Below are 142,461 nucleotides of genomic sequence, written 5' to 3' on the forward strand. Positions count from 1 at the left end.
TTAGGAAAGGGGGAGATGCAACGAGACCTGGGTGTCATGGTACACCAGTCATTAAAAGTAGGCATGCAGGTGCAGCAGGCAGTGAAGAAGGCGAATGGTATGTTAGCATTCATAGCAAAAGGATTTGAGTAAAGGAGCAGGGAGGTTCTACTGCAGTTGTACAGGGTCTTGGTGAGACCACACCTGGAGTATTGCGTACAGTTTTGGTCTCCTAATCTGAGGAAAGACATTCTTGCCATAGAGGGAGTACAGAGAAGGTTCACAAGACGGATTCCTGGGATGTCAGGACTTTCATATGAAGAAAGACTGGATAGACTCGGTTTGTACCCGCTAGAATTTAGAAGATTGAGGGGGGATCTTATAGAAACTTACAAAATTCTTAAGGGGTTGGACAGGCTAGATGCAGGAAGATTGTTCCCGATGTTGGGGAAGTCCAGAACAAGGGGTCACAGTTTAAGGATAAGGGGGACATCTTTTAGGACCGAGATGAGGAAAACATTTTTCACACAGAGAGTGGTGAATCTCTGGAATTCTCTGCCACAGAATGTAGTTGAGGCCAGTTAATTGGCTATATTTAAGATGGAGTTAGATGTGGCCCTTGTGGCTAAAGGGATCAGGGGGTATGGAGAGAAGGCAGGTACAGGATACTGAGTTGGATGATCAGCCATGATCATATTGAATGGCGGTGCAGGCTCGAAGGGCCGAATGGCCTACTCCTGCACCTATTTTCTATGTTTCTATGTTTCTCCCCTTCCCCCCCCCCCCACATAAAACAAACCAGATAACATTAACACAAACTTTTTAAATCACTAAAAATAATTAAAAAAACGAAGACAGATAGACCATTGGCCAGGCTGCCATCGCTGTTGGTGCCACCTGGTGGAATCTATAGACTCACATCTTTCTTACAGTAGGCTGCCCAAAGCTGTGCGAAAATACAAGTATGACCGTGCTAACATTTTATGAGCAGCATGATGTCCAAATTCGTATTCTAAATGCTACCGGTTGAATGACATCCTTGCCACCCTGTCTGCCTGTGTTGCCTCTTTCCATGAACTACATACTTGTACCACAATATCCCTCTGTTCAACAGCACTCCCCAGGCCCCTGCCATACCCTAATATGTCCTACCCTTGTTTAACGCAAAAAGCATCACTTTGCATGTGTCTGAGTTAAATTCTATATGCATTAGCCAACCTTCTTACCTATAAAGGTGTTGGCCCGAAACGTTGCCTATCTCCTTCGCTCCATAGATGCTGCTGCACCCGCTGTGTTTCTCCAGCATTTTTGTGTACCTACCTATACACCAATTTTGGTGTCATGTATAATCTTACGAATCTTGCCATTTTCACCAAAATCATTAATATATATATATATATTAATGATTTTGATCGACATGATCATGGCTGATCTTCCAAAATTAATTCCCTGTGCTGGCTTTTCCCCCATATCCCATGATTCCCTCAGCCATTAGACGTCCGTATCTATTCCTCCATTGCTCTTCCCCTGTCTCACATCAATGCAATACAAGTGTCCATGATGAAAATACAATGATTTCTTCAAGGTTTCAAGGTTTCAGGGTTTCAGGGTTTCAAGGTCCGTTTTGTTTCATTTAAGGTACAGTGAAATTCATAAAGTTCATAAAGCCCTTTTAAAATCTTGGAGAAAATAGAAACTAAAAGTAATTTTTCTTACTTCTGCTCAGGAATGGTGACGTTGCCTACTTAACCTGGGCGTAGTTTCTCATTCAATAATCTAAAGTAGTGAAACTGCCTTAGGAAGTATTTTTAAATTGTAGTTCCTCCCAGGAAAGGCAATTCAACCTGCTGAGTATTTCCAGCATTTTCCGTTTTTATTCCAGTTTTATTCCAACAGTGTCAGAATGGATTTTCAAATGGTGTGCGTTGAAAGATTAATTAAATTTAAAAAATGCATCCTTGTCCTGCAATTAATGCATCTCTTTTATTACTTTCTAACATTGAAATACTTAATTTTTCATAGTTGACCAAAACTCTTTTATAGTTCTTCACGGTGGGCATCCATGGTATAGCAAGGAACAGGCTCTCAGGCCCAACACATCCAAACCAACCAGGATGCCCATACACAGTAATCTGGTGCCATTTGCCCGAAATTGGTCATATTTCTCTACTTTCCTATTCAAGTATTTGTCCAAATGTCTTTTAAATGTGGTTTTGTACCTGCCTCGACCACTTCCTCTGGCAGCTCATTCCATATACCCACTACCCTTTCTACGAATAACTTGCCACTCATGTTTCTATTGAATCTTTCTGCTTTTACCTTAAACCTCTGCTTTCCAGTTCTTGAAAAAAGACTGTATAAATTTACCTATTTATGCTCCTCACGGTTCTACACATTTCCAAAAAGTCACCTCTCATTCTCTTACATTGGATTAAAGAGCTGCCCAACCTTTCCCTATAATTCAGTCCCTTGAGTGCAGGCATCATCCTCATTCATCTTTTCTGCACTCTTTCATATAGCAGGGTACCAAAACGGAATGCAATACTCTGAACGAGCCTTACCACCAATGACTTATGCAACTACAACATAACATCACCTCGGTCACCCTGCTCCTTTCCCCTCCATTGCATCTCCCATCCCTGAGTCCTCTCTTTCCCTTTTATCCCCTGCTTTCTCCTCCATCTCTCCCCTTCCACCAATATCCCTCCCTGCAGCTTTACATCTCACTCCCCTTTTCCTCTTATCTGACTCCTTTGTGTCTCCTTTTCATCTCTACCCCATGTCACTTATTCTACCCATCTGCCAATAAACCCCTTCCCCTCCACCTGTATCCACCTATCATTTACCAGGCTTTATCCATACCCCACATCTCTCATCTAGCTTTCTCCCTCCTACTACAATCAGTCTGAAGAGCCAAAGCATCATTGTCCATTCCTTCTGCAGATGCTGCCTAACCTTTGTCCTTCCGCCACTTTTATTCCAATTTCTACACTCAATGTCCTTACTGATTCTGGTCAACATACCAAAAGCCTTTTTCACCATGTCTACCTACGAAGCTAACACATGCTTACCCATAACTGAGTGATTTCCCTTCAGCCTTCAACAAACATTCTTAAACCTTTTCAACAATATTATTGCATTTAAAACTGGTGGCAATAGTCTTGTGGCCTTCCCACTGTCATCACTGGACATCGCAATGCCTTTTCTCCAGCACAATACCATCCAGTTGTTAAGCTAGGTTTAGTTTAGTTTAGAAATACAGCACGGAAACAGGCCCTTCGGCCCACCGAGTCCCCACACATTAACACTATCCTATCTACACTAGGGACAATTTACAATGTTACCAAGTCAATCAGCCTCCAAGGCTGTATGTCTTCGGAGTGTGGGAGGAAACTGGAGCACCCGGAGAAAACACACACAGGTCATGGAGAGAATGTACAAACTCTATGCAGCCTGAATCCATACTCAGAATCAAACTTGGGTCTCTGGTGATGTAAGGCTGCAACTCTACCGCTCTGCCACCGTGCCTGGACAGGTGGGGAAATGCATCAGATTAACAAAGTTGCCCATTGTTCTGGTCTCCCTATCCCAAATCATAGGGTTTCTGGCAAGCATTGTCCACTTCCAATGGTGCAACAGAGACATCCACCCTACTGTCAAGCACCAAATATGGAGCCGATACTGCTCTTGCTTTCATCTGCTTGAGGGAGCCTGTCACTACTGTCTATCTACACGATGACTATAGTCGCATCCATCGTTGTTATCCACCTGCACTCACCTTCAATTCCACAGCAGCTCATGGGAGAATGCAGCACTCATACCCGCAAAGCAGCAAGACCAAGGGCATTTTCAGGCATAAAGTAGTATGTATACCACAAATGTCCCTCATAAAGGACTCCAACAAGAGAGGGTCTTGTCTCCCATCCCTGATATTCGAATGCATTTATTGTCACCAAGTCACTTCCAATCACCAGCATTGCCGAGTCACCATTGACCGGAACATTGATTAGGTAAGTCACATAAATACCAAGGTTAAAAGAACGAGTCAGAGATTGGGTATCCAGTGGAAGTGACTTAACACCCCTATACTTTTCTACAGGACATATCTGAAACTTAATAAGAGTGCTGTTAATATGCTGGAAGGGTGCAACTGGAAAACCCGCACGCCTGTGAAGTGTGGGAGGAAACCGGAGAAGCCATAGAAGACGCAAGCGGTCACAGGGCGGACGTACAAACTCCGCGCAGACAGCACCCGAGGTTTGGACCAAACTAGGGTTTCTGGAACTAAAGGGCCTGTCCCACAAGCATGCGACTCCATGCGGCAAGCGCGACCTAATGTGGTCGCTTGAGCCGTACGACCTCGCGGGGCCGGTCCTACTTCGATTGCCGGAGCCGTATGGAGTTGTGCGGAGCTGGGTTCCCAAAATCACGCGGGGCCCCGGAAAACTGACCATGTACAAAAATTTCGTGCGGCAACAGCCTGCCGGCCCGCAGCCGCCTCAACACCGTACGCAGTGTCTTGATGCCGTACATCACGCGCGAACTTCCCGCGGACTTTGCTCTCGAACTTCACGTCACTCACTCGAACTCCGCGCGGCCCCCGCTTCCGGTTTGGTCGCGCTTGCCGCATGCAGGTCGCATGCTCGTGGGACCGGCCCTGTACGGGGATCACTCGACCTCCGCGCAGCCCCCGCTTCCGGTTTGGTCGCGCTTGCCGCATGCAGGTCGCAAGCTCGTGAGACAGGCCCTTAAGGCAGCAATTCTACCGCTGCGCCTCTGTGCCACCTCGAAAAACTAAAAACTAAAACTGTATGCAATGAATCGATGACAGGAAAGGCAGATGGACAAATACACGGGTATCACAACGGCACCACAAATAGAGATTGGATGTGGAAACTAAATTCCATCCAAGAGAAAACAGCTCACGTGGTTGTCAGGCATCCACCAGGCTAACATTCAGTTACCATGTACTACTGCAGATCTTGCACTTAACACTCCAATAGTGCAACGATGTGTACAGCGGTGGTGAGCCACTAGGCATAAGGAGAAGTTGCTTTACCTAGAAAACGCAATTCACTTACTTACCTATTAGATTCTGATGCCGCCTCTTAAAATTCACTATATATTACAATTTAATTTTCGAATTTCCTAAATGAAAGGATGCAAGATATTCAGTCATGCATAAGTGTGTGCTCTGATCTGCAATGTTTCAGATCCCACTAACCAGGGATGCAGGTTTCTAGGGATACCACCAACAGCAGGCTCACACCAGGCTCACACACTATCCTGATTTTGAAATATTCTTTCTGGTCCTTTATTGTCACTGGACCCAAATCTCTTCCCACCACTGGGCCAGCAAGACCGCAGCGGCTTAAGAAGATGGCTCGCCACAATTAGTGAATGCCACTGCACCGTGTGCTATAAGATAATACAAAGATGGCAGTGAGAGTCTGTTTTAGGCTCCACATAGAGTCATAGAGTGATACAGTATGGAAACCAGTTCATTGGCCCAACTCATCCACATCGACCAAGATGCCCCATCTATGCTCGTCCCATCTGCCCATGTTTGGCTGTTACCCCACTAAACCTTTCCCATCCATGTATCTGTCCAAGTGTCTTTTAAAGACAGATAAAAATGCTGGAGAAACTCAGCGGGTGAGGCAGCATCTATGGAGCGAAGGAATAGGTGACGTTTCGGGTCTCGACCCGAAACGTCACCTATTCCTTCGCTCCATGGATGCTGCCTCACCTGCTGAGTTTCTCCAGCATTTTTATCTACCTTCGATTTTTCCAGCATCTGCAGTTCTTTCATAAACAAGTGTCTTTTAAATGTTTTTTTTTGTTTTAGAGATACAGCGCAGAAACAGGCCTTTCAGCCCACCGAGTCCGCGCTGCCCAGCGATCCTCGAAAATTAACATTAACACACTGGGGACAATTTACACATACACCAAGCCAATTAACCTACAAATTGGGAGTAAACCAATGATCTCAGAGAAATCCCACGCAGTCACGGGGAGAACGTACAAACTCTGTACAGACAGCACCCGTAGCCAGAATCGAACCCGGGTCTCCAGCGCCGCTAGCGCTGTAAGGCAGAAACTCCACCGCTCACAACCATGCCGCCCCTAATGTTGTTATAGTACCTGCATCAATTACCTCGTCGGGTAGCTCATTCCATATATACACCACCCTCTGTGTTGAAATGTTGCCCCTCAGGGTCGTATTAAATCCTTACCCTCTCACCTTAAACCTATGTCCTCTGGTCCTTGATTCCCCAACTCTGGGTAAAAGACTGTGCAATCACCCCATTAATTCCCCTCATTCTTTTATACACCTCCATAAGAGCACCCCTTAGCCTCCTGTGCTCCAAGGAATAGAGTCCTAGCTTGCACAATCTCTCCCTACACCTCAGATCCTTGAGTTCTGACACCATCCTCGTAAATCTTCTCCCCATTCTTTCCACATGATAAGCCAATCCTTATTGTGACTTGCGTGGTACGTCTGGTCATACAGACCTGTCCTCCATTAACACCATCAAAATACACCCAGGTGACCAGGCATCCACGGTTGGCACAGTGGCAGAGCGAGTAGAGCTGCTGCTGCACAACAACAGAGACCCAGGCTCATTCCTGTCCTCTTGTACTGACTGCATGGCATTTGCATTTCTCCCTGTGACCATGCGGTTAAGTATTCAAATTGAGTTCTTCTTCTTCTTCTTATCAAGTCCACATCACAAGATTAGATTATGTTCATCCAGAGCTGAACACACTTCCCAGCATCTTCATTGTAGGCAACGAGATCGGCAGCAGTGCATTGGTTTTCCAGGTGAGTGCATTTCAGCAGGTGTTCCACTGTTTGTGGTTCAATACCACTTGTGCCGGCAACATCGTTGGAGTTATATCCCCACTTGTTTAGAGACACCTTGGCTCCTCCAACACCAGTACTCGATCGATTGAGGCATTTCCATCTGGCCCAACTTGCGTCTGTACCAGGAGGATGTTGCTAACTTGCCGTTAGTCCCATGGTGGTTGAGGGAGGGAGTCAAGTCAAGTCAAGTCACATTTATTTATATAGCACATTTAAAAAAACAACTCTCATTGGCCAAAGTGCTTTACATTTGTTATAAGAATAGTTTAAACAAACAAACTCCATACATATATACATATAGCCCTCGCTCAGTGGACGTCAGGAAAGGCTTGGGAGTATAGATAAGATTTTAGTCTTGACTTAAAGGAGTCGATGGAGGAGGCAGTTCTGATGGGAAGGGGGATGCCGTTCCACAGTCTAGGAGCTGCACCCGCAAAGGCGCGAGGGAGAGTGGATATTCTTTATATGAGTTTATTAAACAGCAGCGAAAAACTTATCTTTTCAATCAAGCTTTTAACTGACTTTACTTCTTCTGATGACATTGTAAAAACTACCTTTATTCTCTTGTAGTAATCTCAGCATACCCTTCAGTAGCTTGTATGCTCATATACTGTAGTATATAGGACTGTGTATTTCACCTCAGTGTTTTTGTCCTTTTACAATTTTTCATTTTTTATTTTATATTTTTATATAAATCTGCGCTATTAACTGTCAATGTCCTCACTGTTTTAAATTGTATCTTTGTTTAGACCTGTGTTTTTTGTGGAAAGCATTTTGGGTTGCATTCAATTGTATGAAACAAATAAAGTTATTATTATTATTATGATTGTTATTATTGTCATATTCACATGTACGGTGAGATACAGGTAGAGGGAATATCTCGCTTGCAGCAGCAGCACAGGCTCGTAGACTCAGCCAACACCAAAAACAACATCAATTATACATAAATATCACATGAACTCTGCAAGACAGCATAAAGATCAAGAATGCAAAATAAACATTCGTAAACAACACAATTTAAAAAAAGACCAATTCATGCTGGTACTGTGGATTATTGTAAGGCGAGTGTATATGTATCTTTTGTCTCGGCCTGAAACGTCACTTATTCCTTTACTCCAGAGATGCTGCCTGACCCGCTGATCTACTCCAGGTTTTTGTGTTTATCTATGCGTGTGCTTGTTGGCTGCCACAGTCTCCAGGTGTTGAAGGGCCTATTCCTGTGCTGTACTATATGTCTCTGCGTGAGGAACATTCTTGTGAGCACTTCTCTGTGTTGCCCAGTAAGTGGCCAGTGATGTGAAAACAAGGAGCCACAGCTTCTGATTTACACACAAGGACCCAGCGTGCTGGAGTAACTCAATGGGTCAGGCAGCATCTCTGGAGAACGTGGATGGGTGACATGTTGGGTCTGTCTGAAGAAGGGTCCCCACCCAAAAGATCACCTGTCGTGGTACACCTGATAATAATAACCTAGACTTCTCCAGAGATTCTGCCTGATCTGCTGAGATACTTTTAGCACTTTCAGTCCATAATGACCATGAAATATTTCATGTCTGAAGATATTATATATATAAATACTCAGTTGTACTATATATATATATATATATATATATATATAGTTTAACAGCAAGCATCTAATCTTATTGAAAACGTACAACTGAGTATTTAGCGTGTTGCTACCCACAACAACGTTGCATTTTCATCAGGGTGTGATTTCTATGCTAAACGTTTGTGCTGTTGACAGGTGCAATTTGGCAACACGTCGCCCTTGTTACGGGAACCCTTACGGTAAATTAAGGGATTTCCTCAGTGCTAATTGCGAAGTGTGCATGTACATTTGGCACACTGCCCAATTGCCTGGATCCAATTCCACCCTGAAACAAAGACAAGACAGGAACACGAATGGGGAAAACTTAAAGAGTGATGGGATGTTTGCTCAACCCGCCCTAAAGCCATCGGTATCATTGGGAGCCGTTAGTTTCGTTCTTAATACCGAGGGAGTGTGTGCGGGGGAGGCGGGAACTTTAAAAAGGCTGCAGTCAGGATGGACTTCACAACTCGAGCGATTCTCTCTCAGCATCAACTGAGAACCGATTCTCTCTCAGCATCAAGCGGTAGCAGGTAAGGGAGTCTCCGCATCAGCCGCTGTCTCCACGTTCTGCTAGAGGACAAGCGCTCCCCTCTAACTCCACTCAATCTATTTTGCAGAGTCTGTGAGAAGATGTTCTGGAGTAGACTGGTCCTCCCTCTCGCCCTGCTCTCTCTGTGCTTCCCCAGTGCCCGTGGCCGTGCACAACATCCTGACCATCACTGCATGAGGAGGAGCTTCTGGAAAGAACTGATGCGCGGATTGGAAAATGTAGTAAGTTGTCTCAGAGGGGGCGATGGGAGCGCTGCTCACTTGTGTGGATCCCTCCATCCACCCTGTTGACCAATCCCTGGTGTGTGGCATTAAAAAAAAACCCTAAATAATGCGGGGACACATGGAACTGCAGATGCTGGAATCTGAATTAAAAGACAGAGTGCTGGAGGAACTCAGGCAGCATCTGTGGAAGGAATGGATAGGCGACCCTTCTAAGATGCGTTCATGTGATAGGTTTGGGACTGGTTTGGGGAATGAGGATTGGGTCTGAAATTCCTATTTGGGATTGTGCCTGGATGATGGAATTGGAAATGGGATTGAGAGCCGATCTGGGATTAGGATGTGGAGTTGGGGGCTGGACTTGGGTTTGTAGTTAGGGCTGGGTTTCATTGAAATCATTGAAATTCATTGTTCTATCTGGGACATAAGTCAATAAAACACTCGTGACTGGAAGGGTCTCGACCCGAAACGACGCATCGTTTTCCTCCAGAGATGCTGCCTGCCTGACCCGCTGGGTTACTCCAGCACTTTGTGTCTATCGTTGAGGTTTGGATCTGAGATTGATTTGGGTTGAGACTCGAGCATGGGTTTGGCATTTAGATTTGGGCTGGTTTCAGGATTTGGAAGGAACGTGGATTTGGGACTGTTTCTGCCACTGTCGTCATCCACTCGAGTATACAGTTTGTTGAAGTTTGATCACTTTTCAAGTCCCCTTTGCTCTCCCTCCGACAGAACCCTGTCTTCTCGCCCACATGCCGAAGCGACTACGACGCGAATTTGGATGCTCCAGCTATCGTTGTACCGGTAAGTGTGGCAAAGCGCCTTTCATTCAACTCCTGCAATGGTGCGGGGAAGTCCATTTCCCCAATACCTGCTCCCTGTTTTGTAACATTTGCTACTTTGCACTTGAAACAGGCGGGAAATGACAAAACAGCGCTGGTGGTTGAAATTCTGACCAGGATACATGGTCTTTACGGCGAGGCAGAGGTGTCCACGAATAACGCTAACCTGCTCCGCTTTCTGAACCGAGTGTCAGAAACCCTCTCCCACCTGCAGTCTTGCGTAAGAATATCTAATCTCAGCATCTCGGATTATTTAAGATCATTTTTTAAAATAATATTTCAAGATATAACAACCTTTCTCCCCCCCCCCCCATTCTGTCTGCAGATTAAATCGCCCCAGCCAATTAATAGCCACCATTCTGCTCCGCGAGAACGATTTCAGAAGCTGGAACGATTTTTACATCGAAAGGTAAGGTTTTACTGTGCAGGAAGGAACTGCAGATGTTGGTTTACACCAAAGAGAGACACAAAATGCCGGAGTAACTCCACTGGGACAGGCAACATCTCTGGAGAGAAGGAATGAATAGGTAGCGTTTCGGGTCGAGACCCAGATCTGAAGAAGGGTCTCGACCCGAAACATCACCCAATCCTTCTCTCCAGAGATGCTGCCTGTCCTGCTAAAGTTTTACTTTTGTGTTTCGCGGGGGTGATCATAATGAGTTCCAGGCTACTTGGTGAAAGTAAATGGAAATGTTTTAAAAATGCAGATACTGGAAATCTGAAATGTGAAGAGAAAATGCCGGAAAAACCCAACAAGTCAGACGGCCGCTGTGAAAAGAGAAATAGATTTACAATTCAGATCGAAGGTTGCCCCACCTGTAGGCTTTTATTTCCAATATTTTCGCTTTTTATTGTTGCCAAGTGTCCCGAGATACAGTGAAAGTTTTGTTTCGTGAGCTATCCACACATTAGGCAAACCATACCACACATTAGGCCAACAATGAAACCATACATGAGGCCAACAGGTAGTGCAAGAGAAAGGAAACAGCTCTACAGAAACTGCAGATTAAAAAAAGTGAAAGGGTCATATGAGGTAGATTGGAAGATCGGGATTACATCCATGGTTATCTCTAAACTAATCTGGACTTTATCGTTTAGAAGGACAAGGACGGGAGATACTAAACTAAACTAAACTAAAAATAGTCTGAATACATCAGGGGGAGATATGTTCTTGATTCTTTCAAGATTTAGTATCTTCTGCCCGGTGGTAGAGGGGAGAAGAGGGAATGACTGGGGTCGAACTGGTTCTTGATTATGTCCTGTTTTGGCAAGGCAATGGGAAGTGTAGATGGAGTCAATGGCCAAACTACATCCCGACAGGGTGCCCTCTACACCTAGTCAAAATGTTGGTTACTAGGCAGCACCGTGGATGGCATGATGGCGCAGCGGTAGAGTTGCTGCCTGACAGCGCCAGACGGGCTTCCATCCTACGGGTGCTGTCTGTATGGAATTTGTACGTTCCCCCTGTGACAGCGTGGATTTTCACTGGGTGCTCCAGTTTCCTCCCACATGCCAAAGATGCACAGGTTTGTAGATCAATTGGCTTTGGTAAAAAAAAATTGTAAATCGTCCCTAATGTGTAGGATAGTGCTGGTGTATGATGATCGCAGGCCGGCACAGTCCTGGTGGCCTATTCCTGCTCCTACCTTTGTGTATTCCTGTGTTCTAATGTTGTAAGTTAAAGAGTTTGGTGGGTCGAAGGACCTGTTTCCACGCTGTATCTCTAAACTAAACTACATAATCTGTCTCTTTTTAAAAGACGTCAGTCGCGATTCAGTGATACCCTCGATGTTTGAAATTGTGCGTTCACCAGCTGTGCTTAAGACCAGAGACTAGAGCACAGAGGCTCAGGGCAGCCACATTGCAGTACTGAAGGAGGGATGTGGTGCTGTAATTGCAATGTCCCAGATGGGATGTTAACCTACTGTCATCCCAATGGATACAAACAGTTCCACTGTCTCCCATTTCAGAAGTGTAGGAGTATGTCTTGTGGTGACCTGGCCACCTGGTGACCTGAACCAGATCCTTAAAATCTGCTCAGTGGTTCAATGGTCCAGTCGCTTCATGGTTAAATGGTCCCTTTATTATCACGTATACCAAGGTACAGTGAATTATTTTTTGCACACAGCTCAGTCAGGCTGTTACCATACATAAGCACCACCCCCCAGCTGGTGCAGAAAGTACAGAGCAGCCCATTGTGTCTCTATTCAAGAGCTGCCGTTTGAGCTCCATTTTCACGGACGGCCTGAATTCTTGAGGCGTTGCAGTTCCATTCAGTGAAGGGACTTCCTTGGGAAAGTCATGAACAACAGGACGTTGTTACAAGATGATGAGCCAGTCGGTTAAAACGGAATCACATAGAATTACTTCTCTCAGAGTGTAGTGAATCACTGGAATTCTCTGCCCCTGAGAGTAGTGGAGGGTAGATCATTGGAAATGTTTCAGTTGGAGGTGGATTATTGAGGATTAGAAGGCTGTGGGGAACCTCCGCAGAAGAAGAATTGAGGCCAGAATAGATCAGCCATGACCATGTTGGCCTATTCCTGCTCCTACCTTTGTGTATTCTTGTGTTCTAATGTTGTAGGTTAAAGAGTTTGGTTTAGTTTATTAGTGTCATGTACATCGAGGTACAGTGAAAAGCTTTTATGTTGTGTGCTATCCAGTTAGCGAAAAAACTACATACAGTATGATTACAACCAGGGTGTCCACAGTACACAGGTACAGGATAAAGGGAATAATGTTTAGTGCAAGATAAAGTCCAGTAGATTCTGATAAAAGTTAGTCCGAGGGACTCCCATGTGGTAGATGGTAGTTCAAGGCCGCTCTCTAGTTGGTGATAGGATGGTTCAGATGCCTGATAACAGCTGTGGAGAAACTGTCCCTGAATCTGATCCAACGAACAAATGATGAACAGTATTTCCAAGCCAAAATAGTGCGTTACTTGTGAATTTTCCAGCGGTCTATTGTCCTTTTCCTTCTCAGCGATAAAGTTTGGTCTAGTTTAGAGATACAGTGAGGTAACAAGCCCTTCGGCCCATCGAGTCCACACCGACCAGCAATCCACGCACATTAACACTAGGGACAATTTACATTTATAGCAAGCCAATTAACCTACAAACCTGTGGGTCTTTGGAGTTTGGGAGGAAACCAAATACCTTGGAGGAAACCCACAATGGTTGTGAATTAGGGAGGTGCATTGCTCATTCATAAATTATTTGTTTCTTATTATTCGATTGAACTGAATTGCAGTTGATTGTCAATGAATTGTGAATTCTATATTCTTGAATCACGAAGTGAACAATGTATATAAACTCCATGAGCAGGTCACACTAATGAGCATTCTCTCTCATTGTTGCAGGGAAACAGTGACTGTGCGTGGGAGATTGCACATGCCGTAACCAGGCAGATTCTCCAAGAAACTGCAATCATCCATGGAAGAAAATAACAATCTGTGTAACAATAGTAGTAACTATATTATTTGAGTTCATCAACCTGAATTCTATTTAATTTTAGGCTTTTAAATTTGTTTTGATAATTGTACCTGATCTGTGCTTTATTCCTGTGCCCTCCCTATTTCAGTCCTTTATGTTAAGATGTTGTTAACAAATGAATGGGATGTGTAGTGTTTGTGAAAATGAGATTGTGTTTGTTATATTTATTTCAGCAATACACCTTTTTTTTATTAAAAATAAAGAACTTTTCTCAAATGGCATTTTCCACCAGTCTCTGTTGCTTTACCATCTTGTGACTGTAATTACCGTGTCAGATTCTTCCACTGTAAAGGGCCTGTCCCACGAGCATGTGACTCCATGCGGCAAGCGCGACCTAGCGGGCCTATCCCACGAGCATGCGACTGCACGCGGCAAGCGCGACCTAACGTGGTCGCTTGAGCTGTACGGCCTCGCGGGGCCGGTCCCACTTCGATTGCTGGAGCCGTATGGAGTTGTGCGGAGCTGGTCCCGACATCGGGCGGGGCTCCAATAAACTGACACTGAGCACAAATTCCACGCGGCAACGGCCTGCCGGCCCCCAGCCACCCCGACGCCGTACGCAGCGTATTGACGGCGTATGCCTAGCGCAAACTTCCCGCGGACTTCGCTCGAACTTCACGTCAACTCGTACGGGATCACTCGACCTCTGCACGGCCTCCCCCTTCCGGTTTGGTCGTGCTTGCCGCATGCAGTCGCATGCTGGTGGGACAGGCCCTGTACGGGGATCACTCGACCTCTGCGCGGCCCTCGCGCCCAGTTTCGTCACGCTTGCCGCATGCAGTCGCATGCTCGTGAGCCAGGCCCTTTACAGTTTCTTCCTTTCGAGGGATACTCTTCAATAGATATACCCACAATCATTATCAGTGCAATCAGACTAAAGGAACTCAAGGTAAAGGAACCCTTAGGATGTAACGACCACAATATGATAAGTTTGAATCTGCAATTTGAGAGGCTGAAGGTGATATCGGATGTGTCGGTATTGCAGCTGAGCAAAGGGGGCTACAGTCATGAGGGAGGAGCTGGCCAAAGTTGACTGAAAAGGGACCCCAGCAGGGATGATGGTGGAACGGCAATGGCAGGAATTTCTGCGAATAATCCGGATGATGCAGGATCTTTTCATTCCAAAGAGGAAGAAAGATTCTAGTAAGAAAGAGGCGACCGTGGCTGACAAGGGAAGTCAAGGACAGTATAAAACTAAAAGAGAAGGTATATAACATAGCAAAGATTAGTGGGAAGCCAGAGGATTGTGAAGCTTTTAAAGAACAACAGAAGGTAACTAAAAAGACAATACGGGGAGAAAAGATGAAATATGAAGGTTGGCTAACCAAGAGTGGACGTTGGACCGCTGGAGAATTATACAAAAGTGATAATGCAGAATAATGAAATGGCAGAGGAGTTGAATAGCTTTTTTGCATCAGTCTTTACAGTGGAAGACACCAGAAATGTGCCTGAAATTCAAAAGAGTCAGGGGGTGGAAGTTAGTGGAGTGCATACTACTAGGGAGAGGGTGCTTGGGAAGCTGAGAGGGCTGAAGGTGGATAAGTCACCTGGACCGGATGGATTGCACCCTTGGGTTCTGAAAGAGGTGGCTTTAGAGATTGTGGAGGCATTAATAGTGATATTTCAAGAATCGCTGAAGTCAGGAGTAGTCCCAGTTGAATGGAAAATTGCCAATATTACCCTGCTGCACAAAAAGGGAGCAAGAATAGTGGGAACTATAGGCCAGTTAGTCTGACTTTGGGGGTTGGTAAGATTTTAGGGTCCATTATAAAGGATGAAGTTACGAAGTACTTAGAAGTTCACAATAAAATAGGCTGAAGCCAACACTGCTGTGAAGGGGTCTTACTTGATAAATTTGATGGCATTTTTTGAAGTAAATAGGACAGACAAAGGAGTCAGTAGATTTTATTTACTTAGATTTTCAGAAAGGTGCCACACATGAGGCTGCTAAGGAACTCAGCGGGTCAGGCAGCATCTGACCGAGAGGAGAACTTCTTTAAATTCCCTGAAGAGAATTCACAGTGGAGCAGTCAAAATGTAATAAAAAGGAACTGCAAATGCCAGTTTTCAAGTCCCAACCCGAAGCATCACCTATCCACTTTCTCCAGAGATGCTGCCTGACCCACTGAGTTACTCCAGCATTTTTCCCTATCCTATTCCCTATCTACCTATCACTTCCAAGGCTTTGTCTCCCCCAACTGTTTTTCAGCTTTCTCTCCTCTACAATCAGTCTGAAGAAGAGTCCTGACCCAAAAAGTCATCTATCATCCCTTACACAGATGCTGCCTGGCCCATTGGGTTATTCCTGCGCTTTGTGTTTTACTCAAGATTCCAGCCTCTGCAGATCCATGGGTCTCCAGTGACATTGATCAATCCTTATTTGCCAAATCTTCTGCACTCTTTTTCAAATTATTCCATTGCTACTACACTTCCTGCCTCAGAGGGCAGTGGAGGCCAGTTCTCTGGATGCTTTCAAGAGAGAGCTAGATAGGGCTCTTAAAAATAGTGGAGTCAGGGGATATGAGGAGGCGGCAGGAACGGGGTACTGATTGGGGATGATCAGCCATGATCACATTGAATGGCGGTGCTGGCTCGAAGGGCCGAATAATCCTGCACCTATTGTCTTCCATTAGAATGGGTAATTTCTTAAATGTCACAACCGAGAAACAGTTCTCCAGTCAAACAGTAGGCCCTCAGCATATCAGTGTGTTAGGACCACTGTTTAGTTTAGTTTAGTTTAATTATACATTGTGGAAACAGGCCCTTCGGCCCACCGAATCCACGCCGATCCCCATACATTTACTCACCCTACACACACCAGGGACAATTTACATTTATACCAAGCAAATTAACCTACAAACCTACATACGTCTTTGCAGTGTTGGAGGAAACTGAATATCTCAGAGGAAACCCACGCAGTCAAGGGGAGAACGTACAAACTCCGTACAGACAATAACTGCTATAGTTTTGCTGCATCTCTGTGAAATGCCACAAGACATAAACCAGATCACAATATGTTGTGCTACATGGCAATAAAATACTTATACTATTTTGAGCACATAGTCACTGCACAATGACTGGAGAGCCACTAGTAGTTTAACAAAATGCATTATTAATGTCGGCCAAGTTTGATACACTCTCGACTAAAGCTTGGTTTAACTTACATCACCAGTACAAAGACTCAGAGTTAAACCTTAAGACTTGAGAGTTAAACGCTTTGCACGATTAAATGACAAGGCATGGTCACAGTGAGGTCTGATTACTCTGAAAATATTCTCTGGAATCACTATAAAATTCATAACAACATATAATAGTGACTATGGGGAAATGTGCAGAGGGTAACCAATAAACAAATATATAAAGGTTACTAGACTGAGTGGGACCCGTTGGGTCCCAGCTTCAAATGGGAGGGCTGGTCCCCTAATGCAATATTCCACCTATCCACCAATTCCAATACACACGCACACTGACACACACACACCCTCCACCTCACACACACACTCACACATACACTCACTCACACACGCACACACACTCACGCACGCACACTCACACACTTGACGTTGGCAGCAGTAGACACACAGGGGGAAAAGGGTATAAAATATGGAGTTATTCTGCTGATGATCAAGCAAAAAGCTAGCACAGGCATGACACGCTGAATGGTTTTCTATATATATATATATATATATAGTTTGAAGAATAATCCCAAACTGTACTGTGTTGTGGAAATTACAAACTGCCTTGATTGCACGAGAGATTGAGCACAGTGTAAAAGAGAGTGGTAAGATCTGGTGTGAACCCCAGTTTGGAAAGCATGCAAAACAAAGTGTTTCACTGTACCTCGGTGCATGTGCCAATAATGAACCTAAATCCTCGCCTCTTCCTTTCTTCTTTCCCCCCCCCCCCACCACACCCTCACATCAGTCTCAACCCAAAACGTCGCCTATTTCCTTCGCTCCATAGATGCTGCCTCACCCGTTGAGTTTCTACAGCATTTATGTCAACCTAAACCTAGTGATGGGTCAGCGGGGAGAATAAAACATATTGGAGCAAATGGTTGGATTTGGTAGATTTGGACTGTTTCTCTGCTTTATGACTAAAGAATCGTTAATGTATACACCAAACAGACATTGTATTTATCATTATTCTACAAACACTGCTTACTTTGTGAGCTCTCTGTGAACAAGGAATTGTAGTGCACCCTGCTGCACAGGACAATAAACTGATCTAATCAATTTCATTCAAAGAACAGCAAGAAAAATCATTCCACCATTTGTTAGCTAGTTTTATTAGCCATAAATATTTTCCAGGGAACTGAACTGGGTATTTTGTAATTTGATTAATAGGTTCACCCTGACACTGCAACTGGTGGCTTTCTTAAAGGGCCTGTCCCACTGTACGAGGTAATTCAAGAGCTCACCCGAGTTTAAAAAAAATCAGACTCGTGGTAAGTACGTAGAATGTACGTAGCGGCTACGTCGGAGCTCATGGATGTCCCGTGGCGGCTCGTAATGCTAACGGCAGGTACTCGGGAAATGCGGTAACTCGTGAAGTTTTTTCAGCACTGTGAAAAATGTCCACGGGGAAACTCAGGAGAACTCTTGAATTACCTTGTAGAGTGGGACAGGCCCTTAAAACCTTTGACTGCGTTTTGACAATAAGATGGATTATATACATTTTAAACTTAAAATAGCACCATTGGACTACAAATTTAATTCCATAAATGATATCCTGTTTGCATTCTTATTGCTTCAATTCCCCAACCAAAACACAAAAGTGCTGCAGGAACTCAGCGGGTCGGGCAGCGTCTGTGGAGGGAATGGACAGACAACATTTCAGCTTGGGACCTTTCTTGAAACTGGAAATGGGCCCTAACCAAAAATGCCACCTGTCCATTCCCCCCCCTCCCCCCCCCACAGATTCTGCCTCCTCCAGCACTTGGTGTTTTGCTCAAGATTCCACTGTCAGCGGCTTCTTGTGCCTCCAACTTGTTTGCCATTTTAAATCAACAGATTTCCGCTCTATATTCCTGAAAGCATTGTTGTAGGTTGAAGGTTCAGGTCACACACCCAACAATGCAGCATGTAATCAATATATTGCAATATTGGAAGAACGCTGCACAGTGCCTTCAATCAGATCAGATGTTACAAAACATACATCTCCAGAAGTCTGCAGATTCAAAGCAAAGGCAGGAAATGCTGGAGACACACAGCAGGTTAGGCGGCATCTGTGGCAGGAGAAACAAGTAACTTTTCAGGTTGCCAGTTCTGACAAGGGGTTGGACCTGAAACATTACGTTTCTGCTATCTGACTTGGTGAGTTTTTCCAGCATGTTCAGCTTTTGAATACAAGACTGTCAGCTTGCTCACTGGTGGCTGTAAACAAATCCCAAAGCTTTAGTTTGAGCATTATATCCAACGCCAATAAAAACATGATTAAAAAGATCCTGGTAGATAGGCGATGACTCCTTGACAGAGAAATACGGAAGATCTGAAGGAGGGTCCCAACCCGAAGCATCACCTGGCCATTTCTCCCTGCTGCATGACCGGCGGAGTTCCTCCAGCACCTTGTGTTTTGCTCCAGATTAAATGATCGTATTGTTCTTTGTGGAAAAACCTGCTGGGCAGTCAATGCTGCCAGATTTCCTGTCATTACACTTCAAGTACGTTATTGCCAGGGGAGAACTTTGGAGCACTGTAATGGCTCTTGTGTCACAAGGGGCAGAGATAGCCTGTGTGACTCACAATTTGATTGCTTCAAGTGTCAAGGATGTTTCAGTGCTATATGAACTGGGACCATTGAAATTCTTAACTACTGCAGCTTTACAGGCTCGTTGATGCATAAAACACACCAATATACTATACATTATCAGTTATACTTGGTAAACCAGACCACAATAGTGCAAGCATAGCAGTCTCAAGTCAATAGTAGTCTGTGGTTAAGGTAGGGTTGGCCAGGGTGGCTCAAGAGTCTGTTCTTGAACCTGGAGCTCATGGTTTTCAAGCTCCTGTACCTTCTTTCAGGTGGTAGCAGTGAGATGATAGAGTTGCCAGGGTGGTGTGGCTATTTGAATATGATGTCTGGCTTTTTGAGGCAGCGCCCGTAGCTCCGTGATGGTGGGGAGTAACGGCTCCACCACTGGGGCACCCTCCAGTGTTCAACTAAAGGGCCTGTCCCACTTTCATGACCTAATTCACAACATTTTTTACTCGTGGACATTTTTCATCATGTTGAAAAAACGCCCCGACCTACTTGATGCCACGAGTACCTACGACTAGCATCACGGCCTGCTACAACCTACCTACGACCTTGTGACAACCATGCTGCGAGTATGAGTCGAGGGCAAACTTGGCAGAGGTCGTGAAAGTGGGACAGGCCCTTTACAATACAAATGTTAAAAAACAGAATGCACCAATGAACATTGAAAACAGAGAACAGAGAGATGGCTTAATGATTTAGCCAAGGTGGGTGTGAAGGAGCTTTAGGATGTCAGGGTGTTGTGGTGCTTGTGGTTAGACTCTGATACATGGGCTGGGTTTGATGCAGAGTAAAGGCCCCACCATACTATTGCATTAAACATACCCAGGGAAGGGTGAGCGTTGGACACACAGCTTCAGCAAAACCTAACTGGTGGAGGTTGTCAGCGTCTGTGGAGGCAAAGGGATGGCCGGCCATTCAGTCTGAGACCCTGCGTTAAGGCACAAAACGTATTGTGGACCGTTTGATAAAGCAAAACCCTGAGTTATAGCGATGACCCACCCATCTTGTGTACTGGACCTGGAGGACGAGTAAACAACACAATCCTGCTGTAAACTACAGCTCATAACAGCTGGGAACTACAGGAAGATTATCGTTTCTACAGACGGACCACAGAAAGCATCCCATCGGGGTGTGTCGCAGATTGGTGTGGAAACAGCTCTGCCCAAGACCACGAGAAATTGCAAAGTTGTGGATGTAGCCCAGTCCATCACACAGACCGGACTCCCCACCATCGACTCCATCTACACTTCACGCTGTCTCAGAAAAGCAGCCAACGTAATCAAAGACCACTCACACCCCGGACATTCCTTCTTCTCCCCTCTCCTGTCGGGCAGAAGATGCAAGAGCTTGTAAGTACGTACCACCATTCAGATACAGCTTCTTCCCCGCTGTTATCAGGCTACTGAATGATCCTCCCATATTCTAAGGATATAATGATCCTCTCATATACACCCAACCTACCCATTGCAAACCCTGCATTTTCTTTTCAATCTGCAATTTAATTGTAGCCCTAACACTGTATTTCACTCCGTTAATTTTATCTATTTTCAATACCAGATGTACTAATTTATGCTAGGATCTGGAGACACAAGAGACTGCAGATGCTGGAAACTTTTGCGGAAAACAATGCTGGAGGAACACAGCGGGCAACTTTGGAGGGAAATGGGCAGATGACATCTTGGGATGGTACCCTTGCTTCTGTAGATGGTATGATCTGCCTGGATAGCTCTGTATCTCAGTACTCGTGACAATAATAAACCAGTACTAGGAACAGATAATTCAAAGGAAAAAAAAAAGCACCATTGTTATACAGAAATAACTTTATTGAGGATAGAAACATTTGATGGTCGTGAGAAAATCACAGTTGATAATCTGAGGCAGCATGAGGTTAGGGGGAAGCTACGACGGGGGTACTTGTTCGGCAGCTGATGCCAGTGAGTCTCCGTTGGTGTAGCAGCACCAGGATCCGCGGTTACACAGTCGCCGGAGTCCCGTGTGGGAGCCGCGGTTCATGCCGCCTGGCGCCGTGCACCCAGTGCCTGCTGCAGTGCGGCGACGCCGGCGGCCGTCAGCAGGGTGCAGGCGTAGGTAGGGTGCAGGGTAGCGGTGAGCAGGAGCGCCAGGCTGCCGGCGCAGGCCCAGCCGTCAGCGGTGAGGAGCGCGGCGGCCAGCATGGAGAGCGGGGCGGCGACGGCTACCGCTGAGGCAGCCGGGCCGGCCAGGCCCGAGAGAGCGGCTGCCAGCACCCCTGCGGACAGCAGCACGTTGGCAGCCGCCCGCTCACCGCTGCTCCAGTGGTAGCCGAAGGCGAGGAGGGGCAGCCCCAGGACCGAGCAGACCCAGCGTGTCTGCCGCTGCCAGCCGGAGCCCCAGCCCCTGCTGCCGGCCAGACCCAGGCCCAGGATGGCCCCCAGCGCTCCCGCAAACCCCTGCAACAGGAAGCCCGCCGACAAACCCATGTTCACCTGCAGGGCGACACAGACAGTGAGGGGGCGACATGCCCACCCTCCCACAAACCCTGTCCTCCCTCTCACACCGACCGACCCTTCCTTCCTTCCTCTCCTTCCCTCTCTCCCCATCTCTCCCTCCCCCTCTCCATCTCTCGTTCCTTCTTTTCATGTCTCTCTCCCCCTTTCATCTCTCCCTCCCCTTCCCTCTCTCCCCCACTCCTTCCCTCTCTCCATCGCTCCCTCCCTATCTCCCCCCCTCTCTACCAATCTCCCCTCCTCCCTATCTCCCTCCCCCTCATCCTCCCTCCCCCTCATCCTCCCTCCCTCCCGCACCACTCCATCCTCCGTCCCGCAGCCTCACTCGGTGACCAACAGTAGCCCCGGGGTGGCGGGGATCATGGGGACACGAGGCCACTCGGCCCCTCAAGGTTGCCCCGCTCATGACCACCCTTTGAAGGGTGATCTTATGGAGGTGTATAAGATCATGAGGTGAATAGATAGGGTGAATGCACAGTCTTTTAGCCAGGGTGGTGGAATCAACAACCAGAGGACATGGGTTTAGAGGGAAAAGATTCAATAGGAACCTGAGGGGCAGCTTTTTCACTGGTGGGTATATGGAGCACTGATGCTGCCTCATAGCACCAGTAACCCAGATTTGATCCTGAACTCGGATGCTATCTGAGTATAGTTTGCATTTTCTCCCTGAGGCCAAGTTTAGTTTATAGTTACAGCCTGGAAACAGGCCCTTCAGCCCACCTAGTTCACCGACCAACGGTCACCCTTTCACACTAGTTCTTTGTAATCCCACGCTCTCATCCAGGGGAAGTTTACAGGCGCCAATTAACCTACAAACCCCAAAAAAGACACAAAGTACTGGAGTAACTCAGCTGGTCAGTATCTTTGAAGGAAATGGATAGGTGATTAGATCATCAAAGACCCCTCACACCCCAACCATGGACGGTTTGCCCTCCTCCCATCAGAGAGGCGGTACAGGAGCCTCAAGGTCAAGTACTAGTAGGATGAGGAACAGCTTCTACAATAATACAATTACATTGCTGAACTCGGAGTCCCGCCGATAGATTTCTCCGGTCCCTCCGTCCCCATTGTTTAATTATTCTGTATTTTTTGATTATTCTGTATCTTCTCTCTTTCTATTTTTTTTATTTCTTTATGCACAACTTCTACGGACTGAGGCAAAACTGCATTTTGTTGTACTCATACTTGTATTTGTGCGATGACATTAAAGTTGAATTGAATTGAATTGAGTGATAGGTGTCATTTTGGGCCAGGACCCTTCTTCAGGCCTTCAGAGATGCTGTCTGACCGAATGAGTTATTCCAGCACTTTTTTTTTGTAATCCAGCATCTGCAGTTCCTTGTGTCCACGCCCTACAAACCCTCACATCTTTGTCATGTGGGAGGAAACCGGAGCACCCAGAGGAAACCCACACGGTCACGGGGAGAATGTGCAAACTCCATGCAGAGAGTACCTGAGGTCAGGTTCAAACCCTGTTCTCTGACGCTAAGAGGCAGCAGCTCTACCAGCTGCGTCACTGTACCATCCAATTTCCGCCCACACGTGCAGGATGACAGGATAATTGTCCACTGTAAATTGCCCTTGGTGTGTGTGTGTGTGTGAGTGTGAGTAGTAGAATCTAGGTGAAGTTGATGTGGCAGGAGATTTTTTTTTTTTAATGGAATTGGTGGCACTTTGGAGGCTTTTAGACAGACACAAGGATATGCAGGGAATGGAGGGATATGGATCACGTGCAGGCAGAGATTAGTTTAACTAGGCAACAGGTTCAACATGGACATTGTGGGTCTGTTCCTGTGCTCTACTGTTCTAGGGTGTAGATGAATGGTTGATGGTGGAGGCAGACTTGATGGGGGGCTGAAGGTATAGGTGGACCCAGTGGGCTGAATGGCCTGTTTTGGATCTGTATGTCTCTATGAAAGAGCATCCCCATATGCACCTCATTCTCAGAGGCCAGTCAGACTGGCTGCCAGCTGAAGAGAGTGTCCCCCCCCACCCAATGACGTCCCAGACTGCGCTGTATCAACTCACCTTCCGAGTACGACGAAACGCCAGCAGAGACACGGCGAACAGCAGGAAACTGGCGGATGCCAAGCTCCAATTCCTCTCTGTGCCCACCGGCCTCTGGGACCCCATCCCCGAGCAATCACTAAACGAACGGGAAGGGATGAAAAATCTCAGCAGTGTCAGGCCAGGATCAGCACTTCTGATTATCGACTAACCTGCAGACAAAACTCAGCCTCAGTAAGTGTCCGGGCAATTTTACATCTCCAGATCAGCAGCCTCCTTAAGAACAATACTCCCAGTGTCCCTCACCAATGACCAGTGTGGTTACTACAGGCTATGGCTGATTTATCATTTGTGGGCCACTTTCTGGTAATGACTCTTTATCCCTTTATATTCAAAGCACGTTGATTTCTGTCTTGAATGAATTCAGCAACCGAGTCTCCTCGGCCCTCTTGTGTGAGAATCCCCACAGTACAGCCCATCGCATTGCATTGCATTGTTTATGGAACATCGAACCGCAGAGGAACAGGCCCTTCGGCCCACAATGTCTGTGCTGAACACGATGCCAAATCAAAACTAATCTCCTCTGCCTGCACGTGATCCATATCCCTCCATTCCCTGCCTCTTGAATGCCATTATTCGATCTGCCTCCACCACCACCACCCCTGGTGGCGTGCTCCAGTCACCCACTAATCTCTGTGTAAAAAAAACAGCCCAACACATCTCATTTAAACTTTCCCCCTCTGACATTATGCCCGCTCGTCTTTGCTGTTTCCACCCTGGGGAAAGGGTTCTGACTAACTAAGGAAAGACACAAAAGTACTGGACACATTCAGCAGGTCAGGCAGCATCTCTGGAGAACATGGACAGGGGGCGTTTCGGGCAGGACCATGTCCTTCACAATCCCTCTAGGGATGCTGTAAAAAAAAACTGACCATGAGTTACTCCAGCACTTTGTGTCTTTCCTTGGTAATCCTGCATCTGCAGTTCCTTGTTTCTACATTCTGACCGTCTACACTGTCTATGCCTCTCATACTTTAGCTACAGGGAATACTCCTTATTATTCAGCCAATGCTTCCATGGAAATCCATTCCCATTCCAATGTGGCTGAGCCTTGACCGCCTTTTCTCAAATGAAATGACTGGATTGCAAGCAAGCAAATATATTTTACTGTTCTACTATTCTATTTTCGCACTTCTGGTTAAGATGCTAACTGCATTTCATTGTCTCTGTACTTGTACACTGCACAATGACAATAAAGTTTGAATCTGAATCTGAATCTGAAACAAAGCTTACCGGTGTATCGTGGTACGCATGACAATAATAAACCAATACCAAATGGCTGAGAAAGCCCCTCAGACTCCAGCACCTACCCATACCCACACCCTAACCAACACCATCCTCCAGCTCCCACCAGACCCCCACGGTTCACACCTCCCCCAACTCCTCACCCTTTTCCCACTCCTCATCACACCACTCACCCTACACCTCACCTCCTCTTCCCAACACCGTATATAACTACCCTCACCCACACCCCACCCCTCACCTTCCCCACCCCTCCTCTTCCCCACACACCTATAACTACCCCTCACCCCCACACCCTTCCCCTCACCCTATTCCCCACCCCCTCACACCACACCACCACCGCTGACCCAGGTTGACCTGGAGGACGACCTTTGCCCTCTGGGCGGGCCGTTGCCATGGAGACCGCCCGCCCGCCCGCCAAGCCCGTGTTTTACCTGCAGCGGCCGCCGGGCCTCCCGCTTCTTCCCGACCTCGGGGCCTGTCCGGCGGGTTCTCGGTTCCCCGCTGCCCAAGGCCGGGTCTCCTCCCCGGGCCGCAGACCAGGCCAGACCCGACCAGACCCGACCTGCTCTCACCCCCCGGGCCCCGGACTCCAGGCTCCGGCTCCGCGCTCCCCTCAATGGCGGCGGGCGGCAGCGCCACCGGGCGGCGGGAGGAGCGCGGCGCAGCCTGCGGTGGGGTGGGGGGGCGGGGGGGGAGTAGATGGCGGTGATAGCGCCACTGGTCGGCGGGAGGTCGCATGTGGAGCCTGCAGGAGTGGATGAGGGAGCGGAGGCTGCTCTCCATCGCCAAGGTGCTGATCTTGTGGACCGGGTCAGTGACCTGACCGAGGAGACCCCAAACGTTCACTTCATCAACATCGGGAGCCCAATGAGAGGGGACCTAATGTTTTTTTTTTTTGCAGTAATTTATTTTGCAATTTTCCCCATCTGTAGAATTTATTGTATAATTTAAGTATAATGTATGGTTTAAGTCTTGCAAGTTGATGTGCCTGTGATGTTGCTGCAAACAAGATTTTTATTGCACTTGTACTCGCACCACGCGTTCCATTCCTTACCGTACTCGTTCACAATGAACATATCTACACCATAAAACAGTACAGTACAAGAACGGGCTCTTTGGCCCATCTAGGCTGCCTCCACAATCAACCAGTCACCTATACCATAGAACAATATTGCACAGGAACAGCCCTTCGGCCCACATTGCCCATACTGAATACGATGCCAAGTTAAACTAATCTCCTATTCATATCCATATCCCTCCATTCTCTGCCTATCCACGTGTTTGTGTAAAGGTTTCTTAAACTCTACTAGTCTGCCTTAGTCCTTTAGAAGTTTAAGTGTTATTATGCTTACACTGTTGATGTAGTTAGGTCAGTCAAATAGTCTATATTTACATTAGACCCTCCCATGAGACGATGCATTAATCATTCGCCCTGCATTGGGAGATTCCAGATTTCCCCCCATTCCATCACTCAAGAGGGGTCACAACCAGAAACATTGTCTGTCCATTCCCTCCACATATGCAGCCTGATCCACTAACTTCCTCTGGCACGTTATGTTTTGCACAGGATTCCAGCATCTTTAGACATTAGATTGTATAGAGAATACAGCGTGGAACCAGGCCCTTCGGTCCATACTGACCAACGATCACCCCGTATGCTATCACTATCTTACACAGTATGGATAATTCACAATTTTTACCGAAGCGAACTAACCTATAAACCTGTATGTCCTTGGAGTGTGGGAGGAAACTGGAGCATGCAGAGAAAATCCATGCGATCTCAGGGAGAATGTACAAGCAGCATCCGTAGTCAGGATCGAACCCGGGTCTCTGGCGCTGTATGTCAACAGCTCACCGCTGCACCACTGTGCAGACCATACAGAGTATGTCAACATTCAGATAAATTTCTTCTGCACCCTGTCCAATGTGTTCACATCCTAGTGTGCGACTAGTAGACAGTTGCAACTCTTATATTCTGTTAATGACTTATGAAGGCAAGTGTGCCACGTGTAGACAAAAAGGTTGCCGCCCACACTCCAAAGACATACAGGTTTGTAGTGTAATTGACTTCGGTAAACTTGTAAATAGTCCCTAGTGTGTAGGATAGTGCCAGCGTATAAAGTGATCGCTGGTCGGTGTGGACTTGGTGAGCCAAAGGGCACGTTTCCACGCTGTATCTCTCTATAAACAAACTCAGCACGTCTGGCAGCATCTCTGGAGAACGTGGATAGGTGATGTTTCAAGTCAGGACCCTTCTTTGTAGTGGGAGGGGATCAAAGTCTGGCATAGGTTTATACAGGTGGGGGGGGGGGGGGGGGGGGGGGGGGGGGGGGGGGTAAGGTTGATTGCCTGATAGCTAGACAAAGGCCAGTGATGAAAAGGCAAAAGGTGGTGAGATAAGGATCGAAGAGGTGTGAATTTTGAGGCCTGAAGTAGGGATATGGAAGGGGAAAGCATGCCAATTGCCTTCTTCACCACTTACCCCACATGCAGTGGACTTGAATCTCAAGGTCTCCCTGTTCATTAACATCCCTCAGTGCCCAATCATATCATACGCCTATCTGATTTCCCAAAATACATCACCTCACATTTGTCTGGATTAAATTGGCAGGATTTTATTATATTTTCTTCGGAACAGGAAAGACGAAGAGGATAATTCATGAAGTGGATAAAATAATTACAATAATAATAATTACTATTATAAAGTGTTGCTGCACCCGAGTAATAATAATAATAAAATAATAACCCCTGGATTAATCCGCAGGCATGTGTGAACAGGAGTTATCCATATCCCTTGGCAGAGAGGATAAATACCAAGAGGAGGTAGTTACAAATTGATCGGATTAGAGGAGTGCTGAGGGAATAATTTTTCACTACAAGAGGTTAGGGAGTGGAACAGGTTGCAGACATACGTCCTCATGAAAGTTAATATAATACATGGATTATTATCGGGCCATGTTCACCCTACTAAACTACAGAAGCGGAATCATCTACAAAACGTCCATTTCCATCCTCTGTGGCTTCCCTCTGTGCCGTATATCCCTGGTTCCCGCAGCTGAGGGCTGGTCACACAGACTCCTGCAGTTGTCTGTACTCAAACACACTGCCACGCTCCACAAAGCTGGCCTGTGGTCTGCGGCTCTCCGGCACGCACCCCAACGGCACCTCGCGCTGCTCCATCCCGTCTCCAGGAGGACCCCAGCCTCCGCCCCCGGGGGTCTGCAGTTGGAAGGTGTCCTGGGAGAGACCGAGAGGGGAGCGTGAGTTACTGTGCAGAGAGATGGGTGGGAAGAGGTGGGCAGCGAGGGGAGGAGAGAATGTGGGGGAGAGAGAGTGGGGAGAAGGAGAGAAAGGGGAAAGAAAGGTGGGGAGAGGTGGGGGGAGAGGGGGGAGATGGGGAGGGAGAGAGGGGGAGAGAAAGAGGGGGAGAGAGAGAGGGGGAAGGAGGGGGGGAAGGAGGGGGAGGGAAGAGGGGGGAGGGAAGAGGGGGGAGGGAAAGGGGGGAGGGAAAGAGGGGTAGGGGAAGGGGAGGGAAAAGGGGGATTGGAAAGAGGGAAAGGGGGGAGGGAGGGAGAGGGGGGAGATAAAAGGTAGGGAGAGAGGGGGAGAAAGGGGGAGAGAAAGAGGGGAATAGAGAGGGAGAGTCAAACAAAAGTGTTGGTCATTTGGACAGAATAGTGAATGGGATATAATCCAGACAAATGTGAGGCAATGCAATAGGGGGAAGTGCAACAAAACAGCAATATGGAGCAGTTTGGAGGATCAGAGGTTGTGTACATCCACCGATCTTGAAACGTAGGAGGGCAGAGCAATAAACTGGTTAAAATGCACACGTGATGTTTTACTTTATGGGTTGAGGCATGGAAAAGAAGAATAGTCAGGTGGTGCTGGCGGAGGCGGCTGCGGGAGGCCCTGCACCAGCCGGGCGAGGGAGCAGATCGAGTGCAGCCTGCGGCAGTTGCAGGGAGCGGTGGTGGAAGGGGCCAAAAGCAACGGGCTGGGCCATGCCCACCCCAACTTCATCAGTCCAGTGCCACCAGGAAACCGGTCCTTCAAATTAGAAAATAAGAAGTCGCACATCTCTTTGGGCCAAGATCTGACTTTTCAGAGACTTAGAAGTTGCAAGATGGCGCTGGAAGGTGGCAACTCTCTAGATGCTGTACCAGAAGAGACTATTGTACTCATGCAGTGTGTGCTTTGACTAGGTAGTGTATAGAACAAGCCTTCACTGAATCTCTGTACATGACACAATATATAAACTAGCTAACTAACTAACTGATCTGGACAAACACACAAGTTAGACCAGAGCTGGCAAAGGAGTGCAGATCTGGTCCCCACTTAGTAGAAATGGAGGGATACGAGGCAAATAGCTAGGTGGTGTGGTTTGGAAGTCACTACCTGAAAGGATGGGAGTGACGGGAAGACACATCACATATAGACATCCGAAGTGAAAAACTGTGATGGACAGGGCTCCACACCCAGAGTGGGAGTAGGCGTTAGACTGGATGACTCTTTGACAACCGGCCATGATGAGTCCATGGTACGAGTCTCTGACATGAGAGGACGTCTGACAGCGGAGAAGAGGAGCGAGGGAGAGACAGAGAGGGGGGAGGAGAGGGGCAAGCGAGTCCGTGGATGCTGAGGGAGACAGAAAAGACAAGAGACGGTGAGAGGAGAGAGACACAGAGAGAGAGGCAAGTGTCCTGAGTAAGAAAGGGGGAGAGAAAGGGGAGACACAAAATGCTGAAGCAGGTCAGGCTGAAGAAGGCCTTGTTCTCCAGCGATCCGTTGACTTACTCCAGCACTTTGTGCCTTTCCTTGGTAAATCAGACTGTAGAGAGAGATAGAGTCCTAGAAAATGCAGAAAGAATCAGCACCTTTTATAGACCAGAGATGGAGAGGAAAAAAACTGCTGGGAAAGAAAGAAATAAAGGGAGGGAGAACAAGGAGGGAAGTGTAGAAATAACGAACTGCAGATCCTGGTTTACAAAGAGAGATACATTGGCAGAGCGGTAGAGTTGCTGCTTTAAAGTGCCAGAGACTTGGGTTCGATCCTGACTATGGTTGCTGTCTGGACGGAGTTTGTATGTTCTCCCTGTGACCATGTGGGTTTTCTCCGGGTGCTCCAGTTTCCCCCCACATCTCAAAAACATGCCAGTTTGTCGGTTAATTGACATGTGTAAATTGTCCCTGGTGAGTAGGATATTACTAGTGTACTGGTAATCATTGGTCAGCATGGACTCAGTGGGCCAATGGGCCTGTTTCTACGCTGTATCTCTATACTAAACTAAACACAAAAGGAGGGATGTGTGGCAGGTGTGATATAGAGAGTGCTGGTGTGAGTGAGTGTGCGGTGATACCGGGAGCTGGTGTGGGGTTGATGCTGCTCTATTCGTCTCGCTGAGTGATGAGACCCAGCCTCTGGCCACTTACTCCGGGGCTGGCGGCCACCGATGTCTTTGCTCCAAGGTTGATTGATCTCCCATCCTGGCGGATCAACAGGTTGAGACCCGCCGCTCCTGCCTCTCCTCCTGCACACGGAGCATAACATGGGCGGTGAGAGGAAGATGAAGGATGCTGTGCTATCCCACCCTCCTATAACCCTTCAAATCCACCCTGTCAAACCCACCCACCCAAACCCCCACAACCCCACTCCAACACCCCCCACACCCACCCCCAAACCCAAACCCCCCCCAAACCCCCACAAACCCCCCCCCACAAACCCACCCACCCAATCCCCTACAAACCCCCCACCCACCCACCCACCCAAACCCCCACACAAACCCACCCACCCAAACCCCCACAAACCCACCCACCCAATCCCCTACAAACCCACCCCCCCAAACCCCCACAACCCACCCACCCAAACCCTCATAAACCCACCCACCCAAACCCTCATAAACCCACCCACCCAAACTCCCACAAACCCACCCACCCACACCCACACAAACTGGGAGTAACAGCGGGTCAGGCAGCATCTGTGGAGAATGTGGATAGTTGGTAGACTGCACCTCTCTTCACACTGATTGCAGGGGAGAGAGGTTGAAGAATGCTGGGAGAAAGAGGGGGCAGGACAAAGGATGGCAGGTAATAGATTGATGCAGGCGAAGGGGGGTTTTGATGAGCCGATTGGTTGGAAGTAGGCCAGAGGTGAAGAAAGGTGATAAAAGGATTGAAGCTACGAATTGTGAACTCAGAGGAAGGAATGTAGGTGAAGGGGGAGGGTTGGAGAAATAGATGTAAGCCCAGGTGGGGTACAGGAGAGGGAGGGCGGCGGACAGAGGGAGAAAAGGAAAGAGGACGATTAAGAGGAGAGATGGTAGAGGTTACCTAATATTGGAGAATTCCATGTTGGGAATTGTGCCATTGGGTTGTAAGCGGAATATGAAGTGTTCAGCTATCCACGTTGTCCAGAGAGGCTGCCTCTCCTTCTGCGTTACTTCAGCACAGTCTGCACTGTTCTATGTTCTGATGAAGTGTCCCACAAGCCCACCTCCCTTCTCCTGCGTCTCTGACCACCCTGATCCCGTCCCTTCCCAGACCCGTTCCATTGTTACCGTCTAGTCCGTATGGGCGGAAGGCTCGTCGCTCTGACAGCACGGAGAGGACGACCCTCTCTCGGAAGAGCAGCTCCCGGATCACGCCGTCGCCCCCTCGCTGACGGCCCTTACCCCCGGATCCAGGCTTCAGTTCAAATCTCTTCAGGACCACGGGATACCTGGGAACGTATACAACAAAGTTCATGGGAGCTGTAGGAACATACTTGGGGCGACAGTACAGTGGTGATGTGGCTGCACTAACCATCCATAGGCAGAGAGTCCCATCTCCATTCATAGAGAGTCATAGAGTCTTACAGTGTGGAAATAGGCCTTAGGGCCCATCTTACCCACACCGACTAACATGCCCCATCTATACTAGTTCCAGCTAACTGCCATGTGCTTGTCTAAATGTTTCTTAAACGCTGGGATAGTCCCAGGCTCAATCACCTCCTCTGGCAGCTCGTTCCACACCCTTTATGTAAAAAAATTACCCCTCAGATTCCTATTAAATTTTTCCCCCCTCACCTTAAACTTACCAGTATGTCCCCTACTCTGGGCAAAAGATTGTACATTCACCCAATCTATTCTTCTCATAATTTTGTACACATCTATAAGATCCCCCCCCTCATCCTCCTGCACTCCAAGAAATAAAGTTCCTGCCTGTTTAACCTCTATCTATAGCTCAGGCCCTCGAGTCCTGGCAACATCCTCGTAAATCTTCTCTATATCCTTTCCAGCTTGACAACATCTTTCCCATGAGATGGTGACCAAAACTGAACACGATACTCTAAATGTGATCTCACCCTATCACACTCCCACCCACCCCATCACACCAAGGCTTTACAAAATTCTGTTCAAATTAAAAAAAAAAAAAAATCATCATAATGTCAAGTCAGGAGTGTTTAATTGTTATCATGTACTGAAAACGAACTATGACACTCTTACTTTTGCAGCAGCACAACAGGTTTGTAAACACAGTACACTTGAATAACGTGATAGACAAAAGTTCAATAAATTGGGCATCTTGGTCGGCACGGGCAAGTTGGGCCGAAGGGTCTGTTTCCATGCTGTATGACTGTGACTAAATTAAAATAAAGCAATATTGGTGCAAAAGCCTGAAGTCCCTGGTGCAACCAAGGCAGTTTGTAGTTTATTTGGTGTTTGTAATGTTCAAGAGAAGAAGCTGTTCCTGAACCTGGAGGGTGTGGGATTGTCACAAAATTCTGATAGGCTCACCAACAGAAAACGTAATACCCGCCACTCAACATGCATGTGGTTGGTCATCCCCTTCAGCCCCTATCCCTGCTTTATCGCTTAGATCCTGCTGACATGCATAAATATATCTATCTTTTCACAGTCACACAGCAAGGAAACAGGCCCATCGGCCCAACTTATCCATGCTGACAAAGATGCCCTTTCTAAGCTAGTCCTGCTTGCCTGCATTTGGCCCATATCCTTCAAAACCATTCCTATCCATGTACCTGTCTTTTAAAAGTTGTTATAGTACCTGCCTCAACTATCTCCACCGGCAGCTTTTTTCGTCCTTTTTAAAATTTTTAGTCTGTGTTAAAAGTTTGTATGAATGTTGTCAAGAATGTTGATGTTGTCAAAGATGTTGTCAAGAATATAAAGGAGGAAAGTTTAGGTATGTGAAGAATTAGGTAAGACCAAAGTTGGATCATATTGAATGGCAGTGCTGGCTCGAAGGGCCGAATGGCTTATTCCTGCACCGATTTTCTATGTTTCTATGCTTGAGTATAAGGCAATAAAACTCAACCGCTTGATTTTGAACCATTCATTCATGGTGGAGATATAATGTAATCATAGAGTGATACAGTGTGAAAACAGGCCCTTCGGTGCAACTTGCCCACACCTCTTTAGGTATGTGAAGAGGGAAAAATTAGTTAAGACCAAAGTTGGACCCTTGAAGACTGAAAAAGGTGAATTTATTATGGGGAACATGGAAATGGCAGATGTTGAACAGATACTTTGGATCTGTCTTCACTAAGGAGGACACAAACAATCTTCCTGATGTACTAGTGGCCAGAGGATCAGGGGTGGCAGAGGAACTGAAGGAATTCCACATTAGGCAGGAGTTGGTGTTGGGTAGACTGATGGGTCTGACGGTTGATAAATCCCCCAGGGCCTGATGGTCTGCATCCCAGGGTACTCAAGGAAGTGGCTCTAGAAATCGTGGACGCATTGGTGATTATTTTCCAATGTTCTACAGATTCAGAATCAATTCCTGTGGATTGGAGGGTAGCTAACCTTTTTAAGAAATGCGGGAGAGAGAAAACAGGGAATTATAGACCAGTTCGCCTAACATCAGTGGTGGGGAAGATGCTGGAGTCAATTATAAAAGGTGAAATAGCGGCACATTTGGATAGCAGTAACAGGATCGGTCCGAGTCAGCATGGATGTACGAAGGGGAAATCATGCTTGACCAATCTTCTGGAATTTTTTGAGGATGTAACTAGGAAAATGGACAAGGGAGAGCCAGTGGATGTAGTGTACCTGGACTTCAGAAAGCATTTGATAAGGTCCCACATAGGAGATTAGTGGGAAAAATTAGGGCACATGGTATTGGATGTAGAGTGCTGACATGGATAGAAAATTGGTTGGCTGACAGGAAACAAAGAGTAGGGATTAACGGGTCCCTTTCAGAATGGCAGACAGTGACTAGTGGGGTACCGCAAGCTCGGTGTAGGACCGCAGCTATTTACAATATATATCAATGATTTAGATGAAGGGATTTGCAGATGACACAAAGCCGGGTGGCAGTGTGAACTGTGAGGAGGATGATATGAGAATGCAGGGTGACTTGGACAGGTTGGGTGAGTGGGCAGATGCATGGCAGATGCAGTTTAATGGGGATAAATGTGAGGTTATCCATTTTGGTAGCAAAAACAGGAAGGCAAATAATTATCTAAATTGTGTCAAATTGGGAAAAAGGCAAGTACAATGGGATCTGGGGGTCCTTGTTCATCATTCTGAAATGGAGGGCAAGGAAAATTACTGAAGGGTTGTTAGAGACTACAGTGCGTTGTGACAGCATATGTAAGAAAGGCCTATGACAGTGTCAAAAATATTATACACCAGGTCCGTACGAAGCTATTCAAAAAGGAGGATGGCATGGAATGATTACAAAAAATGTATGTGAAACAAGTGCACGCAGCACATATCACAAGCGCGAAGCTCAAAAGTGGGCCCTGGAAGCTCTGGAGTTTTAGGTGCATTCTGAGCCTTATTTTGGAGCATTTCTGCAGCAAGTTTATGACCAATATTTCAGAAATAATTTTGGTTGAGTCAAGAGTAATGAGTGGTTGGAATGGGATTATTGGGGTCATTGTTTTTAAATCAAGAATTGAAGCTGCCCTTGTTTTAATAATCAAGTTGTACTGTAAAATGGTATGTAAAATGTTATAAAGGAGCATGCAAACACTGCAAATAAAATACTGTAAGTTTTTGCAGTAAATAAAACCTTTTTTTTTAATGTTTTGTGTGTTGATTTGATTGCCTATCACTGTTCGATTGTATTAGTGTGTCCACGTTAAAAAATATGATGCAAAATGAAAGTTGCAAACTATGGAATACATATTTTTCAGTATTGTTATCAAGGAAAAGAAAGCAGTTCCAATTGTTTGAAATTATTCATATGGAGGAGAAAATATAATTGCTCTAAAACCTACCTTAATTTTGCACTCACTAAAGATAATCCAGTTTCCCTCTCCCCCCTCCCTCTACCTCTCTCTCCCTCCCCATCTCTCTCTCCTCCCTCCTTCCCCTCTCTCTCTTCCTCTCTCTCCCCCTCTGTCTCAACCCCCCCCCCCCTTACCACCTCTCACATCCCCCCCTCTTTCTCCCTCCCACGCAGCGATGCTCCGACTCCGCGCCGCAGGAACCGCAGCCCCCCCCCCCCCCCCCCCCCCCCCCGCCCAGAGAAACGGGCACTCCCGCAATGCAATATTCCACCACTTACCTGGAGTAGACACCTAGGATCTTTGGTAGACACGAGGCATCGAGGTGATTGTGTGGAGTGCAAATGGCGATCTGACCCTGCCCAGGCCCACTGCTCACGCGCGGAGAGACAGCATCATTTTGCGTCGCTACTGCGTCACCGGCTTCCCCCAACTGCGCAATTTTTTCCCCCAAAACTTCCAGTGGGCCGGAACTAGAATTTCGGGTAATTTTAGGCAAAGTGGAAACGCTGATGGCGCTCCAATTTTTTTTTCTCGGGATTTTTTTTAATCTGGGAAAAAAACACCTTGGCCGGAGGCTCCCTAGATTTTGAGGCCCTAGGCTTCAGCCTATAGGTAAATCCGGCCCTGACGAGACCCCCCTAGATCTCGAGTCCCTAAGCTTAAGCTTGTGACGCTTATACGTAAATCCGGCCCTGGTTCCGAGTTGGAGCCAGGCTTGGTTTGGGTTTGGTCTAAGTTGGGTCCAGGGTGGACCCAGAGTCTTTCCCTGAGTCAGTCCCGTCACTACGTCCCCACTGCCTCCCCTGGTTCCCGAGTTGAGATGGATACCTTTTCTCCAGGATCTCTGGGTCGGTGATCCGGGTGTTGGTCATGTGGGTATGCACCCCTCCTCGCCCCTCCCAGTGCGGACCCGCTCCAGAACCGCCCGCCACCGTCTCGTAGTAGCCCACACACTCATTGCCAAAGGTGACGTTGTTCATGCAGCCCTGCAAAGGAGATGGAGAGAGGGTGGGGGTGACAGAGGCAGGGCAGGGCAGGTGGATGTGGAAGGGCAGGACGAGGGACAGGCGCAGGAGATGAGGCAGGGGAGTGGCACGGTAGGGGGGCAGGGGCAGGGGAGAAGGAGGGGCTGCAGTCAGGTAGAGGGTCAAGTATAGGAGGAGGGAGCAGGAGCACGCTGGGCTCCTAATCCACGAGACACGTTCACCAGACATACAGAAGGCCTCAAGGGGTTAAATTATCTGGAAAAAGGCTCAGCTTTCACTTCCATGAGTTCAGTGATAAAGTACTTGCACCTTTATTGTGCTTTCATTGAATTGGAATGAAGCAGAACACTGCCTCGCTAATGAACTCCAAGTGCAGGAAATCAGATTATTACCTAAAGTGTCAAGTTGGGAAAAGGGGAAGTACAACGGGACCCGGGGGTCCTTGTTCATCAGCCACTGAAAGTAAGCATGCAGGTACAGCAGGCAGTGAAGAAAGTGAATGGCATGTTGGCCTTCATGACAAGAGGAGTTGAGTATAGGAGCAAATAGGTCCTTCTGCAGTTGTACAGGGCCCTAGTGAGACCACACTTGGAGTATTGTGTGCAGTTTTGGTCTACAAATTTGAGGAAGGATTTTCTTGCTATTGAGGGAGTGCAGCGTAGGGTCACAAGGTTAATTCCCGGGATGGCGGGATTGTCCTGCAGAGGGAGAGACGAAAGAAGGAGGTCAGGCAAGCTGATTCAGTGTGATGCTTGCAGTATGTGGGAGGTCAAGGTGCCTCTGGCTGCTACAAATTTGACAAGTGCATCCATGTACAGCTCCTGAAGGACCGCGTTGGGGAACTGGAGAAGCAAGTGGATGACCTCGGGTTCATCCGAGAAACGGAGTCGTTCCTCGACAAGTCCGACAGTAAGATTGTTACACCTAAGGTACTGGAAGAGAGAAGGTGGGAGACAGTGAGAAAGGGATGGAAGCATGGAATGCAAAAGTCCCCAGGTGTTGTACCTCTTGTGAACAGATTCACCCACTTAGAAGCTGTCGGGACAGAAGACGTTTTTACACTGAGCGGTAGACTGGCTTGCGATGCGAATAGGGCTGTTGAGCCCTAACCAAAAAGGCCAAAGTCAGGCAACGCCATTGTAGTGGGAGACTCCATTGTGAGAGGTACGGACAGGGGTTTCTGCGGCAACAGACGGGATTCGAGGATGGTGTGCTGCCTTCCTGGTGCCAGGATCCAGGATGTCACGGACAGAGTGCAGAAAATCCTCAAGGGCGAAGGTGAACAGAAAGAAGGAAAGAAGGCGAGGAATATTCTGCAGCGTGACTTTAGAGAGCTCGGAAGAATGCTGAAAAGCAGGACCTCCAGGGTTCCATGACCAACACCCGGATCTCCGGTTTGCTTCCAGTTCCTCGTGCTGGCGAGAGCAGGGACAGGGAGATACGGGACCTGAATGTGTGGCTGAGAAACTGGTGCACGGGGCAGGGATTTAGATTCTTATATCACTGGGATCTGTTTTGGAGTAAGGGGGAACTGTACAAAAGGGACAGATTGCATCTTAGTAGGTGGGGGACCAACATTCTGGCAGGCAGGTTTGCCACTGCTACATGGGTAGTTTTAAACTGAATAAGGGGGGTGGGGTGTAGAATGGGATAGTTGAGGATGGAGTTAAAGGGAAAAGGTTTCTTAAATATGAGAGCGTAGAGACAGAGGGGTGTAAAACGAGGGTAGAAGCAATAGGTAGCAAGGTGAAAAGTAAAAGTGCCAGGCAGACAAATCCAGGGCAAAAATTAAAAAGGGCCACTTTTCAACATAATTGTATAAGGGGTAAGAGTGTTGTAAAAACAAGCCTGAAGGCTTTGTGTCTCAATGCAAGAAGCATTTGTAATAACATGGATGAGTTGAATGAGCAGATAGCTATTAATGACTATGATATAGTTGGAATCACGGAGACATGGCTCCAGGGTGACCAAGGCTGGGAGCTGAACATCCAAGGATATTCAATATTCAGGAGGGATAGAAAGAAAGGGAAAGGAGGTGGGGTAGCTTTGCTGATTAGGGAGCAGATTAATACAATAGAAAGGAAGGACATTAGCTTGGAGGATGTGGAATCGATATGGGTGGAGCTGCAAAACCCTAAGGGGCAGAAAACGCTAGTGGGAGTTGTGTACAGGCCACCAAACAGTAGTAGTGGAGTTGGGGATGGCATCAAACAGGAAATTAGAAATGCGTGCAACAAAGGTAAAACAGTTATAATGGGTGACTTCAATCTACATATAGATTGGGTGAATCAAATTGGCAAGGGTGCTGAGGAAGAGGATTTCTTGGAATGTATGCGGGATAGTTTTCTAAACCAACATGTAGAGGAACCAACGAGAGAGCAGGCTATTCTAGATTGGGTATTGAGTAATGAGGAAGGGATAGTTAGCAGTCTTGTTGTGCGTGGCCCCTTGGACAAGAGTGACCATAATATAGTCGAGTGCTTCATTAGGACGGAGAGTGACACTGTTAATTCAGAAACAAGGGTCCTGAACTTAAAGAAAGGTAACTTTGAGGATATGAGACGTGAATTGGCCAAGATAGACTGGCAATTGATTCTTAATGGGTTGACGGTGGATATGCAATGGAAGGCATTTAAAGACTGCATGGATGAACTACAACAATTGTTCATCCTAGTTTGGCAAAACAAATTACTAGTGGGAGTTGGTAGGGAAGGTAGTGCATCCGTGGATAACAAGGGAAATCAGGGTAAGTATCAAAACAAAAGATGAAGCGTACAAATTAGCCAGAAAAAGCAGCCTACCAGAGGACTTGGAGAAATTCAGAGTCCAGCAGAGGAGGACAAAGGGCTTAAATAGAAAAGGGAAAATAGATTATGAAAGAAAACTGGCAGAAAACATAAAAACTGACTGCAAAAGCTTTTATAAATATGTGAAGAGAAAAAGATTAGTTAAAACAAATGTAGGTCCCTTGCAGTCAGAAACAGGTGAATTGGTCATGGGGAACAAGGACATAGCAGACCAATTGAATAACTACTTTGGTTCTGCCTACACTAAGGAAGACATAAATAATCTGCCGGAAATAGCAGGGGACCGGGGGTCAAATGAGATGGAGGAACTGAGTGAAATCCAGGTTAGCCGGGAAGTGGTGTTAGGTAAATTGAATGGATTAAAGGCCGATAAATCCCCAGGGCCAGATAGGCTGCATCCCAGAGTGCTTAAGGAAGTAACCCCAGAAATAGTGAATGCATTAGTGATAATTTTTCAAAATGCTTTAGATTCTGGAGTAGTTCCTGAGGATTGGAGGGTAGCTAATGTAACCCCACTTTTTAAAAAGGGAGGGAGAGAGAAAACGGGGAATTACAGACCAGTTAGTCTAACGTCGGTAGTGGGGAAACTGCTAGAATCAGTTATTAAAGATGGGATAGCAGCACATTTGGAAAGTGGTGAAATCATTGGACAAAGTCAGCATGGATTTATGAAAGGTAAATCATGTCTGACGAATCTTATAGAATTTTTCGAGGATGTAACTAGTAGAGTGGATAAGGGAGAACCAGTGCATGTGTTATATCTGGACTTTCAGAAGGCTTTCGACAAGGTCCCACATAAGAGATTAGTATACAAACTTTGGGGTATTGGGGGTTCAGTATTGATGTGGATAGAGAACTGGCTGGCAGACAGGAAGCAAAGAGTAGGAGTAAACGGGTCCTTTTCACAATGGCAGGCAGTGACTACTGGGGTACCGCAAGGCTCAGTGCTGGGACCCCAGCTATTTACGATATATATTAATGATTTGGACGAGGGAATTGAATGCAACATCTCCAAGTTTGCGGATGACACGAAGCTGGGGGGGGCAGTGTTAGCTGTGTGGAGGATGCTAGGAGGCTGCAAGGTGACTTGGATAGGCTGGGTGAGTGGGCAAATGCATGGCAGATGCAGTATAATGTGGATAAATGTGAGGTTATCCACTTTGGTGGCAAAAACAGGAAAGTAGACTATTATCTGAATGGTGGCCGATTAGGAAAGGGGGAGATGCAACGAGACCTGGGTGTCATGGTACACCAGTCATTAAAAGTAGGCATGCAGGTGCAGCAGGCAGTGAAGAAGGCGAATGGTATGTTAGCATTCATAGCAAAAGGATTTGAGTATAGGAGCAGGGAGGTTCTACTGCAGTTGTACAGGGTCTTGGTGAGACCACCCCTGGAGTATTACGTACAGTTTTGGTCTCCTAATCTGAGGAAAGACATTCTTGCCATAGAGGGAGTACAGAGAAGGTTCACCAGACTGATTCCTGGGATGTCAGGACTTTCATATGAAGAAAGACTGGATAGACTCGGTTTGTACTTGCTAGAATTTAGAAGATTGAGGGGGGATCTTATAGAAACTTATAAAATTCTTAAGGGGTTGGACAGGCTAGATGCAGGAAGATTGTTCCCGATGTTTGGGAAGTTCAGAACAAGGGGTCACCGTTTAAGGATAAGGGGGAAATCTTTTAGGACCGAGATGAGGAAAACATTTTTCACACAGAGAGTGGTGAATCTCTGGAATTCTCTGCCACAGAAGGTAGTCGAGGCCAGTTCATTGGCTATATTTAAGAGGGAGTTAGATGTGGCCCTTGTGGCTAAAGGGATCATGGGGTATGGAGAGAATGCAGGTACAGGATACTGAGTTGGGTGATCAGCCATGATCATATTGAAGTGCGGTGCAGGCTCGAAGGGCTGAATGGCCTACTCCTGCACCTATGTTCTTTGTTTCTATGTCATATGCTGAGAGAATGGAGCGGCTGGGCTTGTATACTCTGGAATTTAGAAGGATGAGAAGTGATCTTATTGAAACATATAAGATTATTAAGGGTTTGGACACGCTAGAGGCAGGAAACATGTTCCCGATGTTGGGGGAGTCCAGAACCAGGGGCCACAGTTAAAAAATAAGGGGTAAGCCATTTAAAACGGAGATGAGGAAACATTTTTTCACATAGAGAGTTGTGAGTCTGTGGAATTCTCTACCTCAGAGGGCGGTGGAGGCCGGTTCTCTGGATACTTTCAAGAAAGAGCTAGATAGGGCTCTTAAAGATAGCAGAGTCAGGGGATATGGGGAGAAGGCAGGAACGGGGTACTGATTGGGGATGATCAGCCATGATCACATTGAATGGCAGTGCTGGCTTGAAGGGCCGAATGGCCTACTCCTGCACCTATTGTGGCAGGACAAATCAAAATAGGACGTACATGGTAAATGGTAGGGAATTGAAGAATGCAGGTGAACAGAGGGATCTTGGAATAACTGTGCACAGTTCCCTGAAAGTGAAATCTCATGTAGATAGGGTGGTAAAGAAAGCTTTTGGTGTGCTGGCCTTTATAAATCAGAGCATTGAGTATAGAAGTTGGGATGTAATGTTAAAATTGTACAAGGCATTGGTGAGGCCAATCCTGGAGTATGGTGTACAATTTTGGTCACCTAATTATAGGAAGGATGTCTACAAAATAGAGAGAGTACAGAGGAGATTTACTAGAATGTTGCCTGGGTTTCAGCAACTAAGTTACAGAGAAAGGTTGACCAAGTTAGGGCTTTATTCTTTGGAGCGCAGAAGGTTAAGGGGGGACTTGATAGAGGTCTTTAAAATGATGAGAGGGATAGACAGAGTTGACGTGGATAAGCTTTTCCCACTGAGAGTAGGGAAGATTCAAACAAGGGGACATGACTTGAGAATTAAAGGACAGACGTTTAGGGGTAACATGAGGGGGATCTTCTTTACTCAGAGAGTGGTGGCTGTGTGGATTGAGTTTCCAGTGAAGGTGGTGGAGGCAGGTTCGTTTTTATCATTTAAAAATAAATTGGATAGTTATATGGACGGGAAAGGAATGGGGGGTTATGGTCTGAGTGCAGGTATATGGGACTAGGGGAGAATACGTGTTCGGCACGGACTAGAAGGGTCGAGATGGCCTGTTTCCGTGCTGTAAATTGTTATATGGTTATATGATTATTGTCTATTGTCTATTGATTTAACTAGCAAGTACACAAACACAAGCCTTTCACTGTACGTCGTTACAAGTGATAATAACAAATCCGATACCAGTTTATAGTCTCAGCTTGGGAGGAACAACTAAAGCCAAAGCGCGAGACGGGAGGAAATACAGATGCTGGGTTCTTGAGAAAATCACCAAGGAGGAATTCAGCGGGTCAGGCAGTATCTGTGGAGGGAATGGACTGACAACACTTTGGGTTGGGACAAACTCCTTGGTGACCAAAGAGATGGAGAGTATTACATAAGGGAGTATCACCTTGGCCGTTAGCTTGATAGCACAGCTGAGGAACAGGCTGATAAAGGACGTTGAGAGGGTGGTCGGAATGCAAATGAGAGGTACAAACAAGGCAGGAGAATAGCCGCGGCAAGTGGGAAAGTGAAACCAAAAATATTCTACAAGCATGTAAACGAGAGGCAAAGCGAGAACAGACTTTTACAGTGAATGGTAGTGATCTGTGGAATGTTGTAGAGCAGAGGGCCCAAGGAATAACAGACGCAGATTCCCGAAAGAGGCATCCCAGGTGGGCTGAGTGGTAAAGAAGGATTTTGGCATGCTGGCCTTCATTAGTCAGGGCATTATATAGCACTTGGGATGTTACGTTACAGTTGCACAAGACCTTGGTAAGGCCACGTTTTGTGTATTGTGTGCAGTTCTGGTGATCCTGATGTCGGAAAGATGCCATTAAGCTGGAAAGAGTGCAGAGAAGATTTACAAGGATGTTGCCCGGATTCAAGGGCCTGAGCTACAGAGAGACTGGGCAGGCCAGGACTTTATTCCTTGGAGTGCAGTAGGCTGAGGGAGTGATCTTATAGAGGTGTATAAAACCATGAGGGGCATGTAGGATGAATGCACAGTCTTTAACCCAGAGTAGGGGTATCAACAACCAGGGGATATAGGTTAAAGGTGAGAGGGCAAATATATTATAGGCACCCGAGGGGCAATATGTTCACACAGAGGGTGGTGGGTATATGGAACAAGTTGCCAGAGGTGGTAGTTGAGACAAGTATAGGCCGAGGGGTAATCCTATAGAGGTGTGTAAACTCAGGGGAATAGGATGGGATGGCACAGTTAGAGTTGCTGCCTCACAGTGCCAGAGACCCGGGTTTGATCCTGACTAAGAGTGATATCTGTACGGAGTTTGTACCATCTCCCTTCATCTGGGTGCTCCAGTTTCCTCCCACACGTGCAGGTTAATTGGCTTCGGTAACATTGTAAATCGTCCTCAGTGTTTAGGATAATGCTAGTTAGCAAGGTGATCACTGGTTGGTGCGGACTCGGTGGGCCGAAGGGCCTGTTTCTTCGTTGTATCTCGAGGGTGCACGCTGAGAGGCTTTTTCTCAGGGTAGAGGGCATAGGTGGGATAGACGGGTGAATATCCGATTCCCGTCTGATCTGGACCAATGCCGACCTGCTGCACTCGCTGTGTCCCCTCTGCTGCACCTCACGGTGGGTCGGGTCGTGTCGGGGGCCGGGGACAGGGGACGGGCTCCACGCGGGTTGGACGGGGTTGGTCCGGGTGCTCGGGAACGGCCAGGGCTACCTGGGAAGCGGCGCACACCCGGAAGACCTTGAATATCACATCCACTATACGCTGGGACGTCAGCACATTGCCGCCCACCACCGCCGCCTCCGCCGCCGGGTCCAAGATACTCCCCTTCGGCAGCACCACCCTCACCGGGGCCAGGCAACCCTGCACCGGGCAGAGGGAGTAAATACAGCAACGTCCTCTTCACTCTCCCCACAGCCCGTCCTCTCCCCACCCTCTCCAGCGACAGACAGCCCTGCACCAGGCACAGGGGGGGTAAAGTGACCGTCTCATCCCGCAGCTAATCCTCTTCCCGTCCACCCCTGTCCCTGCTTCCCCATTCAATCTCCTTGTTCTCTCCCCTCGTCCCGTCCTCTCCCCATGCACTCTTCCCTCTCCCCATAAACTCACCCTATTCTACCCCCTCTCCCCCATTCACTCTCCGCATTCTCCCCAGCCCTCCCCGTTCACTCCCAGTTCTGTCCCCTCCCTCTATCCCCAGTCTCTTCCTCTATCCCCAGTCTCTCTCCCCATTTACCCCCCCCCCCCCGGACACTCGCCTGGTTGAGGGGTATTTCCTGTCCCACCATACACCTCAGGCAGTAGATGAGGGCGGAGAGCGTGATGGCTCGAGGGGCGTTGCAATTCCCATACACCTCCGGTCCAGTGTCCGTGAAATCAAACACGGCCGACCCCTGCAGGAGGGGAGATGGGCAGGGGTTGGGGGAGAGGTGGGCGAGGATGGAGAGGGAGAACGAGAAAGTGAAGTAAAGAGAGTGGGAGATGGAGCAAGTGAGAAAGTGAGAGAGAGAGAGAGAGAGAATGAGAGAGATATGGAGAGAGATATGGAGAGAGAGAGATGGAGAAAGAGAGGGAGGGGAGAGGGAGGGGGGAGGAAGGGGAGGAGAGGAGGAAAGGGAGTGGAAGGGGAGAGAGAGAGGGAATGGGTAATGATAGTCACTTAGGGATCTGAGAGACAATTTCTTTATGCAGAGGGTGGTGGGTAAATGGAACAAGCTGCCACAGGAAGTGGTGGAGTGAGTGTGTATAGGACATTTGAGCAGGTACATGGATAGGAAAGGTTTAGGGGGATATGGGGCTAAATGCTGGGAAATTAGACCAGGGTAGATGTAAAAGCTAGTTGGCATGGACGGGTTGGGCTATAGAGCCTGTGTCCATGCTGCAGTGTGACTCTGACTCAGATTGTTATGAGAGTTCTTGGCTCGGACAGTGTGTTCCGGATCACAACCGTTCATCTTGGATGAGTGGCCTCAGTGGGAATTGGATGACAATTTGAAGGTAAGAGTTTGTAGACTTCCGGGGAAAAAAATGGGGTGGGATTTATGGCGAGTTCTGGAACAGGCACTGTGGGCAGAGAGGACCAAGAGTCCGATGACTGCTTCTAGTGATAGGGTGGCAGTGGGAGGGTTGCTGTCTTACAGCACCAGAGACCCGGGTTCGACTACGGGTACTGTCTGTTTGTACATTCTCCTCGTGGGTTTTATTCGAGTGCTCCGGTTTCCTCCAAGACTCCAAAGACGTACAAGTTTGTAGAATCGTTGGCCTCTGTAAATTGCCCCGGGTGTGTAGAATAGTGCTAGTGTACTAGGATCACTGGTCAGTGTGGACTCAGTGGGCCGAAGGGACTGTTTCCATGCTGTATCTTTTTTAAATTTTTAGTATGTTAAAAAGTGTTTTGTTTGGAGGTCTATTCTTTTTATGTGTGGGGGGGGGGGGGGGGGGAGGGGGAAACTGTATTTCTTAGTCCCTACCTGGTCGGAGAGGCAGCTTTCCTCCGAGCAGCAACTTCGACCCGTCCTCGCGGGCTACCATTGGGGTCTAGAGCGGCGTTTCCTGAGGGGACCGGCCAGAACCACGGCTTTGGCGGCGGCACAGTGCTGGAGCGCTATCGTGGAGCGGAGCGGGCGATGCCTTGCCCGGGTCTCCGCGCTGGAGCTCCGGTGAGCTGAGACCGTCGATGATCATCGCGGAGCTGCGGGACTGTGGAGCGGCCAGCCGTGGGCGGCGGCACTGACCTTAAACATCGTGGAGCCTGGGATCTTTCGCTGAGTTCGCCAGTGGTGGAGCTTCGTCCAGCGCGGCCTGTCGGCTTCGGAAGCCGCTCCTCGGTAAGGATGACTGAAACATCGGGCCACGTAGCGGCAACTGCGGAGGCCTCAATAGGCCCGATATGGGTGAACAAGGGGATGGGGACTGGACTTTGTGCCTTCCCTCACAGTGGGATATCCATTGTGGGGGGATGTTTTTATGTTTTATGTTAAATTGTTCTTTATAATGTTATGTTGTATTCTTATTAATGTGCTGTAATGGCAACTTGAATTTCACGACACCAATTGGTGTATGTGATAATAAATGAACCTTATGAACCTATCTCTAAACTAAACTAGACAGGCATGCAGCACACCTGTGCCCACCCAACCTCTCCTGAGCACACCTGAGCCCAGCCAGTGAAAGGAGACCCAAGGTTAAGCAGACCAGCCAAACTCACCTGTGCCTGGTCGATGTTCACTCTCAGCTTGATGGGCGTCCCGTCATCCATGAAGTCCTCGGCACACACCTCCAGCTGCCCCACGCTCTGCCCACATCTCCGGGCAAACTCCCTCAGCATCTCTTTCACCGCTATCTCCGCGTTGACCTGCCAGATTAACAGGTAAAAACATGAAGTAAGCATTTAGCATAGGTGCCAATGTCATATTTAGTTTATAAATTGTGTGCAGTTTGGTCGCCCCATTACAAGAAGATGTGGAGGCTTTGGAGCCTGGCCTAGACCACCCACACTAGGGCTGGACCACCCACACTAGGCCTGGACCACCCACACTAGGCCTGGACCACCCACACTAGGCCTGGACCACCCACACTGTAGGCCAGGACCACCCACACTGTAGGCCTAGACCACCCACACTAGGCCTGGACCACCCACACTGTAGGCCAGGACCACCCACACTAGGCGTGGACCACCCACACTAGGCCTGGACCACCCACACTGTAGGCCAGGACCACCCACACTAGGCCTGGACCACCCACACTGTAGACCAGGACCACCCACACTCGGCCTGGGCCACCCACACCCACACTAGGCCTGGACCACCCACACTGTAGGCCTGGACCACCCACACTAAGCCTGGACCACCCACACCCACACTAGGGCTGGACCACCCACACTGTAGGCCTGGACCACCCACACTAGGCTGGACCACCCACACCCACACTGTAGGTCTGGACCACCCACACTGTAGGCCTGGACCACCGACACTAAGCCTGGACCACCCACACTAGGGCTGGACCACCCACACTGTAGGCCTGGACCACCCACACTAAGCCTGGCCCACCCACCACCCACACTAGGCCTGGACTACCCACACTGTAGGCCTGGACCACCCACACTAAGCCTGGACCACCCACACCCACACTAGGCCTGGACCACCCACACTGTAGGTCTGGACCACCCACACTAGCCTGGACCACCCCACACTAGGGCTGGACCACCCCACACTGTAGGCCTGGACCACCCACACTAAGCCTGGACCACCCACACTAGGCCTGGACTACCCACAGTGTAGGCCTGGACCACCCACACTAAGCCTGGACCACCCACACCCACACTAGGCCTGGACCACCCAGCCACTAAGCCTGGACCACCCACACTGGGCCTGGACCACCCACACTGTAGGGCCAGGACCCCCACACTGTAGGCCAGGACCACCCACACTAGGCCTGGACCACCCACACTAGGCCTGAACCACCCACACTGTAGGCCAGGACCACCCACACTGTAGGCCAGGACCACCCACACTAGGCCTGGACCACCCACACTAAGCCTGGACCACCCACACTAGGCCTGGACCACCCACATTGTAGGCCTGGACCACCCACACTGTAGGTCTGGACCACCCACACTAAGCCTGGACCACCCACACTAGGGCTGGACCACCCACACTGTAGGCCTGGACCACCCACACTAAGCCTGGACCACCCACACTAGGCCTGGACTACCCACAGTGTAGGCCTGGACCACCCACACTAAGCCTGGACCACCCCACACCCACACTAGGCCTGGACCACCCACACTAAGCCTGGACCACCCACACTGGGCCTGGATGTGCACCCACACTGTAGGCCAGGACCACCCCACACTGTAGGCCAGGACCACCCACACTAGGCCTGGACCACCCACACTAGGCCTGAACCACCCACACTGTAGGCCAGGACCACCCACACTGTAGGCCAGGACCACCCACACTAGGCCTGGACCACCCACACTAGGCCTGGACCACCCACACTAGGCCTGGACCACCCACACTGTAGGCCTGGACCACCCACACTGTAGGCCAGGACCACCCACACTAGGCCTGGACCACCCACACTGTAGGCCAGGACCACCCACACTAAGCCTGGACCACCCACACTGTAAGCCCGCAGCTGCCTACCTGAATGTGGGCCATGTAGGCCTGGACCACCTCCAGCCCATACTCGTCGATCAGTTCATTGACCAGCTGGATGCCCTTCTGGTTGGCCGCCACCTGTGCCCGCAGGTCGGACAGGTTGTCGTGCAGGTTGCGTGTGCCGCTGCTGCCTGGCACCTGTGCTGGAGCCATGAGAGCCTGTGTGACAGCTGGCACAGACACAAACATCTGGTGAGAGAAGGCTGCAGGGCCGGCGTTCCGCAGCGCGGTCGCAGGGAGGGTGCTGCAGAGAGTGGCACGGCCATTAGTGGTAAAGCAGCTCCTCTGGGGTTGGGAGAGGGGGTGATGGTGGGGAGCCCAGAGCAAAGCTGCACAACCAGTGTTCACCAGGATGCTGTCCCGATTAGAGGCAGATTCGCCTCTACCCCGTTGCAGACACGGGACTTTGAATGTGGAACTGGTGCTGAGAACTATATTCTGCACTCTGTATCTTCCCCTTTGCTCAACCTATTGTATTTAAGTTGGCCTGATGGTATTTATGTGTAGTATTATCTGATTTGATTGTATAGAATGCTTTTCCCTGTACTTCAGTACATGTGACAATAATAAACTTGAACCTACAGGGAGAGGTTGGATTGTTTTCTCTGGAGAATCCAATGTGCAAGGGAGATGTGACAACGTTTATCTTCTATTTTTAGGGACAGCCACACTGACTGGAGGATTTTGGAGGACCAAAGGGTGATGACATTGACTCTCTGGCCCTCACCCCCACCCCAGGTTAGGCGGTGAGTAGAAGGAGCTGACCGAGTGGTAAACCCCATCGCTCCCCACCTTACTCACCCTCCTCCTGGAAGACCCCATCCTTCACCAGCTTGAAGGAGATGAAGACAGCCCCTTCCTCCTGCAGGGATTTGGAGTGAGGAGGCATGGAGCCTGGCGTGATGCCCCCGATGTCGGCGTGATGCCCTCGGCTCGCCACAAAGAACACCGGGCGGGCAACCCCCTTTCGGAACACCTGGGTGGGACAAAAAGCACCGGGAGTCACTGTGTGCAAAGCAAGAACGATCCTGTACATCGCCAATGCCTCTAACACCCCTGGCAAAGACACTTGTAGTTATCAAATGCAGGAGAGGAGCGGCATGGTGGTTAATGCAGGGAGGTTATACATCATAATGTGATAACCACCAGGTAACGTGCTTTATAAAAGAGTCACAGAGATGGGGGAGGGGGGGTCAATAGACAATAGACAATAGGTGCAGGAGTAGGCCATTCGGCCCTTCGAGCCAGCACCGCCATTCAATGTGATCATGGCTGATCATCCACAATCAGTACCCCGTTCCTGCCTTCTCCCCATATCCCGTGACGCCACTATTTTTAAAAGTCCTGTCTAGCTCTCTCTTGAAAGCATCCAGAGAACCGGCCTCCACCACCCTCAGAGGCAGAGAATTCCACAGACAAAGGGGTCAAAGGGGAGAGTGGAGACCATGGCTGGCGAGGTTCCTTACCGGCGTGATGACAGTGAGGTCGGGGAGATGGCTTCCCCCTGCGCTGGGATGGTTGCTGAGGATCACGTCGTTCTCTTTCAGCTCGGTGCCCAAGTGCCTCATCTGTTGGGGGAAAGAAGAGTCCAACTCGGGAATCGAACCAAATCCAAGAAACACTTGGTAGCTTCCTTCCCTGGCACTGGCCAGAACCACTGGAGACGGGAGAGACTCCAGACGGTGGAGTATACAACAAAACTCATAGTGCTGGAGGAATTCAGCGGGTCAGACAGCACCTATGGAGACCCTGCTTCAGATACTGCCAGGCCCGCTGAGATCCTCGATACTTTAGAAAACGTTGGCGAGGCCTCATGTGGAGTATTGTACGCAGTTGCGGTCGTCCAATTCCAGGGAGGACGTGGAGGGTGTGGAAGAGGTTTACCAGGATTAGAAGGTATTATCTATCCTCTGTGGATGGATTTTCTGTGGAGCTTTGGAGGTTGAGGGGAGACCAGATAGAAACTTTTCCCCAGACTTTAACGTCAGAGGGGATGTGTGGGGCAAGTTTTTTTTTTTAACACAGAAAATAGTTGGTACCTGAAAGGCGCTGCCAGGGGTGATGGTAGAGGCAGATAGACTAGTGGAGTTTAAGAAGCTTTTACAGGCATAAGGATATGCGGGGTATGGAATGATATAAATCACGTGCAGGCAGAGGAGATTAGTTTAATTCATGTTCAGGATCATGCTCGACACAGAAACTGTGGGCAAAATCCTCTACCCTGGGAGAAAGAGTATGAGCATTGACTTTATCCATGCCCCTCGTGATCATAGAAACATAGAATCATAGAAAATAGGTGCAGGAGGAGGCCATTCGGCCCCTCGAGCCAGCACCACCATTCATTGCGATCATGGCTGATCGTCTCCAATCAATAACCCGTGCCTGCCTCCTCCCCATATCCCTTGATTCCACTAGCCCCTAGAGCTCTAAATAACTCTCTCTTAAATCCATACTGTGATTTGGCCTCCACTGACCTCTGTGGCAGGGAATTCCACAAATTCACAAATCTCTGGGTGAAAAAGTTTTTTCTCACCTCAGTCTTAAATGGCCTCCCCTTTATTCTAAGACTGTGGCCCCTGGTTCTGGACTCGCCCAACATTGGGAATTTTTTGCCTGCATCTAGCTTGTCCAGTCTTTTTATAATTTTGTATGTCTCTATAATCTTGGACCTCAATAAGGACACCACTCCTTGGACTATGCGTCAAAGAAAATAAGTCCCAGCCTATCCAACCTCTCCCTATAACGCAAGCCCGCAATATCATGGTGAATCTCTTCTGCACCCTTTTCAACTAAATGACATCCTTTAAATAACTGGGTGACCAGAACTGCACAGAATAGTATACTTTTGTTTAGAGACACAGTATGGAAACAGGCACTTCAGCCCACCGAGTCCACACTGACCATCGATCACCCCTTCACACTAGTTCTATGTATTCCCACTTTCTCATCCACTCACTACACAATCAGAGCAATTTACAGAAGACAATTGACCTACAAACCGTACGTCTTTGAGATGTGAAAGGAGACCGGAGCACCCGGAGGAAACCCATGAAGTCACAGGGAGAACATGCAAACTCCACATAGACAGCACCCGAGGTTAGGGTCGACTACGGGTCTCCGGCCCTGTGATGCAACAGCTCTACCAGCTGCGCCACTGTGCCACCCGCTACTCCATGTGGTCTCACCACGGACTTGTACAATTGCGTCGGAACAGACAGGCTTGTCTTCTCCCCATCCAAGGATCCGGGAGAGAGGAGAGGTGAGAGAGCGCTGCGGATGCCCACCACAAGGCCAGCGGCATAATCAAGGAGGAGTCGCACCCTGGCCCTCCTTCTTCTCCCCTCTCCCATCGGGCAATAGGTGCACGTGTGAAAAACACCTCCAGATTCAGGGACAGTTTCTTCCCAACAGTTGTCAGGCAACTGAATCATCCTACCACAACCAGAGAACAGTGCTGAGCTACTATCTACCTCAAGACCCTCGTACTATCTTTAATCGGACTTTATCTTGCACAAAACGTTATTCTTATTATCCTGTGTCTGTACACTGTGGACGGCTTGATTGTAATCATGTATTGTCTTTCTGCTGACTGGATAGCACGCAACAAAAGCTTTTCACTGCACACGTGAAAAATACTAAACCAAACTAAAGTAATGTAATCGCGGTGGACGGGGCTGGATGGTGCGTGGGAGAGCACCCACCTTACCTGGAATTGCACCGTCTCCTGCATGGCCCCCAGGTGCACGGGGATGTGGGGGGCATTGGACACCAGCCCCCCGTCCTGGCCGAACAGAGCGCACGAGAAGTCCAGCCGCTCCTTGATGTTGGTGGAGATGGCGGTGCGCTGCAGGATACGCCCCATCTGCTCTATGGGAGGGAGCGTGGCACAGAGAGGAGCGTGACTGTGAGAGCTCAATCCAACAGTACTGGACCATTAACCTCGCCCCTCACTGCCCCTCGCCCAGTGCGGCACTCCCTTGCCCGCCCCTTTTCCAGGCTTACGTCCGCGCCCGGGTAGTTTTGGAAAAAACAATGTGGTGCTCCCCCAGTACCCCCCCCCCCAATGTGGCAATCCTTCACCCCCCCCCCCTCCTCACAATGCTCCCTCACCTCTCCCCCCCCCCCCTACATGTGGCATTCCCTCACCCCCCCCCCTCACAGTGTGGCGCTCCCTTACCCGCCCTCCCCCAGTATGGCTTTCCCCCCCCCCCCCCCCGCCCCCCCCCCCCCCCTTCCTCCCCCGCCCCCCCCCCCCCCCCCCCCCCCCGCGCCCTCCCTCAGTGTGGCGCCTCCCTCCCCCCCCCCCCCCCCCCCCCCCCAGTGCCGTACCAGCGATGCTCATGAAGCGGTGGGAGAAGATGGAGAGCTGGACTGTATTGAGTTCCGAGCCAATAGCTCGCACCTTCCCCTTGCCCACGGTGATCCTGACGTTGCCATGCTCGGTGATGGCAGCTGTACAGTCTGGCTCAATCAGGATCGTGCTAGGGCAGGGCAGGAAAGCAAGAGGACAAGCCATTAACAATGTACCTTTAACGTCGCAAACAATCCTGGTTCATATCATCTGGGCCTCAGTCCCATGTCTTGCCATCCTCAGAACTCTGCAGATGACACATCTGTCTGCTTTAGCCTTGAACAGTTTTGTTTAGTTTCGCGATACAGCATGGAAACAGGCCCTTCAGCCCACTGAGTAGACACTGACCAGAGATCACCCGTACACACTAGTTCTCCCACTTACTCAACCACTCCCTACACACTAGGGGCAACTGACCGACAAACCCATGCGTCTTTGGGATGTGGGTGGAAGCTGGAGCACCCGGAGGAAACCCACGCGGTCATGGGGAGAATGTACAAACTCCACACAGACAGTGCCAGAGGACAGGATCGAATCTGGGCCTCTGGCGCTGTGAGGCAGAGCTTTACCAGCTGCACCACCATCCACTTGTTCTGACAGTTTTAAAGACAAGTACATGTGCTCCAAATGGATATGCTCCTGCACTATTCAACTGGAAGCCACGCAAATCCGCGCATTTTTTGGGAAGGTGGTGCACCCAGAGGAAACCCACACGGTCACGGGGAGAACATGTAAACTCCACACAGACAGCACCCGAGGTCAGGCTCGACGCCGGCTCTACCAGCTACCCTATGTGGTCTCACCAGGGACTTGTACAGCAGCATCGGAGCGGTTTCACAGACAGGCTTGACAGAAGGTGCAAACCTTCTCTGCCCACCTGTTTTTATCAATGATGATCGCAGGCCCGGCGATGGTGTGATCACATGAGAGCTCCTCCAGTAGGTACACCGCTGTATCCAGGTAACCGTCGTCAAAGTAACATTTCACCTGCTGTCGACGAATTAGGAAATGAGAAAGCTTTGTTCACATCAAGTGAAGAGTAGCTGGAGCCGGTCACATACTGCCCCACCATTCAACATGCCCACCCATGTCTGATCTGCCCAAAATTCTGTTTAGTTTAGTATAGAGATACAGAGTAGAAACAGGCCCTTCGGCCCACCGCATCCACGCTGACCAACGATCCTCTACACTAGTGCTATCCTAAACACTAGGCACAATTTTGTCAAAGCCAATTCATCTACAGACCTGCACAAGAACGGAACTCACTATCAAAACATGGAGGGGACGGGGGACACCATTTTTTGGCGGCCACGCGCACATGCGCACACTCACACACACGCGCGAGGCTTCGGAGGCTCAATCCAGCGCTAAAAACGGAGATTTTAAAATCGGGATCACAAAAACTTGGGGGGGATGTCCCTCACCACTCAAAACATGGGGGGGAAGTGTCCCCTCTGGCCCCCCCGGGTTTTCCGCCCCTGGACCTGCATGTCTCTGGAGTGTGCTAGGAAACTGGAGCACCCGGTGAAAGCCCACGCAGGTCACGGGGAGAACATACAAACTCTATATAGACAGCACCCACAGTCAGGGTCAAACCCTGACGCTATAAGGCAGCAACTCTACCGCTGCACCACCGTACCAATGAAGACTCATCACTCTTCTGTGTCAGTTCCCCAGAGTTGATGTACTTAATGTCAACATAGGACCATGCACCACAGGATCACGCTCTACAGCCCACTATGTCTGTAACTAATAACATGCCAAGAACATCCATTGTATGCCTGCACATAATCCATATTCCGCACATTTTCTTTAAACTTTGCCCCTCCTAAAGTTATGCCCATTAGTATTTGGCATTTCCATCCTGGGAAAAAGGTTCTGACTATCTACCCTAACTATGCCTCACATCATTTTCCATACATCTGTCAGGCCTCCCTGCACTCCAGAGAAAAAACAATCTGTCCAACTTCACCCTGTAGCTAATCCAGACTTCATTCTGCTAAACCCCCTCTATACATCCCGCAACCTTCTCTGGGTCAGAGTCACACAGCATAGAAACAGGCCCTTCACCCCAACTCCTCCATGCCGACCAAGATGCCCCATCTACATCTGCCTGCGTTTGGCCCATATCTCTCCAAACCCTTCAGTTGGGGGGGGGTAGTGGGCAGGGGGCAGTGGGTAGTGGGGCACTGGGCAGGAGTCAGTGGGGCACTGGGCAGTGGTCAGTTATTTAAGAATAAGGGATAAGCCATTTAGAACAGAGATGAGGAAATGCTTTTTCTCACAGAGAGTGATGAGTCTGTGGAATTCTCTGCCTCAGAGGACGGTGGAGGCCGGTTCTCTGGATACTTTCAAGGGAGGGCTAGATAGGGCTCTTAAAGATAGCGGAGTCAGGAGATTATGGGGAGAAGGCAGCAACGGGGTGATGATTGGGGATGATCAGCCATGATCACATTGAATGGCGGTGCTGGCTATTGTCTATTAGGTCAGTGGGTCAGTGGGCAGGGGTCATATGACGGGGGTCAGTGGGCTGGATGCTGGGCAGGGGTCAGTGGGCTGGGGAGCTCGCAGGGCAGGGGGTCAGTGGACTGTGCAGGGTGTAGAAACAATACCGCCCCCACGTACTGTCTCCACTTTGGGTGTGCAGACGTTCGGCCTGATGCTGTGCTGGGAGCAGATGCCGGACCTGCCGCAGCCTCGCACACGGATGTCGTCCACCATGATGGGCCGGTCCGGGATAACAAAGCCAAACTCCTTCAGATACCTGCAACCCAGCACACAGCCTGGTCAGCCTGGTCAGCCGGGCACATGCCCCTTGTTCGTCCCTTGTCCACCTCGCTGGGTAGCACTGGTACAGAGGGGCACTGCCCAACCCACCGCCCTGTCCCTGCCCATAGACCCACCTGTCCTTGACCAACCCACCCTGTCCCTGCCCACAGACAGACCCCCCCAGTCCCTGCCCACAAACCCCTCTGTCCCTGCCCACAGACCCCTCAGTCCCTGCCCACAGACCCCTCAGTCCCTGCCCACAGACCCCTCTGTCCCTGCCCAGACCCTGTCCCGTATCACAGAACACCCCCTCCCTGCCCAGACCTTCCCCCCCCCGACCTGCCCAGACCCCCCTCCTTGACTAACCTAGACCCTGCCCAAAGACCCCCCCCGTCCCTCCCCACAGACCTTCCCCCCCCCCCCCCCCTGTACCTGCCCAACACACCGGCCCCTAAACCCCTCTCTGCCTCCCCCCCTCCCCCCCCCCCCCCCCACCAGCTTGCCATGGTGCAGTGAGTAAGAGGGTGCTGGACGGGCCGGAGTTTGCTGACCTGCTGGTGAAGGCGGCTCGGAAGTCTCCGTGCCGACTGGACTCGGTGTCCTGGCGTGCCGGGTGCCCGCTGGCGGAGCACATGAGGGCGCAGTCTGTCCGCTCGTACCGCATGTGCAGGAAGGCCTCCGTCCCGATCTGCGACCTGCAATCAACAAGACGCCATTGGTGCGGCGAGGTGCTTCACCATCCACTCACCAGGCTGCAGGAGGGAATGGCAGGCTCGGTGACAAGGAGAGGGGCGACGTTTAAAGGAGACGTGCGGGGGCAAACATTTTACACAGAGGGTGGCGGGTGCCTGGAACGTGCTGCCAGGGGTGGTGGAGGGGGCAGAAGCAATAGTGGTGTTTAAGGTACTTTTAGATCGGCACATGGATATGCAGGGAATAGAGGGGCATGGATCACATGCAGGCAGATAAGAATTGGTCTTGGCATCAAGTTCGGCATAGACATTGTGGACCAAAGGCCTGTTCCTGTGCTGTACTACTGGTTCGGCATTAACATACCCAGGCTGGAGACTGTGGCCAGTGGTGTTCCACAGGGATTAGTTCTGGGACCACTATTGTTTGTGATATATATATATATATCATATTCTCCCCCCAGCTCACCTCTGATCTCTCACCTCACTCCCTCTTCCTCCCCACCTCCCTCCCTATACATATCCCAGCACTAATCCGTCTGAAGAAGGGTTTTGGCCCAAAACGTTGCCTATTTCCTTCGCTCCATAGATGCTGCTGCACCCACTGGGTTTCTCCAGCATTTTTGTCTACCTCCGTGTGGGACACCACTGGTCACAGTCTCCAGCCTGAAAAACACCCTCTCCACTACTCTCTGTGGGTAAGTTTATCCTGATTCTAAACAAGCAAGTCGTAAAACAGAATTAGGCCATTCGGCCCATCAAATCCACTATGCCATTCGATCATAGCTGATCTATCTTTCCCTCTCAACCAAATTCTCTTGCCCTTTCCCTGTCACCTTAGATGCTTTTGTTAATCAAGAAGCTATTAATCTCTGCTGTGACTTGGCAGCACACACACACACACACATACACAGACACGCGCGGGTACCTATGAAATCCCTGGGCGAGCAGCGCGTCCATGCACTGCTCCTCCAACGTGGTGATCCGCTGGTCCAGCAGCGGGAACGATGCCGCTCCGTACATCGCCGAGCAGGGCTCCTGCGATTCATGCACCACGTCAGCCAGTGCCAGCCCGTAGGCGGACAGCACCCCACCAAACCTGGCGGGACAGAAACGATGAATGAATGAATCTTTACTGCCACATGTGACATGTCACAGTGAAATTCTTTATATTGCATACACAAATATGCAGAGTCGGCATATATAGGGCACAGGCAGTTACAAAATATTTCATTTATTCCCCAACAGTCCCCTTTGTCCCCCTTCCCCCCCATACCAGGTTCTCCTTTGTTTCCCGCAGTGGATGGGGGGGTTGGGGGGGGGGGAGAGAGGACGAGTGAAGGGCAGTGAGGAAGGGGGGGGAGGGTGAAGTGGAGGACAGAGAGGGATCGAGTTCGAAGGGGATGGGGGAGGCAGTGAGTTGGGGGGAGAGAAGGGACATGGGGGGCACAAGGTGAGGGGAGAGAGGGGGAGCAAGTGTGTAGGGAGGGAGAAATGTTAAGGGGAGACGGATGGAGAGGGAGATAGGGGAGTGATGTGCGCGGGGGGAGAGAGTAAGTGATTGGGAAGAGAGGAAGTGAAGTAGAGGAAGTGGGAACAAGGCAAGGGGAGGGGCAGTGAGGTGGGGTAGGGAGTGGGGAGGGGAGGGAGTGGGGAGAGAGGGAGGGAGGTGGGAGGAAAGAGGGAGAGGAAGGTGGGGAGAGAGAGTGAGGTGCAGGATGGAAAGGTGGGGGTGGGGAAAGGAGGGCGAGAGAGAGTGTGTGAGATGGAGGGCTGTTGAGAGAGAGGCAGCGAGGTGTGTGGGAGAGGAAAGTGGGAGAGAGGGCAAGATGGGATGAGTGAGAGGGGCAATGTGAAAGATGGAGATGAAGCAGAGGGAGGTGCAGACGATGGAAAGAAAGACGGGCAAAGTGAGAGGAGGACTCGTAAGTAGAACAGATAGGGGGAATGAGATTACAAAAATATTAAATCACAAAGTGCCACAGAAAGACAGTGAAAAACAGACAATGAGACTAGTCAGGAGAGATGGTGAATGTAACAGGGATAGTGAGAGGGACATAGGAAGGAAACTATGCTGAGAGTGACTGGCCGTCAGTGTGGAAGATATTTGAAGAAACAAGGAACTGAAGATGTTCAAGAAGGAACTGCAGATGCTGGAAGATCGAAGGTACACAAACATGCTGGAGAAACTCAGCGGGTGCAGCAGCATCTATGGAGCGAAGGAAATAGAACTGAAGATGGTGGTTTACAAAACGGACACAGTAAGTCAGTGGGTCAGGCAGAGATTTCTGGAGGACATGGGTTGGTGTCCATGCATCCTCTTATTGAGGCCGTTTGGGCCGTGTACCTACCTGTGAATGAAGACGGTTTTCATCCCGAGGGAGCGGGCGATGGCACAGGCATGCTGCCCTCCGGCTCCCCCAAAGCAGGCCAGCACGTGGCGCGACGTGTCGTGACCCTTGGCCTGTGGTGGGAGAGCAGGAAGCACAGGGTCTCGTGTTGGCTCATGTAACAAAATGGGGCTGGGGGTGGATAGACCCTGTCAGCAGCCGCTGGGAGCTGGGTCGATGTCCCACTCCACCTCGCTCTGCTCTGCCTCGGCCAACACCACCAGCCCACATTCCACTCCCAACACAGCACGATTTGGGAACAGCTCCACCCAAGATGGCAAGAAATTGCAAAAGAATTGTGGACGCAGCCCAGACCATCACGCAAACCAACCTCCCTCCCATTGTCTCCCTCCAGACTTCACGCTGCCTCGACAAGGCCGCAAACATAATTCATGCCCAGTCTCACCCCGGTCACTTCCTCATCTCCCCTTCTCCCATCGGTCAAGAGGTACTGAGGTACAGGAGCACACCTTCAGATTCAGGGACAGTTTGTTCCCAGCTATAACCAGGTAACTGAACCATCCTATCACCAACTAGAGAACAGTCCTGAGCCACCATCAACCTCATTGGAGACCCTCAGACTATCTTTGATTGGACTTTATCTTGCACTAAACGTTATTCCCTTTATCATGTATCTGTACACTATGAACAGTTTGATTATATTCATGTATTATCTTGCTGCTGGCAGGTTAGTATGTAACAAAACGTTTTTCACTGTACCTCGGTACTGGTGACAATAAATTAAAAACTACTCTCCGTCCATCTCACCTTCTCCCCTTTCCTCCATCCTGCCCTATCTTCCACTCCTCTTGCCACCACCTACCTCTCCCTACATCTGCCCTCTACCCCAAGACATGCAGCGGACCGCTTGGAGATTGTCATGGAGCTATACAGCATGGAAACAGGCCCTTCGGCCCACCTTGTCCGTGCCAACCAATTTGGCATTCTGGGCTAGTTCCATTTGACTGCCTTTGGCCCATATCCCTCACAACCCTTCCTATCCATATATCTATCCAAACATCATCATTGTAGCTTTCTCTGGCAGCTCATTCCAGATGCAGACTACCTTTGGAGTGAAAAGGTTGTCCTTGAGGTCCCTCAGAAGTCTCTCCCCTTTCACCTTTAGCCTGTACCCTCTAGTTTTAGAAGTCTCTATCCTGGGGAAAAAGACTGTGAGCATTCACTTTATCCATGCCCCTCTTGACCTGTACACCTCAATAAAGTCACCCTACAGCCTCCAAGAAAAAGTCCCAGCCTGTCCAACCGCTCCCTATAACTCAAGCCCAGGTAACATCTTGGTGAATCTCGTCTGCACCAACCTCCCTCCCATTGTCTCCCTCCAGACTTCACGCTGCACCCTTTCCAACCTAATGATATCCTTCCTATAGCTGGTCAACCAGACCTCCACAAGGGACTCCAAGTGTGGTTTCACCAACGACTTCTACAACTGCATCATGATGTCTCAACTTTTGTACTCAATGCCCTTCCCACAAGCCCAGGTAAGATCCTGGTGAGTCTCTTCTGCACCCTTTCTAACGTTGAATCGCTTGTATGTGTTCTCCTCGGCCAAAACACCTGGCCCGGATGATGCAGTGTATATAAAACCAGGTGCCTATAGACGTAGATACATCGCTTTATCCTGCCTCTCCACTCTCCCAGATTTCTTTCTCCCCCTCCCTTCCCCGACAATTTGTCTGTAGAAGGGTCACAACACGAAACATCCCTCTCCATGACATGCTGCCTGACCTGCTGAGTTAAGGGCCTGTCCCACTTTCACGAGTTATTCACCAATTCTCCCGAGTTTTCCCCTTGATTCAAACTCGCAGAATTTTCCTAACAAGTCCGTAGGAGGTCGTAGGAGTTGGTAGATATATCGTAGCGGCCCGTTATGCCAGCCGTAGGTACTCGTGGCATCATGTAAGTCAGGATGTTTTTTCCAGCCCGATAAAAAATGTCCACGAGTAAAAAAATGGTTGGGATGAAAGAAATTGCAAATTTTTACTCGTAAGGAGGGCATCGAAATAGTCGTGGGAATTCGTAGACATACTCGTAGGAGTTCGTGAACATAGTCGTGGAAGGTCGTAGGAGTTTGTAGATTACCACGATCTTGATTTTTTTTTTTAGGTCCTTTAAACTCGGCAGAGGTTTTGAATTAAGTCGTGAAAGTGGGACAGGCCCTTGTCTCCAGCATCCTGGGTCCTAGTTTGTGTGTCTGTGCCAGCTCCAACCAGTGGTCTCACAAAGTACCTGAGTAAGAGCTCTGATTGGTCGGCACATCGACTCATTGGCCACCCGGATGAAGCCCAGGGCAACCTCTTCCAAAGTCATCTGCGATTGGCTGGGGCCCTTATCCTGGGCACGCTGCGATTGACTGGACAGGAAGTCATTGACCTGGTCCGCCATCTTCTGGAAGCCTCTAAGGGCCCCTTCCCTCCACAGCGGCTGGTCCTCCGTGGCGCCAAAGATTTTGGGGAAGTAATCCGGCAGCAGGCGTCCTAGGCAAAGGTTGGCGTCGGTCACGGTGAGCGGACCTCCTGGAGGAACAAGACCACCGGACTGTCAGTCTTAGCGGCAGGGGGCTCAGCACCATGCACAATGGTGACTCAACCACCACAGCTTTGGACCCTCCTCGACTGAGGTGCATAAGATCATGTGGTACATAGATAGAGACCCTAAAGCTAGAGGGCACAGACCTAAGGTGAGAGGAGAGATTAAAGAGACCATAGAAAACAAAGAAAATAGGTGCAGGAGGAGGCCATTCGGCCCTTCGAGCCAGCACTGCACTTCAGGGGTACCTTTTCACTCATAGGGTAGCCCATATCTGGAACGAGCTCAGAGAAACCTTGGAGACAGCAATTAGAAGGAATCAAAGGAGATGAGGAGCAATGTATTTACCCAGAGGGTGGTGAATCTGTGGAATCTATTGCCACAGACGGCTGTGGAGGCCAAGTCTTGGGTACTTTTAAAGCAAAGTTTGAACAGATTCTTGATTAGTACGGGTGTCAAGGGGTTATGGGGAGAAGGCAGGAGAATCGGGTTGCGAGAGATGGATCAGCCATGATTGACTCAATGGGCCGACTCAATAGATTCAATGGGCCAAATTGCCTAATTCTACTCCTATGATTTATGAACTTATAGCAGTGGATATACCAAGGATATATGAAGTTGTCATATTCCATGAAGTTGGAAAGGCTGCAGAAAAGACTCGCATGAATGTTACCAGAACCAAAACAATTACGACTTATAAAAGACACTTGGACAGATATGTGGATAGGTTTAGAGGGCTATGGGCCAAATGCAGGCAAATGGGTCTAGCCCAGAATGCTAAAGATAGACACAAAATGCTGGAGTAACTCATCGGGACAGGCAGCAAATCTAGATAGAAGGAATGGGTGACGTTTTGGATCGAGAGCCTTCTTCAGATCGAAAGTCAGAGGATAGGGAGACACAGAGATAAGGAAGGATAAGGTGTGAAAATGAGACATCAAAGAAGATTAAGCTCAAAGAAAATGTTGAATAGATCATTGTTTCCTCGGAGAAGGTGACAATGGAGCATACAGAGCATCTAATCAAGGTGACACTAAAATTGGTGTTAAACTAGGAAGGGGGAGGGATGGAGAGAGAGGGAAAGCAAGGGTTACTTGAAGTTAGAGAAGTCAATGTTCGTAATGCTGGGGTGTAAGCTGCCCAAGCGAAATATGAGGTGCTGTTCCTCCCATTTGCACTGGGCCTCACTCTGACAGCGAGAGGAATGGGAGGGAGAGTTAAAATGTTTAGCAACCGGGAGGTCAGATAGGTTTAGGCAGACTGAGCAGAGGTGTCCAGCCCAGAATGCTAGCTTGGCCAGCATGGACAAAGTGGTCCCGAGGACCAGTTTCTGTGCTGCACAGTTCGAATAACTGTACTTCCCTCTCTGGTCACTTGTGAACGTCGTAAATAGGAGCAGCAGTGGGTGAGCGGACTCTCCAGCCAGGTCCAGCATTCATCAAGGTCACGATGATCTACCTCAGCCCTGTCCCACAAATCCCTGAATGTCCAGAAACATCTCAATCTTCATTCTAATCTAAACACATTGGAGATTGTTGCAGAATAAAGAGACCTTGAGATACAGATGCATAGTTGTGTGAAAGTGGATACACAGATAGATGGGGAGGTGAAGAAGAGGTGTGACATACTAGCCTTCATTGGTCAGGGCAGTGAGTACAGGAGTCAGGCCGCCATGTAGCAGGTGTAAAAGACGTTGGTGAGACCACACCTAGTCACCCAACTATGGGAAGGATGTCATTAAGTTAGAAATGCAACAGAAAACACTTGCAATCATGTTACTGACACCTGAGGGATTGAGTTATAAGAGGAGGCGGGATAGCCTGAGACCTTTCTCCCTGGAGTGTAGGAGGCAAAGGGGTGACCTTTTAGAGGTATATAAAATCAGGTGGGGTATATTTCAAGTGAATGGTCAATATCTTTTCCCCAGGGATACAGCACAGTAGGGCCCCTTCGGTCATGACTGACCATGGGGGATGCATCGTGGTTTGCAGGTGATGTGTGGTCGGATGCCAGCCTGGGCGATGTCATATGGAGGACAGGCTGTTGCCCATGCAGCACGTCCCCCCCTCTCCATGTCGCTGATCGATCCAAAGGAACATCAGGGCCGTTACAGTTTGGCACCAGCGCCATCGCAGGAGCTACCAGAGCGAGGTTGTAGACAACGACGAACTGCCTTAGAGGCTCCAACTCCGGATTTTCTTGAGGTTTACTCCTGGAGCCTTTTCCATGACTGGATATGGCCACAAGGCAGTGGAGGTTTCAAATCAGAGTTTTCCCTCTCCTAGATGGACTGCCTTCCCAGGCTGACGAGCCCCATCTGCCCGAGACTCGTGGGGGTGGGAGCGTCTACCTTCCCGTGCAGGTCTATAGCACCTGCCCACTGCCCAGGGTGGGGATGTCTAAAACTAGAGGGCATCGGTTGAAGGTGAAAGGGTAGAGATTGAAAGGGAACCTGAGAGGCACTGTAAAGGTTTCAGCGGGTGGTGGCGGAGGCAGATATGATAGTGACATTTAAGAGGCTTTTAGATAGGCACAAGGATACGCAGAGAATGGAGGTACATGGATCACATGCAGGCAGAGGCAATCAGTTTAACTAGGCATCATGTTCAACTTGGACTACGTGTGCTGAAGGGGCTTGACTGTTCGCCTCCACTGTGGGTCTAGCAAGTGTGGTGCCCAGCAATAGGGCAGAGAGTGACAGAGTGTTGGCGACATGCAGGCTGGGCAGCCTGAGCGGCCGTGGGCGCGGAGCGTCGAGCGGGTTTATTCATGGATGCGGACGCTGACCTTTCCTGTAGCAAGTGGGACCCGGGTGGGCTCCGGCCGAGTCTGGACCAACGACAAACAGCCCTGACCTGGAAGAGGCAACGCGTCACAGAGTCAGCGGATCTGCCGAGGCACCCACATTAATGCTCACCCTCACCATGCCATCCGTGTGGGGACCAGGCCCCAAGCCCTCCGTTGTTCTTTTATACAACGTCACCCAACTCCATCTAACATGTGGATCATGTCTCAAGAAATTGTAGAGAATTGTGGACGCAGCCCAGACAATCACACAAACCAGCCTCCCTTCCATTGACTTCATCTACACCTCACGCTGCCTCGGCAAGGCCATCAGCATAATCAAGGATCAGTCACACCCCGGTCACTCCCTCTTCTCCCCTCTACCATCAGGGAAGAGGTACAGAAGTGTGAAAAACGCAGACCTCCAGATTCAGGGACAGTTTCTTCCCAGCTGTCATCAGGCAACTGAACGGTCCTCTCATCAGCTGGAATGAGGTCCTGACCTCCCATCTACCTCGTTGTAGACCCTTGAACTATCTTTAATCAGACTTTTATCTTGCACTGATCTTTAATCAGACTTTATCCACTATCTATGCACTGTGGAAAGCTAGATTGTAATAGTGTAGTCTTCTTTGACTGGATAGCACAGAATGCTATATTTAAGAGGGAGTAGCTATATTTAAGAGGGAGTTAGATGTGGCCCTTGTGGCTAAGGGGATCAGGGGGTATGGAGAGAAGGCAGGTACGGGACACTGAGTTGGATGATCAGCCATGATCATATTGAATGGCGGTGCAGGCTCGAAGGGCCGAATGGCCTACTCCTGCACCTAATTTCTATGTTTCTATGTTTCTAATGAAAAGCTTTTCACTGTATCTCAGTGCATGTGACAACAATAATAAACTAAACTATGTGTACAGGCAGAGGAGATTAGTTTAACTTGGCATCATGTTGACACAGACATTGTGGGCCGAAGGGCCTGAACGTGTGCTGTATTGTTTGTTGTGTGTTGTGTAGGAAGGAACTGCAGATGCTGGTATAAACCGGATATAAACATGAAAAAGCTAGAGTAACTCAGCTGGACTGGCAGCGTCTCTGGAGAGAAGGAATGGTTGACCTTCAGTCTCAAGAAGGGTCTCGACCCATTCCCCCTCTCCAGAGATGCTGCCTGTCCCGCTGAGTTACTCCAGCTTTTTGTGTCGATCTGTTGTGTGTTGTATTTGACAATGCCCCATCTGCCTGGGCTCAGGTAGCTGGGCTATCCAGAAGAGCGGCTGGCTGTGCTATCTTCCTCTCCCCTTGGCCAGTCAGCATTGGCACCTCCCATCAAGTCAGCAAGACGAGAGGGCCAGTCATCGATTTCAGGAAGCGAGATGGAGAACATGCCCCAGTCAGCATCAATGGTGCCGGTGGAGATGGTGGAGAAGTCAAGGCACGTCACTTTTATTTCTATAGCACATTTTTAAAATAACTCTCGTTGACCAAAGTGCTTTACATTGGTGGAGGTACTAACGTTATACAACAGTGGTTCATAGATTAAGTACATACATAAATACATACATATAGCCCTCCCTCAGAGGACATCAAGAAAGGCTTGAGAATAAAGATGAGTTTTAAGTCTCGACTTAAAAGAGTCGATGGAGGGGGCAGTTCTGATGGGGTGAGGGATGCTGTTCCACAGTCTAGGAGCTGCAACCGCAAAGGCGCGGTCGCCCCTGAGCTTATGCCCAGACCGCGGGATGGTCAGTAACCCCAAGTCGGCCGATCTGAGGAACCTGGAGGTGGTGTGGTGGGTAAGCAGACTTTTGATGTAGGTGGTGGCAAGCCCATTAAGGGCTTTGTAAACATAAAGAAGGATCTTGAAATTTATTCGGAACCGCACAGGGAGCCAGTGGAGAGGGGCCAGTATTGGGGTGATGTGGTCCCTTTTTCGGGTGCCCGTCAGGAGTCTCACTGCAGCGTTTCGGACCAGTTGCAGGTGGGACAGGATAGATTGGCTTCAAGTTCCTAGGCATAGATATCACCAATGATTTGTCCTAGATCAACCACTCTGATGCATGCCCAAGAAAGCCTCTAATTCTTCATTAGATTAAGGAAGTTCGGCATGTCTCCAACAACTCTCGCTGACCTACAGATGCACTGTAGAAAGCATCCTAACGCGATGTATCACAATTTAGTCATAGAGTAATAGTTTGGGAACAGCTCTGCCAAAGACTGTAAGGAATTGTAGATTGTTTATGGATGTAGTCCAGTCCATCACACATGCCAGACTCCCCACCGTTTACACTTCATGCTGCCTTGGGAAAGCAGCCAACATAATCAAGGACCACTCATACCCCAGTCATTCACTCTTCTCCCCTCTCCCATCAGGCAAAAGATATAAAAGCTTGGAAGTTGGTACCACAAAAGTACTGGAGTAACTCAGCTGGTCAGGCAGCATCTCTGGAAGACATGGATGGGTGACATTTTGGGTTGAGACCCTGGAGAAGCTGTGGTTGAATCATTGCTGACTGCCAGCAGGAAGCACATTTCAGATCACAATTTCACACAGAGGGCGGTGGGTGTAAGGAATGAGCTACCAGAGGAGGTAGTTGATGCAGGGATTATAATAACATTTAGAAGTCATTTGGACAAGGACATGGACAGTTTTAGAGGGCTATGGGCCAAACACAGGTAGGTGGGACTAGTGTCGATGGGGCATCTTGGTGGATCCATCTGGATGGGTTGGGCAGGAGAGTTTCCATGCTGAATGACTATACCGGTCTATAATTCTATGCCAATACACCATTTCCCCATGTCTCAAGACGGTTCTGACCTGAAACATGTCTATCAATGTCTTCCAAAAATGTTGCCTGATCTGATGAGTTACTCCAGCACTCTGTGCCCCCTTTTACAGTTTGATTTGACTGGATAACACGCAAAGAATGAACCAATGTGAATACAATTAGCTTTACACTCGAGGAACACCTTGGGTTGGACTGTTTATCAAACAGCGAAGGGCTTCAGGTGGCCCAGCCGGTGGTCTCAGACTCGGGAGGCGTTGCGTGGAGGTTTGGGGGGGGGGGTGGGCTTCACCTGCCGAACGTACCTGAAGGAGAGCATGGAGCCGCCGCCTGCCGCCACCGTGTTGATGTCGAGCTGCGGCGCCTGGATGGTGATTCCCGCCGTGGTGGCCTCGAAGACGTGTTCAAACTCACCCGCGTACCGGCTCACATCCGTCGACGTGCCTGAAAGAGGGGCGGGGGGGAAGGAGGAGGACAGAAGGTGAGTCTGGCGGGATTATACAGTCAGCACCTCAATAGACGGGGGGAGATAGAGGAATGGATATGTGGACAAGATTATTGATGGTACACAAAAAAGCTGGAGAAATTCAGCGGGTGCAGCAGCATCTATGGAGCGAAGGAAATAGGCAACGTTTCGGGCCAAAACCCTTCTTCAGACTGATAGGGGGTAGCGGGAAGAAGGAAGCAAAAAGGAGGAGGATCCCGCTTGCTGAGGGATGGGAGGAGACAGCCCGAGGGCGGAGGAAGGGGAGGAGACAGCAAGGGCTAACAAAATTGGGAGAATTCAATGTTCATGCCCGCAGGATGCAGACTCCCCAAGCGGAATATGAGGTGCTGTTCCTCCAATTTCCGGTGTTGCTCACTCTGGCCATGGAGGAGACCCAGGACAGAGAGGTCGGACGGGGAATGGGAGGGGGAGTTGAAGTGCTGAGCCACCGGGAGGTCAGGTAGGTTCTTGCGCACCGAGCGGAGGTGTTCGGCGAAACGATCGCCCAACCTCCGCTTAGTCTCACCGATGTCTCACAGTCTAACCGATGTCTTAGTCTCACAGATTATTGATGGGTCCGATGGGTTTATTCGGTCGGCCCACCCAATAGACATTGGGAGATAGAGGAGCAGAGAGGTGGACAGATTATTGATAGGTCTGACAGGATTACACAGTAGGCCACTCAAAAGCCAGCAGGAGATAGATATGTAGACAACATATTGATGGGTGTGATGGGCCTATACCACAGGCCTCCCAATAGCCAACGGGAGATAGAGGAACAGATAAGTAGAGAGATTATTGGTGGGTCTGACGGGATTGTACTGTAGGCTTCCCACTTGCTATCAGGAGATAGTGGAGCAGATATGTAAACAGATTACGGATGGGTCTGATGGGATTATGCTCTCAGCCCCCCAACAGCCAGCAGGAGATAGAGGAACAAATATGTGGTCATATTATTGCTGGGTCTGGTGGGATTGTATTGTAGATTCCCCAATAGCCAGCAGGAGAGTGAAGAACAGACGTGTAGATAGATAATGAGCGAGCCTGATGGGATTGTACAATAGGCCTGCAATAGACAGCGAGAGACAGAGGAGCAAATATGCAGGCAGATTAGGGAAAGATGCCAAAGAAACAGGGCTATTTCAGTAGGTGACTTTAACCTCCCCAGTACTGACTGAGACTGTGCCAAAGGGATTTACTGAAACAGTATGTGGATAGTCCAACTCGAGGAGGGACCACCCTGGAACTTGTGGAGTGAAACGAGTCTGGTCGGGTGACTGATGTTCCAGTGGAGGAGTATCTTGGGAACTGTTTCACAAAACGATAAGTTTAAAAATAATTATTAATAAGCATTTGGCCCTTGGGGGAAGGAACAAAATTGAAGTAAGGCAGATTTCAGCTTTATTAGGCAGGAGTTTAGGAGAGTAAATTGGGAACAGTTGTTATTGTGCAAGTCCACATCTGTCATGTGGGAGTTGTTTAAAGACCAGCTGATTAGAGTTCAGGACCGGCATGTTCCAGTAAGGAGGAAGGACAGCGATGGCACGATAAGGGAACCTTGGTCAACCAGGGTCATCTAAGATTCCCATTGGGATGTTGAATGTACAGGGAAAATATAGGAGTCAAGTAGTCAAGTTACAGCTATATACATATTGGTTCGACTGCATGTGCAGTTCTGGTCACCCATTGCAGGAAGGTTGTGGACCTTTCAAGAGGCTGCAGAAGAGATTTACAAAAGAGCACTCCCTGGATTAAAGAGCATTAGCTATCAGAAGAGTTTGGACAAACTTGAATTGTTTTCTCTGGAATATCGGAGGTTAAGGGAAGATCTGATTGGAGTTGATAATATTATGAAGCATAGGTAGGGTGGATAGTCAGAACACTTTTCCCAGGGTGGAAATATCAAAAGAATAGAGGGCAAAACTTGAAGATGAAATAGGAGAGGGTGGAATTGATGGGCGGGGCGTATTTTTAACACATAGGGCCAAGAGGGTGCCTAGATCGCACTGCCTTGGGTGTTGATAAAGGCAGATACAATAGGTGGGCATGTGGAAATAGCAGGGAATGGAGGGATATGGATCGCAGAGGACATTAGTTTACCTTGGCGTCATGTTCAGCACAGACTTTGTGGACCCTAAGGGCCTGTTTCTGTGCTGCTCTGTTCTATGTTCTAACATGATAATCCGAGGGAGATACAGCAGATAATTCCACAGATGAGGAACATATGAAAATTAAATAATGAAATAACAACAGAGTATATGGGAACACAGTTTAATTCCAGGGGAAGAGGCAGGTGAAAACAGGGAATAACCTCAGGAACTCAGGATAGTTCCGGGGAGGTCCGTGCTGTATGACTCCCATGACATTGGAGACAGACACAAAATGCTGGAGTACCTCAGCGGGACAGGCAGCATCTCTGGAGAAAACAAACAGGTGACGTTTCGGGTTGAGAGTCAGGGGCTAGGCAAATGAGAGTTCCATGACATTGGTCTTTGTCTGTGGAACTGACGCTCTGTAATGTTGAGAACTATATTCTGCACCCTGTATCTTCCCCTTTGCTCTAACTACTGGTACTTGAGTTTGACTTGATGGTATTGATGAGTAGTATATATCTGATGTATTTGATGGCATGTGAAACACAGCTTTTCATTGTACCCTGGTACACGTGACAATAAGAAACCTAGACGTGCCGGAGTGGTCGCGGGACGCCCGGTATGGCACTCACCCCCCATGTCGAAGCCGATGACGGGCTCAGTTCCCCCGTCTGTGTGCGTGGTGACGGCGTAGCCCACGACCCCTCCGGCCGGCCCAGACAGGATAGCCCGAGACCCGTTGAACTTGCTCATGGGGGTCAGCCCGCCATCCGACTGCATGAACAGCACCCGCACGTCCTGGGAGGGGAGGAGGAAAAGGCCACAATGTTGAGAAGGCTCCGTCCTGCCCGGGGGTGGGGGGGGGAAGCATGCATGCAAGTGACAGCGTGTAAAGTGTTAGTTGGTACGGGTTAGTGGCAAGGAAAGACACAAAATCCCGGAATAACTCAGTGGGTCAGGCAGCACCTCTGGAGAACATGGATAGGTGATGATTTGTGGCGGGACTCTTCTTCAGATTGGAAATCTGTTCTCAGGAGAACATCGGGAACATAATAATGTTCCCGATGTTGAGGGAGCAGAACCAGGGGCCAGTTTACGAATAAGGGGTAAGCCATTTAGAATGGAGACGAGGAAACACTTTTTCTCACTGAGAGTTGTGAGTCTGTGGATTCTCTGCCTCAGAGGGCAGTGGAGGCCGGTTCTCTGGATACTTTCAAGAGAGAGCTAGATAGGGCCCTTAAAGATAGCGGAGTCAGGGGATATGGGGAGAAGGCAGGAACGGGGTACTGATTGGGGATGATCAGCCATGATCACATTGAATGGCGGTGCTGGCTCGAAGGGCCGAATGGCCTACTCCTGCACCTATTGTCTATTGTCTAACGCTGTGGCCTCTGTGAGGTTGTTACCACAAAAGCACTCATTTTTTTGCAAACCAGCAGCTGCAGTTCCTTGTTTCCGGGCTGAGGAAAGACATGCGGCTGCAGCAATGAGTCTGGGTCAGAACATGGTGGAAGAGCAGGAGGGCAGCAGGGATCACCGATGGGGTTAAATAAGACCGGTGAACGAAACTGCACTGTGAAGAGTTGCGGTTGTGAGCCCTTTACCTTGAGCGTGCGCTGGAAGCCGGCGCGGAAGCCAGTGATGTAGCTGCGAATGCAGGGCGTAAGGTAGGCATCGGCACAGGCGGTGTAGCCGCGGGGAACCACCCGGATCATGGGCATCACCTCTGAGGACAGGGAGACTTGCAGGAAGCCCAGCGTCTTGGCCAGCTGCCCCACCTGCTGCTCGTGCTGGGACCACCTGGGGGAGAGAAGACAGCAGGGCCGCACGTCACACTACACGGGCACCAGTAAGGCAAGAGAAAGGTGCTCCAACACAGGGAGCTATAGATGCCAGAATCTTGCATGGAACACACAGCTCGAGTAACTCAGCGGGTCAGGCAGCATCTGTGGAGAACGTGGAGAGGTTCTTCTTCAGACTGATTCATTCCACACAGGTTCCGACTCGAAACGTCACCTATCGATGTTTTCCACAGGTACTGCTGACCCGCTGATTCACTCCAGCGCTTTGTGTTCTAAGGAAAGATTACCCAACAGGGAGCGTTCCATCACAGATTCAGATTCAAACTTTATTGTCATTGTGCAGTGTACAAGTACAGAGACAACGAAATGCAGTTAGCATCTTAACCAGAAGTGCGAAATTAGAATAGTAGAACAGTAAAATATATAGTAGCTAGTAGCCGTAGTGCAATGTTCGGGGGAGGGGATCAGTCGCTGGGGGAAGGAGTGTACGGTGGGGGGGGGGGGGGGGGGGACTGACTGGCAATCATCAAGGTGCAGAGTTAAGTAGGGTAACAACCGCAGGGAAGAAACTGTTCCTCAACCTGCTGGTCCGGGAACGGAGAGACCTGTAGCGCCTCCCAGATGGGAGGAGGGTAAACAGTCTGTGGTTGGGGTGAGAGCAGTCCTTGCCAATGCTGCGCGCCCTTCGTAGACATCGCCTGCTCTGGATAGACTCCATGCAGTGGAGAATCAGAATTCCCTGTGCACCAAGGTCATTCCTGGATCCCACAGCCCCATCCTTGTAGATCGTTTAGAACTTCCAAACAACAGTGACAACCAGTTTCACCCAGTGGATACAAATTATCTCCTGTTACTAGCCAACATCAGGATTTATGTTTCAAACTTGGAGGACTGCGTTCTGGTCACCCACCTACAGTAAGGATGTCACTAAGTTGGAAAGGGTGCAGGAGAGATTCACCTGGGCTTGAGTTATAGGGAGAGGTTGGATATGCTGGAACCTTTTTCTTTGGAGTGTAGGAGGCTGAGGGGCGACCTTATTGAGGTGTACAAGGTGATGAAGGGCATGTCTTTTTTCCCCAGAGTGGAGGATTCTAAAACGAGAGGTTTAAGATGAGAGGGAAAAAATTGAATAGCAACATGAGGGGCAAAGCTTTTTCACCCAGGGGGTAGTGGATATATGGAATGAGCTGCCAGAGGAGGTAGTTGAGGCAGGTACTATAACAACATTTAAAAGGCAATTGGACAGGTACAGGATAGGTAAGGTTTAGAGGAATATGGGCCAACTGCAGGAAAATGGGACTAGCTTGGACGGGGCTAGTTTGCTGGCATGGATGAGGTGGGCTGAAGGGCCTGTTTCTGTGCTTTATGACTCCTTGACTATAATCATGGGGACATGGAGGTTAGGTTCCTAGTCAAGAAACATCATCACATCACAGACAGAGACATTCTGAAGCTTTAATGCAGAGACAGTGGGAATTTAAATCTGGAAGTAATGAACAAGAACAAGGGCACTTGTTTCAGTAATGGTAACCACAAAGCTACCGGATTGTGGGAGAAACTCGCTGGTTCACTGATGTCCTTCAGGGTAGGGAAACCGTCGTCCGTACCCAGTTTGGTCGGCATGCGTCTTACATCTGTGCCAAACATGATGCCAAGTTATATTCATCTCCTCTACCTGCACATGATCCACATCCCTCCATTCCCTGTACATCTATCTGCCTATCTAAATGCCTCTTAAATGCCACTATCATATCTGCCTCCTCCACCACCAGCCTGTTCCATGCACCCACCACCTTCAATGTCAAAAATCTGTCCTTTCATCTTAAAGCTCTGACCTCTAGTCTTTGACATTTCCACCCAGGGGGGAAAAAAAAGGTTCTGATTGTCTACCCTATCTAGACCTCTCATCATTTTATATACTTCCGTCAGGTCTCCCCTCAGTCTCCGACGTTCCTGAGAAAACGATCCAACTTTGTCCAACCTCTCCTTTTAACTAGTACCTCCACTCCAAGGATGATTCTGGTAAACCTCCTCTCCAAAGTCTCCACATCCTTTCTGAAAGGGAGACGAGGAAACACTTTTTCTCACAGAGAGTTGTGAGTCTGTGGAATTCTCTGCCCCAGAGGACGGTGGAGGCCGGTTCTCTGGATACTTTCAAGAGAGAGCTAGATAGGGCTCTTAAAGATAGCGGAGTCAGGGGATATGGGGAGAAGGTAGGAACGGGGTACTGATTGGGGATGATCAGCCATGATCACAGTGAATGGCGGTGCTGGCTTGAAGGGCCGAATGGCCTACTCCTGAACCTATTGTCTATAAATGGAGTGACAGAACTGCATTCAATATTCCAAATGTGTACCTATACAAAGTTTTATTAAAATGTGACTTTCTGTCTCTTATGCACACCTATGAAGGCAAGCATACCGTAAGCCTTCTTCACCACTCTATCTACTTGAGACAGTTTAGTTTAGTTTAAATACAGCGTGGAAACAGGCCCTTTGGCCCACCAAATCCACGCCGACCAGTGATCCCCGCACACTAACGTTATCCTATACACAATAGGGACAATTTGCAAGTTTACCGAAGCCAATTAACCCGTACATCTTCGGAGTGTGGGAGGAAACTGGAGCACTCAGAGAAAACCCACAGCACAGGTAGTCAGGATCGAAGCTGAGCCTCTGGCTCCATACGGCAGCCACTCTACCACTTTGCCACTGTGCCGTGAGTTGCCACTTTCAGGGAATTATGGCCCTGGATCCCAGGATCTCTCTGTGCATTAATGCTTCAGAGCTTCCGAGTCCAGGAAGGAGAACCGCTGAAGTGAGTGAGGCAGGATGAGGTAAGTGAGGCAGTGGGGGGGGGTTTGAATTGGGGTGTCAGGCAGCCCGGTCTTGCTGCCGGTTGGAGGGGGACAGGATAGCGCCTTGGCCTCACGTGTAGGAATGCAGCAGCACCACGGCCAGGCTGCGGATGCCCCTCGCCAGCACGCCTCTCAGCTGGTCCTCCAGCTGTGCCAGGTCCACGCGCCTCCACACCTCCACAAGCTCGCCCGTGGATCCTGCAAAACACCAAGCTGCAGCTGAGGCTCCTATATAACACACACACACACGCACACACAGCCTTTAACGCTATTAGCAAACGGTCCCCAGGGCTTCAGACAACTATAGAAGAGAGACAGGTGAGAAGACAACAGAACAAGGGTGGTGGGTGTATGGAACAAACTGCTGGAGGAGATAATTGAAGCCTGTCATAATGTTTAAGATACATTTGGACAGGCACATGGATAGGATAGTTTTAGAAGGTGATGGGCCAAGCGCAAGCAGGTGGGACGAGAGTGGGTAGGGAATGTTGATTGGTGTGGATACATGGGGTCGAAGTGTCTATTTCTGCACTATTTGACTCTACAGACAGAGAGACAGATGAGGAGGCACGAGATCACGCAGCACATGCTTGTGAGATAAAGCCGTAAAGACTTCCTTCATCAGTCAGGGCATTGAGTATAAGAGTCAGGAAGTCTTCTTCTTCTTCTTCTTGCAAATTAAACATAAATGAACCAAAGGGATAGTTATATCGCAAGCCGGGTGTTGAGCAGACAGGTTGGTGTCTCTGCGTCAATGTCTGCCAGGCCCTGAGCTCCATTTCCATTCCATCGTAACAAGGGCCCTAGTGAGACCACACCTGGAATATTGCTTGCAGTTTTGGTCCCCTAATTTGAGGAAGGACATTCTTGCTATTGAGGGAGTGCAGCGTAGGTTTACAAAGTTAATTCCCGGGATGGCGGGGTTGTCATATGCTGAGAGAATGGAGCGGCTGGGCTTGTATACTCTGGAATTTAGAAGGATGAGAGGGTATCTTATTGAAACATATAAGATTATAAAGGGTTTGGATACGCTAGAGGCAGGAAACATGTTCCCGATGTTGGGGGAGTCCAGAACCATTGGCCACAGTTTAAGAATAAGGGGTAAGCCCTTTAGAACAGAGATGAGGAAACAAATTTTCACAAAGAGAGTGGTGAGTCTGGAATTCTCTGCCTCAAGGTGGAGGCCAGTTCTCTGGATACTTTCAAGACAGAGCTAGATAGGGTTCTTAAAGATAGTGGTCAGGGGATTATGGGGAGAAGGCAGGAACGGGGTACTGATTGGGGATGATGAGCCATAATCACATTGAATGGCGGTGCTGGCTCGAAGGGCCGAATGGCCTACTCCTGCACCTATTGTCTATTGTCCATATGGTGGGTGGTCCTGCACCTATTGTCTATTGTCCATATGGTGGGTGGTAGAGCGGGCACCCAGAGATGACATGGTTGGCTGTCTGTTGTTCTGCTCCGCATTCACAGGCTGGGCTCTGGCGGAGCCCCCATCTCCACATGCTGGCACTGAAACTCCCAACTCCAGTACCAAATCTGTTGAGCTTCACCCATGCTCCCCTGGAAGTCATGATGCCACTCTATAAGATGCCATAAGGAATCGTGAGAAACATTGCCACTGAGGGTCTCTGCTTTCTACCAGTTTGATCAGCACAGTACAGAGATGACGCAGCTTTATAGGACTTTGGTAAGGCTGCATTTAGAGTATTGTATCAAGTTCTGGTCATTCCATTTCATGAGAAGGTGCCCGACGAGACTCCAAGAGACAGAAGTTGCAGGCTTTGGAATTCCGAAGATTAAGAATCGTCAGCCCCTCTCAGACTGTTCAACGGAACAAGGTAGGGGGATAATGCTCATATTCTCCTTTAAATAATACAGCATGGTCAGGGGCCTGGGGAGAGAAGGCAACACACGCACGCCTCACGTGAAGGTAATGGAGTCAGCAACTGTATTTGAAAAAGAGATGGAGATATATTTTAAATGCATAAGCACCACGTTGCATGAAGGGCAGGAGTTGGGAGCCATGGGAAAGGGGGTATAAGAGGGCAATACCCCACAGGCTGCTGGTAAACTCTGGCATGGCCCAGTGCCGGTGTGGAGGCAACCTACCAGTGCCGACCTCAAGAACATCGGACTTGGGCAGCTGGCATCCAGCCTGCTGCAAAACCACTCGCTCATCAACCTCAATCACCTCCTCGTACAGCACCTCAGGCATCACTATCTCCTATAGAGCACAGAGAGAGAACGTGTCAGTGAGAGGGAGAAAGGGTCAGCAAGAGAGAGGGGGAGAGAGAATGTGTCAAGAGAGGGGAGAGAGAGAGAGATTGCGTCAGAGGGAGAGAGTGTGTGTCAGAGAGAGGGAGAGATACAGAGAAAAAGTCAGAGACAAATAGAGTGATCATGTCAGAGAGAGAAAAAATATGTCAGTGGCAGAGGGAGAGAAACCATGCTATAGAGAGCGAGAGAGAGAGCGAAGGAAGATGTCAGAAACAGAGAGAGAAGGAAAAGAAAATGTCACAGAGAGAGATAGAAAGTCAGTGGGAGAGGGAACATTTCACAAAGAGGTGTCAAAGACAGACACGGCATCACGAGAGACGGAAAGTGAGACAATGAGAGTGAAAAAAAGAATGAGAGATAGAATGTGTGGGAGAGAGAGAGAGTTAAGGGGCTGTCCCACTTGGGCGACCTAATTGGCGAGTTTAGAAGAGCTTAGGAGAGTTTGAAAAATGTCATGTTGAAGACCTCCTTTGACTATGTAGAAGACCTCCTTCGACCTCTTTCGACTATTTTGAAGACTAGCTTCGACTAGCTACGACTAACTTCGGGAAAATTGGACACCGAATAGTGGAGAGTGAAGACGACCTCCTTTGATCTCCTTCAACCTCCCTTCGACTATGATGAAGACTATCTACGACTACCTTCGATTACCTTTGATTACCTACGACTAACATGCCGACCTACTATGACCTACTATGACTAAACCTACGAGTAAAAAAAGTATCGATTTTTTCCATGGTGACCTTTCTTTACTCACGGGCATTTTTCAACATGTTGAAAAAACCGCAGCGACCGAGCTGTGGCCTCGAGTACACGGGGACCACTCTCGAGCATGAAGGAGAGTTACAAAGACCTCCTACGACCTAGTGTCAACCAAGCTGCGAGTATGAGTCGAGGGCAAATCGACAGAACTCGCGGATTAGGTCGCCCAAGTGGGACAGCCCCTTGAGACAATGAGTGAGAGAGATGAAGAATGTGTTTGAAAGAGAGATGTGAGGAAGAGTGAGTGAAAGAGAGTATGTGTGAAAGAGAAACGGACTAATACAGGTCAAGAACATATGTGAAAGAGAGAGTGCATGAGACTATGGTCGAGAGAGATTTAGTGTCTGCAAAAAGAGCACGAGTGAAGGGAAAGAATTAGAGGGCTAAAGGGCATAAGATAATGAGAGATAAATAGTGAGATGCAAAGAGAAAGAGTGTGAGAGCAAACCAGAGAGATTGCTGGGCAAAGTAGGAGAGAGCAGGGTTGCCAGGGGTAGCACGAGAGAGGCTAAGCAAGAGGGAATCCCTTTACTTTTGTTGCTTCACAAAGATCCCTGCGATTTCAGCCGGCTATGGCTACCGTCACCCCTGGCTGATTCGTTAATTTGAGATCAGTAACTTACTGCTTCGATGCCTCAGCAATTGCAAAATAGAACGGCAGCCCTTGTGAGGACTCACCAGGTCGAAAATCTTTGGCCGGGACTGGTTACCGATGTGCAGCAGGTCCTTGAAACCTCTGGTGATCAGGAGAGCGATGCGCTCCCCCTTCCGCTCCAGCAGCGCGTTGGTGGCCACCGTGGTCCCCATCCGGATCCACTCGATCCGCGAAGTGTCTATTGGACTGTCCCTTGGCACGGGCTCGCCACATTCCTATCACAGACACAGGCACACACACAGCGCACACACACACACACACACACACACACACACAGCGCACACAAGAAAGCAAGTCAGACATAATATCCACACATCAGGAAAGATACTATATGAAGGGAGCAGAGAAGATTTATGAGGATGTTGCCAAGACTTGACGGCCTGAGCTCTAGGGTGAGGTTACAAAAATGCATTTCGTTGTCAATGCATTTCGTTGTCTCTGTACTGTACACTGGCAATGACAATTAAAATTGAATCTGAATCTGACATAGACAATTGGTGCAGGAGTAGGCCATTCGGCCTTTCAAGCTATCACCGTCATTCAATGTGATCATGGCTGATCATCCCCAATCAGTACCCCGTTCCTGCCTTTTCCCCATACCCCTTGATTCCGCTAGCCCTTAGAGCTCTATCAAACTCTCGTTTCAATGCATCCAGTGAATTGGACTCCACTGCCTTCTGAGGCAGAGAATTCCACAAATTCACAACTGTGTGAAAAAGATTTTCCTCATCTCAGTTCTAAATGACCTACCTCTTATTCTTAACTCCTGATGTTGGACTCTGCCAACATCAGGAACATGTTTCCTGCATCAAGCGTGTCCCATCCCTTTATAATTTTATATGTTTCTATGAGATCCCCTCTCATCCTTCTAAATTCCAGTGAATACAAGCCCAGCCACTCCATTTTATCAATATATGACAGTCCCGCCATCCTTGGAATTAACCTTGTGAACCTATGCTGCACTCCCTCAATAGCAAGAATGTTCTTTCTCAAATTAAAAGACCAAAACTGCACACAATACTCCAGGTGTGGTCTCACTAGGGTCATGTACAGCTGCAGAAGGACCTCTTTGCTCCTCACATCATTCCCTTCAACCCCCCCCCCCCCCCCCCCCGAATAAAATATGGATTAGTGTAAATGGGTTTTAGTCAGCATGGGCCCCAACATTCCAGTGCGCTAGCAACAACCCACAGCCAACAATGGACCATTGTGGGCTCTACCTTTCCTTGATCATCATTCCTTTTTGCATATCATTCATTAATTTATTCTGGATCTCTCTATATCACTGTCTATGTCTCTCATTTCCCTCTCCCCTGACTCTCAGTCTGAAGAAGGGTCTCGATCCAAAACGCTGCCTATTCCTTTTTTTCCCAGAAATGCTGCCCGACCCGCTGAGTTACTCCAGCTTTTTGTGTCTATCTAAGGAACTGCAGACAATCCTATGGAGTAACTGGAATAACTTCCTGCACGTAAGGAACTGCAGATGCTGGTTTACAAACAAAGACACAAAGTGCTGTATTATCTCAGCGGGTCAGGCAGCCTCTCTGGAGGACATGGATAGATGAGGTTTCGGGTAGGAACCCTTCTTCAGATTGATTGTAGGCGAGGACTGGGGGCAGGGGGAACCTGCGAGGATTTGTCCTACCCCTCCCAGACTTCTTCAATTGGACTGAAAAAGGGAGAATAGCACCCGTAGTCAGGATCGAACGGTCTCTGGCACTATAAGGTAGCAAATCTACCGCTGCCCCACCGTGCCACCCCGTTATGACATATGCAGACATTGTGGGCCGAAGGGCCTGTTGCTGTGCTGCACTGTCCTGTGTTCTATGTAAATACCCAGGCATTTCCCTGGTGCTCTGTGTGCTGCGCTGGACTGGGCCTGCCCCACCCCGACCGTTACCTCCTGCAGGATCCTCCTGATGCCCTCTGTGGGGGCATCCCTGTAATTAGCCGGATCTTCAGACAGCAGCTTCAAGACTCGGACCTTCCCGCCCGGGCACCTGGCGAAGACGTCCGTGAAGGTGCCGCCCCGATCGATGGCAAACTGAAACTTGGCCGGCTCCATCGTCACCCTCACCACAAACCCAGGCAGCTGCAGAGGGAGGGGGAAGACACATCAGCATCAGACCACACTCTGCTAATCCGACACACCCCAGGCATTCCTGGTGCTGGACTGGCAGATTTTCTGGATTATCGGATGATATCAGTTCCTATTAATAACTCCACATAGTCATAGAGTGACACAGTGTACTTCAGCCTAACGCCCACACTGACCAACATGTCCCAGCTACACCCGTCCCACCTGCTTACATTTGGTCCATATCTCTCCAAACCTGCCCTATCCAAGTACCTGTCTAAATGTTTCTTAAACGTTGCTATAGTCCCTGCCTCAACTACCTCCTCTGGCAGCTTGTTCCATACACCCACCACCCTTTGTGTGAAAAAGTTACCTCTCAGGTACCTATTAAATCTTTCCTCCCTCATCTTAAACCTATGTTCTCTGGTTCTTGATTCCCCTGCTCTGAGTAAAAGATTCTGTGTGTCGACACAATCTATTCCTCTCATGATTTTGTACACCTCTATACATAATTTAATTAAGCAAAACAGCAAGTGCTCGAGGAACACAGTAGGTCAGTCAACATCAACTCAAGATACTTCACCCATTCCTTCTCTCCAGAGATGCTGCCTGTCCCGCTGAGTTACTCCAGCTTTTTGTGTCTATCTTCGGTTTAAACCAACATCTGCAGTTCCTTCTTACACATGCAACATCTATGGTCGGAATGGACAGACGGCATTTCGGAGGGAGTGCAGAAATGTTTCTCACTGATATTAAGTACTTTGAGAACTCTTGAAGCCGGTGAAGTCCTGGTACCATCCAGGACGCCTCAATTAGGATAAACTGCAGATGGCAAATGTACGCAGAGGTAGCACGATGTAAACTTCACCCAGGGGAGCAAAGTGCAGCTATCCCTGCCTCGGACTTCTGTTAATTGGTCACTGTTTAGTCAGATCTTTGTTAAACCATGCATTATTTTCAGTAACATAATTCAGATTAGAAGGAGTATGCCCTGCTCGTGACAAACCCCCCCAACACCAAGGATAGTTTACAAAGCAAAGTTTGAGTATAGGAGGATTTGAGTATAGGAGCAGAGAGGTTCTACTGCAGTTGTACAGGGTCTTGGTGAGACCACACCTGGAGTATTGCGTACAGTTTTGGTCTCCAAATCTGAGGAAGGACATTATTGCCATAGAGGGAGTGCAGAGGCGGTTCACCAGACTGATTCCTGGGATGTCAGGACTGTCTTATGAAGAAAGACTGGATAGACTTGGTTTATACTCTCTAGAATTTAGAAGATTGAGAGGGGATCTTATAGAAACTTACAAATTCTTAAGGGGTTGGACAGGCTAGATGCAGGAAGATTGTTCCCGATGTTAGGGAAGTCCAGGACAAGGGGTCACAGCTTAAGGATAAAGGGGAAATCCTTTAAAACCGAGATGAGAAGAACTTTTTTCACACAGAGAGTGGCGAATCTCTGGAACTCTCTGCCACAGAGGGTAGTTGAGGCCAGTTCATTGGCTATATTTAAGAGGGAGTTAGATGTGGCCCTTGTGGCTAAGGGGATCAGGGGGTATGGAGAGAAGGCAGGTACGGGATACTGAGTTGGATGATCAGCCATGATCATATTGAATGGCGGTGCAGGCTCGAAGGGCCGAATGGCCTACTCCTGCACCTAATTTCTATGTTTCTATGTTTCTATGTTTCTATTCACTGAGATATCAGTTCATTCACAATCCTGGTCAGTGTCTGCTGATAAACAATCTCACTCCCCCGCTGCCCCCGGCAACCCCTCTCCTCCTGTCACTCCCACCCCTCATTCATATTCCCAACATCATCCTCGCTCTCCCATCAGTCAGCATCACTTCCCCCCAGTCCCATCCGTCTCGCTCTCCACTCGGTCTCCCTCTCCATCAGTCTAGGGACATCACATTCTCCTCGCCCCATCCCCAACTTCCCTCCCCTCTCACTATCACCCTACCATCACTCCCCGAGTCTCTCTCCATCATCGCTCTCGTTTCTTCATTATGTTCTCCCCACATGCCGTCTTCCCCAGCCACTCTCTAACCCTTCACTCTCTGCCCCCAATCCCTCTGATCCTTGGAATCTTACACCCCATCATGCTCTGTCCTCAGCACTCTCATACTCTCTGTAGTCCCTCACCCCTCGCTTTCCTCCAGTCTGCCCCCCTCTACCTCTCCTCACTCCCCCACCTCATTCTCCCCATGCTGTCACTCTCCTCACTGTCTCTGCCACCCTGTCATTCTCTGCTTTCCCAAATTAACACTCCTCACTTCCTCACACTCACTCTCCCCCTCACTCCATCCTTCACTCTGTCCCCCTTCCCTGTCAATTCCTATATCTCACTCTTCTCCTCCACTGTCACACACTCACTTCCCCTCAATCTCCCTCTCCCTCTCACTCCCCCTCAATCTAACTCTCCCCCCTTACTGTCATTCCCCCTCCATCACCCCCCTCACCCCCACTCTCTCCTCCCCTCACTGTCATTCTCTCCCCCTTACTGTCAATCTCTCCCCATCACTGTCACTCCACAGCCTCAGTGTCACTCTCTCTCTCTCTCCCTCACTCTCCTCCGCTTCACTGTCACTCTCTACCCCCCTCACTGTCATTCTCTCTCTCCATTCCACTCTCACTCTCCCCATCCTTCACTGTCCCCCTCCACCACTTCCTATATAACACTCCTCTAACTCTCCTCCACATTCACCCTCCCTAACTCTCACTCTCTCCACCTCAGTCACCCCCCCCCAACTATCACTCTCCTCCCTCTCACTGTCACTCTATCCCCCTCCTCTCCCTCCCCCTCACTGTCACTCTCCCTCTCCCCCTCACTGTCACTCCCACCAGCTATCACTCTCCCCACTGTCACTGTCACCCTCTCCCCCCACTGTCACTCTCTCCCCCCTCACCCCTCTCTCCCCCCTTCTCCCACTCCTCCCCCTCCCCCATTGTCACTCTCCCTCCCCTCTCACCCCCTCTCCCCCTCACTGTCACTCTTTCCCCCTCTCACTGTCACTCTCTCCCCGGTCACTGTCACGTCTCTCCCCCTCACTGTCACTCTCCCCCCCATCTCTGTCACTGTCACCTCCCCCACCCCCCCCCGTCATTCTCCCCTCTCCCCCCATCACTGTCACTCTCCTCCCCCCCATCACTCTCCCCTCAGTGTCACTCTCTGTCCCCCGTCACTGTCACTCTTCCCCGTCACTGTCACCTCTCTCCCCTCCACTCTCTTCCCCCCCATTGTCTCTCCCCTCCCCACGTCACTGTCACTCTCCCCCCCTCACTCTCCCCGTCAGTGTCACTCTCCCCCCCACCATCACTGTCACTCTCCCCATCCGTCACTGTCACTCTCCCCACCGTCACAACCCTCTCCCCCCATCACTGTCACCCTCTCCCCCCCATCACTGTCACTCTCTCCCCCATCACTGTCACTCTCTCCCCCCGTCACTGTACCTCTCTCCCCCCATCACTGTCACTCTCTCCCCCCATCACTGTCACTCTCTCCCCCCGTCACTGTCACTCTCCCCCATCACTGTCCCTCTCTCCCCCCATCACTGTCACTCTCCCCCCATCACTGTCCTCTCTCCCCCCATCACTGTCACTCTCTCCCCCATCACTGTCACCCTCTCCCCCGTCACTGTCACTCTCTCCCCCCGACACTGTCACTCTCTCCCCTCACTGTCCCCTCTCCCCCCCATCACTGTCACCCCCTCTCCCCCATCACTGTCACTCTCCCCCCCCCACTGTCACTCTCTCCCCATCACTGTCACTCTCCCCCATCACTGTCACTCTCCCCCCATCACTGTCACTCTCCCCCCCTCACTGTCCACCTCTCCCCCATCACTGTCACTCTATCCGTCACTGTCACCCTCCCCCCATCACTGTCACCCTCTCCCCCATCACTGTCACTCTCACTCTCCCCCCCATCACTGTCACTCTCCCCCCATCACTGTCACTCTCCCCCATCACTGTCACTCTCCCCCCATCACTGTCACTCTCCCCCCTCACCCATCATCACTCCCCCATCACTGTCACCCCCACCCTCCCTCCCCCCCATCACTGTCACCTCTCCCCCATCACTGTCACTCTCCCCCCCTCACTCACACCCTCCCCCCATCACTGTCACCCTCTCCCCCCCTCACTGTCACTCTCCCCCATCACTGTCCCTCACCCCCCCCATCACCCCCTCTACCCCCCCCCCATCACTGTCACTCTCCCCCCCCTCCCACTGTCACTCCCCCCCCCACACTGTCACTCTCCCCCCATCACTGTCACTCTCCCCCATCACTGTCACTCTCTCTCCCCCCATCACTGTCCTCTCCCCCATCACTGTCACCCCCTCCCCCCCCCATCACTGTCACTCTCTCCCCCCATCACTGTCACCCTCTCCCCCCACTGTCCATCACTGTCACCCTCTCCCCATCACTGTCACTCCCCCCCCGTCACTGTCCCTCTCCCCCCATCACCCTGTCACTCTCCCCCCCCCCCTCACTCTCACCCCCCTCCCCCCATCCCTGTCACTGTCACTCCCCCCCCCATCACTGTCCCTCCCCCCCCTGTCACTGTCTCCCCCCCCCCCCTACACCCCTCTCCCCCCATCACTGTCACTCTCCCCCCCACTGTCACACCCCCTCTCCCCATCACTGTCACTCCCCCCCCCCCTCACTGTCCCTCTCCCCCATCACTGTCACTCTCCCCCGTCCCCCCTGTCACTGTCCCCCTCTCCCCCCCTCACTGTCACTCTCCCCCCTCTCACTGTCACTCTCCCCCCGTCCCCTGTCACCCTCTCCCCCCCCCATCACTGTCACTCTCCCCCATCACTGTCACTCTCCCCCATCACTGTCACTCTCCCCCGTCACCCCACTCTCCCCCCGTCACTGTCACTCTCCCCCCGTCACTGTCACTCTCTCTCCCCCCGTCACTGTCACCCTCCCCCCCCCCTGTCACCCCCCCCCCCATCACTGTCACTCTCTCCCCCCGTCACTGTCACTCTCCCCCCCCCCATCACTGTCCCCTCTCTCCCCCCCTCACTGTCCCTCTCCCCCCATCACTGTCACCTCCCCTCTCCCCCCTCTACTGGTCACTGTCCCTCTCCCCCATCACTGTCACTCTCCCTCTCCCCCCATCACTGTCACCCCCTCTCCCCCCATCACTGTCACCCTCCCCCCCCTCACCCCCCACTCCCCCCCTCCCCCGTCACTGTCTCTCTCCCCCCCATCACTGTCACTCTCTCCCCCCCATCACTGTCACTCCCCCTCCCCCCATCACTGTCACTCTCCCCCCCATCACTGTCACCCCTCCCCCCATCACTGTCACTCTCCCCCCCATCACTGTCACTCTCCCCCATCACTGTCACCCCCTCTCCCCCCGTCACTGTCCCCTCTCCCCCCATCACTGTCACCTCCCCCCCCTCTCTACCCCCCCCCCATCACTGTCACCCCCCCCCCCTGTCCCCTCTCCCCCCCCCCCCCCCATCACTGTCACACTCTCCCCCCATCCCCCCTCACTCTCCCCCCTCCCCCCATCACTGTCACCCTCCCCCCCCCCCCCCCCACTGTCACTCTCCCCCCATCACTGTCACACTCTCCCCCCATCACCCTCTACACCCCCTCTCCCCATCACTGTCACTCTCCCCCCATCACTGTCACTCTCCCCCCCATCACTGTCACCCCCTCTCCCCACTCTCTGTCCCCCTCCTCCCCCCTCACTGTCACTCTCCCCCCTCACTGGTCACTCTCCCCCCATCCCCCCTCCCCCCATCACTGTCACCTCCTCCCCCCCATCACTGTCACTCTCCCCCCCCCTCACTGTCACTCTCCCCCTCACTGTCACTCTCACCCCCATCCTGTCCCTCCCCCCCCTCACTCTCACTGTCCCTCCCCCCCTGTCACTGTCACTCTCCCCCCATCACTGTCACCCTCTCCTCCCCCCCCCCCATCACTCCCCCCTCCCCCCATCACTGTCACTCTCCCCCCCCATCACCCTCACTCACTCCCTCCTCCCCATCACTGTCACTCTCCCCCCATCACTGTCCCCACTCTCCTCCTGTCACTGTCACTCTCTCCCCCCCCCCCACTGTCACCCTCCCCCCCCATCACTGTCACTCTCCCCCCATCACTGTCACCCCCTCCCCCCATCACTGTCACCCTCTCCCCCCTGTCACTCCCCCTCCCCCCACCACTGTCACTGTGTCACCTCTCCCCCCCATCACTGTCACCCCTCTCCCCATCACTGTCCCCCCCTCCCCCCCCATCACTGTCACTCTCCCCCCATCACTGTCACTCTCCCCCTCCCCCTGTCACTCTCCCTCTCCCCCCACTGTCACTGTCCCTCCCCCCCATCACTGTCACTCTCCCCCCATCACTGTCACTCTCTCCCCCCCGTCACTGTCCCTCTCCCCCCATCACTGTCACTCTCCCCCCATCCCTCACTGTCCCTCTCTCCCCATCACTGTCACTCTCCCCCCTCACTGTCACCCTCTCCCCCCATCACTGTCACCCTCTCCCCCCCCCACTGTCACTGTCCCTCCCCCATCACTGTCACCCTCTCCCCCCCATCTCTGTCACCCTCCCCCCATCACTGTCACCCTCTCCCCCCTGTCACTCTCACCCCCCTCCCTCCCCCCATCACTGTCACTCTCCCCCCATCACTGTCACTCTCTCCCCATCACTGTCACTCCCCCCCCCATCACTGTCACCCTCTCCCCCCCATCACTGTCACCCCCTCCCCCCTGTCACTGTCACCCCCTCTCCCCCATCACTGTCACTCTGTCACTCTCTCCCCCCATCACTGTCCTCTCCCCCATCACTGTCACTCTCCCCCCATCACTGTCACTCTCCCCCCATCACTGTCACTCTCCCCCATCACTCACTCTCCCCTCCCCCCATCACTGTCATCTCTGTCCCCCCCCATCACTGTCACTCTCCCCCCATCACTGTCACTCTCCCCCCATCACTGTCACTCTCCCCCATCACACTGTCACTCTCTCCCCCCCCCTCACTGTCACTCTCCCCTGTCACTGTCACTCTCCCCCCATCACTGTCACTCTCCCCTCACACTCACTCCCCTCCCCCTGTCTGTCTCCTCTCCCCCATCACTGTCACTCCCCCCCCCCCCATCACTGTCACTCTCCCCCCATCACTGTCACTCCCTCCCCCCATCACTGTCACTCTCCCCCCATCACTGTCACTCTCCCCCCATCACTGTCACTCTCCCCCCCATCACTGTCACTCTCCCCCCATCACTGTCACTCTCCCCCCATCACTGTCACTCTCCCCCCATCACTGTCACTCTCCCCCCATCACTGTCACTCTCCCCCCATCACTGTCACACTCCCCCATCACTGTCACTCTCCCCCATCACTGTCACTCTCCCCCCATCACTGTCACTCTCCCCCCCCATCACTGTCACTCCCCCATCACTGTCACTCCCCCATCACTGTCACTCCCCCCATCACTGTCACTCTCCCCCCATCACTGTCACTCCCCCCATCACTGTCACTCTCCCCCATCACTGTCTCCCCCATCACTGTCACTCTCCCCCCATCACTGTCACTCTCCCCCCATCACTGTCACTCTCCCCCATCAGTGTCACCCCTGACCTGAGACCGCTCACGCTCGCGCTCCGCTCCCCGCCGGCCCCGCCCTACCGCCCGGCGGCCCAATCACCGGCCGTCTCTCCGCCACCAATCGGACTGCGGCGGCCGCACCACCCAATCACGTCTCTCCTCCTTGGCGGCCCGGCCCGGCCCGGCCTGTGACGACACACGCAAACACTCAAGTACTGCAGAGCAAAGCAAAGATCCTGTAGCTCTGGCTCTGCTATAGGATCTGTGGAGCAAATAACCTTCGGGATGGAGAGCCAACCTGGGGCCGCGGAGCACTCCGGGTGTTGTAGTCCTAGCATGCTGGGAGCTGTATTTGTATGGGACACGCGGTGATACCAGCCCAGGAGTGCAGAGCATGCTGGGAACTGTAGTCCAATGGCATGCTGGGAACTGTAGTCCTATAGACATGCTGGGAGCTGGAGTTCAATTGGAACAAGCGGTGATCCCAGCCCGAGAGTGCAGAGCATGCTGGGAGCTGTAGTCCAATGCATGCTGGGAACTGTAGTCCTTTTGCATGCTGGGAGCTGGAGTTCATTTGGAACACGCGGTGATCCCAGCCCGGGAGTGCACAGCATGCTGGGAGCTGTAGTCCCAACGCCGCGGCCTTGCGGGAGAAGATGGCGGGCTTGGAGCTGCTCTCGGACCAGGGTTACCGGGTGGATGGCAGGAAGCCGGCCGAGCTGAGGAAGATACGGGCCCGCATGGGCGTATTCGCCCAGGCCGACGGCTCCGCTTACATCGAGCAGGGCAACACCAAGGCGCTGGCCGTGGTGTACGGCCCGCATGAGGTGAGGGAGAGAGATTTGGGGTGAGAGAGATGGGGGGTGGAGAAGGATAGGGGGGAGGAGAATGGAAGGTATGGAGAAGGATGAGGAGAGATGGGAGAGGGATGGAGAAGAGATATGACAGGGAGGAAGGGGAGGAGATGCGTGGGAGCGGTACAGGGGAGGAATGGAGATGGAGGATGAGTAGGAGATGATGGGGAGGAGATGAGGAGGGTGGGGGGAGATGATGATGCGGGAGGGAGGGAAGGGAGCAGAAATGGAGGACATGAGGGGAACCGTGACCTCCAAGCTCAAGAACAGCTACTTCCCAGGAACCATTTATTGAATATTGAAAACAGTTTATTGAACACCAAACAATAAACTAAACTATGAACTTCTTTGGTTGCATTAAGTCTTTGAGCCTTTTTGGACAAGTTTTGGAATTATTACCATATTGATTTTCTTTATTCAATGTTAATTTAGTGATTGATTCTTTATTGCTACGTGTACTTGGCAAGTCAGATTCTGCTTGTATGCAAGAGGCGCCACGTAAAGGACACTTACAAAGTTACAAAAGTATTCAATATAGTCCTTTTCCCCCGTGTAAACAGGAGACAAATACACTAAGTGATCCAAAGTCATCTTTAATCAGCACAGAGACAGCATAAAGGATGGTTACTTGTCAGAGCATCCTGACTGCTGCTCGAACTGAGCAGTGCCGGAAGCAAGTGTTAGTATAACTTATATATGATTGGATGACATGCATAACCAATCTACATCCCACCTCCCCCTACATCATTTATTCTATGTTATCTATGAGTATGGTGCTTGCAAGCCCGTTGTTCTGCAGCAAGTACAATTTCATTGTTCTACTATTACTGCTTTTGTTTTAGTTTTAAGATACAGCGCGGAAACAGACCATTCGGCCAACCTAGTCCGCACCTACCAGCGATCCCCGCACATTAACACTATCCTAGACACACATGGGGCAATTTACAATGACACAAAGCCAATTAACCAACAAACCTGTACGTCTTTGGAGTGTGGGAGGAAATCGGCGATCCCGGAGAAAACCTACGCAGGTCACGGGGAGAACATACAAACCCCGTACAGAAAGCCTCTGTAGTCAAGATCGAACCTGGGTCCCTGGCGCTGTAAGGCAGCAACTCTACCGCTGGGCTACCATGCCAGTTATTAAATGATTGTATATTTATTGGTTTTGTTGAATGCAGCAAGTTTAGTGTGTGTGACAATGAAACTCTCTTGCCTCAGATCCGCGGTGGGCGTAGCAAGGCCCTCCATGACAAGGCTGCAGTCAACTGCCAGTACAGCATGGCCACCTTCAGCACTGGCGAGAGGAAGAGGAGGCCTCATGGTGACCGCAAGTCCACTGAGATGACCCTGCACCTGAAGCAGACCTTTGAGGCTGCCATCTTAACGCAGCTCTACCCGCGCTCCCAGATCGACATCTATGTGCAGGTAAGGGGAACTGACCTCTGGCACCGGCTTCCACCTCGTCCAGACCTGGTTGAACTTCCCAAACTACAACCCCTTACACTTATTTGCATTAAACTCCAACAACCATTCCTCTGCCCACCTGTGTAGGAAGGAACTGCAGATGCTGGTTTAAATCGAACAATAATATTCATTAAAAAAAAAAGAGAATATGGATATGTAAAGCTTCGGGTCGGGACCCTTCTTCAGATAGTAAGTAGGACTAACTTTCATGTGGCACTTAAGTCCCATCCCTCTTTTTTAATGAATAATATTGTTCCATTTAAGTACGCATGACAATAAAACACTCGTAGTCTCATAGCACGGAGACAGGCCCTTTGACCCAACTCGTCCATGCTGACCAAGATGAACCATCCATGCGAGTCCCACCTGTTTGGCCCATGTCCCTCTGGACCTTTCCTCTCCATTTACCTGTCCGAAAGTATTTTGAACGTTGTTATTGTACCACATAAAGTCATGGGAGTAGGCCATTCGGTCCATCAAGTCTACCCCGCCATTCAATCATGGCTGATATGTTTAAGAAAGAACTGCGGATGCTAGAAAAATCGAAGGTAGACGAAAATGCTGGAGAAACTCAGCGGGTGAGGCAACATTTATGGAGCGAAGGAATAGGTGAAGTTTTGGGTCGATACCCTTCTTCAGACAGATGTGGAGGTGGGGGGGGGGAGGTTGGCGGGAAGAATCATGGCTGATATATCTCTCCCTCCGAACCCCATTCCCCTCCCCATAACCCCTGACTTCCGTACTAATCAAGAATCTATCTATCTCTGCCTTTAAAAATATCCACTGAAGGCCTCCACAGTCTTTGTGGCAAAGAATTCCACAGATTCACCAACCTCTGGCTAAAGAAATTCCTCCTCGTCTCCTTCCAAGAAGAACACCCTTTAATTCTGAGGCTATGACCTCTTGTCCTAGACTCTCCCACTAGTGGAAACATCCTCACCACATCCATTCTATCCAAGCCTTTCACTATTCTGTATGTTTCAATGAAGTCCCCCCTCATGCTTCTGAACTCCACAAGTACAGGCCGAGTTCCGACAAACGCTCTTCATAGGTTAACCTACTCATTCCTGGGATCATTTTTGTAAACCCCCTCTGGATTCCCTCCAGAGCCAGCACATTCTTCCTCAGATATGGTGCCAAAAATTGCTCACAATATTCCAAATGCAGCCTTACCATCGCCTTATAGAGCCTCAACATAACATCCCTGTTTTTATATACAAGCCCTCTTGAAATAAATCTTGAAATAAAGCATTGCGTTTGCTTTCTTTACTACCTATTCAATTTTCAGATTAACTTTTTGGGAATCCTGCACCAGCACTCCCAAGTCCTTTTGCACCTTCGATTTCTGGATTCTCTTTCCAATTAGAAAATAGTCTTCGCCTTTATTCCTACTATCAAAATGCATGACTCCACACTTTGCTACACTATATTCCATCTGTCACTTCTCTGCCCACTCTCCCAACCTGACCAAGTCCTTCTCTGCTAGTCACTGGCAGCCAATCAGAAAAAGCCCCCTTTATTGCCACTTTGGCTTTTGCCATCCAGCCAGTATCTGCCCTTTGATATCATGTAATCTTATCTTCCTTAGCAGCCTCACATGCGGCACGTTATCAAAGGCTTTCTGTCAAACGCCACAACTACTTCCTCTGGGAGCTTGTTCCATTTACACATGATCCTCTGATTGAAAAAAAGTTGCCCCTCGAATTCCTATTAAATCTTTCCCCGCTCAACTTTAATCTCCAACTATACAACTGTAACATAACCTCACCAATGCCTTGTACATTAACATGGCCTCACCAACTACTTGTACACGAACATGGCCTCACCAATGCCTTGTTTCTCACTCCAGATTCTGCAGGCAGACGGTGGTAACTACTGCGCCTGTGTGAATGCGGCAACGTTGGCGGTGGTGGACGCAGGCATCCCCATGCGTGACTACGTGTGCGCCTGCTCCACGGGCTTTCTGGAGGACACACCGCTGACGGACCTCAGCTATGTGGAGGAGTCGGCGGGAGGGCCGCAGGTGGCCCTGGCTCTGCTGCCCAAGTCCGAGCAGATCGCCCTTCTGGAGATGAACTCCCGCCTGCATCAGGACCACCTGGAGAAGATGGTGGACGCGGCGGTCAAGGCCTGCCGTGACGTCTACGCCGTGCTCGACCGTGTGGTCAGGGAGCACGTGCTGGAGGTCACCTCGCTGGCTGGGGAGTGACCCACCCGCACCGCACTACACGCATCCGGGCATGGGTGGCGCCCTCTGATACCGAGCATTGTCCGTGGAGACTAAACACCTGCAGATGCTGGAAACCCGAGATTAAAACCAAGACTGAAGCCTCAAACCTGCAGATTCTGGAAATCCGAGATAAATAACAAGTCTGAAGCCTTGGCTTCTTGTTGAAATTAAAGACCTGCAGAGGCTGGGAACCTGTGATTAAAAACAAAATACAAAACCTCAGCTATCTAAAAATCAAAGATCTGCAGACGTGAGAAATCTGAGACAAAGTGCTCTGTGTGTGTGTCTCTCTCTCTCTCAGATGATGTCCGACCCTGCTGTACCAGTATTTTCTGTTTTTCATTTCAGATTAAACATTTTTTTTGCCAATAATCTGTTGTTTATTTTATAGTTTTAGTTTAGATATACAACACGGAAACATGTCCTTCAGCCCACTGAATGCATGCTGACCATCGATTACCCGCTCACACTGGTTCTATGTTAATCCACTTACTCATCCACTCTCTACAAACCTGGGGCAATTAAGCTACAAACCTGCACGTCTTCAGGATGTAGAAGGAAACCCCTGCAGTCACAGGCAAAACTTGCAAACTCCACACAGATAGCACCCGAGGTCAGGCTCAAACCTGGGTCTTTGGTGCTGTAAGGCAGCAGCGCCTACCCCTGCACCACTGTGCTGACCTGGGTCGCTGTAGCTATTGACTATACTTTTCAATCTTCCCGATTTAAAGGAAATCTGCAAGATGATCTTAGAGTGGTATATACAGTGCCCTCCATAATGTGTGGGACAAAGATCCATCATTTATTTATTTGCCTCTGTACTCCAATTTGAGATTTGTAATAGAAAACAATCACATTGTCAGATTATAATAAAAGCCATTTTTATACATTTTGGTTTCACCATGTAGAAATTACAAGTGGTTATACATAGCCCCCCCCCCCCCCCCCCCCATTTCAGGGCACCATAATGTTTGGGACACAGCAATATTTGTAAATGAAAGTTGTCATGTTTAGTATTTTGTTGCACATCCTTTGCATGCAATGACTGCTTGAAGTCTGTGATTCATGGACATCACCAGTTGCTGGGTGTCTTCTCTGGTGATGCTCAGCCGGGCCTGTATTGCAGCCACCCTTAACTTATGCTTGTTTTGGGGGCTAGTCCCCTTCAGTTTTCAATTCAGCATATAAAAGGCATGCTCAATTGGGTTCAGATCCGGTGATTGACTTAGCTACTCAAGAATTGACCATTTTTTAGCTTTGAAAAAATTCCTTTGTTGCTTTAGCAGTATGTTTGGGATCTTTGTCTTGCTGCAGAATGAACTGCCGGCCAATGGGTTTTGAGGCATTTGTTTGAACTTGAGCAGATAGGATGTGTCTATACACTTCAGAATTCATTATGCTACTACCATCAGCAGTTGTATCCTCAATGAAGATAAGTGAGCCATTACCTTCAGCAGCCATGCATGCCCAGGCCATAACACCCACACCACCGTGTTTCACAGCTGTTTCAAAGTGCTTCAAAGCTGAAAGGGGAGGAGATGGGAAGATGTGGCCAGTGGTGGGATCCCGTTGGAAGTGGCGAAAATGTCGGAGGATTATTTGTTGTATGTGACGGTTGGTAGGGTGGAAGGTGAGGACAAGGGGGACTCTGCCCTTCTAATGAGTGGGTGGATGGAGAGTGAGGGCAGAGTTACGTGGTATAGAAGAGACCCTGGTGAGAGCCTCATCTATAGTCGAAGAGGGGAACCCCCGTTCCCTAAAGAATGAGGACATCTCCAATGCCCTGGTTTGGAACACCTCATCCTGGGTGCAGATGTGGCATAGAAGGAGGAATTGGGAGTAGGAGACAAGAAGCAGGGTGGGTAGAAGATGGTAGTCAGTGGGTTAATAGTAGATGTCGGTCAGTAGTCTTGTCACCTGCGATGGAGATAGTGAGGTCTAGAAACAGTAGGGAGATGTCGGAAATGGTCCAGGTGAATTTGAGTGTCGGATGGAAGTTAGTGGTGAAATGGATGAAGTCAGTCAGTTCTGCATGGGTGCAGGTGTTAGCACCAATGCAGTCGTCGATGAAGCGGAGGTAGAGTTCGGAGATAGGGCCAGGGTACCCCTCAAACAAAGATTGTTCGACGTACGCTACAAAGAAGCAGGCATAGCTGTGGCCCATGCGCGTGCCCATAGCTACACCTTGGATTTGGAGGAAAAGGGAGGAGTCAAACGAAAAGTTACGGGTAAGGACCAGCTCCGCTAGGCGGAGATCCCCAGATGGAGTTGAGGGAGGAGGTATAGGGACAGTTGCAGCAGAAGGGGTGGGGGGGGGTAGCACCACAGTCAACTCCCACCCAAGAACCAGCCCCCCCCACCCATCCCCATCCCCAGAGCTTAATCATACAGCTCCTCGCGTCCCCTCTCTCTACAACTCGCACTCCATCACACAGACCCGGCACCCCTCCCTCCACCCCAACTACACAGCGGTACAGTCGCTGCCTCACAGCTCGATCCCGACTGCGGGTGCTGTCTGTGCGGAGGATGAGGGTACAGTCACTCCCTCCCCCGCACGTTCTGCCCCAGTGACCGCGTGGGTTTTCTCCGGGAGCTCCGGTTTCCTCCCACACTCCAAAATACGTGCAGGTTTGCAGGTCAGTTGGCTTGGGTGTAATTGTAAGATTGCCCGCCGTGTGCTGGGGATCGCGGGCCGGTGCGGACTCGATGGGCCGAAGGGCCTGGTCTTCTCTAAACTCGACTGAGCAGCGGACGCGGGTTCCGGAAGTGTGTCCGGGTCCCGCGGTGTGAGGTCCGGGCGGGCGGGCTGTTTCCGGCGCGGCAGGTCGGTGCGGGCGGTGCAGCCGGTGAGCGGGTCCGGGCGGTGGGGCTGGGCTGGGGTCGGGGCGCCGGGTGAGTGAGTGAGTGAGCGAGCGGGGACCGCGTGCTGGGCCTGGGCCCCGGCCCCGCGCCGTCGTCATGGCAACTAAACCGTGCGCGGCTGAACCACCCCCTCCCCCCACCTGGGGCCATTCGGCCCGGCCGCCGGCTGCTATCCCCACTCACTCATCCTCCACCCTCACCTTCTTCACTCTCTCCTCCTCACTCCCCCTCCTCCTCCTCCTCCCCCTTCGCCTTACTCCCCCTCCTCACTCCCTCTCCCTCCTCACTCCCTCCCCCTCTTCCTCATCCTCCTCATCACTCTCTCCCCATCCTCACTCCCTCCCCCTCACCTTCTTCCCCCTCTCATCCTCACTCCCCCTCTTCCTACTACCCCCTCCTCCTCCTCCTCCTCCTCCTACTCCCCCCTCCTCCCTCTCCTCCTCCTCACTCCCTCCATCCCCACTCCCTCATCCTCCTCCTCACTCTCCTCCCCCTCACCTTCTTCCCTCTCTCACCCTCACTCCCCCTCTCTCCTACTCCCCCTCCCTCCTCTCCACTCCCCCTCCCTCCTCCCCTCCCCTTCACCCTCCTTCTCCCCTCCTCACTCCCTCCCTTTCACTCTTCCCCTCCTCTCACCCTCCCTCTCTCCCTCACTCCCCCTCCTCCCTCCTCCTCCTACTCCTCCTCTCCTCCCCTCCCTCTGCCTCCTCACTCCTTCACCCTCCTCACTCCTTCTCCCCTTCACTCCCTCCTCGCCCTCATTCCCCCTCTTCCTCCTTCTCCTCACTCCCTCTTCTCCTCCTCACTCCATCCCCTCCTTACTCCCCACTCCCTCATCCTCCTCCATCATCACACCAGTCCCTCCTCATTCTCCCCACTCCCCTCATTGCCCTCACCTTTCATGATCTCACCTCTCCTCCTCACTGCATCAACCCTCCTCATTCCTTCGCCCCACCATCCCCCCAAATGGGATGTGGAACAATGGGGCATTTCCTTCTTAACCCTGCCACAGTTATGAATCTGTGGAATTCTCTGCCTCAGAAGGCAGTGGAGGCCAATTCTCTGGATGCTTTCCAGAGAGGGTTAGATAGAGCTTTTAAAGATAGATTGACTATTGAATCCACTGGAGTTCTTTAATAGCAGGACAGACAGAGGGGGGGCCGTAGATGTGGTTTACCTAGGTTTTCAGAAGGCATTTGATAAGGTGCCGCATATCAGGCTGCTATGGAAGATGAGAGCCCATGATATTGAAGAGAGGTTACTAGTGTGGATAGTGGGTTGGCTGAATGGCAGAAGGCAAAGAGTCGCAATAAAAGGCACTTTTTCAGATTGGCAGCCAGTGACTAGTGGAGTTTGGCAAGGGTCGGTGCTGGGGCTGCTTCTCTTCATGTTGTATATTAATGATTTGCATAAGGGGATTGAGGGCTTTGTGGACAAGTTTGCAGATGATGCTAAGATAGGTGGAAGGGCAGGCAGCGTAGAGGAAGCAAGGACACTGCAGAAGGACTTGGACAGGTTAGGAGAGTGGGCAGAGAAGTGGCAGATGTAATTCAGTATAGCAAAGTGTGCAGTCATGCATTTTGGTAATTAGAATAAAGGCGTAGGTTATTTTCCAAATGGAGAGAATCCAAAAATCCGAGGTGACTCCCAAAAGGTTAATTTGCAAATCGAATCGGTAGTAAGGAAGGCAAATTCAATGCTGGCATTTATATCAAGAGGATTTAAATTCAAAAAGAGATGAAATGCTGAGGCTCTATAAGGTGTTGGTCAGGCCGTATCTGAAGTGCTGTGACAAATTTGAGCCCCATATCTGAGGAATGATGTGTGGCTCTGGAGAGGGGCCATAGGAGGTTTACAAGAATGATTCCAGGAATGAGTGGGTTTGCATATGTTGAGCATTTGACAGCACTGGGCCTGTACTCGCTGGAGTTTAGAAGATTGAGGGGTGACCTCATTGAAAAGTACAGAATAATGAAAGGCATAGATAGAGTGGATGTAGAGAGGATGTTTCCACTGGTGAGAGAGTCTAGGACCAGAGGTTATAGCCTCAGAATTGAAGGACGCTCTTTTAGAAAGGTGGGGACGAACTTCTTTAGTCAGAGAGTAGTTAATCTGTGGAACTCATTGCCACAGAGGGCTGTGGAGGCCAAGTCAATGGATGTTTTTAAAGGCAGAAATCGTCAGATTCTTGATTAGAATGGGTGTCAAGGGTGATGGGGAGAAGGCAGGAAAATGGGATTAGGAGGCAGAGATAAACCATGATCGAATGGCGGAGTGGACTCGATGGGCCAAATGGCCTAATTCTACTATAAATTGTGAACCGTTGCCCGGTCAGAGTGAGGTTGAAACACCCTTTCCCTCTGTGTCCTGCAGCGTTGGTGGTAGCTGCCGGGGTGAAGGCGGGAAGATGGGGCTCCTCTCAGACCCCAACCACCGGCAGGTCCTGACCGACATCATCACCAGGATGAACGCACCGCTCTGGTGAGTGGGCTTTCAACAGCCACTGGCTGAAGGATTAGTACAGGGCCACCACCGATTTCCCAGCACGCCTGGTTCCACAGCCTTCAGTACTGGTGATGGACTTGCTGATCTGTGTGCAAAAGAATGGGTACCTTGGTACACGTGATAATAGAGAAACCATTGAACCGTTGCTGGATTATCTATTTTGCTGGGCGAACAGAGGCCACGGCCTCTGAGAAGAATCCAGCGGTCGGTACTGGAACTGCTGGCTCCGGCTGGGCCAGAGTTCCAGAGCCCCGGCACCAGGGGCCAAATTTGACCCGCCAATTGGCCGTGAAGTCCTAATGAGGTCGAGATCAGCCACCTCACCCGGCCTAGGCGGTATATTTTCAGGGGGACTACCCAGGGGGATTTCAAGTGCGCTCTCGTAATTGTGTCTGGATTATATCAACTTCCTGAAACACCAGTTGCCGGGAAAATCAGTGGTGGACCTGTATTTGTTTATTATTGTCACCTGTATCGAGATACAGTGATAAACTGTGTGTTATCCTGGTGAAAGACATTCTTGCCAGAGAGAGAGTACAGAGAAGGCTCACCAGACTGATTCCTGGGATGGCAGGACTTTCATATGAAGAAAGACTGGATAGACTCGGCTTGTACTCGCTAGAATTTACAAGATTGAGGGGGGATCTTATAGAAACTTACAAAATTCTTAAGGGGTTGGACAGGCTAGATGCAGGAAGATTGTTCCCGATGTTAGGGAAGTCAAGGACAAGGGGTCACAGTTTAAGGATAAAGGGGAAATCCTTTAGGACCGAGATGAGAAAAACATTTTTCACACAGAGAGTGGTGAATCTCTGGAACTCCCTGCCACAGAAGGTAGTTGAGGCCAGTTCATTGGCTATATTTAAGAGGGAGTTAGATGTGGCCCTTGTGGCTAAAGGGATCAGGGGGTATGGAGAGAGGGCAGATACAGGATAATGAGTTGGATGATCAGCCATGATCATATTGAATGGCAGTTCAGGCTCGAAGGGCCGAATGGCTTACCTATTTTCTATGTTTCTATGTAACGGGAGCTTCACACTGTGTCTGATCCTCACCCCGGGGAGAAGGTGCTGGGATGGAGGGATTGACTGGATCGGTGATGTACCTTGCCGGGTCGTGCCGGCCGTGTCTGACCCTGTGTGTGTGCAAGAGAGACGAGGAGGCGTATGGACTGTTGGCCGGTGCGGTGATGGGTTATGTGTGTTTGACTGTGGGTCGGTGCGGTGTGATGCCAATATACGTGCAGGGTGTGTGTGGCAGGGTGTGGGCTATTGTCGGCGCTGTGCCAGCTTGTGTCGTCCGTGTGTGTGTGTGTGTCTGTGTGTGACGGGGCGGGGGGGTTGACTATGGGTCAGTGTGGTGCGTTGATGTGTCCTGACACAGTGTGCGTGTATGATGGGTATGGACTGTAGGTCGGCACTGTGCCGGAGAATCTGACTGTGTGTTGTGTGTGATGCCAGTGTTTGTCCGTGTGTGACCGTGTGTGTGTGTGCCGGGGTGTGGGTGTGTGTGAGCATGTGTGACCGTGTGTATGTGTTGATATGGATTGTGTGTGGGTGGGTGTGACCGTGTGGACTGTGTGGGGTGTGGGGGTGGTGTGAGACTGTGTGGACTGTGTGGGGGGTGTGGGTGTGACCATGTGTGTGTGTGTGAGATGGTGTGGACTGTGGGGGTGTGTGTGTGAGACTGTGGACTGTGTGTGGGTGTGTGTGATGGTGTGGACTGTGTGACCCTGTGTGCGTGTGTGTGGGGGGGGGGGGGGGGGGGGGGGGTTTTGGGCCGTGTGTGACCCTGTGCTGTGCCCACAGCCTCCTGTGCTACGTGGCAGGCATCACGTGGTTCCTGGGCCTGGCCTTCGAGCCCTTCATCCTGCGCATGTACACGTCGGAGAACGCCATGGGCTCCACCATGGTGGATGAAAACTTTGTCTTCGGCGACAGAGCCCTCTCCTACGCTCGCGAGCTCTCAGGCCACCGCAAGCGGGCAGCGTAAGCAGGGGGTGTAGGGGGTGGATGGATGGGGGAGGGGAATGGGGGATAGGGGGGGGAGGGGGGAGGGGGGGGATGGGAGGGATAGGGGAGGGGAAGGGGGGGTGGGGATGGGGGAGTGGAGGGGGGGGGATGGGACGGGAAGGGGGGGGGATAGGCGATGGGGGTGGGGAGGGAGGGAAAGGATGTGCATGGGAGGGGACGGGGTGATATGCGGGCGGATGGGTACAGGCGGATTGGGGTGCAGGAGTGGGGAGGAGACGATGGGGAGCATGGTGGTGGGGAGTGGACAGGGGGGGAGGGGGAAGGAAGGGATGAGCATGGGAGGGCCGGGTGGTTTGGGGAGCATGGTGTGGTGCGGAGCATGGTAGTGGGGGAGCGGGCAGGGAAGGGGGGGGGCGGTGGGGAGGGGGGTGGTGGGGAGCGGCAACCGGCAACGATGAGCGAGTTCATGCTCGCACTTCTCATCGTAGTGGTTGGGGTTCAACAAACTACTCAAACACAGAGGGTGCAACGCAGGAACAGGCCCTTCAGCCTACAATGTCCGTGCCCAACACGGTCCAAGTTAAACTAATCTCTGCCAGCACGTGATCCATTTCGCTCCATTCCCCGCATATCATATCTGCCTCCACCACCACCCCTGGCAGCACCCCTGGTTTACTGGCTTCTGTCTATTTCCCTTCTAGTGGAGGATGGAACTGGCGTAATCGCTGGTCGGCGTAGACTTGGTGGGCCAGAGGGCCTGCTTCCACATTGAATCGCTAAACTTAACTCGCCTCCCCCCCACGCCTCCCCCCCACCTCCCCCCCCCCCCCCCTCCCCCTCCCCTCGCCTTTATCTCAATTCAATTCAATTCAATTCAACTTTAATGTCATCGCACAAATACAAGTATGAGTACAACGAAATGCAGTTTTGCATCAGTCCGTAGTAGTTGTGCATAAAGAAATAACAAAAAAATAGAAAGAGAGAAGATACAGAATAATAAAAAAAAACAGAATAATTAAACAATGGGGACGGAGGGACCTCCTCTCACCTGCTCTCCTCTCTCGTGCAGGGGGATGCCCGTGGACTGGCTGCTGAAGACGATGAGCGGCCTTGGGCTGGAGACCCACGCCCACAGCTTCTCCCGCACCCTGCCCTTCCCCGACGAGATCCGCGAGAGATACGTATGTAACGCACTCTGTCACTGTCAACTTCCTTCCCCTCTTCCTCCCCCTCATTCCCCTCCCTCCCCGTCTCTCCCCGTCTCTCCTATCCCCCTCTCCCTCTCCCCCCCCCCCCCCCTCTCCCTCTCCCTATCCTCCCCTCCCCCCCTCCTCCCCACCTCCCCCCTTCCTTTCCCATCCTTTCACCCCCCCCCCATCCTTTCACCTCCCCCCTCCTCCCCTTCCCCCTCGCTCCCCTCCTCTCTCTCTCCCCCCCCCCTCTCCTTTCCTTTCACCTCCCCCTCCTTTCCCCTCCCCATTCCCCCCCTCTCTCCTTCCGTCCTCCCTCTCCTCTTCCTTCCTGCACCCCCCCCCCCCCCCCATCCATCCCCTCCCATCCAACACCTCCCTCTCCCCCCTTCTCACTCACTCTCCCAGTCCCCTCCCCTGAGCCACTGTCTGGGTGCCAGAGGGCAAACTAGGTGTTGGGCAGAGATGTGATGGCTGCTCTTGCCCACAGATGGTGAAGGGCACCAACGTGTACGGCATCCTGCGGGCGTCGCGGGCGGGCCAGCACCGAGTCCATCGTCCTCAGCACGCAGGTGGAGATGAAGCACAACAGCCAGGCAGCCGGCCTGCTCCTGGCACTCGCATCCTACTTCCGAGGTCAGTGTCCCTTACTGCTCACACCAGCTCACCGCACTCCACTGTACCGTACTTGAATTGAATTGTATACATTATTGTCACTTGTATGCAATAGTCACCACATAAAGGGCACTGACAAAGTTACAAAGTAGCCTGTGCCAGGTTTCCTTTTTCTCCCCCCCCCCCCCCCCCCCCCCCCCCCCCCCCTCCTCACAGCGGTTCACTTTCAGCTGTCTACTTTCAGCTTGTAGCTTTTATCGTTAACTTTTACCATTACTTTCATTTACTTTCTCTGGAGCATTTGAGGATGAGGGAGACCGGATTTAAGTAAATATACACAATTATAAGAGGCGCAGATTGGGAGAGTCAGAACCTTTCCCCAGGGTGGAAATGTCCAACACTAGAGGGCATTGTTATAAGGTGAGAGGGGGAAAGGCGTGAGGCAAGAATTTTACACGTGGGTACCTGGAACGCGCTGCCAGGAGTGGTGGTAGAGGCAGATACGATAGTGGTGTTTAAGAGCCCTTTTTTTTGTTTGTTTTGTTTGTTTGTTTGTTTGTTTTTGGGTTTGTTAGTTTGTTTTTGTTTTTATTCGATTTTTTATTTTATTTTTATTTATTTATTTTTTCGTTTCTTTAATTGTTGTTTTTTTGTTCTCTGTCTACTGTGTGTTTGTTATGATAAAATTTGGAAAAAAATGAAGCTGTACAATAATTGTAGATGCCGAGCGATTTATCCGTGTACAATTGCTTCTAATAAAAATAAATAAAAAAATTAAAAAATAGGATGGGAACATGGATATGCTGGGAATGGGGGGATAAGAATCATGTGCAGGCAGAGTAGATCAATTTAACTTGGACCATGTTCAGTGTAGACATGGTGGGCCGAAGGGCCCAAGTCTAAGACAAGCTAAGCGCACAGGATGGCGGTGTTTGGAGCTGGTGCTGGAGAGGGTGCCGAGACCTCATTGATGGTGGGTGTGAGATTGATGGTGTGTGTGTGAGATTGATGGTGTGTGTGAGATTGATGGTGTGTGTGTGAGCTCATTGATGGTGTGTGTGTGAGATTGATGGTGTGTGTGTGAGAGTGATGGTGTGTGTGTGAGATTGATGGTGTGTGTGTGAGATTGATGGTGTGTGTGTGAGATTGATGGTGTGTGTGTGAGATTGATGGTGTGTGTGTGAGATTGATGGTGTGTGTGTGAGATTGATGGTGTGTGTGTGTGTGAGCTCATTGATGGTGTGTGTGTGTGAGAGATTGATGGTGTGTGTGTGTGAGATTGATGGTGTGTGTGTGTGTGAGCTCATTAATGGTGTGTGTGTGTGTGAGCTCATTGATGGTGTGTGTGTGTGTGAGCTCATTGATGGTGTGTGTGTGTGTGAGATAGATGGTGTGTGTGTGAGATTGATGGTGTGTGTGAGCTCATTGATGGTGTGTGTGTGTGTGCGGACATTAAGCTGAGCCTCTATCCCCATCTCCCCACAGGTCAGATCTACTGGGCCAAGGACATCATCTTCCTCTTCAATGAGCACGACATGATAGGCATGGAGGCCTGGCTCGAGGCCTACCACGACGTTAACGTTACAGGTCAGCATCCACCGCCTCATCCTGGTTCCCGTTCCCATCACTACACCCCTCCCCAGCCCCATCCCCATCACCCACACCACCCAACACCTCACCTTACAGTGCAAGAATCCCGGGTTTGATTCTGACTATGGGTGCTGTCTGTACATAGTTTGTACGTTCTCCCCGTGACCGCATGAGTTTCCTCCGGGTGCTTCGGTTTCCTCCCACACTCCAAACACGTACAGGTTTGTAGGTTAATTGACTTGGTGTAAATGTAAATTGTCCCTGGTGTGTGTCGGATAGTGTTAATGTGCGGGGGTCGAGGGCCGGTGCGGATTCGGTGGGCTGAAGGGCGTGTTTCTGCGCTGTATCTCCAAACTAAACTAGTGGGAACGTGCTCCCCACATGCGCCCTATCCCGGCGTCTGTGCCCCCAACTTTGCACGGTCTCTCCCCGGTCACTGACACTCTCCGTCCCGCCGCCACAGAGATCAGCTCGTCGGCAATGCAGGGCCGGGCTGGCACCATCCAGGCCGCCATCACCGTGGAGATGAGCAGCGACGTCGTCACCAGCTTCGACATCAGCGTGGAGGGGCTGAACGGCCAGCTGCCCAACCTCGACCTGGTCAACCTCTTCTCATCCTTCTGCCAGAAGAATGGCGTCCTCTGCACCATCCAGGGCAAGGTGGGTGTTGTCTGCGCCACCCATGGGTGAGGTGGGTGTATAGCACCCATGGTGTGGTGGGTGTAGCGCCCAGGGTAAAGTGGGTATAGCCCCCAGGGTGAGGTGGGTGTAGTGCCCAGGGTAAAGTGGGTATAGCCCCCAGGGTGAGGTGGGTGTAGCGCTCGGGGTAAAGTGGGTATAGCCCCCAGGGTGAGGTGGGTGTAGTGCCCAGGGTGAGGTGGGTGTAGGAGCCAGGGTAAAGTGGGTGCCATCTGTAGCACCCAGGGCGAGGTGGGTGTAGCAACCAGGGCGAGGTGAGTGTCATCTGCACCATCCAGGGTGAGTGAGGTGGGTGCTGCCCGCACCAAGTATGTTGCCTAATCCGCTGAATTACTTCAGCACTTCCTGTCTTTTTTTTGTAAGGCAACATCTGCAGTTCCTCAGGTGGAGGATGTGGGGAGGATGTTTCCACCTAGTTGAGCTTGGTTCAGAGATACAGTGTGGAAACAGGCCCTTGTGCCCACCAAGTTCTTCATTTCCTGGATTAGGGGGTATTAGCTATAAGAAGAGGTTGGACAAGCTTGGATTGTTTATCGAGGGGGTCAGAGGCTGAGAGGAGATGTGATGGAAGTGTATGAAATGATGCCAGGCACGGATAGAGTAGACGGGGTGGAAATGTCAACGCTGTGATGCAGCTTTATAAACTTTGGCTCGGCTGCAGTTGGATGCAGTTCTGGTCCTAGCTTTCAGTTGAGAGGGGCAAAGTTCAATGGGGATGTGCGGGCCAAGTATTTTACACAGAGGGTGGTGACTGCCTGGAACTGGTGCTGCCAGGGGAGGTGGTGCAGGCAGATATGATAGTGGTGTTTAAGAGCTTTTTAGATCGGCACAGGGATGTACAGGGAATGGTGGAATATGGATTATGTGGGAGAAGGCAGTCGCCATGTTTCTGGCACCCTTTGTGCCCTTCGAGTTTCAAGATCGAGTCTAACATAGAAACATAGAAAATAGGTGCAGGAGGAGGCCATTCGGCCCTTCGAGCCAGCCATTCATTGCGATCATGGCTGATCGTCCCCAATCAATAACCTGTGCCTGCCTTCTCCCCATATCCCTTGATTCCACTAGCCCCTAGAGCTCTATCTAACTCTCTTAAATCCATCCAGTGACTTGGCCTCCACTGCACTCTGTGGCAGAGAATTCCACAAATTCACAACTCTCTGGGTGAAAACGTTTTATCTCACCTCAGTCTTAAATGGCCTCCCCTTTATTCTTGGACTGTGGCACCTGGTTCTGGACACGCTCAACATTGGGAACATTTTTCCTGCATCTAGCTTGTCCAGTCCTTTTATAATTGTATATATTTCTATAAGATTTCCCCCTCGTCCTTCTAAACTCCAGTGAATACAAGGTAGACAAAAATGCTGGAGAATTCTGCGGGTGAGGCAGCATCTACGGAGCGAAGGAAATATGCAACGCTTCGGGTCGAAACCCTTTTTCAGACAAAACCCTTCTCCAGTGAATACAAGCCTAGTCTTTTCAATCTTTCTTCATATGACATTCCCGCCATCCCAGGGATAAATTTCGTGAACCTACGCTGCACTGCCTCAATCACAAGGATGTCCTTCCTCAAGTTAGGAGACCAAAACTGTACACACTACTCCAGATGTGGTCTCACCAGAGCCCTATACAACTAACCTTGGCCTTAAAGGCCCTTTGTTTAGTATAGTTTAGTTTACTGCCACGTGTACCGAGATACAGTGAAAAGCTTTTTTTGTTGGGCGCCAACCAGTCAGTATAACGACTGTACATGATCACAATCAAGCTGTCCACAGTGTACAGATACAGGATAAAGGGCACCGGGTGGGAGTTGCAGGGGTTGGTCTGGCCATGCGACCTTGTCGGTGTCCTCCAGTGCAGCTCCACCGCTCCGTGCCACTGCAGTCCGCGTCTGATCCGCGCGCTCGTCCACCTCCTGGGGTCTCCAGCGAGGACAGATCCACGCGATCCCCCCTCCCCCCGGCTGCTGCACTATCTCCAGCTCCCAGCCCACCGGCCCCCGTCCACTCCCTCTCTGTGTGTCCCTGGTGCTGAGGGTGTGTGTGTGTGTGTTGCAGCTGCCGCGGTCAGATGTGGACACATTGGAGGGGTACCTGCACTCGTTGCACACGCTGCTGCTGATGGTGCTGAAGCAGGGCTCGGGCAAGGCCCAGGGAGACCACGGCCTCTTCCTGCGCTACCACATCGAGGCCGTCACCGTCCGCGGCATCAACAGCTTCCGCCAGTACAAGTTCGACATGGTCACCGTGGGCAAGTGAGAGCGGGGCTGTGGGGAGGGGGGGGGGGGGGGGGGGGGGGGGGGGGAGAGCTGGGCAGTATATGGGGGGATGGGGACAAGTTTGACATGGTCCACCGTGGGCAAGTGAGAACGGGGCTGGGGGGGCGGGGGGGAGTAGAGGGGGGGGGGGGGGGACGGGGACAAGTTCGACATGGTCACCTTGGGCAAGTGAGAACGGGGCTGGGGGGGCGGGGGGGAGTAGAGGGGGGGGGGACGGGGACAAGTTCGACATGGTCACCGTTGGCAAGTGAGAACGGGGCTGGGGGGGGGTGGGGGGGGAGAGGATGGGGCTGGGGCAGGAGGAAGGGGGGGGGGGGACGGGATGGGGGTGGGGACAGAGTAAGGGGACGGTGGGGAGAACTGGTGAAGACAGGACTAGGGGAAGGGGGTGGGGGAAAGGGGAGTGGGGTGTGTTCAGGATCAGGGACAGTATGTGATGTTTGGGAGGGGGAGGGGGGAGGGGGAATGCTGAGCAGGGGATCAATCAGTGATGGGGGACGGGTGCGGCTGGTATAGTGCTGACAGGCTGGGCTGGGTATTACTGGGCTGTAGGCTAGGCCGGGCTCTCTGACACTGTCTCTCTCCCGGCCGCAGGCTGTTTGAGGGGATGGTGCGGAAGCTCAACAACCTGCTGGAGCGTCTCCACCAGTCGTACTTCTTCTACCTGCTGCCCAGCCTCACCCGCTTCGTCTCCATCGGCCTCTACATGCCCGCCTTCATCTTCCTCCTCCTCATCCTCCTGCTCACCATATCCTTTCACCCTTGGACCCCTACTCCCCCCCCTCTCCTTCCCCTCCCCCCCACCCCCTCTCTCCCCCTTCCCCTACTCTCCCCCCCCCCCCCCCCCCCCTCCTCCTCTCCCAAGCCCCCATCCTCTCCTCCCGCCTCCTCTCTCCCCCTCCTCGCTCCCCCCTCCTCCTCCCCCTCCCCCCTCCTCCTCTCCCCCCTCCCCCCATCCTCTCCCCCCTCCTCTCTCTCTCCTCCCTCCCCCCCCTCCCTCCCTCCTCCTCTCCCCCCTCCTCTCTCCCCCCCTCCTCCTCCTCTCCTCCCTCCCCCCCTCCTCTCTCCCCCCCCTCCTCTCTCCCCCCTCCTCCCCTCCCCCTCACCCCCCTCTCCCTCTCTCCTCCCCCTCCTCCTCCCCCCTCCTCCTCTCCCCCCTCTCTCTCCCCCTCCTCCTCCTCCCCCTCCTCTCTCCCCCCTCCTCCCCCCCCTCCCCCCTCCTCCCCCCCCCCCCCCTCGCTCCCCCCCTCTCCTCCCCCCCCTCTCCCCCCTCTCCTCTCTCCCCCCTCCTCTCTCCCCCCTCCTCTCCCCCCCCCTCCTCTCCCCCTCCTCTCTCCCCGCCTCCTCCCCCCCCCCTCCTCTCTCCCCCGCCCCCTCCCCTCTCTCCCTCTCCTCTCCTCTCTACCTCCCTCCTCTCCTCCCCCCCTCCCCCTGTCTCCTCCTCTCCCCCCCCTCCTCCTCCCCCCCTCCTCCTCCTCCCCCCCTCCTCCTCCCCCCTCCTCCTCCCCCCTCCTCCTCCCCCCCTCCTCTCCCCCCCCCTCCCCCCTCTCTCCTCCCCCCCCCTCCTCCGCTCCTCTCTTCCCCCTCCTCTCTCTCCCATCCATCCTCTCCCCCCTCCTCTCTCCCCCCTCCTCCTCTCTCCCCCCTCCTCTCTCCCCCCTCCTCTCTCCCCCCTCCTCTCTCTCCCCCCTCCTCTCTCCCCCCCCCTCCCCCCTCTCCCCCCCCTCCTCTCTCCCCCCCCTCCTCTAGGGCCAGAAGGGGGTGGTGGGGCAGACACTCGCGCAACACACACGACACAGCGTGTGCACTGAGACAATGGGCCGGGAACGGTGTGGTAGCACGGACGTTGCGGGCCGAAGGGCCTGCATTGCTGCTACCTCACGCCGACTCCTAGCCGTAGAGAGATGTGGAAATGCGGGGGGTGTGGGGGGGGGGGGGGGGGGGTGGTAATGTGGGGTGGGTAATGTGGGCCAGGCTGCTGTTCTATAGGCCGGTGATTTCCTCAACACAACCTGCACGCTCTCGACCTGTGGATCAAACTGTCCAAGGGGAGCAGCAGTCAGAAGGAGCCAATGGAGGAGGTACGGAGGGAGGGGCGGTGGGGGGGGGGGGGGGGGTATATACTCCAGTCAGTGTGGGAGGGAGGGGCAGTAGGGAGGGGGTGGTGGTGCAGTGGGTGGGGGGGGCGAGGGAGGGTTTGTGGGGAGGCGGTGGGGGTCGTTCGCTCGCTGTCGGCTTCTGTCGTCCAACATGTTGACAGACCTGGTGGCCCGACCCGTCCCAGAGTGCGTCGTGCCGTCGTATCCGGGGATCGCCACGAGGTGGCTGCTGTCATGGTCCCCATCGGGGGTGGTGTGAGGGAGGGGCAGCACTATGTGGGAGGGGCAGTGAGGGCGAGGGTGAGGGTGGGTGGGGTTGGGGAGGAGGGTGGGCAGGGAGAGTGGAGGGAGCGTGCCCCCCCATCACCGTGCCCTGTCTCCAGGAGGTGCGCGCCCCGGGTTGCTGACGATGGTGACGCCGCTGCTGATCAGCCACGCCATGGGGCTGGCCCTGTACTTCGTGCCCCTCCTGTGCCAGGGCACCGCCACTGAACACTTCCCCGTTTCCGAGACCGAGGCCGTGGTCCTCACCTCCATCGCCATCTACGTGGCCGGCCTCGCCCTGCCCCACAACACACAGAGGTACCCACACGGGGGGTGGAGGGGGGGGGGGGAGGACTGGGGGTTGACTGAGTGTACGGGGCTTGTGAGCATGTGGATGGGGGGGAAGATGGGGTGAGAGGGAGGGAGGGGAGGGGATGAGGGGGAAGAGGGGTGAGGGGGAGGGATGAAGGTGGTGGGGGGGGTAGTGGGTGGGTGGGAGGAGAGGTGAGGATGGGGGGAGATGGGGGAGGGGTGAGGGTGGGGGAGATGGGGGGTGGGGGGATGAGTTGAAGGAGTAACACAACCCGGGTTCCATTCTGATCTTGGGTGCTGTCTGTGTGGAGTTTGCATGTTCTCCCTGTGAACCTGTGGGTTTTCCCCAGGTGTTCCGGTTTCCTCCCACACCCCAAAGGTGTGCGGGTTTGTAGGTTAATTGGCCCTTTGTAAATTGCCCCTAGTGTGTAGGGAGTGTAGAGAGAGTGGGATAACACAGAACTAGTGTGACTGGGTGATCGCTGGTCGGCGTGGACTTGGTGGGCCGAAGGGCCTGTTTCCATGCTGTATCTGTAAACTAGACAAAAATGAGCCGAGTTGTGGAAAGTGTGGAAGGTTGTGTCTAGGTACAGGAAGGTATAGATCAGTTGGGGATTTGAGTGTGGGATTGGTGATGGAGATTACTACAGACAAGCGTGAGCTGATGCATGGAAGTTTGGAGGTAATGACGGAGGGTCTCAATAGACAATAGGTGCAGGAGTAGGCCATTCGACCCTTCGAGCCAGCACCGCCATTCAATGTGATCATCCCCATTCAGTACCCCGTTCCTGCCTTCTCTCCATATCCTCTGACTCCGTTATCTTTAAGAGCCCTATCTAGCTCTCTCTTGGAAGTATCCAGAGAACCGGCCTCCACCGCCCTCTGAGGCAGAGAATTCCACAGACTCACAACTCCTCTGGGTGAAAAAGTATTTCCTCATCTCTGTTCTAAATGGCTTACCCCTTATTCTTACCCCTGTGGCCCCTGGTTCTGGACTCCCCCAACATCGGGAACATGTTTCCTGCCTCTAGCGTGTCCAAACCCTTCATAATCTTATATGTTTCAATAAGATACCCTCTCATCCTTCTAAGGTATCAGTGTATACAAGCCCAGCCGCTCCATTCTCTCAGCATTTGACAGTCCCGCCATCTCGGGAATTAACCTTGTGAACCTAAATAGCAAGAATGTCCTTCCTAAAATTAGGGGACCCGAAACGTCACCCATTCTTTTTCTCCAGAGATGCTGCCTGCCCCGCTGAGTTACTGCAGCTTTTTGTGTTTATCTGAGATTATCCAGTAAATGGCTGCATCCTAATGACCATCAACATACAGAGCACTGGGCTCCGAGACTCCGGCTCCCTGTAAGTAGACAGAGTGATGAAGGTTTGCTCGGCTTGGAGCTTTGAGTAGAGGAGTTAGGAAGTTATGATGCAGCTTTATAAGGCTTTGGGCGGGCCACATCGCGAGGATTGTGTGCAGTTCTGGTCGCCCCAATACAGGAAGGATGTGGAGGCTTTGGAGAGGGTGCAGAGGAGGTTCACCAGAACGCTGCCTGGATTAGAGGGTTTCAGCTACTGGGAGAGGTTGGATTGTTTGCTCTAGAAAGTGGGAGGTTGAGAGGAGACCTGATAGATGTCTATAAAATGATGGGAGGCATAGATAGGGTTGAAGGTTAGAACCTTTTCCTCAGGGTTGAAATATCAAAGACTAGAGGTCATGGCTATAAGACAAGCATTTAGAGATGTACAAGGAGGGTGGTGGGTGCTTGGAATGAGTTGCCAGGGGTGGTGGTGAAGGCAGGTAGAATAATGGTGTTTAAGAGGCTTTTTGAGGCACATGGATAAGCGGGGAATGGAGGGATACGGAACATGTGCAGGCAGAGATTAGTTTAATCTGCATCATCTTGAGCATGGACATTGTGGGCCGAAGGGTGCGTGTGTGCATGTGTGTCTGTGTACGTGTGTGTGTGTGAGCGTGTGTGTCTACGTGTGTGTCTGTGTACCTGTGTGTCTGTGTGCATGTGTGTCTGTACGTGTGTGTCTGTGTGAGCGTGTGTGTCTACGTGTGTGTCTGTGTGCGTGTGTGTGTGTCTGTGTGCATGTGTGTCTGTACGTGTGTGTCTGTGTGAATGTGTGTGCATGTGTGTGTGTGTGCATGTGTCTGTACGTGTGTGTCTGTGTACGTGTGTGTGTCTGAGCGTGTGTGTGTGTACGTGTGTGTCTGTGTGCATGTGTGCCTACGTGTGTGCATGTATTTGTTCGCATGAGTGTGTGTTTGAGCGTGTGTGCTTGTCTGTCTGTGTGTTTGTGTGAGCATGTGTCTGCGTGTGTGTGTTCACAAGTGTGTCTGTGTGTGAGCGTGTCTGCGTGTGTGTGTGTTCACATGAGTGTGAGTATGTTTGTGTGAGCGTGTGCGTGTGAGCATGAGTGTGTGTCTGAGCCTGTGTGTCTGCATATGAGTATGTGTGTGTGTGTTCACATGAGTGTGTGTGTGTGTGAATGTGAGTCTCCCACCCAGGACTCACCCAGTAGCACTGACGGAGGGAAGTGGGTTGGGGTTTATTCTGTGTGTGTGACTCTCCCTTCTCTGCGTCTCCCCAGGGCTCTTCCATGACGGAGCATTGGGGTTGGGGAGTGAGGATGTGGTGTGTGACTTTCTCCCCCTCTCCCCCCAGGGATCTCCCTGCGCCTGTGACAGAGCGAGGGTGGATGGAGCTGAAGCTGATCGCCGTGCTCTACCTGGCCATGCTGCTGGGGGGCATCACCCTGGTCAACTTCTCCCTGGGCTTCATCCTGGCCGTTACCCTGGTGCCCGCTGCCGCTGTGGCCCAGCCCGCACCCTACAAGTGAGACACCGGGGGGGGGGGGGGGGGAGGGGGTCAATGTGGTGGAAAGGGGGGGTCGATTGAGGTGAAGGGGGGTTAGTTTGTGGGAGGGGGGAGAGGGGATGACCCAGGGAAGTGGTGGGGTCAATCGGGGGGAAGGGAGAGTTACATTGGGGGGTGGATACACTGGGGAGAGGGGGTGTGACAACCCAGGAAGGTGGGGGTTCAATGGGGGGGAGGAGTCGATGGGGGGGGAAGGGGGGGGGGGGGGGGGGGAGAAGGGGTGGCTTTAATCAGTGGTGGTGGGGTGGGGGTCCAGGAAGATGGGGGGTGTTTTGGTTGGGGGGGGGTCGGAATGTGAAAGGGATGGGGTTACCCAGGGTGGTGGGGAAGTTAAAGGAAGGGGGGTGGGGGGGATCTCTGGGGGGTGACGACACAGGATGGTGGGTAGTTGATCGGGGGGGGGGGGGGGGGGGGGGGGAGTGGTTCAGGGAGAGAGCCGAGAGTGATAGATATTAGATTATTACTGTCATGTGGGATTGGTATTGGTTTAAGTTGGCATCATGTTCAGCACAGACATTGTGGGCCGAAGGGTCGAACACTGAAAGGTTTGTACACGATCTGGTCAAGCCACACTGTATAATCCAGCCACACACACACACACACACGTACAACAGGTAGTGCAAAGAGAAATACCAGAGGGCACAAAGTACTGTTACTTACAGAGAAAGTGCTGATTCTAGTAAGTGCAAAGTCCACAAAGATGTAGGTTGGAAGATCAGGAATACACCCAAGCTTATGACAGGACCGTTCAATAGCCTGGTAACAGACTGGAGTCAGAGAGTGATACAGCATGGAAACGCCCCACGGCCCAACATGTCCCAGCTGCACTAGTCCCACCTGCCCACGTTGGCCCATATCCCTCCAAACCTGCCCTATCAATGTACCTGCCTAACTGTTTCTTAAATGTTGGGATTTGTCCCAGCCTCAACTACCTCATCTGGCAGCGTGTTCCATATACCCACCACCTCTTGTGTGAAAATGCTACGCCTCAGATTCCTATTAAATCTTTTCCCCTTCACCTTAAACCGATGTCCTCTAGTCCTCGATTCTCCTACACTAGGCAGAGTCTCTGTGCATCCACCCGATCTATTCCTCCCATGATTCTCTACACCTCTATAAGATCACCCCTCATCCTCTTGCGCTCCAAGGAATAGTCCCAGCCTACTCAACCTCTCCCTATAGCTCACACCCTCTAATCCTAGCACCATCCTCGTAAATCTTCTCTGTACCCTTTCCAGCTTGACAACATCTTTCCTATAACATGGTGCCCAGAGCTGAACACAATACTCTAAATGTGGCCTCGCCAACGTCTTATATAACTGCAACATGACCTCCCAACTTCTGTACTAAATACCCTGCCTGATGAAGGCCAATGTGCCAAAAGCCTTTTTGACCACCTTATCTACCTGTGACTCGACCTTCAAGGAACCATGCACCTGCACTCCTAGATCCCTCTGCTCTACAACACTCCCCAGAGCCCCACCATTCACTGTGTATGTCCTGCCCTTGATAGACTTCCCAAAATGCAACACCTCACATTTCTCTGTATTAAATTCCACCAACCATTCCTCAGCCCACCTGGCCAATCGATCCAGATCCTGCTGCAATCTTTCACAACCATCTTCACTATCTGCAAAACCACCCACTTTTATATCATCAGCAAACTTGCTAATCTTGCCCTGTGTGCTCTCATCCAAATCATTGATGTAGATAACAAACAGGAACCCTGAGGCACACCACTAGTCACAGGCCTCCAGTCCGAGAAGCAACCTTCCACCATCACCCTCTGCTTCCTTCCATGAAACCAAATTTCTAACCATTCGGTTATCTCTCTTTGAATCCCATGCGATCTAACCTTCCAGAGCAGCCTAGCATGCAGAACCTTGTCAAATGCTTTGCTGAAGTCCATGTATACAACATCTACAGCTCTGCCCTCATCGACCTTTTTGGTCACGTCTTCAAAAAACTCAATCAGGATTGTGAGACACAACCTCCCACGTACAAAACCATGCTGACTATCCCTAATCAGCCCTTGCCCATCCAAATGCCTGTATATCCTATCCTTCAGAATACTCTCTAATAACTTTCCAGCTACAGATATTAAACTCACTGGCCTATAGTTCCCAGCATTTTTCCTGCAGCCCTTCCTGAATAGAGGCACAACATTTGACACCCTCCAGTCTTCTGGCACCTCTCCTGTATTCAAAGACGACTCGTAAATTTCAACCAGGGCTCCCGCAATTTCCTCTAGTTTCCCACAATGTCCTCGGATATATCTGATCAGGCCCTGGAGATTTGTCTACCTTCATACACGACAGTACCTTCAGTACTTCTTCGATGGCAACCCTGACTGCTCTCAAGACACTTCCATTGACAGCCCCAAGTTCTTCCGTCCTACTGTCTTTCTCCTCGATATATACAGAGGAGAAATACTCATTGAGGACCTTGCCCATCTCCTGTGGCTCCACCCAGAGGCGACCGCTTTGAATCCTGAGGGGTCCCACTCTCTCTAGTTAGCCTTTTTCCATTTATGAATTTATAAAATCCCTTGGGATTGTCCTTAATGCTATCAGCCAGAGCTATCTCCTGGGTTCATTTTGCCCTTTTGATTTCCTTTTTTAGTTTGCCCCTTAGTTGCTGAAACTCCTCCAGGGATGCACTTGATCCAAGCTGCCTATCCCTGTCCCAAGCATCCTTCTTATTCTTGATCAAGGCCTCAAATTTCTCTGGTCAGCCAAGCTTCCTTACGTTTGCCTGCCTTGCCCTTCACTCTAACAGGGACGTGCATATCCTGAGCTTTTGGCAGGATGCTTTTAAAAACATCCCACTTGGCTGATGTTCCTTTCCCCTCAAATAACCTGCTCCAATCAACTTGAGCGAGATCCTCTCTCATACCCTCATAGACTACTGCAAGTTCAGGGACAGTTTGTTCCCAGCTGTTATCAGGCAACTGAACCGTCCTACCACAACTAGAGAGCGGTCCTGAGCTACCAACCATCTCACTGGAGACACTCAGGATATCTATATTCGGACTTTATCTTACACTAAACGTTACTCCCTTATTCCTGTATGTGTACGCTGTTGACGGCTTGATTGTAATCACGTCTGGTCTTTTCTCTGACTGGATGGCACGCAGCCAAGGAGCTTTTCACTGTACCTCAGTACAATAATAATCCTGTCTTAATAAACCAAGGCAGGACGCCATTCACAGTGGGTCTGTAGAGGTTGGTGAGATTCCTTGTAGACGTGCCGAACCTCCTTGGTCTTCTGAGGGAGGAGAGGCGTTGGTGTGCTCTTGGCCTGAGCATCAGTGTTGGACAAGGTCAAATTGTTGGCCATATTCACACTCAGGAACTTGAAGCTCCCATCCCAACCATCTCTCTCTCTCTCTGGTGTGGCAGAGCTGTCGGGAACTGTACAGTGATTTTAAAACTGCTTCTCTTTCACTCCACTCTCTCCTCTCTCCCCCCTCTCTCCTCCCCCCCCCTCTCTCTCCTCCTCTCCCCCTCCTCTCTCCTCTCCCCTCCTCCTCTCTCTCCCCTCCTCTCTCTCCCCCCTCCTCTCTCTGCCCCCTCCTCTCTCTGCCCCCCCACTCCTCTCTCTCCCCCCATTCTCGCCCCCTATTCTCTCTCTCCCCCCTCCTCTCCTCCCTCCTCTCTCTGTCCCCGTCCTCTCTCTGTCCCCGTCCTCTCTCTCCCCCCCTCTCTCCCTGTATCACCCCTCTCTCTCCCTTTCTGCCCCTCTCTCTCTTCCACTCTCTCACCCCTCTCTTCCCCTCTCTCTCTCCCTCCTTCCTCTCTCCCCCCTCCTCTCTCTCCCCCCTCCGCCCTCTGCCCCTCCCCCCCCTCTCCCTCTCCCTCCCTCCCCCCCCCCCCCCCCCCTCCCCCCTCCCCCCTCCTCCCCTTCCTCCCCCTCCTCTCCCCCCCCCCCCCTCCTCTCCCCCGCCCCGCCCCTGCCCCCGGTCCACCCAGGGCACTAAGTGCGTTGCTGCTGCTGCTGATGTCCCCTGCGGTGGTGCTGCTCCTGTGCATCTCTCTGTACCACCACCTGCTGGAGACGCCGCTGTCGGTGCTGGAGTGCTGGCAGCTCTTCCTGCACGCTGTGGCTGACTCCATCCTGGACCACCACCTGTACCGGGCCATCACCTACCCCTTCCTCGTCCTCTTCATCTACCCCTGCTGGCTGCTGCTCTGGAACGTCGTCTTCTGGAAGTGAGGGGAGAATCTCCCCCCACCCTGGGTCCCCCCCCCTGGTGCTCCTCCCACCCCCCCTGGGTGCCCCATTCTCTCCCCCACCCCTGGGTGTGCCCATCCCCCACCCCTGGGTGCCCCATTCTCTCCCCCACCCCTGGGTGCCCCAGCCTCCCACCCCTGGGTGCTCCATCCTCCCACCCCTGGGTGCTCCATCCCCCACCCCCGGGAGCTCCATTCCCTCCGCCACTGGGTGCCCCACCCTCACAGGGAAGTGGATCTCCACCCCCACAGACGCTGAGTGTCTCAGTTTACACGGGTCAGGGAGAGAGAGAGCACCCCGACATCCGGTCAAGGGGAGGTGCCCATAGGCTGCACAGACCCCTTCTCCCGTCTCTCCCGATTCCCGGCTGTGGAGGAGGGCCCTGGAGGGGAGAGGTGGGGGTGAGGGACTGTTTACTGGGTGTGCTGCTGTTGTTACGGTTCAGCCCACGGAGTTTGTGTACAAAGTTGGCGGAGGTGTTCAAGGTGATGCTCGGAATAAAATGTTGTTCTCTGCCCAGTTTGCGCTGATTCCAGTCGTTTATACAGTAAGGAAATAGATTGTGGACGGTCAAAACAGTGGTGTGGCGCTCCCTCACCCTCCCCCCACAGTGCGGCGCTGATATTCACTGACCCTGTTGACCTGCGGAGCATGCGCGAGTGCCAGCAGGTTTTGGTACCAGTAGAGTTGCCTGGCTTTTATGAAGATCTACTTAAAGCCAGGAATCTGGTCAGCTTCAGCCAGGGCGCTGCTCCACAGGGGGAGGGGGGTGTTGTGGCTGTGAGGGTGGACGGTCCTCATCCTGTCACGGAGGGTATCGAGGAGAGGCGTGTGCGTGGAGCGATTCCGGCCGAGCTTACCCCCGTTCCGTCGGAATTGCTCACAGGACCTACGGCCCGGGTCCCTTCCCGAGAACCGGCCCCACGCTACATGAGCCCTGCATCACAAATGAGGCCCCCCTTCCCCACCTTCACACCCTGGGGAAGGTACTCCTGGGCATCACCCCGATATACCAGGGGTTCCGCAGGAAGTAGCTGCGGCACGTTGTTTCCCTCCGGCGCCAGCTGACGACGTTGCTGGACTGGGAGGAGGAAGTTGACGGGACATTGGAGCGCCCAAGGTGCCATGCCTGTAAGGAAGTGGGGCATATTCGGAGGAATTGCCCCAAATCCCGGGCCAGCCGTGCCACTAACCGCCCTTCCCCTTCACCACCCCGCCCCCCCCCCGTAGTTCAGTCGGGGAACCTGGGGTTGCGCAGGGTGGGGAGGGTCAATAGAAGGTGGCCAAGAAAGTTAAGCACCTGGAGTCCGCAAGCCCCATAATCCAGCCGGGGGCGGTGGGGAATGGGCGGGAGGAGGGGGAGCCGCAGACGAGGGTTGCTCAGGTGACCCCAGAGCCTGCGAGCTCCTTCGCTCCAAAGAAAAGGAGAATTCTCTCCGGAGAGGAGAGGAGAGGAAGGGGGCCGAACGGGAATCCTCCAGGGGGAGGGGAGTACTGTGGTGGAGGAAGACCCCCGCCCTCTGGTTCGTGCCTCATTCCCATGTTCTGGAGGGGATTCTGGGGAGGGTGGCGATGGGGACCACTCGGGTGTTATGGAGCAGGGGGAAATTCCTGTTGCGGAGGGGGTCCCGCATCAGGCACCCGAGGAAGCCCAAGAGAAACCCACCCAGGATGAGGTGCAGAGCACGCCTCTGCAGTTAGAGTGTAGGCAGGGAGGGGGATGGGGAAACCACCCCTTCTCTCCCTCAGGACTTGGCTCCAGAGGGACTCCATGAGTCTGGTGCACCAACTCTGGGCCCAACCAAAGATCTTTGGGCCCAACTGGGGGAGGGATAGCCGTTCCCACTGTCGATGATCTGGACTCCTTGGGTACATCTGGGGAAAGCCCCTCTGCCGCTGGTCCCAGAGTTGGGACTGAGATGGAGAGACCAGCGGGTGGGGCAGAGGCAACCACTGCACAGGGTGAGGTGGGAGTATTGAGCACTAAGGGTGTGTGTCGAGGGATACATCTGCAGTGAGTGGGTGGAAGGGGACTCCTCGGTCAATGAGCTAATGGATGTTCTCGCTCCCCCCGACGCCACTCCACCCATTCCAGTAGAGGAGACCCGCGAGTTCATCACGGCCACCAAAGGAGCCCAACATCGGCCCAGTCTGGCCTCCCTCCGGTGGCCGAACTTACACGGCCTCACTAGCTTGCTGAACCTCATCCTCAAAAATACAGGGAGGGGCAAGGGATCGAAGGGGGTGAAGGAGAACGACCGGCGTAGTCAGCTCGGGTCCTTTTTGGAACGACCTGCAAAGGGACGCTAAGGCCGAGAGCAGCGTCGCTCCTGTTGAGGGTAGAGGGAGCAGTAGACCGTCCCTTGTAGCCAAGATCCGGAAGGTAAGACCTGGGGTCCGTCGGGGGAGGAGCAGCTCTGCTGTCAACGACTGGGGGACTGGTGAGGGGATCTTGTGTACTCCTGACATGGCGATCACCGTAGCCAGTTACAACATAAATGGCAGCAGGCGGCCTCTCCACAGGTTTAACCATCTCTCAACCCTGAGGAATGGGAAATATGCAGTGAGCTTCCTGCAGGAAACCCACACTACCCCAGTAGATGAGTCCACCTGGCTCCTGGAGTGGGGTGGCGAGGTCTTCATGAGCCACCTCAGCTCCATTTCCAGTGGGTTGGCCATTTTGTTGGCCCCGAATTTCCGGCCTGAGATCCTAAAGATCCAGGAAGTGGTGCCAGGCCGCTTGCTCCACTTGGCCGTGCGCCTCGATGGCTCCCTGGGGGATATCCAGGACCGCTGGGCACTGCGGGGGGTGGATTAATTCTCAGTATATTTGATATTTAAGAATATTTGTTTTACTTTGTGGGTGGTGGGTTTCTTGGTTTGTACATATTATTCTAGTAAATGGGTGACGTTTCGAAGGGTCTCGAACCGAAACGTCACCCGTTCCTTCTATGCAGAGATGCTGCCTGTCCTGCTGAGGTACTCCAGCATTTTCTATGTCTATCTTCAGTTTAAACCAGTACCTGCAATTCTTTCTTACACATTATCCTAGTAAATAATTGATTCAATTTATTTTTGGTTAAAAAAAAAAACCCAGTGTGGCGCTCCCTCAATACCACCCATTCACAGGTGAAAGATCTTAAGTGGTCAGTCAGATTAAAGGATGAATGTGATAAAAAAGGAATTGCAGATGGTGGTATAGACCAAAATCTTTATCTTTACAAAAGAAACACAAAACGCTGGAGTCTGAAGAAGGGCACCGACCCAAATTGTCCAGATGCTGCCTGAGCCTCTGAGTTACTCCAGCACTTTGTGTTTATCTTTCAGAGGCTGAGTGTCCTTTTGCTTCTCTGCTTCTCTCGGTTACATTTGCAGAGCCATAGGTGTGATCCTGCAGGTCCCTGGGAATGAGGAATCGGGGGGCCCCCAGCACACAACCCACACAGGAGGAAGGTTCACAAACCACTGGCCACTCTCCCAGTAAAGGTAAAATACTTTATTTCTATTGCTACAGAGTGAGAGAGAGAGAGAGAGAGAGAATGAGAGTCCACACCCCACTCCCACCATCTCCATGTTGGGGCGTGTACGATCTGCTCCCTTCTCCCCATAATCTTTGACACCCTTAAAGGTTACAGGGAGAATGCAGGAGAATGGGGTTGAGAGGGAAAGCTAGAAAGCTAGATCATTAAGTCCGTATCGTTTTGTTTTAGAACCTACCCAAGGAAAAGGCTGTCTGATTGGAAGACACCATCCACGGTGTCCAGTCCGTGTCGATTATCTGGGAGGGATGGAGGGAGAGTGGGAAGGAAGGTGGGAGGGAGGGGAGAGAGAGAGAGAGAGAGGGAGAGAGGGGGGGGGGGGGGGTGTTGGCACCTCAAGAGTCAACAGTGTTTTATTCTCATATGTCCCGATAGGGAACAATGAAATCCTTTGCCTCTAAACAATGGCCCCCATGTGTCCGTGGGCATGGTTTGTCAGCACTGCCTCCAGATGGCTGGGTGGCGACCTGCCCTGCCCTGCCCTTGAGGACAACTCACTCACCTTGACGTAGTGCCCGTCTCCTTCTCTGCCTGTCAGTCCCGGCCTTTCCTCCCAGTCGCCCCCCCCCCCCCCCCCCCCCCCCCCCCCCCTCCGCCCCATCTCCAGCAAACGCTCCATCATGTGCGCCCATCCGCACTGAACAGTGGAGTCAACCCGATAGGCTGAATGGCCTCATCCTGTGTCTTATGGTCTTTTCATTTTAAACATCTGGGTGCTGCCAGGTCTTGTACAGTGGGGCAAGGGGTGGCAAGTAATGTTTAATTCAGATGGGGTGTGAGACGTTGCAATTTGGGCAAGTCAATCCAGGGCAGGACTATCACATGAAACAGCAGCAGTGCTCTGGGGAGTGTTGTAGAGCAGAGATATCCAGGAGTGCTGGGACATGTTTCATTGAAAATGATGGCGCAGGAGTTGGGATGTTATGTTACAGACGTTGGTGAAGCCACGCATGGCGTATTGTGTACAGTTTTGTAGCAAATATACCATTACATGTGAAAGGGTGTCGAGAAGATTTACGAGGATGTTGCCAGGCGTGAGATACAGGGAGAGGTTGGGCGGTCTGTGACTTTATTCCTTGGAGTGCAGGAGGATGAGGGGTGATCTTTCAGGGATGTACAAAATCATGGGGGGAATAGACGAGGTGAATGCACAGGGTAGGGGAGGGGAATCAAAAACCGCAGGGCGTAGGTTTAAGGTGAGAGGGAAAATGATTTAACCTGGGAACCTGAGGGGCAACTTTCTCACCCAGAGGGTGGTGGGTGTATGGAACGAGCTGCCAGAGGTGTTAGTTGAGGCAGATACTATAACCGCATTTAAATGAAAGTTGGACGGGTGCATGGATAGGAAGGGTTACACTTGCATGCACACGGACACTGGCTCTATTTCCCCACAAGACAACGTCTGCTCCACTTACACCAGAGCAGAGACTCGCATTTTGATGAGACAGTGCTTTAAACATTCAGCAGGTCAGGCAGCATCTGTGGGGACCCTCTCATGGTGCAGCCTGACCCGAGTGTGTCCAGCCCCTGCCCTTGTCCCCTCCTCTCTCTCTCTCTCTCTCTCTATGTTACATTCAGCCTGAGGTGATGCAGAGAAACCCTCTGTGAAAGGCCTGTGCTGCCAAGCGGTTTCGCAGATGGATGGCGATATATTTGCAGGGTCTGTGGTCGATGGAAGTAGACAATGTTAAAGCGGTTAGTGGGAGACACAAGGAACTGCCAATGCCCCAAGGTGCTGCACAGTTCCCCAAGGCCAAGTGATTTGTCAGACAAACAACACAGTGTTGGAACTCCGCAGGTCAGGCAGCATCTGTGGAGGGAACGGACGAGTGATGTTTTGGATCGGGGGCTTGAGCTCGTACCATGATTCCTTTTAGCATCTAACCCCTCCCCTCCCGACTCCCCTCCACCCACATCCCTCCTCCTCTTCTATCCTCATCTCACATCCTTTTGTCTCCTTTTCACCTCTGTTGCTTTCACCACCCACCCATCTGCCCATCTCACCCCCTCACCTGTATCCAACTATCACTTTGTCCCGCCCCCAACTCTCTATTCCAGCTTTCCCCCCACCAGTCTATCTATCGGTCTGAAGCAGTGCCCCGACCCAAAACATTGCCTGTCCAGTCCCTCCCCAGATGCTGCCTGACCAGCTGAGTTGCTCCAGCACTTTGTGCTTTGCTCCAGATCCCAGCGTCTGCGGTTCCTTGTGCCTCGAAGCTTTTCGCCTTAGCTCAGCGCACACGTGTTACAATAAGAGCTGGCCCGGCCTGAGCCGCTGGGTTCCTCCGGCATTTTGGGCAACGTTGGTGTTGGTGACCCAGTGGTAACGGATGTGTCCCTCGTTGACCCTCGGCCGTGAGCGATCGGGGGAACGGTGCCTTCCCTCCTCTCCACTGAGTGGGAAGTTGTGAGAGAGGCCACTACATGTCTCAGTGAGACGGACACGGCGGTGCCAGGGTGGGCCGCCATTTGCCAACCCGTCCCGCCGGGACCGTTCTGCCTCTTGCCGACTGCGACCTGCGGTGAAGATGCCGTGCCAATCCCACCGCCTGCCCGGAGCCGGCGTTCCGACACTGACAGCGTTCCCCAACGTTTTCCGGAGGCTCCTTGGCCACCCGTCATCTCCGCGAACATCTGGATCACCGGCGTACAGCGGTGCCGGAGATGGTGCCACGCCTCCCCGGTCAGTGGCAGTTCTGGCAGAGAGCGTGGCACCGCTGGCCATTCACCAGGCAACGGCAGCCCCCACTGGTATCACCCGGACCCTGGGGAGAGGGGGGAGAGAGTGTCAGTGTCACCGGGCAAACAATTACCCCACCCACCCAGATGTTGTACAATTCCCCCACCCAGATGTTTAAAGACTCCCCCTCACCCAGCTGTTGTACATCCCCTGCCCTCTAGGTGTTGAACCCCTCCAGATGTTGAGCCCTCCCTGCCCCCCAAATTTGAATCTCCCAGATGCAGGCAGAGCCCTGTTCCAGATGTGGAGCATTACCTCCAGATGTTGATTCTGATCCCAGACCACAGATGAGGTGTGCTCATCCAGATCCAGATTCAACTTTAATTGTCATTGTCAGTGTACAGTACAGAGACAACGAAATGCAGTGGTATTGCCACACCCATTGCCGACCCACAAGGTATTGGTCTGCCCACAGGAGTTGTCCATGCCCCAGGTGTGTACTCAACACCAAGCTCCAGATGTTGTTGGGCCCCCAGATGTTGTTGGCTCCCCCAGATGTCTGCTAGATGTTGTCAATCCCACTGATGCTGCTCTCAGCCCCCCCACCCCCCCAGCCGTGTGTGTGTGTGTGTCCGTCCCAGGTGTGTGTCCCCATACCCTTGCCCCACCCTTGCCCCAGGTCCCCCCCCAGATGTGCCACTCACGCCAGGTCCCCAGCGACAGCCCTTGGTGACCCAGCAGATCTCGGTGTGACAGACGGGGCAGCGGATCCAGTCACAGCCGCCCTTCTTCTGCACCACGATGCCGCAGCGTGGACAGTGCATGGCTTCACCCGTCTGCACCAGGCTCTGTGGGAACCAGAGACCACAAGCACACCATCACCCCCCCAGAACAATGCCCGCAGCCCACAGCCCTCCCTCCCTCCATCCCCACCTCCCCCCTCCACCGCGGGCAGTGCGTGGCCTCACCCGTCCGCACCGGGCTCTGTGGGAACGGGAACCGCAGCGTTATCTAGGTACCGTTCCCATGCTCCCCCCCCCCCCCCCCCCCACACCATCACCGTGCCAGTGCCCACTGCTTTCACCACCAATTTCCACCCGCACTCAAATTCATTCTCCGACACCTCCCCCCCCCTTCTTGATCTCACCGTCTCCATCACAGGAGATAGACGATTGACTGACGTCTATTACAAACCCACTGACTCCTACAACTATCACAACTACACTTCTTCCCACCCTGCTTCCTGCAAAGACTCTATCCCCTACTCCCAATTCAATGCTGCATCTGCGACAAGATGAGAGGGTTCCACACCAGGACATCCAAGATGTCCTCATTCTTTAGGGAATGGGGTTCCCCTCTCCCATCATAGATGAGCCCTCACTCGTGTCTCCTTGGTACCGCACAGCTCTGCCCTTGCTCCCACTTCCCCTAGTCGCACCAGAGACAGTCCCCTTAGTCCTTACCTTCCACCCCATCAGCCGTCGCATACAACACATAATAGACAATGGACAATAGGTGCAGGAGTAGGCCATTCGGCCCTTTGAGCCAGCACCGCCATTCAACGTGATCATGGCTGATCATCCCCAATCAGTACCCCGATCCTGCCTTCTCCCCATATCCCCTTAATCCGCTATCTTTAAGAGCCCTATCCAGCTCTCTCTTGAAAGTATCCAGACAACCGGCCTCCACCGCCCTCTGAAGCAGAATTCCACAGACTCACAACTCTCGGTGTGAAAAAATGTTTTCTCATCTCCTTTCTAAATGGCTTACCCCTTATTCTTAAACTGTGGCCCCTGGTTCTGGACTCCCCCAACATCAGGAACATGTTTCCTGCCTCTAGCATGTCCAAACTCTTAATAATCTTAAATGTTTCAATAAGATTCCCTCTCATCCTTCTAAACTCCAGAGGATACAAGCCCAGCCGTTCCATTCTCTCAGCATATGACAGTCCCGCCATCCTGGGAATTAACCTTGTAAACCTACGCTGCACTCCCTCAATAGCAAGATCCATCCGCATATTTACCACCTCCAACGGGATCCCACCACTAGCCACATTTTCCCGTTTACACCCCTTTCCGCCTTCCGCAGAGACCGTTCCCTCCGCAACTACATGGTTAACTCCCCACCCAAACCACCCCCTCCCCAAGTACCTTCCCCTGCAACCGCAGAAGATGCAACACCTGTTGCTATACCTCCTCCATCGACTCTGTCCGGGGACCCCGACAGTCCTTTCAGGTTAGGCAGAGGTTCACTTGCACCCCCTCTAACCTCATCTACTGTATTCGTTGTTCAAGATGTGGACTCTTATACATCGACGAGACCAAACGTAGACTGGGCGATCGTTTCACTGAACACCTTCGCTCAGCCCGCCTGAACCAACCTGAACACCCGGTTGCCAAACACTTTAATTCCCCTTCCCCTTCCCACATTGGCCTTTCTGTCCTCAGTCTCCTCCATTGTCAGAGTGAGGCCAAACACAAATTGGAGGAACAGCATCTCATATTTCACCTGGGCAACTTACAGCCCAGCAGTTTGAATATTGACTTCTCTAACTTCAGGTAACCCTGGCATCCCCTCTCTCTCCATCCCTCCCCCACCCAAGTCGTACCAGCTACAAAATAGTGTCTTGAGTCTCATTGTCTGTAACTCGTTCTCATCTAGCCCACAGCTAACGATGGCCTGTTTCCTTTATCATCGTTACTTTTTTGCATATCTTTCATTCATTTGTTCTATAACTCTCTACATCACCGTCTATATCTCTCGTTTCCCTTTCCCCTGACTCTCAGTCTGAAGAAGGGTTTCGACTCAAAACATCACCTATTCCTTCTCTCAAGAGATGCTGCCTGTCCCGGTGAGTTACTCCAGCATTTTGTGTCTGTCCGGTTTAAACCAGCATCTGCAGTTCCATCTGACACACCCTCCCCGCCCACATAACCAGGGGACAATGAATGGCTTTGCCCATCCGCACTTGTCCACACCAGGCTCTGTTTTGCACGGGAATCACACCGTCACTGCACGCAGCATCGAGGGTCCTCCCACCTCATACACCCCCTCCCCTCCCCAACGGTTCACTGACACAGCCCTTCACAACAAACTCCACCCTCACTCACCATCACAGAGTGATACAGTGTGGAAACAGGCCCTTCAGCCCAACTCGCCCATACCGGCCAACATGTCCCAGTGACACTAGCCCCACCTGCCAGCGCTTGGTCCATATCCCTCCAAACCTGTCCTATCCATATACCTGTCCAACTATTTCTTAAACGTTGGGATAATCTCAGCCTCAACTACCTCCACTGGTAGCTTGTTCCAAACACTCACCACCCTTTGTGTGAAAAGAAGTTACCCCTCAGATTTCTAATAAATCTTTCCCCTCTCATCTTAAACCTGTGTCCTCTGGTTTTTGATTCACTGGGCAAGAGACTGTGCATCTACCCAATCTATTCCTCTCATGATTTTATACACCTCTATAAGATCGCCCCTCATCCTCCTGAGCTCCAGGGAAACAAAGCTAGCCTGCCCGGCCTCCCCTTATAGCAAGCACTGATCTGACCAGGTAACATCCTTGTAAACCAGTTTATGCTCCTTTTTCTGGTTTTAATGTCATCCTTCCTGTAGCACGGTGAGCAGATCCCCATGTAAACCCTGTCCGAACATCTTTTGAAGGTTGCAATTGTTTCCACAGCCTCACTGGGCCCTCGTTCCCGCAGCCCAGCTCACCGCTGCCCCCTACCTTCAGCATCTCGCTGGTGCAGTGCGCGTTGCTGTCGTTAGCTGCCCGGCTCTGCACATCGTCCTGATATTGCTTGCAGTTCATTCCCGTGTGGATCGCCTGGGAGGGAGCATGGAGAGGGAATATGTGGTCATCCCTCAGTACCGCCCCCCCGTCCCCCCCACAGCGCCGCACTCCCTCACCGCCCCCTCCCCCACAGTGCGCCCCAACCTCACCCCCTCCCCCACAGTGCGCCCCAACCTCACCCCCCTCCCCCACAGTGTGCCCCAACCTCACTGCCCCCCCCCACCACACAGCTCGCCCCAACCTCACCGCCCCCCCCCACTCCCTCACCACCCCCCCCCACAGCGCGCCCCCCAACCTCACCGCCTCTCTCCCCCCCCCCCCCCCACAGTGCGCCCCAACCCCACCGCCCCCCCCCCCCCCCACCCCCAGCGGCCCAACCTTGCAGAGCAGGCAGTTGAGTTTGCGGCAGGACGGGCAGTGGAACTCGTTGACTGCATCCTCGTAGATGCACCAGCCCCTGCAGTCCGGTGTGCGGCAGTGGTAGCTGTTGTCACTGCTGCTCTCTGCCACAGACACGCTGCGGTCCAGGAACTTATTGTAGTCTTCTGCGGACACCAGCTGGGGGGGGTGTACAGAGCAAGCTCATCGTCTTATCCATGACACTTGTCATAAAACTCCCAATTCCGCCACCCGACATGGAACTATACTACACGCGAACAGGCCAAGTCAAACTCGTCTCTGCCTGCACCTGATCCATAATCCATGTTCCCTAACTAAAGGCTCCTTAAAAGCGTGATCTTGTAGATATGTGTACAACCATGCGGGAAATAGAGAGGGTGATTGCCCGGAGTCTATAGGTAGGGTAGTGGGAATCAAGAACCACAGGATAGACACAAAATGCTGGAGTAACTCAGGGCGACAGGCAGCATCTCTGGAGAGAATGAATGGGTGACGTTTCGGGTGGAGACCCTCCTTCAAACCTCTTTAAAGGTGAGAGGGGCATGTTTTAACAGAAGCATGAGTAAAGTGAACACTCACAGTCATTTTACCCAGGGTGGTGGATTCTAAAACTAGAGGGCACAGGCTTAAGGTGAGAGGGGAGAGAATGAAGAGGAACCTCAGGGGCAACGTTCTCACTCAGTTTGTATCTGGAACGAGCTACCAGAGGAAGCTACAGAAGTAGAGACAATTTTGACCTGTAAAAGGCACTTGGACAGAAATAAGGAAAGGAAAGGGAAGTTTCAGAGGAACGTGGGATAATTGCAGGCCGATGGGACTATCCCAATATGCCACAAACGAGGTGGGCAGAAGGGTCTACTTTTGTGCGTTACAGCTCTATGTCTCTGTGCTAAAATGCCAATGCAGGTAAATGGGATTCGTGTAAGTGGACAAACACATTGACATGGATGTTCAGTTTAGTTTGGAGATACAGCATGGAAACGCAGGGTCCATGCCGACCATTCATCACACTGATCCTGTTATCCCACTTTCTCATCCACTCCCTGCACACTGGGGGCAATTTTTACAGAAGCCAATTAACCTATCGGACTGTAAACGCTTATCTCACCAGGGACTAACTCTACTGAACGTTTTTCCCTTCCATTATTTATTATGTAAAAGAATATGTGTGTTATGATTGTGTTTATAGTTTGTTTGGTTGTTTGGTTGTTTGTCTTTTGCACAAAAGTCCGCGAGCATTGCCACTTTCATTTCACTGCACAGCTCGTATGTGTATGTGACAAATAAACTTGACTTGACTTGACTACAAACCCACACGTCTTTGGGATGTGGATGTAAACCCAGAGGATGAGGGGGAACTTAATTGAAATTTACCGAATAGTGAAAGGCTTGGATAGAGTAAATGTGGAGAGGATGTTTCCACTAGTGGGAGAGTCGAGGGCCAGAGGTCACAGCCTCAGAATTAAAGGACGTTGCTTTAGGAAAGAGATGAGGAGTAATTTCTTCAGTCAGAGGGTGGTGAATCTGTGGAATTCTTTGCCACAGAAGGCTGTGGAGGCCAAGTCAGTGGATATTTTTAAGACAGAGATAGATCGATTCTTGGTTAGTACGGGTGTCAGGGGTTATGTGGAGAAGGCAAGAGAATGGGGTTAGGAGGGAGAGATAGATCAGCCATGATTGAATGGCGGAGCAGACTTGGTGGGCCGAATGGCCTAATTCTGCTCCGATCATGTATGAGCTTATGAAACCCACGTGGTCAGAAGGCGAACGTGCAAACTCCACACTGACAGTGGCCGGGGTGAGGATGGGAGCCTGGTGTGTGGCGGTGTGATGCTGTCGGCACACGGTGGTCTGTGAGCCCACTCACCGCTCTGATCTCGCGCTCCTGCAGCTTGCTCTCGCAGGCGTAGCTGCTGTCCCGGTACGGGCAGGCCACCTCCGGCTCGACCGACATCCGGATCAGCTGCTTCAGGCACTCCCTGTGGACAACGATACGACACAGCCCATCACCAGCACTGCTCACACACCCCGTCACACACACCATCACACAGACCCCATCACCCACACCGTCACACAGACCCCGTCACACACACCATCACACACACCCCTCACCCACACCCCTCACGGACTTCGAGTACTCCTTGCTTTCCCTCCCTCTCCCTTCCTAGTTCTCCAACCAGTCTGACTGTCCCCCTGATTACATCTTATCTCTGTCTGCTTCGTTGTCACCTTCTCCTGGCTAACAATGATCTATTCTACATTTTCCTTGAGCCCCATCCCCTTTGATGTCTTGTTTTCACACCTTACCCTTCCTTATGTCGGTGTCCTCCCCCTCCCGACTCTCAGTCTGAAGAAGGGTCTTGACCCGAAACGTCACCTTTTACTTATCTCCAGAGATGCTGCCTGTACTACTGAGTTACTCCAGCATTTTGTGTTTATCTTCGGTTTAAACCAGCATCTGCAGTTCCTTCCTACACATCTTAGTGAGGCTACAGTTCTGGTTGCCCCGTTATGGGACTGATGCGGGGGCTTTGGAGGGTGCTGAGATTTGCCAGACTGCTGCCTGGATTGGAGGGTGTTAGCTCTATGGGGAAGGTTAAACAAATGGATTGTTTTCTCTGGAACGTCAGAGGCTACGGGGAGACCATCATGCGGATGACCCAGGTTCTGCCTTGCTGCGCCAGAGACCCAGGTTCCATCCTGACGACGGGTGCTGTCTGTACAGAGTTTGTACGTTCTCCACGTGGGTTTTCTCCAGGTGCTCCGGTTTCCTCCCACACACCAAAGATGAAAAGGTTAGTTGGGTTAATTGGCTTAGTATAATTGTAAATTGTCCCTCTTGTGTGTTAGTGTACGGGGATTGTTGGTCGGTGCGGACTCGGTGGGTCGAAGGGCCTGTTTCCACACTAAATCTTTAAACTAAACTAAAATGAGAGGGACACAAAATGCTGGAGTAACTCAGCGGGACAGAAGGCATCTCCGGAGAGAAGGAATGGGTGACATTTCGGATCAAGACCCTTCTTCAGACTATTAGCTGCTAGGAGAGGTTGGACAGACTTGGAGATTGAGGGGAGACCTGATAGAAGTTTTTTAAATCAGAAGCATCGATGAAGTACAGTCAGAACCTTTTCTCCAGGGTGGGAATGTCAAAGACACGAGGGCTTAGCTTTACGCTAAGAGGGGCAACGTCTAGAGAGCACAGGAGGTTGAGTGGTGATGTTATCGAGGTATATAAAATGTTGAGGGGAATAGAGAGGGTGAATTCACAGAATCTCTTGCCCAGAGTATTGGAATCAAGAACCAGAGGTTTAAGGTGAGAGGGGAAAGATTTAACAGGAACCTGAGGGACACATTTTTCCACACAGGGTGGTGGGTGCATGGAACAAGCTGCCAGAGGAGGTAGTTGAACCAGGTACAAAAACAACATGTAAAATACATTTGAACAGGTACATGGGTAGGGCAGGTTTAGGGGGATATGGGCCAAATGTGAGCAGGTGGGAATAGTGTAGATGGCATGTTGGCTGGCATGGGCAAGTTGGGCCTTTCCATGTTGTATGACTCACACCTCCATTTACCCCCCTCCTCCCCACAATCCCTTCCCCCACCCCCCTCCCCTGTTGCTGGACGATACCCAGTGTAGGGGAGAGGTGGGATGAAGGGTGGGGAGGGGGCGGGTGCGTGGAGGAGAGGTGGCGTGAGGGGGGTGTTGAGAGGCAGCCCACCTGCAGTAGGTGTGTAGACAGTCGCGGAGCACCACTCCCTCCTGGGGTCCCAGGGTGTTCAGACAGACGGGGCAGTCTGCCGGCTGGAGATTGGGCACCAGGTGCTGTCCGTCCGTCTGCAGCAGCTGCTGGTAGTTCCTCAGCCGCTCTTCCTCCTGCTCCTGGCCAGAGAGAGCAACACCGTCACTGGAACACCCTCCCTGCTCCGTCACTGGACCACCGTCCCTGCTCCGTCACTGGACCACCGTCCCTGCTCCGTCACTGGACCACCGTCCCTGCTCCGTCACTGGACCACCGTCCCTGCTCCGTCACTGGATCACCGTCCCTGCTTCGTCACTGGACCACCTCCCTGCTCCGTCACTGGACCACCCTCCATGCTCCATCACTGAACCAGTGTCCTTGCTCCGTCACTGGACCACCGTCCCTGCTCCGTCACTGGACCACCGTCCCTGCTCCGTCACTGGACCACCGTCCCTGCTCCGTCACTGGACCACCGTCCCTGCTCCGTCACTGGACCACCCTCCCTGCTCCGTCACTGGACCACCGTCCCTGCTCCGTCACTGGACCACTGTCCCTGCTCCGTCACTGTCCCTGCTCTGTCATTGGACCACGCCCCCCTGCTCCGTCACAGGACCACCGTCCCTGCTCCATCACCGGACCACCGTCCCTGCTCCGTCACTGGACCACTGTCCCTGCTCCGTCACTGGACCACCCTCCCTGCTCCGTCACTGGACCACCCTCCCTGCTCCATCACTGAACCACCGTCCTTGCTCCGTCACTGGACCACCGTCCCTGCTCCGTCACTGGACCACTGTCCCTGCTCCGTCACTGTCCCTGCTCTGTCATTGGACCACCCCCCCCGCTCCGTCACAGGACCACCGTCCCTGCTCCATCACCGGACCACTGTCCCTGCTCCGTCACTGGACCATTGTCCCAACACTCCTGAGTGCCAAGGGTCAGCGCTTGGGCTCTCTCTTGCTGGACATGGGGCGGCTTTCTGTGGTGCCAGTGTTACCTGCCACATACTGCCCATGACCGACCATAGAGGAGCCGAGAACAGAACCGAACATCGTCACCACGCCTCCACAGACCCCCCCCCCCCCCCCCCTCCACATCTACACTGGCCAACTTCCCCAGACACACCATAGAAAGCATCCTATCGGGATGCATCACAGTTTAGTGTAGGAACAGCTCTGCCCAAGACCACAAGAGATTGCAGAGAGGTGTGGATGTAGCCCAGTCCATCACACTGACCAGACACCCCACCATCCACTCCATCTACACTTCACGCTGCTTCAAGAAAACAGCCAACATTATCAACGACCACTCGCATTCCCTCTCCCATGTCGGACAGAAGATACAAAAGCTTGAAAGCACATATCACCGGATTCAGGAACAGTTTCTTCCCCGCTGTTATCGGCCTCTTGCCCCCATCTTCCAACCTACCTCCTTCTGGTCCTTGTAATTTTTTTAATCTGCACTTTCTCTGCAGCTGTAACACTGTATTCTACCTGGTGAAGAAGGGTCCCGACCTGAAACGTCACCTATCCATGTTCTCCAGAGATACTGCCTGACCCGCTGAGTTACTCCAGCATTTTATGTCTTTTTTTTTTGCAGTTCCTCGTTTCAACATTTTACTGCTCCACTGCGAAATCTCCTCGAGATTTGCCTACTATGAAGAAGTTGTCCTCCTCTCCTTGGCAGGATTTCTGAGGGACCCTCTCTCACTGCTCTCCCCCCTGTGATTGCTGCTGCTCTCCAGCCCTACCAACATGTTGTGACCCGGACTCGCTACCCCAGCCACGTGTGTTTCCTCAAACTCGTCTGCGCCGCCACCTTGTGCCTCGTGGCTTCCAGCTCCGGGGGTCCAGCCTCCCAATTCAGATCCAACCCAGATTACAGCTACCTGCACATTACAGATTACTGGTGTCAGAACAATAGCCTCCTCTTGAATGTCACTAAAACTAAGGAGCTGATTGTGGACTTTAGAAGGGCACAACAACAGAGGACGTACACGCCACTGAGGATAAATGGGACTACTGTGGATAGAGTGAGCAGCTTTAAATACCTGGGAGTCCAAATCACAGAGGATCTGACATGGACAACACACACTGCCACACTGGTGAGAAAGGCTGCCTTTACCACCTCAGGTAGCTGAGGAAATTCAGAGTCTCCCTGAGGATCCTTCAATCCTTCTACTCTGCTGCAGTAGACAGCATCCTGACTGGAAACATCTCGATCTGGTTTGGCAACAGCTCTGCCCAGGACAGGAAGGCTCTGCAGAGAGTGGTGCGTTCGGCCGAACGCACTATGAGAACCACACTCCTCCCCCCCCATGCAGGACCTATACACCAGGAGGTGCAGATCCAGAGCCAGCAAGATAATGAAAGACCCCTACCACCCCAGCAACGGTCTGTTCCAGCTGATACGGTCAGGCAAGCGCCTCCGCTGTCATGCTGCGAAAATAGAGAGGATGAGACGGAGTGTAAACTCTGATCTCACCAGGGAGTAATTACTGTTGTGTCTTTTTTTTTTATAAATGTAAATACTGGTTCTGTTCTGTTGTTTAGCACAGTTCCGCAAGCATTGCCACTTTCATTTCACTGTACATCTTGTATGTGACAAATAAAGTTGACTTGACTTGACTTTAATCCACTACTTCTCGCAACAGTTCAGAACTTGAACAGTCCCGAAGAAGGGTCCCAGCACGAAACACCATCTATCCATGTTCTCCAGAGATGCTGCCTGACCCGCTGAGTTACTCCAGCACTGTGTGTCTTTATTAGTGCACAAGCATCTGCAGTTGCTTGGGTCTACACCATATTGTACACTCCGGTTTTTCTCTCATTGCACTATGTGTGGCTTGATTGTACTCATGTACAGCATGTCTTGGCTGGCTAGAGTATCTGTATCTCAACACAGGTGGCAACAACGGGGTGTCACAGCAGTAGAGCTGCTGCCTCACAGCGCCAGAGACCTGGGTTCCATCCTGACCTTGGGCGCTGTCCGTGTGGAGTTTGCACGTTCTCAGTGTGAACGCGAGGGTTTTCTCCAGGTGCTCCAGTTTCCTACCACACTCCAAAGACGTGCAGGTTTGTAGGTTAATTGGCTTCTGTAAAATTGTCCCTAGTGTGTGTAGGATAGAACTGGTGCGAACAGGTTACCGTTGGTTGGGCCGAAGGGCCTGCTTCAACGCCGGGGCACTCTAAAACAATGCCGTGGGACGCTAAAACAATAAACCAGCGGCAGTTGTGCTGGAAGTGGCGGCGGGGTACATAATGTGCTGAACGGTAGAAGCAGCTCGGGACACCTGTCCAGCTCCTGCTCCTACTTCTGTTCTTCACTTCAACATATCTCCAGGCCTGTGGCCAGGACCTCTCACTGAAGATAGATGCAAAATGCTGGAGTAACTCAGCTGGACAAGCAGCATCTCTGGAGATAGGGAATGAGTGACGTTTTGGGTCGAGACCCTTCTTCAGACTCACATAAAGGGGGAGCAGTGAGAGAGGATGTTGCTGAACTTACTTGGGAAAAATCTTCTTCATGGTAGACATACCTTGAGTAGATTTCACAGTGGAGCAGACAAAAAGTGTATGAAGGAACTGCAGATTCTGGTTTAAACCAAAGGTAGACACAAAATGCTGGAGTAACTCAGCGGGACAGGCAGCATCTCTGGGGAGAGGGAATGGGTGACGTTTTGGGTCAAGACCCTTCTTCAGACTGCTTCTCAATTAACACTACACTGTCCAACACATGGAGAATCCTCAGTGTGCATATCTCTGCAGATCTATGCTGGAGCCAGTACATTGATGCAACCACAAAGACCATTGTTTATCAATGCCTCTACTTCCTTGGTAGATTGAGGAGATCCAGTCTATCCTAGAGGATTCTCTTGAATGTCTACCTGGGGACAGTGAAGAGCGTATTGACTGAGTTGCATCACAGCCTGGTTCAGCAACTCAAATGCCCCAGGAATGATGAAGAGTGCAAAAAGTGGTGGACACTGCCTGCTCCATCACGGGCACTGACATCTCCACCATCGATGGGATCTACAGGAGTTGCTGCCTCAAAAAGGCAGCCAGAATCGTCAGAGACCCAAACTACCCTGGTCACGCTCTCATCGGAGGAGCATCCTCGGAGGAGGAGCCATCTTGGGGAACGGCTGCTAACCAGCAGCCGTCCGTTTAATTCACTTTTTTAAAAAAGTTTTGAGTAAGTCCTGTGTTTCGTCCGTTGGAGAAATGGACTTTTTAATGTGGGGGGTAGGGGGCAATTCTACTTCTAGGTCCCTACCTGGTCGGTGAGGCAGCTTTTTCTCCGGGCTGCCCCGTCGACCCGTCCTCGTGGCCTACCAGCGGGCTTGGAGCGCCGTTTCCTGGCGGGGACCGCCCAGCACCTTGGCTTCGGTGGCGGCACAGCGCTGGAGTGCTACCGTGGAGCGGAGCGGGCGATGCCTTGCCTGGGTCGCCGCGCTGGATCGATGCGCTGGAGCTCCGGTGAGCTCTGACCGCCAAGATCAACACCTCTGGGCTGCGGGTCTGCGGAGCGTAGCGGGCGGCGCCGACTTTAACATCGGGAGCCTGGGAGCTGCAACTCGGCGCGGCCTTGTCAGCTTCGGAAGTCACGGTCCCCAGTTAGGAAGCGGCCGTCCCAGGTGGCCCAGCCGCTGAGAGGACTCTCCCGACGCCGGGGCAACACCACCCGGCCAGAACGGCCAGGAACATCGGGCCTCCGTAGAGGCAATAGCGGAGGCCTCAATAGGCTTGACTTTGGGTGAACTGGGGATGGGGACTGGACATTGTGCCTTCCCCCACAGTGGGGAAGGCACACTGCTTTAGCAGTATGTTTGGGATCATTGTCTTGCTGTAGAATGAACCGCGGGCAAATGAGTTTTGAGGTATTTGTTTGAACTTGATACGATGTGTCTATACACTTCAGAATTCATTATGTTGCTACCATCAGCAGTTGTATCATCAATGAAGATAAATGAGCCAGTACCTTCAGCAGCCATACATGCCCAGGCCATAACACCCCTACCACCGTGTTTCAAAGATGAGGTGGTATGCTTTGGATTTTGGGCAGTTCCTTCTCTCCTCCATACTTTGCTCTTGCCATCACTCTGATATAAGTTAATCTTTGTCTCATCTGTCCACAAGACCTTTTTCCAGAACTGTGGTTGTTCTTTTAAGTACTTCTTGACAAACTGTAACTCAGCCATCCAATTTTTACGGCTAACCAGTGGTTTGCATCTTGCAGTGTTGCCTCTGTATTTCTGTTTGTCATTGACAAATCCACACCTGACTTAGGCTTAAAGTGAAGGGGATGGGGGAGATTTACGAAGTGATGCAGCTGTACAAGTCGTTGGAGAAACCAAACTTGGACCACTGTGTACAGTTCGGGTCACTGGGCTTCAGGAAAGATATCAAAATTAGAAAAGGTGCAGAAGAGATTCACCATGATGTTACCTGGACCTTGCGGGCTTCAGTAATAGGGGAGAGATTGTATAAACTGGGACTTTTTTCTTTGGAGTGTAGGAGGCTGAGGAGTGATTTATTGAGGTGTACAAGATCATGAGGGGCATGGATAAAGTAAACACTCACAGTCTTCTCCTGCAGCCTATAACATACTGAAGCTGTGGTCAGCGGAGCTTCTAGCTGCGGTGTGGACTTTAAGAGCTCCGACCGCCGGCCTGCGGCCTATAACATCATGAAGCCCCGGTATCCGGCAGGAAGCGGCTGATTCGGGACCTCCAAGCGGGAGTGTCCATCCGTCCCGACGTCGGAGTTTCGAGCATCCTGACGAGAGGGCCTGTACATTGGGCCGTCCGTAGCGGCAACTACGGAGGGTTCATGGCCCCGACCACAGATGAACAAAGGAGGAGGACTGACTGAACGTTATTGCCTTCCCCACAGTGAAGAATCTTGATTCCACTGTGGTGGATGTTCATGTTATATTCTATTGTGTATTGTGCTCTTTTGTTTGTGTGGCTGCATGGTCAATCAAATCCCACTGTAACTCCATTGGTGCATGTGGCAATAAATGTGAACTTGAACAAACTTTTTCCCCAGGTGGAAGATTCTAAAACTAGAGGGCACATGCCACTCAGAGGGTAGTCCGTACCTGGAATGAGCTGCCAGTGGAAGCTATAGAAGAGGATACAATTATTTCCTTTGGTGTAAGTGGATACAATCAGTCGAAGAACAATCCTGACCTGAAACGTCACCTATTCATGTTCTCCAGGGATGCTGCCTGACCCGCTGAGTTACTCCGGCACTTTGTGTGTCTTTTAGTATAAACCAGCATCTGCAGTTCCTTGTTTCTACATCCTTATAAGACATCTGGACTGATGCACGGACCGGCAGGATTATGGGCTGAAAAGAACTTGCCCAGTATTACAACTTGGTCGGCATGGACTAGGTGGGCCGAAGGGCCCGTTTCCGTACTGTATGACTCTAAGTGGAACAGGACCGGGTCGAACCATGACCACAACAATGCATTTTCATTTGCAATTAAATGACCAACAATTATGATCCATAGAGTGTTTTGACTTTAATTTGTTTTGTAAAAAGAAACAACAAAATATAGACATTTGAGATTAAGCTTTCAACTCCTACAACTTTACATTCTGCACCCATGTTTAAAATGTACAGGCTGTGTATAAGCTCTCACCAGTGTTGGAACATGAGAGGGGTGGGTGCCGGTTCACACACAGACTCTGGCCCCCGTGGGGGTGGGGGCCGCACAGAGGGCCAGCCGCCTGCTGGGGAGGGAGGGAGGGAGGAAGGGAGGGAGGGAGGGAGGGAAGGGAGGGAGGGAAGAGGGAGGGAGGGAGGGAGGGAGCACGAGAGGGAGGAAAGAGGGAGAGGGAGGGAGAGGGAGGGAGGGAAGGAGGGAGGGAGGGAGGGAGGGAGGGAGGGAAGGATGAAGGGAAGGGGGAGAGAAAGAGAGAGAGAGGGAGAAAGAGGAAAGGAGGGAGGGGGAGGGAGAAGGATGGAAGGAGGGACGGAGAAAGAGAGGGAGAGGGAGGGAGAGGGGGAGGGAGAGAGGGGAGGGAGAGGGGGAGGGGGAGGGAGAGAGGGAGGGAGAGAGGGAGGGAGAGGGGGAGGGAGAGGGGGAGGGAGGGAGGGGGAGAGGGGGAGAGGGGGAGGGAGAGGGGGAGGGAGAGGGGAGAGAGAGGGGGAGAGGGAGGGAGAGAGGGAGGGAGAGGAGAGAGGAGGGAGAGAGGGGGGGGGGAGAGAGGGAGGGAGGGAGGGAGAGAGGGAGGGGGGAGAGAGGGAGAGAGGGAGGGAGAGGGAGGGAGGGAGGGAGAGAGCGGGGAGAGGGAGGGAGGGAGGGGGAGGGAGGGAGGGAGAGGGAGGGAGGAGAGAGGGAGGGGGGGAGAGGGAGGGGGGAGAGAGGGAGGGAGAGAGAGGGGAGAGAGGGAGAGAGGGAGGGAGAGAGGGAGGGAGAGGGGAGGGAGGGGGAGAGGGAGGGAGAGGGAGGGAGGGAGGGGGGAGGGAGGGAGGGAGGAGAGGGAGGGAAAGAGGGAGGGAAAGAGGGAGGGAAAGAGGGAGGGAAAGAGGGAGGGAAAGAGGGAGGGAGGGAGAGGAGGGAGGGAGGGAGGGAGGGAGGGAGGGAGGGAGGGAGGGAGGGAGGGAGGGAGGGAGGGAGGGAGGGAGAGGGGGGGAGAGAGAGGAGGGAGAGAGGGCCAGGAGGGCTGGAGGCATCTCGGACTGCAAGCTCACCCCCGCCGACCCCCGCACACGGAGTGGAGCGGCCCAGCCGGTCAGTCGGGGGATATGTCGCTCTCTGCCGCGGTCAATCTGAGCTGGGCTAAAGGGGGCAGCCATTCTTCCCTCCTTGCCTTCTCCTGTTGAGTCAAACAAAACAAAAGCAAGAGAGGAAGAATGAATCTGCTCACCCCATCGTGTACAAGGGTAGGGGATTGGAGGGGGTGGGATAGGGAAACACTGCGGTTTAAAGATTCACCGAGCTTTGCTTAAGTTCATGTTTATTGTCAGATGCATGCATGCACTGAGGGACACTCAGGGGCAATGAAAATCTTACTTTCAGCAACTTCACAGGCACAAAGAACAGTACAGCACAGTACAGGATCAGACCATTCGGCCCACAATGTCCGTGCCGACCATAATGCCAAGTTAGGCAGAGTTATACACACAGAAACAGGCCCTTCGGCCCATGCCAACCATCCACAATAGTGCCATCCCAGTTCCTCTGACTTATCCTTTGCCAAAGTGGTGACTTATATTTTGCAGTGAATCCGACCCGTTGTATCCTTCTCCTTTCTCTTAGCCGTAGCCCAGTCAGACGACACAGAAACAAGCCCTGAATCCCCATCTCTACACCAATCCCTTCCATTCTTCCCACCTTTCCATCAAAACCTTCTTGTTAACTTGTGAGCTGGTCGCATCACAGGTCGGATTGGGAACAGCTCTGCCCAACACCGTAAGAGAGATGTAGATGTAGCCGAGTCCATCACACAGACCAGACTCCGTCTATTCCGCCTACACTTCACGCTGCCTCGGGAAAGCAGCCGACATAATCAAGGACCACTGGCACCCCGGTCATTCCCTCTTCTCCACTCTCCCATCAGGCAGAAGATACGGATACGTGAAAGCAGCGGGGAAGACGCTATTCCAGAATCTGGTATCAGTACGGACACCAGATTCTGGAATAGCTTCTTCCCCGCTGTTACCAGGCAACAGAACGATCTGCCATAAGTCCCTCGCTGTGGTACTTGCACTTTTTTACTGTATCCGGTACAAGTGACAGTAATAAATCAATGACACCTCAGCTCAATCGCATAGAGGGCTTTCCGTGCCACAGTGGATTCTGGGTAAACCCCACCCCATTGCAGAGCGGCCATTTTGTAAGCAGGGGCCCAGTAAAGTGCGGTTGCATTGTACCTGTTGCGTTCTCAGCAGCTCCTCTTTCTCCTGCAGCATGCGACACAGCTCCTCGTCGTTGAGCGCATATTCTTCGGGTACGGGATAGTCCTGTGGGCGAGGGCTGCTGCACATCTCACAGCCAGGCCGGTTGGGTTTGTTTATGTAGGTGCACTGCACACAGGCCCAGCCTTTCTGTCACACACAACAGAGAACACACACTGCTTTATTCTGCAACCAAACCCGTGAAGAGATCAGTATCAGAGACATACAATGCAGAAACAAGCCCTTCAGCCCAACTTGCCCATGCCAACCTTCATGTCCTATCTACACTAGGACCACTTGCTCACAATAGGCCTATATCCCTCTAGTCTAAACCTATCCAAGTACCTGTTCAAAGGGAGGTGGGTATACAGAAACCGCAGCCACCTGCTGTGTTCGAACACGACCAGAAGCAGGAGCAGCCCATTCGTCCCCTCGTGCCTGCTGTCCCAATCACGGCACGCAATCTATCTCAGCATCATTTTGCTGCACTGATCCTTTGATTCCCCCCACATTCAAACCTGCCAATCTCACTGCTGCCAATATTCAGTGATGGAGCCTTCACAGCAGAAGGGTGAGATTATAGAGGGTCTATAAAATCATGAAGGGAATAGATAGGATGAGTGTGCAGTCTTTCACACAGGTAGGGGAATCAGGAGCTAAAGGTCATAGGTTTAAGGTGAGAAGGGAAAGATTTAATAGGGACCTGTGGGCAACATTTTCACCCAGAGGCACTCAGCGCTCTCTGTGTAAACAAACCTGCCTGGTACATCTCTTTTATACTTTGCCCCACTTACCTTAAAGCTATGCATTGTAGTATTTGATATTGCCAACCTGGGGTAAAGTTTCTGACTATCAACACCTCTCATACTTTTATACACTTAAGCCCCTGTCCTACTTTCCAGAGTTACCACGAATTCCCCCGATTTTTCCCCTCGATTCAAACTTGGAATGGTAATAGCCAGCCGTAGGTACTCGGGGCTATATTTCTTACTCGTGGACATTTTTCAACATCCCGAAAAAAAGTCCCGACTTACCCGATGCCCAGAGTACCTACGGCTGGCATTACGAGCCGCTGCGAAATATCTACGGACTCCTATGGACATTCTCCGAGTTTGAATCAAGGGGAAAAGTCGGGGGAATTTGTGATTAACTCGGGAAAGTGGGACAGGGGCTTTACGAAGAAGGGTTCTGACCCAAAACCTGATATATAGTACGGTTTGACTGGATATCATGCAATCAAAGATATTCACAAAAGTCTCAGCGCACATGACAATGATAATAATACACCAGAGAGACGTGGGGCATTGTAATAGTCAGAGGTGGAGTTGTCTTACAGTGACCACAGTGAGACAGTTCAGACAGATGATCAAACAGCTGCTTCACAACAGTCTGCAGGGATTAATCCCAATTAGAGAGAAGAAATCCCCAAGAGGCACAATCTGCTCGTAACAAAGGAGGTCACTGGACAGCACAGTGGCACAGTAAGTAGAGCTGCTGCCTAACAGTGCTCGAGACTTTGGTTTGAGTGTGACCTCAGCTGCTGTGTGTGTGGAGTTTGCACGTTCTCCCACTTTCCTCCGGGTGTTCCGGTTTCCTCCCACATCCCAAAGACGTGCGGGTTTGTAGGTTAATCGGCCCTCTGTAAATTGCCCATCGTATGTAGGGAGTGGATGAGAAAGTGGGGTAACATGAAACTAGTGCGAAGGGGTGATCGCTGGTCAGTGCGGCCTCGGTGGGCCGAAGCGGGGCCTGTTTCCGTGCTCCATCTCTGAACTAGACTGAACCGAATAAACAATGACTGAACCAGCTGCCCGCTGTGGGCGAGGTAGATTGAGGCATGACTGCCAACGGGTTCTGCCGGTACCTGTGCAGCCTGGTGCGTGGGAGAGGTTTGCTGCTGAAGCTGACTCCTCGTCTCCTGTGACACCGCCGGCTGATGCGACGTGGACTCCAGGTCGAGGCACAGGGCAGCGTTACTGAGGTCCGGCCTTCCTTCCCTGCTCGTGGCAAGCGCCCCACCTGCAGACACACATACTTCACATGGAGCCGTCACCAAGCACCCTCCCTCACATTGCCCACCACACATGGCGCACGCACGTCAGCCAGCGCAAGGCGGGGCCTGTACCACCTGCACACATTTCTCACACTCTGTTAATTTATAACTCAGCGGTATGAATATTGATTTTTTCCAACCTCAAGTAACTTTTGCTTTCCCTCTCTCTCTATTGCCTCCCCCACCTAGTTTCACTGTCCTTCTGATTAATTTTACTGTTTGTATACCTCGTTGTCACCTTCCCCTCAGCCAACAATGAACCATTATACATTTGCTTGATCATCGTCTGCTTTGATCTGTCCTTTTCATGTCTTACATGCTCTTTGTACCCTTCCATATCTCGTTTCCATCTTCCCCGACTCTCAATCTGCAGTAGGGTCTCGGCCCGTAACATCACCCATTCCTTCTCTCCAGAGATGCTGCCTGTCCCGTTGAGTTACTCCAGCATTTAGTGTCAATTTTCAGTGTAAACCAGCATGTGCAGTTCCTTCCTACACATTAGAGTCATACAGCAACAGAACAGGCCCTTGTTTCTGCCGACCAAGTTGTCAATCTATGTTAATCGCATTTGCTGGCATTCATCAATCTAAATCCTTCCTATCCATACATCTGTTCAAATTTATTTTGAGTCATTCAGTGCCCGCCATAATGTATGGGACAAACACCCATCATTTATTTATTTGCCTCTATATTCCACAATTTGCGATTTGTAATAGAAAAAAAAAATCACGTGATTAAAGTACACATTGTCAGATTTTATTAAAGGCCATTTTTATACATTTTGGTTTGACCATGTAGAAATTACAGCTGTGTTTATACATCACCCCCCCCCATTTCATGGCACCATAATGTTTGGGACACGTGGCTTCACAGGTGTTTGTAATTGCTCAGGTGTGTTTAATTGCCTCCTTAATGCAGGTATAATGCAGGTATAATCTCAGCACCAAGTCTTTCCATCAACTTTTGGAAACTTTTATTGCTGTTTATCAACATGAGGACCAAAGTTGTGCCAATGAAAGTCAAATAAACCATTGTGAGACTGAGAAACAAGAATAAAACTGGTAGAGACATCAGCCAAACCATAGGGTTACCTAAATCAACTGTTTGGACATCATTAAAAAGAAAGATTTGTTTAAGAAAGAACTGCAGATGCTGGAAAAATCGACGGTAGAAAGTGAGAAGAAAGAGAGCACTGGTGAGCTTACTAATCGCAATGGAACTGGCAGGCCAAGGAAGACCTCCACAACTGATGACAGAAGAATTTCTCTCGAAAATACCGAAAAATCCACAAACACCTGTCCGACAGATCAGAAACACTCTCAGGAGTCAGGTGTGGATTTGTCAATGACAAACAGAAATACAGAGGCAACACTGCAAGATGCAAACCACTGGTTAGCCGTAAAAATTGGATGGCTGGGTTACAGTTTGTCAAGAAGTACTTAAAAGAACAACCACAGTTCTGGAAAAAGGTCTTGTGGACAGATGAGACAAAGATTAACTTACATCAGAGTGATGGCAAGAGCAATGTATGGAGAAGAGAAGGAACTGCCCAAAATCCAAAGCATACCACCTCATCTTTGAAACACGGTGGTGGGGGTGTTATGGCCTGGGCATGTATGGCTGCTGAAGGTACTGGCTCACTTATCTTCATTGATGATACAACTGCTGATGGTAGCAACATAATGAATTCTGAAGTGTATAGACACATCGTATTAAGTTCAAACAAATGCCTCAAAACTCATTTGCCCGCGGTTCATTCTACAGCAAGACAATGATCCCAAACATACTGCTAAAGCAACAAAGGATTTTTTCAAATCTAAAAAATGGTAAATTCTTGAGTGGCCAAGTCAATCACCCGATCCAAACCCAATTGAGCGTGCCTTTTATATGCTGAAGAGAAAACTGAAGGGGACTAGCCCCCAAAAACAAGCATAAGCTAAAGATGGCTGCAATACAGGCCTGGCAGAGCATCACCAGAGAAGACACCCAGCAACTGGTGATGTCCATCAATCGCAAGCTTCAAGCAGTCATTACATGCAATGGATATTCAAAAAAAATAC

At 51.3% G+C, this 142,461-nt stretch overlaps 5 protein-coding genes and 1 long non-coding RNA gene across 10 annotated transcripts in view; 3 read left to right on the forward strand and 3 right to left on the reverse strand.

Annotated features, from left to right (window-relative positions):
• Positions 1-20,801: 20,801 nt before the first annotated feature.
• Positions 20,802-25,669, reverse strand: LOC129715002 (transmembrane protein 276-like). 2 transcript variants are annotated; one of them, XM_055664827.1, is made up of 3 exons: positions 25,532-25,669; positions 23,817-23,934; positions 20,802-21,767 (listed from the first exon to the last, which is right to left on the reverse strand). In XM_055664827.1, the coding sequence occupies exons 2-3, from the start codon at positions 23,919-23,921 to the stop codon at positions 21,312-21,314; spliced, it is 561 nt and encodes a 186-aa protein (XP_055520802.1). In that variant the 5' UTR covers positions 23,922-23,934; positions 25,532-25,669; the 3' UTR covers positions 20,802-21,311. The 2 variants fall into 2 exon arrangements, with proteins under 2 accessions (XP_055520802.1, XP_055520795.1); XM_055664820.1 differs by having other exon boundaries at positions 20,803-21,767; positions 23,817-24,007.
• A 1,999-nt stretch (positions 25,670-27,668) lies between these two features.
• Positions 27,669-81,725, reverse strand: oplah (5-oxoprolinase, ATP-hydrolysing). 4 transcript variants are annotated; one of them, XM_055664837.1, is made up of 28 exons: positions 81,622-81,702; positions 80,409-80,483; positions 79,485-79,676; positions 77,608-77,799; positions 76,000-76,114; positions 73,959-74,082; positions 70,830-71,025; positions 69,858-70,023; positions 66,951-67,089; positions 63,868-63,935; positions 60,781-61,067; positions 58,495-58,607; positions 57,072-57,242; positions 56,006-56,149; positions 55,311-55,449; positions 53,563-53,675; positions 52,664-52,815; positions 52,041-52,201; positions 49,801-49,902; positions 49,136-49,310; positions 48,320-48,504; positions 46,381-46,527; positions 44,432-44,566; positions 43,887-44,036; positions 36,169-36,326; positions 31,658-31,818; positions 30,534-30,631; positions 27,669-28,337 (listed from the first exon to the last, which is right to left on the reverse strand). In XM_055664837.1, the coding sequence occupies exons 1-28, from the start codon at positions 81,622-81,624 to the stop codon at positions 28,167-28,169; spliced, it is 4,032 nt and encodes a 1,343-aa protein (XP_055520812.1). In that variant the 5' UTR covers positions 81,625-81,702; the 3' UTR covers positions 27,669-28,166. The 4 variants fall into 4 exon arrangements, with proteins under 4 accessions (XP_055520812.1, XP_055520820.1, XP_055520828.1 ...); XM_055664845.1 differs by lacking the exon at positions 81,622-81,702 and having other exon boundaries at positions 80,409-80,685; XM_055664853.1 differs by lacking the exon at positions 80,409-80,483 and having other exon boundaries at positions 27,670-28,337; positions 81,622-81,725.
• Positions 81,726-87,829: 6,104 nt separating this feature from the next.
• Positions 87,830-92,124, forward strand: exosc4 (exosome component 4). The gene is made up of 3 exons (XM_055664874.1): positions 87,830-88,052; positions 89,301-89,507; positions 91,396-92,124. The coding sequence occupies exons 1-3, from the start codon at positions 87,882-87,884 to the stop codon at positions 91,753-91,755; spliced, it is 738 nt and encodes a 245-aa protein (XP_055520849.1). The 5' UTR covers positions 87,830-87,881; the 3' UTR covers positions 91,756-92,124.
• Positions 92,125-94,631: 2,507 nt separating this feature from the next.
• Positions 94,632-115,285, forward strand: gpaa1 (glycosylphosphatidylinositol anchor attachment 1). The gene is given in 14 exon segments (XM_055664883.1): positions 94,632-94,668; positions 97,012-97,119; positions 98,952-99,131; positions 100,186-100,297; positions 100,797-100,844; positions 100,846-100,942; positions 102,407-102,508; positions 102,975-103,171; positions 105,265-105,461; positions 106,080-106,232; positions 107,503-107,577; positions 107,972-108,166; positions 110,834-111,004; positions 115,018-115,285. Coding segments are annotated over 13 exon segments (1,845 nt in total). The 5' UTR covers positions 94,632-94,668; positions 97,012-97,045; the 3' UTR covers positions 115,262-115,285.
• Positions 115,286-117,807: 2,522 nt separating this feature from the next.
• Positions 117,808-132,063, forward strand: LOC129715062 (uncharacterized). Its single transcript, XR_008726444.1, has 2 exons — positions 117,808-118,765; positions 131,036-132,063. It is a non-coding gene; the product is annotated as an uncharacterized LOC129715062 (long non-coding RNA).
• shrprbck1r (sharpin and rbck1 related) overlaps positions 121,283-142,461 on the reverse strand; it is a 34,168-nt gene continuing 12,989 nt past the window's right edge. Inside the window, exons 7-14 of the mRNA XM_055664898.1 lie at positions 140,213-140,367; positions 138,325-138,498; positions 129,419-129,579; positions 127,564-127,675; positions 125,676-125,855; positions 125,232-125,330; positions 122,203-122,346; positions 121,283-121,583 (exon numbers count right to left, since the gene is read on the reverse strand). Coding sequence (XP_055520873.1) covers positions 121,503-121,583; positions 122,203-122,346; positions 125,232-125,330; positions 125,676-125,855; positions 127,564-127,675; positions 129,419-129,579; positions 138,325-138,498; positions 140,213-140,367 — 1,106 coding nt within the window. The 3' untranslated portion in view covers positions 121,283-121,502. The remainder of the gene's footprint in view (positions 121,584-122,202; positions 122,347-125,231; positions 125,331-125,675; positions 125,856-127,563; positions 127,676-129,418; positions 129,580-138,324; positions 138,499-140,212; positions 140,368-142,461) is intronic.

The sequence above is a fragment of the Leucoraja erinacea genome, chromosome 2, assembly GCF_028641065.1.
Source record: "Leucoraja erinacea ecotype New England chromosome 2, Leri_hhj_1, whole genome shotgun sequence".
NCBI classification, from domain to species: Eukaryota; Metazoa; Chordata; class Chondrichthyes; order Rajiformes; family Rajidae; genus Leucoraja; species Leucoraja erinaceus.

Coding starts and splice junctions, on each gene's coding strand:
- LOC129715002 (XM_055664827.1), bottom strand. CDS start 23,921: ATGGGGTCCCAGAGGCCGGTGGGCACAGAGAGGAATTGGAGCTTGGCA. Junction 21,768..23,816: donor CGTTTCGTCGTACTCGGAAG/GTGAGTTGATAC, acceptor GTCGCCCTGCAG/GTGAACATGGGTTTGTCGGC.
- oplah (XM_055664837.1), bottom strand. Junction 67,090..69,857: donor CATCGGCTTCGACATGGGGG/GTGAGTGCCATA, acceptor CCCCTCTTTCAG/GCACGTCGACGGATGTGAGC. Junction 36,327..43,886: donor GGGTGTGCGCCGCTTCCCAG/GTAGCCCTGGCC, acceptor TCTCCTTTGCAG/GGCTGCATGAACAACGTCAC.
- exosc4 (XM_055664874.1), top strand. CDS start 87,882: ATGGCGGGCTTGGAGCTGCTCTCGGACCAGGGTTACCGGGTGGATGGC. Junction 88,053..89,300: donor TGGTGTACGGCCCGCATGAG/GTGAGGGAGAGA, acceptor CTCTTGCCTCAG/ATCCGCGGTGGGCGTAGCAA. Junction 89,508..91,395: donor AGATCGACATCTATGTGCAG/GTAAGGGGAACT, acceptor TTCTCACTCCAG/ATTCTGCAGGCAGACGGTGG.